General features: G+C 35.4%; 8 protein-coding genes and 1 long non-coding RNA gene across 11 annotated transcripts; 5 read left to right on the top strand and 4 right to left on the bottom strand.

Moving 5' to 3' along the window:
* The first annotated feature begins 2,119 nt into the window (after nt 1-2,119).
* On the top strand, nt 2,120-7,536 carry gnpnat1 (glucosamine-phosphate N-acetyltransferase 1). Its single transcript, XM_073827258.1, has 6 exons — nt 2,120-2,256; nt 3,099-3,262; nt 3,350-3,412; nt 3,496-3,623; nt 6,076-6,137; nt 6,570-7,536. Exons 1-6 carry the CDS (start codon nt 2,249-2,251, stop codon nt 6,715-6,717), a joined length of 573 nt encoding a protein of 190 aa, XP_073683359.1. The 5' UTR covers nt 2,120-2,248; the 3' UTR covers nt 6,718-7,536.
* Nucleotides 7,537-7,882: 346 nt separating this feature from the next.
* styx (serine/threonine/tyrosine interacting protein) lies at nt 7,883-14,568 on the bottom strand. The gene is made up of 11 exons (XM_073827257.1): nt 14,186-14,568; nt 12,687-12,719; nt 11,585-11,638; nt 11,403-11,500; nt 11,250-11,310; nt 11,113-11,149; nt 10,925-10,964; nt 10,770-10,820; nt 10,597-10,669; nt 10,401-10,494; nt 7,883-8,413 (listed from the first exon to the last, which is right to left on the bottom strand). The coding sequence occupies exons 1-11, from the start codon at nt 14,243-14,245 to the stop codon at nt 8,340-8,342; spliced, it is 675 nt and encodes a 224-aa protein (XP_073683358.1). The 5' UTR covers nt 14,246-14,568; the 3' UTR covers nt 7,883-8,339.
* Nucleotides 14,569-14,870: 302 nt separating this feature from the next.
* On the bottom strand, nt 14,871-36,395 carry ros1 (c-ros oncogene 1, receptor tyrosine kinase). The gene is made up of 28 exons (XM_073826549.1): nt 36,112-36,395; nt 35,971-36,016; nt 35,714-35,862; nt 35,289-35,424; nt 34,991-35,195; nt 33,857-33,933; nt 33,532-33,657; nt 32,290-32,490; nt 30,085-30,145; nt 29,327-29,832; nt 28,985-29,188; nt 28,801-28,911; nt 27,389-27,564; nt 27,065-27,256; nt 26,772-26,872; nt 25,812-26,026; nt 25,555-25,727; nt 25,303-25,456; nt 24,416-24,508; nt 24,172-24,301; nt 23,893-24,058; nt 23,298-23,362; nt 22,289-22,418; nt 22,115-22,212; nt 20,264-20,467; nt 16,873-17,007; nt 16,568-16,728; nt 14,871-16,432 (listed from the first exon to the last, which is right to left on the bottom strand). The coding sequence occupies exons 1-28, from the start codon at nt 36,241-36,243 to the stop codon at nt 16,278-16,280; spliced, it is 4,302 nt and encodes a 1,433-aa protein (XP_073682650.1). The 5' UTR covers nt 36,244-36,395; the 3' UTR covers nt 14,871-16,277.
* An 11,694-nt stretch (nt 36,396-48,089) lies between these two features.
* Nucleotides 48,090-51,931, top strand: pln2 (phospholamban 2). Its single transcript, XM_073827577.1, has 2 exons — nt 48,090-48,209; nt 51,091-51,931. The coding sequence occupies exon 2, from the start codon at nt 51,170-51,172 to the stop codon at nt 51,326-51,328; it is 159 nt and encodes a 52-aa protein (XP_073683678.1). The 5' UTR covers nt 48,090-48,209; nt 51,091-51,169; the 3' UTR covers nt 51,329-51,931.
* A 1,919-nt stretch (nt 51,932-53,850) lies between these two features.
* fam184aa (family with sequence similarity 184 member Aa) lies at nt 53,851-100,243 on the bottom strand. 2 transcript variants are annotated; one of them, XM_073827102.1, is made up of 18 exons: nt 99,660-100,243; nt 94,237-95,091; nt 92,772-92,907; nt 92,332-92,513; nt 90,941-91,126; nt 89,903-90,025; nt 81,422-81,583; nt 80,878-80,999; nt 80,279-80,429; nt 71,865-72,077; nt 67,031-67,184; nt 66,549-66,676; nt 63,898-64,082; nt 61,935-62,081; nt 59,975-60,092; nt 59,677-59,781; nt 57,833-58,032; nt 53,851-54,179 (listed from the first exon to the last, which is right to left on the bottom strand). In XM_073827102.1, the coding sequence occupies exons 1-18, from the start codon at nt 99,855-99,857 to the stop codon at nt 54,098-54,100; spliced, it is 3,447 nt and encodes a 1,148-aa protein (XP_073683203.1). In that variant the 5' UTR covers nt 99,858-100,243; the 3' UTR covers nt 53,851-54,097. The 2 variants fall into 2 exon arrangements, with proteins under 2 accessions (XP_073683203.1, XP_073683202.1); XM_073827101.1 differs by lacking the exon at nt 57,833-58,032 and having other exon boundaries at nt 99,660-100,231.
* A 3,624-nt stretch (nt 100,244-103,867) lies between these two features.
* Nucleotides 103,868-119,442, top strand: LOC141295280 (synaptotagmin-like protein 2). 2 transcript variants are annotated; one of them, XM_073826491.1, is made up of 16 exons: nt 103,868-104,213; nt 106,746-106,891; nt 107,158-107,239; nt 107,686-107,731; nt 107,821-107,860; nt 108,405-108,766; nt 109,361-109,928; nt 112,354-112,439; nt 112,566-112,673; nt 113,137-113,309; nt 113,390-113,492; nt 115,858-116,019; nt 116,105-116,180; nt 116,302-116,401; nt 117,610-117,815; nt 117,932-119,442. In XM_073826491.1, the coding sequence occupies exons 1-16, from the start codon at nt 104,086-104,088 to the stop codon at nt 118,069-118,071; spliced, it is 2,526 nt and encodes an 841-aa protein (XP_073682592.1). In that variant the 5' UTR covers nt 103,868-104,085; the 3' UTR covers nt 118,072-119,442. The 2 variants fall into 2 exon arrangements, with proteins under 2 accessions (XP_073682592.1, XP_073682591.1); XM_073826490.1 differs by having other exon boundaries at nt 108,405-109,928.
* Nucleotides 119,443-119,482: 40 nt separating this feature from the next.
* On the top strand, nt 119,483-121,572 carry gja1a (gap junction protein alpha 1a). The gene is made up of 2 exons (XM_073826492.1): nt 119,483-119,861; nt 120,428-121,572. Exon 2 carries the CDS (start codon nt 120,473-120,475, stop codon nt 121,535-121,537), a length of 1,065 nt encoding a protein of 354 aa, XP_073682593.1. The 5' UTR covers nt 119,483-119,861; nt 120,428-120,472; the 3' UTR covers nt 121,538-121,572.
* Nucleotides 121,573-127,573: 6,001 nt separating this feature from the next.
* LOC141295284 (uncharacterized) lies at nt 127,574-129,181 on the bottom strand. The gene is made up of 4 exons (XR_012341035.1): nt 128,964-129,181; nt 128,681-128,735; nt 128,160-128,260; nt 127,574-127,632 (listed from the first exon to the last, which is right to left on the bottom strand). It is a non-coding gene; the product is annotated as an uncharacterized lncRNA (long non-coding RNA).
* A 5,133-nt stretch (nt 129,182-134,314) lies between these two features.
* fabp7a (fatty acid binding protein 7, brain, a) lies at nt 134,315-135,404 on the top strand. Its single transcript, XM_073826484.1, has 4 exons — nt 134,315-134,459; nt 134,645-134,817; nt 134,911-135,012; nt 135,109-135,404. Exons 1-4 carry the CDS (start codon nt 134,387-134,389, stop codon nt 135,157-135,159), a joined length of 399 nt encoding a protein of 132 aa, XP_073682585.1. The 5' UTR covers nt 134,315-134,386; the 3' UTR covers nt 135,160-135,404.
* The last annotated feature ends 8,775 nt before the right edge of the window (nt 135,405-144,179 follow it).

Here is a 144,179-nt window from a genome sequence, read left to right as displayed (position 1 = left end):
ACAAGTGCTTTGTCTATACCGTCATTATTTCATTAAAACGTGTGCACCATATTGACAAAGCAACAGCATTAAGTCTTATTTGCTCAATTGTTTACAAATTAAAATTTATATTGCTCGGAAGGGCATTCCTAAAATAGAGTAATTAACTATAAAAAAATTCTTAATTATTTGATTAAATGTCTTAAAAAGGAACGTTTAGTCTTTTTTCCTGCTTTGTGGTCCGTTTTGATATTACAATATTTAATATTTAAATGTTAGAATGCTTACGGTGCAGGTACTTCGTTGAGGCTTGGGATCAATGGAGGGTGTTTCCTTCTCAAATGTCCTGTTAGTCCTTTCCATACGTTCATATCCGGCAGATATCTATAGAAAGTTACTTAAAAACATATGAAAAGATGATTCATTTTTTGTTTAGACACTTGAGAAAATCAATACAAGACGGAAGAGAGATGAATTCCAGTAACTGCTGCTGAGTATGTCTGAGTATGCAGTTTACACAGCCTGTCCTTAGAAGAAGTCAAGACAAGAAACCAGAGGTCAAGGTTATGCTGGTTAGTATGGCTTTGTTAACCCCTGCTGGTAGACAGGTTACTAGAAAGATAGTAACTAACTAGATCAAAAATCAACTTTCTAACAGCTGTTCAAAAAGCTGTGTATTCTGACTGAGATTTTTATTTTTTTGTAAGCAACATATAAATTGCAGTTATGTCATTTTATTATAGGCAAGCAATCACTAACATGCATAAAACTAAAATGAATTAAAAAAATTATTTGAATAAAAATATATATATATTCCACATATACACTACCAGTCAAAAGTTTTTGAACAGTAAGATTTTTAATGTTTTTAAAGAAAGTCTCTTCTGCTATATGCAATAATTTGATCCAAAGTACAGCAAAAACAGTAACATTTTACCATTAAAATTTATTTGAATATATTTTAAAATGTAATTTATTTCTATGATTTCAAAGCCGAATTTTTAGCCTCATTACTCCAGTCACATGATACTTCAGAAATCGTTCTAATATTCTGATTTGCTGCTCAAAAAGCATTTTTTTAAATTATTATTATTATTATGTTGAAAACAACTGAGTAGAATTTATTCAGGTTTCTTTGATGAATAGAAAGTTCAGAAAAACAACATTTATCTGAAATAGAAATCTTTTGTAACATTATAAATGTCTTTATCATCACTTTTGATCCGTTTAAAGCACCCTTGCTGAATAAAAGCATTCATTTCTAGAATCTCTTTCCCAAAAAAATGGTGTATAATGTTACAAAAGATTTTTATTTTAGGTAAATGCTGATCTTTGGATCTTTCTTTTAATCAAATAATCCTGAAAAACGGTTTTAAATATTGATAATAATTACAAAAATATTTTTGAACAGCAAATCATCATATTAGAATGATTTCTGACAGACTGAAGACTGGAGTAATGATGCTGAAAATGTATTTTTGATCACAGGAATAAATTAGATTTTAAAATATATTCAAATAGAAAGCAGTTATTTCAAATAGTAAAAATATTTCACAATATTACTGCTTTTGCTGTACTTTGGATCAAACAAATGTAGATTTAAAATCTGCTGTCCAAACACTTTTGGCTGGTAGTGTATTGCATATCTGTATTCATTATGTTACTGTGGTAACAAACAATAAATATAGTAACTCGTATTTTACTAGGAACGAACCTATTTAACGTTACCATATCAATTGTTGTGTAAGAGTTTAAACAGTGACAGGCACCTTTTCATTTCAATCTTGTCAGTCTTGTCGAACCAGACGGTGTCAGGTTTTCATATTCAACACGTCTAAGATCAGAACCAGTTTGTAAAATTGATGTTTATCCTGTTACACAGCCTTTCCTAAACGGATACGAACGTCATTGCGCCGCGCCCTCATTAAACTCCGCGCCACGTCATATTCCACGCACGCACACAGAGGGGAGAACCGTGTTCTGACAAGCCCCGCCCCTTATATGTCTAGTATTTGAGACGATTGGGCAAAGGCACTTCGAACCAGTCTCTGATTGGACAGTTTAGAAGTCGTTCATTAACAGTACCAACCACAGCAAACAGCGATTGAGTAGAGGGCGGGACTTAATGGAGAGCGTGTTAGGGGAAGAAAAATAATAACGCAGGAGGAAGTATGCATGTCATGCTGGAGCATTGAAGATCTCTGTAACTGGATTCGAGTTGCTGGATTCATTCAAACATTTTATAGAAGCGAAAGCGGTCGATATCCATATGTCTCCGTAAGTAAATGACAAAACGGTCTTAGATAGGCTAACGTTACATGAATTGAAACCAGTTTGATCGAGAGCTTCGTTGACATTTGATTGAACATACTGATGATATTTTGGGAATTACAGATTAAGAATGTAGGTTGATTTTTGTCTCCAGGGAAGAGCAGATTGAAATGAATCTGATCAATTCCTTAAGTTAATATAGTGTACTTTCAACACTGAATTGTGACCTTTGCCTTCATCTATTAGTGCCTGCCATAAACTGCTTTTAGATTATTTTACGCTCATTACTTAATATTTACTTAGTTATGTATTTATTTGATTCATTTTAATATTTGTTTTCTCGAAAATGCAGAGATAAAAACTTAAGAGACTAACTGAATGTTGTTTTATGTCACGCTTTTGGTTTGTAATAATACACTTTGAAAAGAAAGATCTATATAAGGTGTGTCTGGTGTTATTTTAGTATCATTGAGATACTATTATAGTTTTTATTATTAATTTTATTAGTTTTCAGTTTTTAATTGTCATATTGGTTTTATGTTTATATTTATTTAAGTATAATTTTAATTTACACATTTAGTAATGATTAGTGATAAATGTTTCTTTGGCAACTAGCTGAATTAAAATTAGTTTTTAGTTTCATTTTATTACAGTCAGTGTTTATTTCAATTAGCAGAAACATTTTTATGGTTTAAGGTTTATTTAACTATAATAACGTCAACAGAAGTTTGACTTTGGATTGTAAATGTTTAAATGATCAAAGTCCAAATAAATTGTTCCCAGTACCAATTTATTGCCAGGGATTCCTGACCAATGATAAATTTGTATAACATTTAATTTGATTACAGGGCCTCTGGAATGTTGCTCGACGAGACGCCCTTGTTCGATCCTTCTCTGCTCCAAGAGCTGGACTGGAGCAGTAACACTGTCTCCTTCTCGCCACCTATTTCTCCCTCTCAGCCTGGAGAAGGTCTGGTCCTCCGTCCTCTCTGTACAGCTGACCTAGACAGAGGTACCAGTTACCTTTCAACAATCAGCCCACTCATGTTCAGTAGTTCAAACAATCGCGATAAACGTGTTTGTCTTTATGCTTTTTTAGGCTTCTATAAGGTCTTATCACAGCTCACAGTAGCTGGGGATGTCACAGAAGAACAGTTCAAAGGTACTGCATGTTCCTAATGCAGAAGATCTCAGTTTTACCTATATTTAAAAACCAAAAAATTAACCTTTTTTCTTTGTTTTTAGCTAATTTTGAACATATGAAGAAGTCTGGAGACTATTACGTCATAGTGGTGGAAGACACAAATCTTGGACAAATTGTTGCCACTGCAACACTCATCATAGAGCACAAATTTATCCATGCTTGTGCAAAGGTACTTAACATTTCAGTGTACTTGATTTAATTAGGGGTTCAAGTGTGTAGTGCTGAAACCCTGTTGTAATCGTTAGAATGGCTAAGTATCAGCAATCTCTATGTAAAACTGATCAGGCAGACCAAACCGTAATTCGTAGAGATGTGAAACTTGGAGGGATGGTAGTACTCACACCGCCTACAATGTCACCAAGGCTCACCCAAATTGGCCTGATGGGGGCACTACAGCGATCAAAAGCATGAAATCGCTCATAGCTCCTTAACCGTTCGTCACAGACTCAAGTGTCTTGTCGTTAGAATTCTTGGCTCTAGTCCTACGTTTTTACCTGATCGAAACCAAACCAGTGCAGGAAGTTTCTCTGGAGAGTGAATATCAATAATTATCAAAAAACTATAACTTTTGAACAGAATGAGATATCTTTGCCAAACTCGCAACGCATGTGTAAGAAATGAATCTGAGGTCACATGAAAAAGTCGCAGAGCTTGGCCATTTTGGTGGAAAACCCACTGCAGTGCAATTCTCTGGACTCTCTAGCTCAATAATTATCAAAAAAAAAAAATAAATTAAAAATAACCCTTTGGCAAGCTATAACAGGGTTGTTTAGATATAAATAAATATTCCCCAAATCCTATAAATCCTGAACCAAAACTCAAAACTTTACAAAATTTGGTGAAAACATGTGTCTGATGATTCTTTACAAGCATGCAAAGCTTCATGGAGATTGGACCATAAATGCCGCAATAACTGTCGTAAGAGTTAACAAAGATCACATTTCTATGGTAAATTATCTGGAATTGCCAGAATTGCTCTTTTAATCACTGATTTAGCAAAGGGATGGTAGTACTCTCACAGTCTACAATGTCACCAAGGCTCACCTTAATGAAGCAATCAAAATGACAAAATTGCTCATAGCTCCATAACCGTTTGTCACAGACTCAAGTGTCAATGAAATCCTTGGCTCATGCCTGACAAAACGCACGCCGTTCGTCCGACACCCGGATTTTTTGGGTATTTCGCATTTTTTGAAAAACCTACTTTTGTGAACTAGTCCTTGGTTTTTCGCCAGATTGAGCCCAGTGAAAAAAGATTTTCTCTAAAGTGAATATCAATAATTATCAAAAAAAATATTGGACTTTCGTAAGCTTGTGAAGAATCATCAGACACATGTTTTCACCAAGTTCCGTAACATTTTGAGTTTTGGTTCTGGATTTATAGGTTTTTGGGTATATTTGGCCACACCCCTTATCTAAATAGCCCCATTAAAGCTTTTTTTGATAAATATTGACCTAGAGAGTCTAGAGAATTGCACTGCAGTGGGTTTTTTCTACCAAGTGGCCAAGCTACACCACTTTTTTCATGGGACCTCAAATTCATCTTATATACACATTGTGAGTTTGGCGAAGATATCTCGTTCCGTTCAAAAGTTTGTAACGGTCTGGGTGTCTGTCCCTTTAAGGCTCGGGGGTTTTCGGGGAATTTCCCTTGCACGGCGCTCAAGTGTATATGCGTGAGGAATCCTCCTCCTAATCGTTCTTTTGTTGTTTCTTCCTTTTTAATAACAACCCTTTTTGTTAATGGTAACCGGCTTCGTGTGGTTTTTAATGCACAGTAGGTTACAAGTTATAGCCATTTTAGTAAAGGCAGCCCTATCCTTTTCAGATGTTTTAGAAATATTCTAAAATGGGCATACTCACACCATCTACAATGTCACCAAGGCTCGCCCCAATCGCAGCTACTTTTGCGAACCAGTCCTGGGTTTTCCACCCGATCGAAACCAAATTACTCCAGGAAGATTCTCTGGATAGTGAATATCTATAATTATTTTAAAAAAGTTGAATGTTTCACTCTTTGACGCAAAGGAACGCCAAAACATTTGAAAGGGATAGGGCTGCCTTTACTAAAATGGCTATAACTTTTGAACAAAACGAGATATCTTCGCCAAACTCACAATGCGTATATAAGCTGAATTTGAGGTCACATAAAAAAAGTGGTGTAGCTTGGCCACTTGGTGGAAAAAAAACCCCACTGCAGTGCAATTCTCTAGACTATCCAGGTCAATATTTATCAAAAAATGTTGAAATATACACTTTGACAAGCTATTATGGGGCTAGTTAGATAAGGGGTGTAGTCAAATATATCCAGAAGCCTATAAATCCTGAACCAAAACTCAAAATTTGACAAAACTTGGTGAAAACGTGTGTTTGATGATTCTTCACAAGCTTGATCAACATCATATTTCTATGTTAAATTAGCTGGAATTGCCAAAAATGCTCTTTTTAATCACATTTAGCTGGTTACAGGCTTGCTAAATATGATGTAATCTCTTTTTACTTATGTGCTTAAATGCCTTTATGTACTAGAACTTGAATTTGAAATACTTATTTTGCAGTTGAGCTTACTTTTGTATTTTCATGGTGAAATATTATATAATACTACTGTTTTGTCCCGGCAGAGAGGGCGTATAGAAGAAGTGGTTGTGAGTGACGTATGCAGAGGGAAACAGCTGGGAAAACTGTGAGTTTGAGTTTCAGATATTATATGTGACCCTGGACCACAAAACCAGTTGTAAGTCACACAAGTATATTAGTAGCAGTAGCCAACAATACATTGTATGGGTCAAAATTGTCTATTTTTTATTTTATGTAAATATATCATGTTCCATGAAGATATTTTGTACATTTATATATATGTGTGTAAACTAAATCTTGGTAATATGCATTGCTAAGAACTTCATTTGGGCAACTTTAAAGGCAATTTTCTCATAATTTGCAAGATTAGTTGTATCTTGGCCAAATATTGTCCTATCCTAACAAACCATACATCAGTGGAAAGCTTATTTATTCAGCTCAATTAAAAAATTATGACTGGTTTTGTGGTCCATGGTCACATTCACAAATATATTTTTATTTAATGTATTAAAACAGTACTTTTGCTTTTGTTTTGTAGGTTGGTATCAGCATTGACTCTCCTCAGCAAAAAATTGCAGTGCTACAAAGTGACACTAGAGTGTGCGCCGAAAAACGTGGAGTTTTATAAGAAGTTTGGCTACTCGGCTTCAGACGAGACTTACATGCAGTGCCGGTTCTTTGACTGAATCTAAAAGAATCTTAAACAACACAGAATGTTTGCTTTAGAACTCTTAATCGGTTCTATTTTCTGAGATCGGACTACCTCGAACTTGCACCTTTTTTAGCCAGCAAAAATATAAACTTGATAATTTGGTGATAACGTCACAACAACAAAATATTCTAAAATGGGCATTTTGAATTCACTACAACACAGAACAATGTGCATATATTAAAGAACATTTCTAAATGTCCAATCAACATTGAACAATGAAGCACTTGTTTGAAAAGATTTCAGTTTCTTTTTAAAATTTCACTTCACATAACCTGCAAAAGAAGCAGAAAACAGGTCGGATTATAATATACAGAATGTGTAAAAGTAACACTGTGGCCTGTCTAAGAGAAAAGACGACATTTTGTTGTATAGAAGGGCTCATATACTTGAATGTTTTCTAATGTAAAGATTTCTATACAATTTTTTTTTTTTGAAGAGGGAAAACAAACCCAATTTGTTTCCCAATATACTTCTTACAAAAGGTATATTTCCCTCTTTTACTTCAAATGTTAATGCTGTGTTTTGTGATTTATCCTATTTAAAAATACCAAAACCCAAATCACATTTTTTATTCTATAAGTGAGTTCTATGAAAGCCATTTTGAAATGGTTTTAACTTATTTTAATTTCTCCTCCAGGTACTTGTCTTAAACAGAGATCAGTAATAGAAAAAAGGTTTACATTTATTTATTATCCTCATGCATTTTCTCAATTTTGGCTTCAGTCTTAGCCACTGGTGATAATCATTAGTTATGTTTAAAACCTTGATGGAAAATAAAATATTTTGAAATACATCCTGATGCAATGAAAGCATATCTTTGTACGCTAAATGGCTTTATTTTTGTACTTTCACTGATAGCCGACAAATAAGGGGCATTCGAATGCTTTATCTCATTTGTCAGTCAACAGCTGGCAATCAAACAAGTGGCAGCGATGTTATTTGTGCTTTTATAACTGTTATTTTAAGGGGTTAAAATGGATGTAAAACCATTGTATGACAAATTAAAAATGTTACATTAAAAATCAATGATAAATCCTAAGTTTATATTGTATTATCTTTCTAAATCCATCCACACCCAACAGTCCTATCATAAACGCTCATATCTTTCCACCGGGGATTGATAACATTGAAAACACAGGTTGTAAGTAGCCATCTTTTATTGAGCAGTGGGATGTTAATTCTATGGCAAATGCGTCTTTCCTTATCTCAATCTGAATTCATTCCCCACATAAAGACTGATTCATCCTACCTTTTTATTTCTACGGCAGTGACAGTCCCGTTCTTCGCTCCCTCCCCCCCCCAACCCAAATCCGTCCAACAAAATAACAGTAATTCAAGTATCAAAAGTGCATTATTGCAATACTGTCCCGCTGCAAATGCAAAATGCTTTAAATACTATAAAACTGCAAAAAATTTCAGTGCATACAGCTCAAAAAGGAAAACGAAAAAATATCAAATCTTCCCCAGCTCCAAGGGTCACGAGGAGCAGTCTCTCCCTCCCAACCCCTGTACAAATATTTACATTTTTAATCCCAATAAAAATGTAAAAAGAAAAGTCCACTGTGGTTAAGCACTTTTTTTTTTTTTTAGTAAAGCCTATCCATTTTGTGCTGCTGTAACTTGCATACTCCCGAAATCTTCATCTTCTTCTAGTGTCCGCTTGAGGCTTCCTGTAGGGAAAGAAAGATGATATTAGTATGTATAATGAATTTCATACATTACTAATGTACAAATTACACATCTCAGTTCTATAGTACAATTAACCCAGTAATTTGTCATCATTGATTTACATTTACATTTATTCATTTAGCAGATGCTTTTATCCAAAGTGACTAACAAATGAGTTACTAACATAACCATTAATCAAATGGAGCCAAGAACAAAAAGCAGAGTACAAGCTAGAAGAGAGAGATACTCTTATTTCATCAAGATAAAAAACAAACAAAAAATAATCCATAAAAACTAAAACAATTGTTGTAAATGCTACAAGTGAATTTAGGCATCACAACACTATAATGCACAGTATGAAAAATTAATATTCATTTTGAAAATGGCTAAATATTTAAGTATGGAAGCCCATTTCCACCACCACTAACTAAAAAATTACAAATGTTATTGCGACTTCTCACAATTCTGACTTCATAATATTTTCATAATTGCATGATATCAATTTGCAATTACGAATTTTTAAGTCAAGTCACATTTGCGAGAAAAAAGTCAGAATTGTGAGGAAAAAAGCTGTAATTGTGAGTTTTTATCTCACAATTGAGGAAAAAAGTCTGAATTGCGAGTTTATGTCTCACAATTCTGACTATAACTCGCAATTGCCAGTTTATATTTTTTCTGAGAAAAATGTCAGAATTGTGCATTTATAATTTCACAATTTTGATTTTATAACTTGCAATTGCAAGTTTATATCTCAATTCTAAGAAAAAAGTCAGAATTGTGAGTTTATCATGCAATTCTGACTCTAACTTGCATTTGCGAGTTTATATCGATTCTGAGAAAAATGTAAAAATTGTGCATTTATATCACTTAATTCTGACTTTATAACTTGCAATATATATAAAGTGCAAGTTTATATCTCACAATTCTTAGAAAAAAGTCAGAATTGCAAGAAAAGTCAAAATTGAGAGATATACACTTGCATTTGTGAGAAAAAAAAAGTCTGAATTGCAAGAAAATAAAGTCAAAATTGTGAAATTATATCACACAATTGTGACTTTATAACTCGCAATTGCGAGTTTATATCTCAGAATTGTGAGAAAAAGTCAGTATTGCCATTCTGAGGAAAAAAATCAGTTCATATCAGATTGTGAGTTTATATCACACAATTCTGACTTTATAACTTGTAATTGCGAGTTTGTATCTTAATTCTGAGAAAAAAGTCAGAATTGCAAGAAAAAAAGTCAGAATGAGTTTTTATTACGCAATTCTGACTACAACTTGTGAGTTTATATCTCAATTCTGACAAAAAAAGTCAGAATTGCAAGAAAAAAGACAGAATTGTGAGTTTTTATTTTGCAATTCTGAGAAAGGAAATCTGAATTGTGAGTATTTCACACAATTCTGATGATAACTTGCAAGTTTATATCTCATTTCTGAGGAAAAAAGTCAGAATTGTAAGTTTATATTACATAATTCTGACTATAACTTGTGAGTTTATATCTCAACTCTGAGAAAAAAGTCAGAATTGCAAAAAAAGTCAGAACTGTGAGTTTTTCGCAATTCTGAAGAAAAACATCAGTTTATAAAAGTTTATATTACACAATTCTGACTATAACTTGCAAGTTTATATCTGAATTCTAAGAAATATATATATATATATATAACGCAATTCTGACTTTATAACTCGCAATTGCAAGTTTATATCACGCAATGAAATGAAAAGAATTGCAAGATAAAGTCACAATTACCTTTTTTTTATTCAGTGGCAGCAATCGGCTTCCATATTTAAGTGTTAATAAATTATGCTTTATTAAATATTACATTTTAAATGTTAGATGGCAAAGAAAATCTAAATGAGCATATTCAATTAAATATTGATAACTAAAAATATTGATAACTGATATGGAACCAATATAATATGCATCACTTTTAGAAATAATTAACCTATTTACAAACTGACTGTTTAGCCATTAAATAATGTCCTCTTACCTGGCATCCCAGCTTGGATGGAGAAGGACCTGCCCAGCTGAATGGGTGACATCATCTTGATGGTAAGCTTTGCAAGATATATTGCTTCATATTCCTTGATGAAAACAGAAAGCACATCCATTTATTATGTATACATGTATATAAAACAGCTATAGCACTTAAAGCTGAATAAAATATTAATGTTTTAAAATTATACCTGTAGCTGATGAACAAAGCCTACATTGGGATTAATGCAAAATCGTCTCTCCTGTACATGACTAAAGGCATCCCTGTTAAAAAAAAAAAAAAAAAATGACACGATTGCCTAACTTCAAGACAAACTTGTATTACATATGCATATTTCCTCTGTTCCTCTACAAATAATATTACCTGTATTTCACACCAAATGTCTCCATAAGGTAGGCAATAACTAAGGCAGCGCTGAGGGGGAAAAAAGATATCTGAGATTATTTTACAAATGATTTAAACATTTTTTTTTAATTAATATAGATAAAAGACAACTATAGATTTTAGTTTTAGCATACCTTCTTGATATCCCTGCATTTCCATGAACAAGTACCTTTCCTGCAACACATAAATGTGCAACTGACATTATAATAAAACAAATGTTGACAACAATGAAAACCGATTTTCTTTATAAGAAACAGAACCCAAAATTAGAACTGAAATTTAGTATTAAAAGAAGAGATCAATATTGAGAAACATTCATTACCCCCCGTCTCTAAACATCCATCAATAAATTCTTTAGTCTATAAAGAGAAAAACAGGTTATCATAATTAGAAAAAGAATCAAAAACTAAATAAAAATGCATTAATAATATAAAATCTTTCAAGAAAGGGTCATCTTACCATTGGGAAATATCTAATAATATTTTCCACAGGGTTATCTGCTATATCTAAAACAAGGTACCTACAGGAAAAAAAAAATTATAGCTGTTAGAAATAGTGAAGCTTTATACTAAAGTACCACACAGAACAAAAGACAACCAGAAATCAAAATACCTAAATTTATGGGGGAAGTTTGGCTTTATAAAGTTGGCCTCAATGTCTTGTCTGACACACACAATGTGAGTTATTCCCTGCTTCTCCAGCATTGAGAGCTGAAAGAGAGGAATTATTACAGGAAACCCCAGGCACAGATAATTTTCATCATGACGCATGAGAACAGATTGTTTCTACAGTACCTTACTCTTCATAGCAGCTGAATAGGGGCCAAGAAACAAGCCTGGGAGGATTTCCTAAATCATGACACCAGATAGTTTTGGTAAAAGTGCTCATTTGATGAGAATGAGGTATAAAAAGTGCCTTTTTTTGACTCACAAAAAATTCTTACCATTGAAAAATGTCTGTAGTAACACAATGTACAAGTGTTTACTGTACTACAAATAATACACTACCATTCAAAAGTTTTTGAACAGTAAGATTTTTAATGTTTTATGCAAGCCTGCATTCATTTGATCCAAAGTACAGCAAAAATTGTAAAATTTTGAAATATTTTTACTATTTAAAATAACTGCTTTCTATTGGAATATATTTTATAATGTAATTTATTCCTGTGATCAAAGCTAAATTTGTATTACTCTAGTTTTCAGGGTGACATTTTCCTTCAGAAATCATTCTAATATGTTGATTTGCTGTTTAAGAAACTTCTTTTTCTTATTAAAACAGTTGAGTACTTTTTATTTCAGGATTCTTTGATGAATAGAAAGATGGAAAGGTCAGCATTTATCTAAAATAAAAAGCATTTGTAACATTATACACTATACCATTCAAAAGCTCGGAGTCAGTATAATTTTTTGGAAAGAAATGACAGAAATTAATACCTTTATTTAGCAATGAATTTGATGATAAAGACATTTATAATGTTACAAAATATTTCTATTTTAGATAAATGCTGTTCTTCTGAACTTTCTGTTCACCAAAGAAACTACTGAGCTGTTTTTAACATAATAATAAATGTTTTTGAGCAGCACATCAGAATATTAGAATGATTTCTGAAGGATCATGAGACACTGAAGACTGGAGTAATGAAGCTGAAAATTCAGGTTTGAAATCACAGGAATAAATTACAGTTTTAAATATATTCAAATAGAAAACTGTTATTTGAAATGGCACAAATATTTAAAGATTTTACTGTTTTGCTGCACTTTGGATCAAATAAATGCAAGCCTTGAAAACATTAAAAATCTTACTGTTCAAAAACTTTTGTCTGGTAGTGTATATCAGTACAAAAGCCATAACAACAATAAACAATCAAGTGCAAAGTTTATGTTCATTATCACTCACCTGCATCTCTCTTCTCATTGGATATGCCCAGTCCTGCAGAAATGAGATTACAAAATCAATTATCAGTTTTTACAAGCACTTACAGTAATAGTATTACCTCACTACTAGAATAATAAACTGCAGCCAATGCAGAAATAAAAAACCATATCAGCATTTCCCTACGTATGATGGAGACTAGAGACCACTAATTGTTGTTACAGACATTTATAAACAATTTTTTTTTTTTCACATAATGAGTTCTTTTATACAGTGTTTTCATGATGCTCCATCAGTCGGCCATGTTGGTAGCACTGAATGTAAACAATGCCACTGAACCGAACGAAACTCACATATTTAGCCGATTATTGCTGCTGAAAATGATCAATTATTGTCATGTTTCGGACTGTACTAATCGGTCGGACCAAAAATAAAACATTTGGAGTACTACAGACTGCCAAATGTTATAACAAATCAAGAAGAGGAATGCAAAAAACTGTCTGAGGAACAAAAGACGTTTGTGGTTGGCCAAACTGAACCAGGATTTCCAGGGCAAGGACCTGTTTCTGACAACATTTGTGTTTGTTCTTATCATTTCCAGTCAGGTAGGTGAAATATTAGGCTATTATCTTATTTTATACTGCGCTTATGTATCTTTATCGCCTAATAACCTTTGTTTGTCAAACTATCACACCCTTTCCTGCTTACTAAGTTCTTCTCTATATGATTAAGCAGCTTCCACACATTTTTTCAGTGGTTTAGACAGCATAAATTACCAGAACCACATATTTAGTAGTACATTAACCATGCAATCAATGTTGCAATGTTTACATAAGAGTATCTCCAACATGGCCGACGCAAGTTCATACCCTTTATACTGGTGTTCAACTTAGACCAAAACAAACCATGAAAGTAACGGACTAGATTCATGTGGATTACTATAATGTTTTTATCAGCTGTTTGGGCTCGGCACCCATTCACTACAGAGTATCCATTGGTGAGCAAGTGATGCAATGCTAAATTTCTCACAATCTGTTCTTTGGGTGAACTTTTTAAATTAAAAATCTTGGTAAAAAAGTATATTGTCAATGAAACGGCTTAAAACATTTTCTGTTGGCTCAATATTAGTATCTTAAAGCAGGTTATTGCTAATAAGTCTAACAGCATGAATAAAGTTCTGCATAGGAATAATCGGATTATTCACATATTATTCCTAGCATCATAACATATACTACCCATACCACTTTCACTGAGTGAGACTGTTGTAATTTCTAATCAAAACTATATGACTTCTGAATTGTTGTTATTCTAGTCCACTGCTACTGGACGTGCATGCTAACTGCTCACAGCAACTAACAGAGTTAGTTAAAGACCTTTATTATACATTAAATATATCAGCACAGACCGCTGTATTCATTCTTGCATTTACAAACACTAGTCAGACATGTACTGCTTTGAAACAGATAGAAGAGTGACTGTAATCCAGCAGTTGTTAGCACTGCGCTAATATGTTTATAACATACCAGCTGCTCTTCTTTGGCGGCGGGAAGGGACGGGAACTGGAGTTTATTCCCTTCGTCCATGCTGCGAGCGGTATTCCAGCTTTCAATACGTTCACGTACCCTTTGATGGATTGAATGTAAAGACGAACTAAGTGCAAATAAAGTAGAGTTTGTGGAGGAGCTCCGCACTCACGCACGCCATGCTGCTTCCACCCAGGGCGGTCACGTGACACGCAAGCGCCATACGTCTGTCAGGGGCGGTGTCATGGAATGTCAGTCAACGAGCACAATGCAATAAACTTCTATCTATCTATCTATCTATCTACTAAATTTAACCAGTTGCAAAATGTTAAAGGAGTAGTTCACTTTCAGAACAAAAATGTACAGATAATGTACTCACCCCCTTGTCATCCAGGATGTTCATGTCTTTCTTCAGTCATAAAGAAATGGTGTTTTTGAGGAAAACATTTCAGGATTTCTCTCCATATAATGGACTTCTATGGTGCCCCTGAGTTTGAACTTCCAAAATGCAGTTTAAATGCATCTTCAAAGGATCTTATCTAGCGAAACAATTGGTTATTTTCAAAAAACATTTACAACTATATTACTTTTTAATATCGAACGCTCAATTGCCGAGCTAGACAAGATGAGCATTTGAGGTTAAAAAGTATATATTTTGTCATTTTTTTTTAGAACATTACCCATCATTTTGCTAGATAAGACCCTTCTTTCCTCAGCTGAGATCGTTTAGAGCCCTTTGAAGCTGCATTTTGGAAGTTGGAAGGCACCATAGAAGTCCATTATATGGACAGAAATCCTGAAATGTTTTACTTAAAAAACATAATTTCCTTACGACTGAAGAAAGAAAGACATGAACATCTTGGATGACAAGGGGGTGAGTACATTATCTGTACATTTTTGTTCTGAAAGTGAACTACTCCTTTAAGTATACTGGTATTTCTTTCAGGAAATATACAAATCTTGTTGTTCTATATGTTGATATCTTTTAATTGGACATTTAACTACATTATACATTATATCAAAAATACAACATTCGTTAATTCTGGCTGGTATTTCTTTGGAAATACAGATATAGCTTTTTATTGATCATTCTACATTATACAAAAAAATGCAACTACTATTATTTTATTGTTGTTGTTGTTATACAGTATTTACAAGGAAGAAGATTACAAAGTGAGGTCCAGCTCACAGGTCTTGGGTTGCCAGGGATTTCAGCCCAACATTGGCAATACACTAACAGTCAAAAGTTTTTTAATGTTTATAATAAGTCTCCAAAGTACAGAAAAATAGTAAATATTTGAAATATTTTTGTATTAAAAATAATTTGTATATTTGTATATAATAGAAAATGTAATTTATTCCTGTGATTTCAAAGCAAATTGTTTTGTATCATTACTCCAGTCACATGATCCTTCAGAAATCATTCTAATATTCTGATTTGCTGCTCAAAAACATTTATTATTATGTTGAAAACAGCTGAGTAAAATTTCTTTAAGGTTTCTTCGATGAATAGCAATTTAATCAGCATTTATCTGAAATAGAAATCTTTTGTAACATTATAAATGTCTTTATCATCACTTTTGATCAATTTAAATAGAAGCTAAATAGAAGTATTAATTGCTATAATTGAAAAAAAAAATCGAAAATTATGCTGACTCCAAGCTTTTGAATGGTATAGAGTGTAAAATGTTACAAAAGCTTTTTATTTAAGATAAATGCTGTTCTTTGGATCTTTCTATTCATCAAAGAACCCTGACAAAAAATGTACTCAATGGTTTTAAATATTGATAATAATAAAAATAATAAAATGTTTCTTGAAGAGCAAATTAGCATATTGCAATGATTTCTGAAGGATCACGTGACACTGTGGACTGAAGTAATGATGCTGAAAATTTAGCTTTGATCACAGAAATGTATTACATTTAAAAATATTCAAATAGAAAGCAGTTATTTTAAATATTAAAAATATTTCACAATATTACTGCTTTTGCTGTATTTTGGATCAAATAAATGCAGGTTCGGTGAGCAGAAGATACCTCTTTAAAAACATTAAAAATCTTTTCAAAAAACTTTTGACTGGTAGTGTATAGTCCTACCTATCTTCAGTGGGTGTTGATGAGTCTGTTCGGACACTGTCTGGGCTCTCAGCACGAAACATCAAGTAATTCAATCCTTCATTGCTAAGCACAGGAGAAAGTCCAGTTTCCATATCTTCATCTTCATCCACACCAGTGCAGACCTCCTCTTCTGGAGAAACCAGCACATATAGTTACCATAAGAGACTCATCTAGTAATGAGTCACAAATCTGTACATTTAAATCAGATGTAATTAAGTAAATCATAACATTTATTCTGTTTCATATGAAGATATAAAGATCATACCATCTTCTTGGAAGGCTTGGTTCACATGACCTGCTGCTCCATTTTGGTTTGCTATTTTATCCGCCTCATAATCTCTCATATTGCTCAGGGTTTTTTCAAGGCACTGGAAGTTTGGCCTCTCAGTAGGTTCTTGATTCCAGCAGCTCATCATGAGATTATACCTACAAAGCAGTAATAATATGAAAGCAATAGCAGGAAAGGTAACCTTTGACTTTTTTTTTTTTTTTTTAATTTTTTAAATATCATATCTTTGTCTTCACATTCAGTCAATTTATAAAATGTATTTGTTGAAATCATCTACTTACAATCTTTTTGGACATCCATCAGGTGAAGGTAGTCGTGCACCTGCACTAATATGAGCTAGGACTTCATGGTTGGTGTATGTGGGATATGGTAGCTTTCCTAATGTCATAATCTCCCATAAGAGCACTCCAAATGCCCTGAAAATGTACAAAAGATTTTAAAAGGGGGTTTCGCAGAGCCATTTTGGGTTCCTCAAAGAACCTGTTATCAAGGATTAGTTCACTTCCAGAATTAAAAATTCCTGATAATTTACTCATCCCTATGTCATGTTAATGTCATGGTTTCTTCAGTCGAAAAGAAATTAAGGTTTTTGAGGAAAACAATCCAGGATTTTTCTCCATATAGCGGACTTCAATGGGAGCCAACGGGTTGAAGGTCCTAATTGCAGTTTTAATGCAACTTCAAAGGGCTCTACATGATCCCACATTATATACCTTTTAACCACAAATGCTCGTCTTGCACTAGCTCAACCTCGCGCATTACATAATCACACACGTGTAACAGATCGTTTTACTAGATAAAACCCTTATTCCTCGGCTGGGATTGTGTAGAGCCCTTTGAAGCTGCATTGAAACTGCAATTAGGACCTTCAACTCGTTGGCCACCATTGAAGTCCACTATATGGAGAAAAATCTTGGAATTATTTTCTTAAAAAAATTAATTTCATTAACATCTTGGATGACATGAGGGTAAGTAAATTATCTGGAATTTTTTGTTTATTCTAAAAGTGAACAAAATTTTTAAAGGAACCATTTTTTAGTTTGAAGAACATTTTATATAATCTAAAGAACCTTTTCCAATATAACGTACTGCGCCATGGTACAACAGTAATACCCATTCTCTAAAAAAAGAAACTCGTAATCTTGAGCGTAAATGGAGAAAAACTAACTTAGAAGTTTTTAAAATTGCATGGAAAAACAGTATGTCCAGCTATAGACGGGCTTTAAAAGCTGCTAGAGCCGAGTATATCCACCAACTCATAGAAAAAAACCAAAACAATCCAAGGTTTTTATTTAGCACAGTGGCTAGATTAACAAATAACCAAACACCTCCTGACCTGAATATTCCTGCACAGTTTAATAGTAATGTCTTTATGAATTTCTTTACTGATAAAATAGACAACATTAGAAATACAATAACAAATATAGTTACTACTGCAACTGATACTTCAACATTAGTCATTACACCGGAAGAAAAACTGCAGTGCTTTACAACTATAGAACAGAAAGAATTAAATAAACTTATCACCACATCTAAACCAACAACATGCCTATTAGATCCTGTACCCACTAAATTACTAAAAGAGTTGTTACCTGTAGCAGAAGTACCGCTTCTTAATATTGTTAACTCATCATTATCTTTAGGTCATGTCCCAAAACCATTCAAACTAGCAGTTATTAAACCTCTTATTAAGAAACCACAGCTAGACCCTAGTGAACTGGCAAATTACAGACCCATTTCTAATCTTCCATTTATGTCTAAAATTCTAGAAAAAGTTGTGTCTGCTCAATTGTGCTCCTTCTTGCAAAATAATAATATCTTTGAAGAATTTCAGTCAGGTTTCAGGCCCCATCATAGCACAGAAACTGCACTTGTAACAATCACAAACGACTTGCTACTTGCGTCAGATCAAGGCTGCGTCTCATTGCTAGTTTTACTTGATCTTAGTGCTGCGTTCGACACTATAGATCATGAAATACTCATAGATCGATTACAAAACTATACAGGTATTCAAGGGCAGGCTTTAGGATGGTTCAGATCATACCTGTCCGATCGCTACCACTTTGTTTATTTAAACGGGGAGTCATCGCAGCTAACACCAGTAAAGTATGGAGTGCCACAAGGATCTGTCCTAGGTCCTCTACTATTTTCAATTTACATGTTACCCCTTGGTAATATTATTAGGAAATATGGGATTAGTTTCCATTGTTATGCTGATGACACTCAACTATATATTTCAACAAGACCAGATGAAACTTCTAACTTAGCAAAGTTAACAGAGTGTGTTAAAAATGTGAAAGACTGGATGACCAATAATTTTCTACTGTTAAATTCAGATAAGACTGAGATATTACTTATTGGACCAAAAAAGAGTACACAGAATCTCTTAAACTACAACTTGCAACTAGACGGATGTACTGTTGTTTCCTCTACAGTCAAAAATCTGGGTGTTATATTAGACAGCAACCTGTCTTTTGAAAATCATATTTCCTATGTTACTAAAACAGCATTCTTCCATCTTAGAAACATTGCTAAGCTACGGAACATGTTACCTGTTTCTGATGCAGAAAAGTTAGTTCATGCATTTATGACGTCTAGACTGGACTATTGTAATGCACTACTAGGTGGTTGTCCTGCTTCTTCAATAAATAAGCTACAGGTAGTCCAAAATGCAGCTGCTAGAGTCCTTACCAGATCAAGAAAATATGATCATATTACCCCAGTTTACAGTCTCTACACTGGCTACCTATTAGGTACCGTATCACTTACAAAATATTACTTCTTACCTATAAGGCCCTTAATGGTTTAGCTCCTGCATACCTAACTAGTCTCCTACTACGCTACAATCCCTCACGCTCCCTAAGGTCTCAAAACTCTGGACTTTTAGTAGTACCTAGGATAGCAAAGTCCACTAAAGGAGGGAGAGCCTTTTCTCATTTGGGTCCCAAACTCTGGAATAGCCTTCCTGATAACGTTCGGGGTTCAGACACACTCTCTATGTTTAAATCTAGATTAAAGACTCATCTCTTTAGCCAAGCATTCACATAATGTATCTCATAACGTTGTACTTCAGTTACATCTGATCAAATGCACATCAATATTCTTCGGCTTGGGCTAAACACATCATTTTTGTTTGGTTGGAAGTTGGAACAGCAGCTACGCTAATTATTTCTCTATTTGTTTCTCTGTTTCTGCCACGGGATTTCCATCCCGTGGTAACTAGGATTTACACAAGATTCAGTCTGGATTCAGAAGAAGAGATGATGCCGACCCCTCAGAGGACCGCAGATGATGCCAGCCTTGAAACAACATACAGCACTACATAATTTTCTTACAAGTTTGATCACAGCACATAATCATTGCAATTAGTGTTCATCATCTGTTCGATTACACAGTTACTGATTTTAACATTTATATCATATGTACATCGACTTGACATACAGTATTCACCACTAAATACTAAAATTACTAAATATATTGTAGTAGCCTAAACTTTTGTACAGCGCTTTGCAACGATTCGTATTGTGAAAAGCGCTATACAAATAAACTTGAATTGAATTGAATTGAATATATTGACCTTTTTTGTAAAATGTTTTATAGATGTAAAAGGTCATGGAACCAGAACTTGTATAATCAAGAGTATATAGCAACAACAAAACTCAAGATACTGACCAGACATCAGAATATTTATTGAAAATCCCATCTGTTAAACTTTCTGGTGACATCCAGCGAACAGGAAGCAGACCTTCACCCTTCTTTCTGTAGTAGTCGTTCTTATACACATCACGGGCCAATCCGAAATCTCCTATTTTAACGATCCTTTCTGGGTCTGTGTAGCTTCTTACTGACACCAGACAGTTCCTTGCAGCAATATCCCTGTGCATATTAAATATAGTTGTACATTTGTAACCCTGGACCACAAAACCAGTCATAAGGGTCAATTTTTTGAAATTGAGATTTAAACATCATCTAAAAGCTGAATAAATTAGCATTCACTGATGTATGGTTTGTTAGGATAAGACATATCTTCATGGAACATGATCTTTACTTAATATCCTAATGATTTTTGGCATAAAAGAAAAATCGATAATTTTGACCCACACAATTTATTTTTGGCAATTGCTACTTAAGACTGGTTTTGTGGTCCAGAGTCACATTTACTGTATGCATTTGGCAGGCGCTTTTATCCAAAGTGGTTTACACTGCATTCAAGGTGTGTCATAGCCTAGAATCTAGACGCGCCCCTAGCGGCAGCAAATTACATTTGCTTCTAAGGTCAGTCTAGTTACTCTCAATTCACTTAAATTTCCGAAAAATCCAAGATGTACCGGGCCAATCACGAGTCGGTGGGCGGGCTTAACATGATGACGACTGAACTGCGACCATAAGTTCAGTCAGACATGAATTCCTGGTTCCGTGAATTAAGCGTGGAAAACTGAACAGTATTTATATATTTTTTTACTTTTGATACACAGCCACGTCCATGTGTCCTGAGCAGGAGCTCATTACATGTGAACGCGCTGTGGTGTAGAATACGCAAACACCGGAAGCGATCTGTGGCGTGTATACGACACTCATTGTTTACACAGCACAAGAGATTGTGGATATAGCGGCTATTCAAAATGGTAATTACTTGCGCTTGTCCTGGTTGTTCAAACCCATTTAAAGCTGAAAAAGATTACGTTTGCTTGCGCAAACTCATCCTGGACTTTTTTTTTTACATATTTCCCCTTTCGGTGTTTGCGTATACTACATCAAAGCGCGTTCACATGTGACGAGTCGAATCATAGATATGCTAAACTCGTGCTCATGACAGATGGACGTGGATGTGTATCAAAGGTAAAAAGAAAATTATATAAATACTGTTCATTTTCTTGCAAAAACCGATCGTTTCGTGTCTTAGGACATCAATGTATCGTCACGAGCCGCAGGGTGTAATTTGGATTTGTCTGTGCATGTTTTTGTTTACTTTTAAAGGTTTAGTGCCCATCTATGTCTATTATTTAGCTGACAGACTGCACAGTGCACTGATTTTTGTTAAAAATCTTCGTCGCTCTGACTATGTCACCTGACCGACTAAGTCTCTGATTGGTTGTAGCGCTATCCTATTGCGTGGAGAGGAGTTTGAAAGACAACCGTTTATCCCACCCCTCCGGTTGAGCCCTGTCTATGGAGAGTGCCCAGACCCTACATTTATGTGGGTCTGGCTTGCCAGGCTAGGTGTGTCATGTATTCATTCATTTCCTGGGATTCAAAGCCATGACTTTGGCATTGTGACCAACAGTAATGCATTAGCACAATATATGAGCACATCCAGGGGCGTTGCTAGACCCTTTTTACTGGGGCACATGCCCCAGTAAAAATATGCAGTGCCCCAGTAAAATCTCAAATTTGAGTTATAATTTACGTTGATAATCCCAAAATAAAGACATTAAACTACTTGCAACATTGAATTAACGAGTAATGGGGGCCTGTGCCCCAGTAGAGCTTTAGGTCTAGCAACTCCCCTGAGCACATCTTTACCTATGAACAAAGTGCATCCTTTCTAAATAAGCACATCCTGTGGCAGCATCCAAACTGATGTCCAGGAGGCTGGTGAGGTTCAATAGCTCTTTACGGTTCTATGAGGCAAAAGAGCGTGTTAGTGCTGCTAGTCAGTAAACAAAGCACTTCATATATATCAAAACAATGCCTCACAGTTGTAGGACGAGCTCCTCTCAGGTAAGAACGAAGGTCTCCTCCTTCCATCAGCTCCAGGATTAGGTAATGTGGCTCGTTGAGCAGACACACTCCAATCAAACGCAGGATGTTAGGATGATTAAACTGGCTGGATAGCCAAAAAACAACACTTTTACTCAGAATGAACGCATCACAGTATTTCAAATAAATGCTGAGCTTTTGAACATTATGTTCTTCAAAGAATCCTGAATCCTGGTTTCCACTAAGCAGCATAATATTAAGCAACATACCTGTTTCCAACACTGATAGTAATAAGAAATGCTTCTTGAGCAGCAAAACGGCATATTAGAATGGTTTCTGAAAGATGAAGCTGAACTTATGCTTGCTGAAAATTCATTTTCAAATATATGTGACCCTGGACCACAAAACCAGTCATAAGGGTCAATTTTGTGAAATTGGGATTTATACATCATCTGAAAGCTGAATAAATAACCTTTGCATTGATGCATGGTTTGTAATATCTGTAAATATCTGAATTCTGAGGGTGCAAAAGAATCGCCTTTAAATTTGTCCAAATAAAGTTCTTAGCAATGCATATTACTAATCAAAAATTAAGTTTTAATATACGGTAGGAAGTTTACAAAATATCTTTATGGAACATGATCTTTACTTAATATACTAATGATTTTTGGCATAAAAGGAAAATCGACAATTTTAACCCATACAATGTATTTTTGGCTATTGCTACAAATATACCCGTGCTACTTAAGACAGGTTTTGTGGTCCAGGGTCACATATTGTTCTTTTAAATTGTAATAATTCTGTATTTTTGAAAACAAATAGACCGTGGTTTATAGCAGAGCCATCTACTTTTTCCCACAACACTACACTAATTAACAAAAAAAAAACATGACAAACAATGCCATTTGCTCTAGACCAGGGGGCCTCATCATCATTTGTTTTGCCCCATTGTTCCCTATTATAATCATATTTTCAGTGTGATGCTGAGAGCAAACATGTCTTTTACCTCATCAAATGAGCTTCTTTTAAGAACTCGGTTTTCTCATAGTCACTTGCATCTTTACGCAGTGTCTGTGAAGTGAATGGGTTGTGAGACATTTTATAATCACAATCTTTAATTGCTGCATATATACATATGTATGTGACCCTGGACCACAAAACCAGTCATAAGTGTCAATTTTCTGAAACTCTGAATAAATCTAAATAAATAAGCTTTCCATTGATGTATGATTTGTTAGGATAGGACAATATTTGGTGGACATACCGCAATCTGAGGGTGCAAAAAAAACGAAATATTGAGAGAATCGCCTTTAAAATTGTCTAAATGAAGTTCTTCGCAATGCATATTACTAATCAAAAATTAAGTTTTGATATATTTGCAGTAGGAAATGTACAAAATATCCTCATGGAACATGATCTTTACTTTATATCCTAATGATTTTTTGGCATAAAAGAAAAATCGATAATTTTGACCCATACAATGTATTATTGGCTATTGCTACAAATATACATCCACTACTTAAGACTGGTTTTGTGGTTCAGGGTCACATATGTAGTATGTGTGTGTGTGTGTGTGTGTGTGTGTGTGTGTGTATATACACCTTGACAGCCACTCTCTTCTCAGGAACAACTTCAGTGATTTGGCTGCCAACTGTAATTCCCTCATAAACTTCTCCAAAAGCACCACTACCCAACAACCTCTGAAGCTTCAGACAGTCTCTAGGAAACACAGGAAGTGACTCAATCTCTCCTTGGGCGGGTATGTTACTGGGGAATGTGGGAAAGTTGTTTAAATGTTAACACATTTTGTGGTTTATAGATAATACAAAATCACATTGAAATGAATGAAACCTTAGCTTGTAAGCGATGCTCTCACGTACCTGACAGCATTGCAAGCATTCCCGAGACCAACTAAACCTCGAATATACTCCAACTCCACATCTGGATGGACGTGCACAGCTGTTTGCGTAACTGTCCCATGATTCTTTTTCGCATGTCGTCTGTGCCAAACTACATCAAAACAGCAGGGGAAGCAATTGTTGTGCTTTCAAATGCTCTCATTAATTTTAAAATGGGGATGAAATAGACTTTTACAAAAGGGAACTGCCTCATTTGTGTACTTACTGACTGCGGCGAGGATGAGAATAATCAGGGTAATACAGGCAGCGACCGATACAATTACAATAATCAATGTCATGTCAGTTTCTAATGAAGTATCTGCTGGGTGACAACCAGAAAGCAATTAAAGGAATAGTTCACTTAGAAATGAATATTTGCTGAACATTTACTCATCCTCAAACCATCCAAGATGAGCTCATCGATGAGTTCATAGACTTTACTGGAACAGATTTGGTGAAATTTAGTATTACATCACTTGCTCACCAATGGATCATCTGTAGTGAATGGGTGCCGTCAAAATGACAGTCCAAACAGCTGATACAAATATCACAGTAATACAGAAACAATCCACATGACTCGATCAGTTAACATCTTGTGAAGAAACAAATCCGTCAATAAGATGTTTTAACTTCTGGCCAAAATATAAATAGTCCATAATCCATGATAACGCTTCCATACCCTCTTACATACAGTAAATGCTTGTAAACGGTGCTTGATATATGAATATTTCTCTCCAGATTCAGATGACACAAGCGTTTCACTGGAGAAAAATATATTATGGATTATTTGTGGATTACTGTGATGTTTTTATCAGCTGTTTGGACTCTCATTCTGACGGCACCCATTCACTGCAGAGGTTACATTGGTGAGCGAGTGATGCTTAATTTCTCCAAATCTGTTCTGATAAAGAAACAAACTCATCTACATCAACATTTTCAGAAAAATTTCACTTTTTGGTGAACTATTTAAAATAATGTTTTTTTGTATTAGACATATATTAGCACAAAACTGTACATTTTTATTAAGTCTTATGCATTCTTTAATCAGCTGCTTTTGATGTTTACATTTATTATATTTATATTTATATTCAATTAGCAATGCAGAATTCTTACCTGGAGTAGTCAACGTTGTTTGTGTTGATTTTCCTTTACCCCAATATGAAAAAGGCGTAATGGTGATGTTTAATTTGGTTCCTGGTTTGAATCTTGTGACATTTATGACTGTTTCAGAAAACGTATTAACAGGATGACAATATCTGGTGGGGTTCTGCAGAAATGTGTTGAAAAAAAAAAAACATTGTTTCTTTAAATAACTTAAGGTGGATTTACATCTAATTTAAAATAATAATAAAAAAGGTGTAGTACATTTTGAAGTTGTTCCACATTTTCCCACAGTTCCTCAGACACGACACAATAAAGCACTGTCCCGTAGTCAATACTGCTGGGTTCCCAGCTTATCTGGAAAAATGTGTCATTCCCTTTGAGAACAATTGAGGAAACCGCAGGTGGAATAACCATAGGAAGGGATACAAATCCATCTGAAAACAAACACACGACACAAAGTCAATATGACTTGCTAATAAGCACATAAAGCAATATGAAAACATTAACATAGTACTGACCTGGAAGAGGTTTCAGCATTTGTTGTACAACAGAAAAAGCTGTCAGTGTTTTGCTGGAAGACATAAGGACACTGGTGTTGTGCTTCAACTCTTGAATCCTGAGCTGCTTGTTCTCATCCAACCAAATAAGCCGTTCGCTGTAGTAGCCCACTTGTTGATCTGTGATTTGAGATGTGGTCCATCTTGCAAATTCTATCGCTTTAGGCTTCTGCATCCTTTACGGACACAGTAAATAGACAAATCATCACCAAAAATGACATTTACTCAATAAGAAAATATTAACAAGAGCCAAACTAGTCAAAAACAGCAGTCATTTTAGGAGTAGTTCACTTTCAGAACAAAAATTTACAGATAATGTACTCACTCCCTTTTCATCCAAAATGTTCATGTCTTTCTTTCTTCAGTCGTAAGGAAATTATGTTTTTTGAGGAAACCATTTCAGGATTTCTCTCCATATAATGGACTTCTATGGTGCCCCCGAGTTTGAACTTCCAAAATGCAGCTTCAAAGGGCTCTAAACGATCACAGCCGAGGAAAAAAGGGTCTTATCTAGCAAAACGACGGTTATTTTCTACAAAAAAATCACAATTTATATACTTTTTAACCTCAAATGCTTGTCTTGTCTAGCTCTGTGTGTACTCTATTGAGATTAAAAAGTATATAAATTGTAAATGTTTTTAGATTGTAAAATGTTTAAACGTTTCGCTAGATAAGACCCTTCTTCCTCAGCTGGGATCATTTAGAGCCCTTTGAAGCTGCATTTAAACTGCATTTTGGAAGTTCAAACTTGGGGGCACCATAGAAGTCCATTATATGGAGAGAACTCCTAAAATGTTTTCCTCAAAAAACATCATTCCTTTACGACTGAAGAAAGAAAGACATGAACATCTTGGAAGATTTTGGAAAGTGAACTACTCCTTTAATGAAATCTATCTGTTAAACTTTTGTATAAGTACCCACCTGTCACCACTGACATTTACTCTGTAAAGATTTAAAAGGGAGCCATCCTGCACCAGCCAATACAGATTTTCCTCAATCACGTTTAAAGTGATACCAGCAACCTATAATCAATATAAGTGTGTGAGCATCAAGTCAGCATATTAAAATGATTTCTGAATGATCAAGGAATGTTAATGGCTGTGGAAAATGCAGCTTTGCCATTACTGGAATAAATTACATTTAAAATACCCCAAGATCTCAAACCTTTGAATGGTAGTGTATTCAACATTTTATGTGTATATTTACATCCCTACCTCTTTCCCAGAGAACACACTCAGTTTGTCCAGCAGTTGGTAGTCTTCTCCATCCAATCTACAACCTTCTACTGATGTTTCAGTGGTCCAGTAGATGGCAGCATTTAATGAATCAATCACCAAACTGAGAATCTTCTGTTCTGCTCGAAGAAATATCTCAACCCCATGACCAGATTTAGACCCTCGGCATATCTGATAAAATAAGGTATCTCACAATTAGGTCATGCTAATGCCACATATCAAAAATATGTTAATAAAGAATTAATAGCTTCTTTATGGCTTTCATTTTATATTTATCCAAGCATTATTTAATATAAAACATACTTGGTTTGTGTTGCAGCTCCAGTATAGATACTGTCCCAGCCAGTCAAAGGCTAGTGCTTCTGCATTCAGAGGTGATGGCATTGTCATGACACTCAACAACTGATTACCCAGATCAATCCAGTTAATGTGGCCCGAACTGTTAGTCCAGTAGACCGTGGAACTATACCAGTCCACATCTGTCCATAAAGAAAGGAGAATATGGTTTATACCTTGTTATATAGTGAGAAGTGTATCTATCAATCTATCTATCTATACACACACACACACACACACACACACAACCAGTCAAAAGTTTTCAAACAGTAAGATCTTTAATGTTTTTAAAGAAGTCTCTTCTGCTCACCAAGCCTGCATTCATTTGATCCAAAATACAGCAAAGGCGGTAATATTGTGAAATATTTTTACTATTTAAAATAACAGCTTTCTATCTGAATATATTTTAAAATATAATTTACTACTGTGATCAAAGCTACATTTTTAACATCGATATTCCACTCTTCAGTGTCACATGATCCTTCAGAAATTATTTTAATATGCTGATTTTCTGTTCAAAAAATATTTATGATTATTATCAATATTTAAAACATTTGAGTAATTTGTTTTTCAGAATTCTTTGATGAATAGAAAGATCCAAAGATCAGCATTTATCTGGAAAAAAAAAAGCTTTTATACACTACACTGTTCAATAGATACTTTTATTTAGCAAGGATGCTTAATGTTACTACAGATGTTTATTTCAGATAAATGCTGTTCATTTGAACTTTCTATTCATCAAAGAAACCTGAAAAAAAAATTCTACTGTTTTTTAACATAATAATAATCAATGAATAAGAATACATAATACATAAGAATATTAGAACTATTTCTGAACGATCATGTGACTGAAGTAACGAGTCAGTAAATTTATAATGCTAAAAATGGTTTCTATTTCAAATACATTTTTAAAATATGTAAACATTATTACATTTTAAAATACAGTAAAAAGAAGTTATTTAAAATTTGTAAATATTTTTCAAATATATATAAAAATAATTTAATAATTTAAATAATTTAATCTTATATTTAAATAAATATAAATATATATAAATAAATATTTTTGATTGCATACATTTTTACAAAACGTTTATTAGGTTTCAAAATATGAATAAATAAAATGAAGGCAAAAAGTCTTAGAAATTTTCTAGTTGTCAAACTTTATGGAACATGCCTTTTGTTAATATAATGGACTACACATGTGGTTATTCTGCTTAGACACTTGTGTGGGACCAACAGGCTAAAAAATAGTCCAAAAAGTGCCTCAGAAAGTTTAGTTGCATCTGTGAGGCACTCTAGTATCATTTGTTTGCTAATGCCACTTAGTACATGTTCCTATTTAATACAGTGAAATTCAAAAAATCTCTCTGGTTTCTTACCTTTCACATCTCCAATAGAAGACACCATTTGTTCCGCAAATTCAATGCTATACAAATCTTGCTTCCATATGTCATCATCACTGGCAGCAGCAATAAATGGGGGCTCATCAGCTGAAAAAAGATGGGGTTTTCATACTGGCCAGTTTATAATAAGCTAAATAACAAAATGCCTTAATATAATCACCAAGCTGGAGAGTTGTTCCTTCATACAAGACTGATTTGGAGCATCCACCAGGAGAGCAAGCCCTGAGAGAGACGCTGTACTGCTGTGAACTCTGCAGATCCGGGACTGTTGCATGTGTGCCAGTTAGTCCACTAAAATTCATCACCAGCAACCCATTCACCGAGCAGTTTATAGCATAAGTCCAATTTTGCCAGGCAGATGGACCTGTGTGGAACAAAACTAAATTTATTAACGGTTTGTGGTTTCATAGGTTAGCAAAAAAAAATCTCAACCAATAAACCTGGGCTTGACAACAATTATTTAAAAAGTCTCCTACTAATAAATCAACTGGGTATCACTTACTTGCTTCAATCATATTTTCAGGTTTATCCCAATAAACGTTGGCTTTATCTGATCCAAACAGGACTTGAAGTTGTCTTGGCTTTCTCGGCACAGGATAAGGTTGCGCAGATGCGCTAAAGTAGCATAGATTACCAAATCCATCATTTTGACTATGGATGAAATCACAGTCCATAGGGAATTCGTTAAAGGTGGCCACTTGACTCTGGCCAACTTGTCTATACAGTGCATAACCATTGGTGAGCATGAAAAAATCATCCCCATAAGCAATGCTGTTTGCCTCAAAGTTAATGTTTGTGTAGAGCGTAATGGGAAATAATCCATCCACAGATGTGGCATTGAGCATTTGATCACTTCTGTCATGATAAACCAGTCTTTTGTTGGGGAAACTGACCACAAAGTTGGAGACAGAAGGCATTTTTATGATGTGAATTATCTCATGTTGTTGGCTGGAGATGTCTGGAAGAGGGCTACGATATATTCCACTGCTCAGCAGCAAGAAGAGCCATCTGTCAAATACAGTTTTTCAGTTTTATTCAATTATACTTTACTTAACAAAATATTTAAACTAAAATCTTTAATGTCTCTAATGGAGCTGTTTTTATGGTTGGTAGTAATAAATAACACAGTATCATGTTTGTAATAATATAATAAAAAAAAAATACTGTAATTCAGATCATTTACACAATGGTTAACAGCTTTATATAAAAGCGGAGATAGTGCTTAACCAAACAGTTTTTTATCATGTTTATGACACTCACCCATTATACGGATCTGCGATTATATTTACAGCGTCACTGGAAAGGTTGAGATTTATATCCACTGGAAAAGAACAGTCATCTAATCCACAACAGTAGACCTGTATTATCATTGTTTACATAAATAAAAAAACAAAGTATTAATCTTTCTTGATGGCATCTGTTATACTTTGGCTTGCCCGTCATGGAACAGTTCACTCAAAAATGAATATTTGCTATAAATATTCGTACCCTCAAGTCATCCAAGATGACCATAATGATACATTTTTTTAATACAAACACACAACTTTTCACTTAACAAGACATTAATTGATCGACTAGAGTCGTGTGGATTATTTGTAGATTATAGTGATGTTTTTAACAGCTGTTTGGACTCTCATTCTGATGGCACCCATTGACTGCAGGGGATCCAAATCTCTTCTGATGAAGAAACTAATTCAACTCATATTGGACAGTGTACATTTTCAGCAAATTTTCATTTTTGAGTGAACAATTCTTTTCAGTTTGTAAGCACAAACAAAAGTCATTTACAGTAATGCATTTACAGTTGAGGTCAAAAGCTAACTGTAAAATCTGCAAAATCTGAAAAATGGTAATTACTTTACCAAAATAAGAGGGATCATACAAAATGCATGTTATGTTTTTATTTAGTACTGACCTGAATAAGATATTTCACATAAAAGACATCTACATATACACCACAAGAGCAAATAACAGTTGAATTTAGATAGCTTCAATAGTTGTTCATGAGTCCTCTGTTTGTCCTAAATAGTTAAATTGCTCTGTTTTTCTGAAAAATCAGGTCCCACAATTTTTTTTTGTTTTTTCATCATTTTTGTGTATTTGAAACCTTTTTCCAAAATGACTGTATGATTTTGAGATCCATCTTTTTGCACTGAGGACAACTGATGGATTCATATGCAACTATTACAGAAGGTTAAAACGCCCACTGATGCTTCAGAAGGAAAAACAATGCATTAAGAGCCAGGGGTGTAAACTTTTGAACAGAATGAAGATGTGTATGTTTTTCTTATTTTGCCTCAATATCATATTTTTTTTATTTAGTATCACTCTTTAGAAACTACAGAATATACTATGTCTCCAAGTAGGCAAAATATGTTAAATTTACCCTGATCTTCAAATTCACTTTTTTTTTTAATTCACTGTGAGCTTAATGCATTGTGTTTCCTTCTGAAGCATCAGTGAGCATTTGAACTTTCTGTAATAGTTGCATATGAGTTCCTGTTTGTGTGAAAAGTTCTCCTTAGTATGAAAAGATGGATCTTAAAACCATACAGTCATTGTTGGAAAGGGTTCAAATACACAAAAATGCTGAAAAATCAAAGTTTAATTGTTCAAGACAAACAAGAGACTCATGAACAACTATCAATAAAAAAGCTGTGAATCATTCAGGTAACAACACAGTATTAAAGGTTGTATCAGCGATTTCTAGCCTGAAACATAAAGTGTCAAATTCAGCTGACCTTTCATCACGATCCGCTCGCTGCCTGCCCCATAAATTGTCTGTGAAAAAACCAACCAATCAGCGTCAGGGGTTTGGTGTTGTGGACTTTCCTACTGGTGCAGGGATGTGAGGGAGGCGGAGCGAAAGTCCACAACACCAAACCCCTGACGCTGATTGGTTGGAACACTGTTTGTTTATCTGTGGAAAGGTTGGTAGTGCCGATTGTTTTTTTGGCATATCTCGGACCCTAGGCTGACCAGAGAGACGCGGTTTTTTCACAGACAATTTATGGGGCAAGCAGCGAGCGGATCGTGAAGAAAGGTCAGCTGAAATTGACACTTTATGTTTTAGGCTAGAAATCGCTGATACAACCTTTAAGTGTTAAGGGTATGTAAACTTTTGAAAAGGGTCATTTTTATAAATTCAACTATTATTTTCTCTTGTGGACCACATGTAAACATCTTTTATGTGAAATAGCTTATTCAGGTCAGTACTAAATAAAAAATAACATGCATTTTGTATGATCCCTCTTATTTTGGTAAAATAATTAACATTTTGCAGATTCTGCATGGTGTATGTAAACTTTGTGCCTCAACTGTACATCGAAGGTCTATAGGGAAAGGCATTCCTGAACTTTCCATATTGTTATTAAAGTGGCTTTGGTAATTATTAAGTACAAAAACACATGATCACATGATATTTGACTTTAAAAGTTGTCTAAATTGTCATTTTAGTCCATAATTAACGGTTAATACACACCCTGCCACTGGACACATAGTAAATCCTCTCATAAAGCCAGTCTACAGTAAGTGCTGTGACCTCCAGTGGGGCAGAGTGCAGAAGCTTGAGATCTGAGTAGTCGGTGAGATTCCCAGCCCCTTTCATCCAGATACGAGATCCCTCGGAGAAATAGACACGGTTGGAACTGTAGTGCACTGCCACCCCTGTTAAAAACATTACAGAAGTAAGATGTCAGGTTGCACAAAGGTTGCTCTTTCAAAGCTACTTTAAATTTAAGTATCAGCTTGGTCTCAAATGTCCTAAAATTCCTTTCAAGACATTTAAGGGATAGTTTATGGTAATTAATGAAAATTATTTTATTTACCCTCATGTCGTTCCAAACCCGTAAGACCTTCGTTCATCTTCAGAACACAAATTAAGATATTTTTGATGGAATCCAAGAGCTTTCTGAGCCTGCATAGACAGCAACACAACTGACACATTCAAGGCCTGGAAAGGTAGTAAGGATATTATTAAAATAGTCCATGTGACATCAGAGGTTCAACCGCAATGTTATAAAGCCACGAGAATACTTTTTGTGCACATAGAAAACAAAAAATAGGATTTTGTTCAACAGTTTCTTCTCTTCCTGTGTCAGCAGCACTACACACTTGACACAGAAAAGAAAAAATGTTGAAAAAAAGTTTTTTGTTTTCTTTGTGCACAGAAACTATTCTTGTAGCTTTATAAAATTAAGGTTGAACCACTGATGTCACATGGACTATTTTATTAATGTCCTAACTACCTTTCTGGGCCTCAAACGTGTCAGTTGCATTGCTGTATATGCAGGGTCAGAGAGCTCTTGGATTTCATCAAAAATATCTTAATTTGTGTTCTGAAGATGAATGACGGCCTTACAGGTTTTGAACAACATGAGGGTGAGTAATCAATGACTGAATTTTCATTTTTGGGTGAACTGTCCCTTTAACATGCTAATTGTTGACATAAAGTATAGAGCTATAAAAATAATATATGGGGTATAACTTGGTCTTGGGAATTAAGACAGTATTAAGATATCTAAAGAATAAACCTTTACTGGAGATTTTTCTCAGGAGACAAATTTGCTCTTCATTTAATCTCCTTACTGTCTAAAAGAAACAACTGAGATACTGAAGCACTCTCATTTGTGATTTCTGTTTCCTGTGGGCACTCTTATGTGGTGGAAATGTTTTATATTTATTGATCTGAGGAAGCATGCCACGGACCTGTGATGTTGCTCTCGATTAGACTGTCTGAGAGACACTGTGCTGTAGTGAAGAAATCGGCATCCTCTTCTCTCATCCTTAATGAGTTCCATCTGGATGCAAAGACCCACCGGCCTCCATTCTGCTCTGTAAGTCATCACAGATGGAGCAATAAGATTATTGTTTATTTCAAGACATCAACACAGTGCATTGAAAAACATTAGAAGAATGGTGAAGTATTGGAGCTTCATGAAGCTTTCTGTGATTTCGTAAGTTTTTAGAGCAACAACCTTAACATTGATTTTTGCAAGAAAGAGTCAAAGTTTCACTGTGAGCTTAAACTAACCAACTTGTGCTGGTGTTGTTATGCTGGCTTCAGTGATTGAACCCTGTCCCTCTTCATTTACAGCAGCTACAGAGACCCTGCATGAGATTGCAGTCAGTACAATCAATATTTTACACTACCAGTCAAAAGTTTTTGAACAGTAAGATTTTTAATGTTTTTTTTAAAAAGTCTCTTCTGCTCACCAAGCCTACATTTATTTGTTCCAAAGTACAGCAAAAACAGTAAAATGTTGAAATATTTGTATTTGAAAAATAACTGTTTTCTATTTAAATATATTTTAAAATGTAATTTATTCCTGTGATTTCAAAGCTACATTTTTAGCATCATTACTCCAGTCACACAATCCTTCAGAAATCATTCTAATATTCGGATTTCTGAATATTTTTATTGTTATTATGTTGAAAATAGCTGAGTAATTTTTTTTTAGGTTTCTTTTATGAATAGAAAGTTCAGAAAAAACAGCATTTATCTTAAATAGAAATCTTTTGTAACATTTTAAATCTCTTTATTATCACTTTTGATCAATTTAAAGTGTTTTTGCTAAATAAAAGTATTACTTAAAGTAATAAAAAAAATTATACTGACTTCAAGCTTTTGAATGGTATAGTGTATAAAGTGTATAAACGAAAGTTTAATCCGATAAATTCTGATCTTTAGATCTTTCTATTCATCAATGAAATCCTGACAAATGTATTCAACTGTTTTAAATATTGATAATATTAATAATAAATGTTTCTTAAAGAGCAAACCAGCATATTGGATTGATTTCTGAATGATCATTAACACTGAAGACTGAATTAATGATGCTGAAAATTTTACTTTGATCACAGGAACAAATTACATTTTAAATATATTCAAATAGAAAACACTTATTTCAAATAGTAAAAACATTTCAAAATTTTGCATTTTTTCTGTACTTTGGATCAAATAAATGCAGGCTTGGTGAGCATAAAAACTTCTTTAAAAAACATAAAAAATCTTACTGTTCAAAAACTTTTGACTGGTAGTGTTTATCAACAAAAAATAACATCTGTGTAAAAAAATTAACAATGTACACACTGAATACATTAAGTAATGCATTATATGCTGCATAAACATGCAGAAATATAAAAATGAGAAGACTTTGTATACTACCTATACGTAGTGTTATGAAATGTCGGGTAGAATATGTTGAAGAACACATTTCCTCCAGTTGCTACACTGATGACATGTTTATTAGATGTAAGATCGAGGTTGAAGCCCAAGATGGGTCCTCCTGGTTTTTCAGGTGAAGACCAGCGAACCTCCACACTTTCTCCAGACACGCTCTCAATACTCTCGATGGATGGGCTGGAAGGCACTTTTTGGAAGGGAAACACATTAACAGCTTCATAACAACTGATTATGAAACATAATATAAAAAGGCTGTAAATCAGCAGTTCATTTAACCTACATCCAAAAGGTTTTGTTTGGTACCAAGGGCTCGCTGGAGAACAAGCATGTGTTTCTGCTATCAGGGCCCAGACCCTGAATTTATAGAAGGTAAAAGGTTCCAACTGTTTGACGGTGTATGTTGATTCTGTCACATTCTATGAGAAAAACAAGAAAATGGTTTAATCTTATCAACAATCATCGTTTTTGCATACAGTAATGGGAGACTTTGGAAAGATAAAGTCATAGTGAAAAATAGTTACTAGTCATAAAAAAGAATAAATATTGTTCATCATTTAGATTTTTATAATTAAATATGACCTGGACATTATTTGTACCTAAATGCATGCTCATATATTTCACTCAATAATAATTCAGTGGAATAAGTCAGTGGAATTCAATCATTAACATGACAAATATAAACATAAAATCCATAAAATCCAGTACCTCTGCTTGTGCCCAAATCCCAGACAGACTAGGACCGGTCCACTGAAGCATATACACCACATCAGACTGATTCAGAGACTCCCAGGTCAAAGTTATGTTATGAGTTCCAATCCAGGATGCATAAGGTGCTGCGAGCTGACATGCAACATCTAGACAGGAAGAACGTAAATGTTTGTAAATCAATCAGTAAACAGACACCGAAAGAAGCGAATAAAATGTAAACTTGATTACAAATCCTTGGCAGTAGTCCTACTCACTTTGGCAAATGGCATCTGTACACTGTCTGAAGCCACTTTTGGCTGTCTAGAATTACAATATTTCAGACATTAGCTCAAGTAAATGAGAAAAAAATCAATACGGGTCCAGATTGCATATTAACAAATCTTAAAAAGTCTTACCATGGGGTGCATTGAGGCAGCATGAAGCCATTTGTCACATGATGAAGCTTTGAGAGAAATAAGAAGAAATAATAGCACTGACAGAAACTGTAAACCTGTAATTTCCGTCCTTTTCCAACAAATCTTGTCCATTTCACATGCACCAAACTTCTGAAATCAAAACACACCCTGCACGGAAATACAGTGTAAATATTCACATGACAGTGGTGGATTTCCGTAATTATTGATCATTAACAGGTAACCATGCTGGGCCACTGGCCCTTTAACAGTCCCTCAAAGTTTGTCCTCACCTGGTCCGTGTGGCTCAGGTGTGTCTGACCAGAAAGCAGACGGAAATAGGCGTTTCATAAGAAGACTCTCGAAATATGTGTCGTATATAACCATGCAAACAGATTAAGCAGACTGAACTATGGCCACTTGATTGTAAAGTGTAGAAGTTCTTATCTTTACAGTTGTTGTAGATTCAAGGCAGTGTTTATTTAATGGTTAAAGTGTAATTGCTATCAGTTCTAATAAAGGAAAAGTGTGAATTTGATCAATAGCAAAGTACACTCAATGCCTTACTCACTATATGTACAGTACAGGTATTTAGTGACTTCAACATATCTAAGATAATGGACATAACCATCCAGACAGGTATAGACTGAGAATAGCAAGTGGTAAACAGGAGGAGATTCATTCAGTTTAAAAGCAATTATGTTAGACGCCATATTGAAATTAACACGAGGCTGTAAGGAAAAGATTTAGTCTTTAAAATGGCATGCACAATATGAAGGCCGAAGATCATGTTATTTTCACCAATTTACATCTTTCAAAACTGTTTTATGGCGTTTTTGTCGACTAAAATCTTGTTTCAGAAACAGCTAAACATGTATACTGTTAAACAGCAGTACAATCCATTGAACATACTGCACTTCTATCCCTCAGAGACTCGTTTTCATTCCTATGAAAAATTAAATATCCCTTTACCCTGACTAAGGTCAGCTGGTTTCCTATCCCTATCAACATTATCTGACACCAAATTCCCCCAAAATAATTTGCTCCTGAGTTTTTAAAACGAAACAAAAGTCACAATCAACATATTATTCATTCAGGCTTTTGAAAGTTTTACCTGATTTCCCCTCTGGGTGGCGATGCTTCTCAAAACCTTTGCTCTAACTGAGGTCAGAGATGAACCATGTTTACCTTATACAATAATTTTATGCATGATAAGACATGTTTATCTATATTTACAGTATAGTTTCCCCTTGTAATAGTGGTCTGCTACTAACAACGTCCTACATTTCTTGGAAAAACTTGCTGAATTCAACACAGCACATGTATGCTTGTTAATATGCTGTTTTATGTGCCCTACCATATACTTTTTTTTATACTAAATATATAGATTCCTAGTTTCTTACAAAAATGCAGATAAATAAGAAATACTGTGTTTCTAATCGAGTTTTTACACTTTGTTTAGGATGTGGTACTTATTTTGTACCAAATCCACACAGGGTCGTAAAAAATTAGGGATTGTGGAAAATATGCCAGCAACATGAACAAAAATGTCCCATAAATTCAAGACAAAGGGGCGAAAAATGTCCCTGCGATTAAAATGAAATGCGAAAATGAAGGAAAAGTGACAATTCGTGGAATTTAGCTAGCATTTAGATTCCCACACACTACATCAGATGGCTTACAAACGCTGTTTTGTGCAGCGTTGAGCCTTACAACCAATCAAACGCGTTTCTGTTAAATTTCGGAATGCATTAGCCAATCAGAAACGCTTAGATTAGCCGGAGATGTTGATGAGTGGCACACGCTGGCGAATTCCCTAAACATAAACAACACAGTGCAGGTATACTGTATATAAAAGAATTATTTAATTGAAATAACTTGTGCTAGACTTGGCTATAACGTCATGGACCGACATGTTTGTGTATGAAGCCAGAATATGACATACCCAAAACGAAACAAAACGTTTTATGTTGTTTTATATATCAATATTAATAATCATTATTACAATATAAAGGGCAGTCATCTACAATAATATTTTTTGTAATAATATTTCAGCCCTATAAACTCCTGTGTTTCTACATGTATAATTTAGATACAATTTTAAACAGTCATTGTTATTGGTACATTTAAAAATTTGACATTAAAGACAACATATTGCTTTTATTATAATAATGAGGTGATTATTAAATTAGCCTTCACAAATGTAAAAAAAAATGCTCCTGGAAATCAATTCCAGTGGCAAATGTTGCCCCTTAATTGAAAAGTTAATTATGTTAATGACAGAATTTTCATTTTTAGGGTGAACTATCCCTTTAAGAATTTCCAAGTTCCATGTTACAGAACATTAACAATTCCAAAACGCTGCATGTTTACACAAGAGATTTGCTTATATAACCTATAAAACAAGCTGACATTTACTGAGGACCAGGACATTTTGATTAAACTAGAGATAGTGGTGTTGATCATTTGCTTTTTGTGAGTTAATGCATGCATGCGGCATGCAAAACATCCATGCGGCAGGAGAGCCACGATGAAAACGAGAGGACTTTCAGTGATGTGTCTAATTAAGCTCCAGGCCCTGTTGTGAAGGGGCAGCTCTTAAAATCCACAAACCCCCTGCGATTGACCCTGTGATGTGACAATGAACTAGATATACTTGTTTATGTATTTATCACATGAGAAGCTCTGACCCTTTAATCAGACCTTATAAATAGCAGAAATGTTTTTCCACTGTCTTTGTCCAAGTTGTCTCCTCGCCAGGCTTAAAATATCACACGGTCAATTCAAAAGAGCACGGCATGAATATTAGTTAGAGTTATGGTTTGCTTGGTATTTGGGACCCCAGTAATGCTATATCATTAAAGGTTATTTGATGTCAATTGCAGGTAAGATTTATGCATATAGATGCATGTAGCTATCTGAGTGTGACTATCTATTGACCTGATTAATAAGTCAATAAGAACTGACCCTATTTCCTTTTTTAGCTAATGACACATAAATACCGATGACACACAAATAATATTAAAAATAACCATTAGCCATGTGTCTCAGAAGTAGAGTAGTCCTCCAAAATCTACAAACACAAATCCTTTTCATAAGATGGATAAAATCAAGTTCCTACACCCTACTTTTTCATAAACATGTTGCATTATGACAGTAAAATAGGTTGTGAATGTTTCATGTTGGCTTAAACATTTTATATAAGATTTGATATAAGCATCTTAGACTAACCAGGGCTGTTTTGATAGAAATGCAGTAAAAACAGTAATGTTGTAAACTATTATTACAATTGAAAACAAAGGATTTACATTTTAATATATTTTAAAATGTCTTCAGTGTCACATGTTCCATCAGAAACTATGCTACTACAGAGCCTTGCAAAAGTATTCATACCCCTTAATTTTTTTTCACGTTGTGTTGTCAAACTGCTTTAAAATACTTTTCCCCACATCAATCTACACTCCATACACTATAATGACAAAGCAAAAACAGAATTGTCACAACTTTGTAAATGTATTGCAAATAAAAAACTGAAATAAGTACATTGCATAAGTATTCATCATTCAACTCTTAGCAAGTTCTTAGCACCTTTACAGTCTTTTTTGGGTATGATGCAACAAGCTTTGCACATCTGCATTTGGCAATTATCTTCCATTCTTCCCCTCACCTCTTCACCTCTCAAGCTCTGTCAGGATGGATTGCACATTTTCAAGTTTCTCCTGAAATGTTTGACTGGGTTCAAGCCCAGGCTCTGGCTTAGCCACTCAAGGACATTTACAGAGTTGTCTTTTAGCAACTTTTGCTTTGTGCTTAGGATCATTGTCCTGTTGGAAGGTGAACCTTCTGCCCAGTCTGAGGTTCTGAATGCTCTGGACTGGATTTTTCATTAAGGCTATCTCAAAATTGTGGTGCATTGAGCTTTTCTCTCTCTCTACTCTACTCTGCACTCTACTCTGATGAGTGCTTCAATCCCTGATGCCGAAAAACAGCCCCACAGCATGAGGCTGCTACCAGCACACTTTACTTTTGGAATGGTACTCTACAGGTGATGAGCAGTGTCTGGTTTCCTTCAAACATGATGCTTGGAATTGAGGTACATCAGACCAGAGAATCTTGTTTCCCACAGACGGTCCTTTAGGTGCTTTTTTGCAAATTCCAAGTGTGTTTTCATGTGTATTCACTGAGGATAGGATTGAGTCTTGCCACACTGCCATAAAGCCCAGATCGAGAGTGCTGCAGTGATGTTTGTTCTTCTGTATATCTCTCCTATCTCCACATATGTTAATGGAGCTCAACTAAAGTGACCATCAGTTTCTTGGTCACCACTCTAACCAAGCCTCTTCTCCATCAATTGCTCAGTTTGTCCAGGAGGCCAGCTCTAGCAAGAGTCCTAGTTGTTTCAAACTTCTTCCATTAAGGGTAATGGAGACTACATGCTTCTGTGAACCTTCAATGCAGAATTTTTTCTAAACTCTTCCCCAGATGTGTGGCTTGATGGCTTGTCTCCGAGCCTTACAGGCAGTTTTTTTTTTACCTCAGGGCTCGGTTTTTGCTCTGATATGCATCAGCTGTTAGACCTTCTATTAAAGTGTGTGTGCCTTTCCAAATCATACCCCTTCAATTGAATTTGCCACAGGTTAACTCCACTCAAAGTGTAGTAACATTTACAAACATTATGAATGCTCCTAAGCTAAATTTCAACTGTCCTAAATAAGGGTATGAATACTTATGCAATGTAATCATTAAAGTTTTTTTATTTTTTATACATTTGCAAAGATGTAAAAAAAAACTGTTTTTGCTTTGTCATTATAGTGTATGGAGTGTAGACTGATGTGGGAAAAAAGTAATTTAAAGCAGTTTAACATAAGGCAGCAACATAACAAAACGAAAAGAAAAATCAGTAAAATGGTTTAGGAATTTAAAAGCTACATGTCATTTCTCACTAATAACAGCACTGTTTTTGAAGATGATGAACTTTTAGTTTCGCTATTATTCCTTGATGTGAATTATTCCTTCAATTATTTTTTTTTTCATTCACATATTTGTAACAGATCAGAATTCCAAGACAGGACGACGACAGCACTGTCCAGACTGAGTATCAATGGATTAATAATCTGGATTTACACTCAACCAAAACCAATCCCTACAGCATAACACACATTCCATACTGTTGCTTAAATTCATGAGGTCATAGATGGGTGGCACATGACTGGATATACCATACAGGGTCCTCCACCTCTTTGTGACTGGTGGATGTGTCATCTGAGGCCATCCTAGAATCATGAAGAGAAAAACAAAACACATTTTGCTGTAACAAAGAAAAATGTACTGCCAACACAGCCTTTTTTAGAAGTTGCTGTATTCAGGCACCCCTGAGGTCATTTTCTAAACCTGTTTAATGCGAGTTTTGTCATCCTTCTGCGAATGTTTGAAAATCCCTCACACCTGCTTTAACACGTAATAGCAGGAGTGTTTGCAGAGCCGTGGGACTGCAGCGAAAGTTTGGTTAGGGGGATTCTCTTAGGATCAACCCACCACAACCATGCAAAGATCGCTGTGTAAGTTTTATTTAGAGAACTGAGGATTTGTGTGAACAAAGGAAGTTTATTCTGGGAGACCCTGGCAATATCCAATAAGAAAATCCCTAGCATGACTTTGACTGACAGTTCCTTCTGATTAAAAGGAAGCATTAAGCAAATATAATAATGAAGAAATGCTGAAGCGTACTTCTTGTTCTTGATTGCAGAAATATTGGGTCCAGCTGATGTGTCTCGATTCCCATATTTGGGCAGATGTGAATGCATGTGTATAAAAATAGTTCAAGGCATTCTCCACCGCGCCGCCCATCGGTCCAAATCCCTCCGGAGAGCTTTTTTAATTTACAGAGCTGAGGGAAGAGTCTGTCTTCAGTTGATAGGTGTGTTAATCTGTCTGCTTGTGTATGTGAGCGTTCCTGAAACCCTCACTAATAACTCACCTATAGGAAAACATTCTACATGTTCATCGCATATCACAGCCTCATTTGATTCCAATTTGAACTTGGATATAATAATTCATTTCTAGTACCATGACAGGATAAAACAGCAGGGGGAAAACAATGCTAAATGCAACAAACAGGATGCTGAATAAATAGGCTTATTAACATTTTAAAAGGGACAAGAACGTGCTTCTCATATCTTCTGATGTTGATGGCAAAGCCTGTGCCTCTGTTTTGGCTAAACATCAACTTTAACCTGGTAGAAGCTAGCTGAAAAAGGCGGGATGCCAACATGGACTTGCCCACATCCTTTAAATCCATAAACATAACTAGGTATGAGAAAAATGACCCAGGCTAGATTAAATACAACAGGTTTGTATCAACTACAATTTGTAAAAATGAACCCGTTCAAAAGTTTACATACACTTGATTCTTGTTAATAGCCTACTGTGTTGTTGTTGTTGTTGTTGTTTTTTTTTGGTTTAGTGAGTCCCTTGTTTGTCCTTACAGGTTATACTGCTCACTGTTCTTCAGAAAAATCCTCCAGGTCTCACAAATTCTTTGGTTTTTAAGCATTTTTGTGTATTTGAACCCTTTTCAACACTGACTGTATGATTGTAAGATCCAGCTTTTCACACTGATGCCTCAGAAAAGAAAAATGATGCATTAAGAGCCGGGGGTGAAAACTTTTGAACAGAATGAAGGTGTGTACATTTTTCTTATTTTGCCTAAATGTCTTTTTTTTTTCATTCAGTACTGCGCTTCAGAAGCTACAGAAGATACTTGCATGCTTCCCAGAGGACAAAATAAGTTACATTTACTCTGATCTTCAAATTCAAAACGTTTCTGGAGCATCAGTGAGCGTTTGAACCTTCTGTAATAGTTTCATATGAGTCCCTCAGTTGTCCCCAGTGTTAAAAGATGGATCTCAAAATCATACATTTTTTACATCATACATTACTTTATGTGTATGTAAACTTTTGAATGGAGTAGAATTTTTATAAATTCAACTATTATTTGTGGACTATATGTAAACGTCTTTTACTAAATAAAAAATAACAGATTAATTAATTCAAAATCAATGTGTATGTAAACTTTTGACTTCAACTGTAATGTATAATATTATACACTAACATTCAAAAGTTTGGGGTAAGGTTTTATTTATTTATTTTGTAAGATTTTTTATATAAATATCTTGTGCTCACCAAGGTTGCATTTGTTTTTTATTTTAATATATTTTAAAATGTCATTTTATCCTGCTCATTTGGAGCTCAAGAAACATTTCTTATTATTATTATCAACGTTGAAAACTGTTTTCTTAATATATTATTATTTTCAGCAATGATTATTTTTATCATTGCTGAATAAGAGTATTATTTCTTCAAAAAACAGATGTACCCGCCATGACCAAGTACAGTAGTGTATATAGTATTACAGCAATAGATTGAAAAATATTAAAGGTTGTATCAGCGATTTCTAGCCTAAAACATAAAGTGTCAAATTCAGCTGACCTTTATTCACGATCCGCTCGCTGCCTGCCCCATAAATTGTCTGTGAAAAAACCGCGTCTCTCTGGTCAGCCTAGGGTCCGAGATATGCCAAAAAAACAATCGGCGCTATCAACAATAACCACAGATAAACAAACCGTGTTCCAACCAATCAGCGTCAGGGGGTTCGTGTTGTGGACTTTCCTACTGGTGCAGGGATGTGAGGGAGGCGGAACGAAAGTCCACAACACCAAACCCCTGACGCTGATTGGTTGGAACAATGTTTGTTTTTGCTGTGGAAAGGTTGGTAGTGCCGATTGTTTTTTTGGCATATCTCGGACCCTAGGCTGACCAGAGAGACGCGGTTTTTTCACAGACAATTTATGGGGCAGGCAGCGAGCGGATCGTGATGAAAGATAAGCTGAATTTTACACTTTATGTTTCAGGCTAGAAATCGCTGATACAACCTTTAAATACTGATTAAAAAATGTTTCGTTATAGCCCATACAAGGACATTTTTGTTTACTTTTATAAATGAAAAATTGAAGCAAGTTGAAAAGCATTAGTCTAAAACTAGCAAAGACCAGCAAATGTCTAATAAATCAGCAGTTCAGCATTTTTATAAAACGCGTCCCGACCCAAGCTGTGAATCCCTGCTGAAATAACCCACGTAAACACAGAACTTAATCATTTAGCTTCTTCTGCCATGCTGCGGCAGTCGGCACCTTTTCAGAATGCCATTGCTACGTGTCAGACACGCAGGCCCCGTTTCTTATCCTGTGGAAAAGCTGCACCTTCCCTGACCTGACATTTCTGTTCAGAGCCATCCATCTGCCACAAGCGAGAGGTGTTGACAGCGCAGTTTGCATCTTCGCTGTCAACCGACACAATTTTCTCTCTGCAGCTGTGAGAAAACAGATGAAGCTTTGAAAATGGAGAGCAAAAACAAACAAATGAATAAACTACCACATGATCGCTTACGCATCCAGAGTCCTGTTCCCTTCTCAAACAGCATGCAACTGCCAACCATTTCCAAAATGTATACCAAGGGGCAAGTAAATCCATAGAGAGTGATTGATAAATACTCTAGTAAATGTGTTTGGGGTTTTATAGTGCGTCACACAGGACGGGATAAAACCAGAGCTTAATTCATCCATCTGTGATGACACATTGCACTGTCACCTTCTGGTTCATTACTGTACTTTTATTGTAGACGAGGTGGTAGTGCTACCGGGGCTTATGCTATGGAATCGCACACTTGCGTCCCGAATAGCTGCAGGACAGCAGGAGACGTGGAGGCACGCCAAAGACAGCAAAGTCGAGTCCAGAGAAAACACAACCAGCTCGCATTCCTGTGCGCATCCTTGGCCGTTAGATAAGAGCGGTATGCTTTTCAAATGTTTACCCCGTGCTTGATTTAGGTTTTCCAAAGCCTGTAAAGCTCCTTAACACAAAGGAGTCTCTGCATGACCCTATTGTTTTACTCAGAATCAACCTTTGTTTCATATCTCATACAACAACTCTGTAAAAATGATTTTTAAAAGTTGTACATAAAGATTACTCAAGTATCTTTCTACTTTAAAATTGTATGTTTAAAGGAGAAGTTCACTTCTAGAATAAAAATTTCCTGATGTTCCAAGATCGTTCTTTCTTCAGATAAAAAGAAATTGTGATTTCTGAGGAAAACATTCCAGGATCTTTCTCCATATAGTCAACTCAATAGTGGCTGAAAGTCCAAATTGCAGTTTCAATGTGGCTTCAAAGGGTTCTACACAATCCCAGCTGAGGAACAAGGCTCTTATCTACCTGAACGATCTGTTGTTTTCTAAGAAAAATACAAATGTATATACTTTTTAACTACAAATGCTCATCTTGCACTTATAAAGATTTATTTTTGGCATTTTTGCCTTTATAGTGATAGAACAGATCAGAAGTGACAGGAAGCGAAGTGGGAGAGAGATGGGGGCGGGATCAGGAAAGGTCCTCAAGACGGGATTCGAACATGGGACGCATGAACATCTTGGATAACATGGAGGTGAATAAATTTTTAGGAAATGTTTATTCTCGAGGTGTTTCTGACTCTGTCTCCTAATTTTTGGCGAAAATAACTGAATTTGAATCCTACACCATTTCTTAAGACTTTTTAAAATTGTTTTTGCTATTGAAATCACCACATGAGACCCAAATCGTTAGCATAAAATCAAACCTGCAGCAATTGTGAAAAAACATCACTATTTACATTTTACTTTCTTTACATACGTATAAGAACTCATACATACACAATTATGATTTTGTGACTTTAATAAGGAAAGGAGGTGAAGTGAGGCCAAGTATGGTGACCCATACTAGGAATTTGTGCTCTGCATTTAACCCATCCAAGTGCACACACACAGTAGTGAACACACACACACACACACACACACACACACACACACACACCGTGAACACACACCCGGAGCAGTGGGCAGCCATTGCTGCGGTGCCCAGGGAGCAGTTGGTATGGTGCCTTGCTCAAGGGACTCACCTCAGTCGTGGTATTGAGGGTGGAGAGAGCGCTGGTAATTCACTCCCCCCACAATCCCTGCCGGACCTGAGACTCGAACCTGCAACCTTTGGGTTACAAGTCCGACTCTCTAACCATTAGGCCACAGCTGCCCCAAATTAACAATGTGAATAAAAAACAAAATTGCAGGTGATTAGGTACATATTTTTCTTGTAAATCTGTTTCATACATACTGTAATTCTGATATGAAGACCATATAGGTCTAAAATTGAATTAAGATTTTTTTATAAATTGACAACATATTAATTAGTGGTGATGCCAAAAATAAAATATAATAAAATAAAATAAAAATAATATATACATACATATTAAAACATACATATTATACATACATTAAATATATAAATTTATGTAATTATTAATAGTTTGGTAATGTCCATTTTGTAAGTATCTTTAATAGTGAATAGTTGCTAAATACAAAAGTAAACAAAATAAACAGATTATTTAATTAATAAATTAATACATGAATTAAAACCACTTCTTAGATCCTTTTAATAAAATAATGATAATTATTATTAAAACCAAAGACTATAGAATACCCAAGACATTTCACTCGTGTAGTTTTGAATGGGGAAAAAGGAAAAATGCAACGCTCATTATGGCCGCGAAGCCCCGCCTTCTTAGTGAAAGAGCCAATCGTTGATTAGTAAAGTCAGCGCGTCACTGCAGCTGCCGTTAGAAGTCCCGGTTGCTATAGAAACAATCGGCGCTCTAGACGTGCGCTCAGTACTGCGCATGCGCACTGGCTCATCTAGCCGGAAAAATAAGCGTTTTTTCACCCTATTGGAGCACAAGGAACCATATTTATGAGGCAGTTCTTGTTGGATTTCTTTGAAGATTTAAAATATGAAATTTAATCGTAAGCTTGGTGAACAGTTTTGGAGAATTTGATGTTTCCCCAATCAAACAGATAGGAGCTGCACTTGTATGCCCGAGAGGCGTATCAAAGATGGCCGCCGAGTGACATGACTTGCCTTAAAGGGACTTTGTTAAAACTATACTACCAGTCAAAAGTTTTTGAACAGTAAGATTTTTAATATTTTTAAAGAAGTCTCTTCTGCTCACCAAGCCTGCATTTATTTGATCCAAAGTACAGCAGAAACAGTACCATTTTAAAATATTTTTACTATTTAAAATAACTATTTGAATATATTTAAAATGTAATTAATAAAAATATTAACAAAAAAAAAAAAAATATATATATATATATATATATATATTTATACACACGCACACACACTGACTCCAAGAAAGATATTTGGATCTTTCTATTCATCAAAAAAAACTGAAAAAAATGTACTCAATTGTTTTTAAATATTGCTAACATTAATAAAAAATGTTTCTTAAACAGCAAATCAGCATATTACAATGATTTCTGAAGAATCGTGTGACACAAGAATGGAGTAATGATACTGAAAATGTAGCTTTGATCACAGGAATAAGTTACATTTTAAAATATATTCAAATAGAAAACAGTTGTTTTAAAAAGTAAAAATATTTCACGGTATTACTGCTCTTACTGTTCAGAAACTTGTTACTGGCAGTGTATGCATTTTGAACTTACTGGAAAAAAGCTGTTGATAAAAAAAATCAATAAATATATAATAGTTATTTAAAATTATAGATGGTGATAATGCTTTGAGCCTTTTTTGTAATACAGTCATATTTGCATTCTTTCTGTTGTTATATTTCACATAGGCTACATTTTTGTTTCACTGCAAAGTCTAACAATCCTGCTCCCATATCACTTCTCCCTATTTACTATAAACTAGAGTTTGGAAGAATAACAATCCACCATTTACTTCCTTCATCGGTCATGTGTCATCAAAACAAACACTGGATGGAGAAGCAGATACTAACAGGCCTATCTTGTGATCTTGAGATGGGATGTGTTCCCTTTGCATCTACCGCCCTCCCGTTTGTTTTCCCCACCCCTTTCAGTTCCTCCTATAAACTTTGTAGCTTGTCACTGAGAGCCTGTGTGTCTACATCCAACATTTTCCTGCTGGGAAACTCTTCACTCTTTAACCTTATTTGAAAGGACTTTCTTCCTTCTTCGGCTGCCATTTTACAGGTAAGAAAAAGACTTTTAATCAATTCAATTCTCGCTACTTGAAAAAAAAAACAACATCAAAATATTATCTTTAATTTGAAAAGATTAAGCTTCCAAAGATTTCCTTAAGATTGCATGGGTTTACATCAGAAAACAGTGGAAGAGATTAAAAACATCAAACCTGAAGGACACAGAGGATAAGCTGTCTAGAAAACAACACCAAAAGGACATTTGCATCTTTCACAGTGAAACCCATCTTTCATAAAATTTGTTTCCATGCAAATCAACGAACTGAAAACAGTAGGTCAAAGTCAAACGGTAATTTGATAAACTGTAACATAGGTTCACAGGGATATAAATGTGTTGTTTTATTTATTTTTACTGCAAAACCAGTACAGATCATTGTATAGTCTTTTGAACTGGAATAAAAGACAAATCTAGGCTTTTATTTAACACCAAAACAGCCTGATAACAGATGCTAGTGTTTACTTTACAGCTAAGCAGTTATAATTGTCACTGGATCACAGGACCTGCCCTGATAAACACTGGCTTTTGGAGCCTTTGAGATCAAGTAAATAAGTCTCTGCTTTTGCAGAGATATTTTTATCATCTAGCTGATGTTTGTTTATCCATTCCACACGGAGCAACTCAAGTAAAGTGCTGTGCTCGAGGGCCTAATAGTGATACTTAAATCTAGTTCAATCCTAAAATTTCTTATCCAAAATTTCTTATCTCTTTTCCTGAGGCCAGATAAGCAAGATAGTAAAAGACAGGTTTTGTCTATTTATTGGCCAATTAACTTGGTTAACTTGGAAAATCATCAAAGTTTTAGTATGAGGAAACCAGGACCTGAAAAATTATATCAACAATCAATGGTTGACTACTGTGTTGACCTTTAATGACTCGACTGGCTGTATGTGAACTTTTGGCGCAGTCTGGAAATACTGAGCACATGTACAGTATCTGAAGACGGCTGATAAGAGAATAGCTTTAGCTGTTGTGCAAGTGGCCATCACTCACGAGCGCATGTCGTTCGCAGCTTTTAACACGAGTGCCCTAAAGAGGGTAAGAGGACGGCAGTCAATACTCTTTGAACTTTGAGTGGCGCTACAGAGTGTTTATCCTAATCACATCACAAATGCATGCTATAAAAAGAATGAAATAATACATTTGATTGTCAGATTCCTGTTGTTGTTATTATTAAAGTATGTTTTAGATAAAGACAGTATTTATTTATTTAGATTGTTATAATGTATAATATATAATTTAATAAATAAATCAAATGCATTACATTTCATATGCATAAATAAATAAATAAATATATATGTGTATATATAGTGAATTTATAAATATAGCAAATTACGTTTTTATTATAAAAATTAATTACAATTTTATGAATTATATAATTATTAAATCAGGAAGGAAAGGAAAAATTGCTTTATGTTTTAAATAATAAAAAAAAACAGTATTTATTTATTTAGATTTTTTTATACATAAAATGTAAGATCATTTAATAAATAAATAAAATATTGTGCATTTATAATTATAGTTCAAGTTCAATTTTAAAATAGAATATAAAATATAAATGTTATTAAATATATAATATTATTATTTATTTGTACTACTCCTCAAAATTTTATTTGGATCTTTAAAAATTCATTCATTCATTCATGTTTAACTTGTAAGTAAGTAAATAAATAAAAAAACAAATACAGTAGTTATTTATTTAGAATTAGTATAAATAAAGTATAATATATAATTTAAGAAATTAAATATATGCATTTATATATATATATATATATATATATATATAGTGCATTTATAAATATAATAATAGATTTGTTTATGCATATATATTTTTAATTTAATATATAATTTAATAAATAAAAATATATGCAGTATATATACTGCATTTATAAATATAGTAAAATAAATTAAATGTTTTAAATAATAATAATAATAATAATAATAATAATAATAAAATATATTATATAAATGTAATTTGATAATAATTAAATAATAATTGTAAAAAAACAACAACATAAGCTTATTTATTTATTATTTATTTTTACTACTAACCAGAATTCTTTATTTGGATCTTTTAAGAATAAATTCAGCAAAATAAATAAATAATGGTATACGCATTTATTTATTTAGATTAATTAAATAAATTAAATATAATAATAATATAAATTATATATATATATATATATATATATATATATATATATATATATATAATTAAAATATAATATATAATTTAAATATATAATTTAATAAATGTAAAAATTATATATGCATTATAATATATATTGTGCATTCATGAATAAGGTAAAATATATATTATATTAATACAATATATTACATAATGTAATGTAATAACAACATAAATAGTATAAATGAAATAAACATTTATCCTACAGGGGGAAAACAGCTTTATTTGTTGTTTTATTTATTATGCATTGTATTTATTTATTTGTATTTAAATGTTATTTATTTATCAAATTAATCTATTAATTTGTTCTATATTTACCCAAAATTATGTATTTTGAGAGTGTTGTACATCACTCTATTGCAAAAGCAAATAGTAGAAAATATTTCAGTAGTACTTGATGCATCACTTTCATCCGCCATTTTGATTTACGTTGTCATAAATACAAAAACAATATGGCAGTGACAGAATTATGAGTAAGGGTGCAACATCACAACCAGAAAGGTTAAAAAATGCAGTCCACTGTAGTGGGCAACACACATCAGAGGGTTAAATAAAGACTGATCCGCCCATATCAGATCAGTAGAGATTTACTATAAATACTTCCAAGTGTGATCACCTGTTGCGCTTTTATTTCTAAGACTTGTCATGATCTTAAAATAGTATAATTTCTCTCATTTTCACCATAAGGCACCACAAGGACGCAACAGCACCACCATCTCCATCCGTCCCTTCCTCTCACTGCCACTAGTCCGCAGTCTTCGTCAGGATGGAGAGGGTGCAACACATGACGCGCTCAGCCATGAGGAGGGCGTCCAACATCGAAGTGAACCCGCAAACCAAACGTAACATGCAAGATCTCATCATCAACTTCTCCCTCATCCTCATCTGCCTGCTGTTAATCTACATCATCGTCTTGCTCATGTGACACCAAAAGACGACAACCGGCCAATCGCAAAATGCGCTGCGCAAGATCTCGGACAGTTTTAAGGGGAATTAAAAATGTCCAACCTACGATGCAACACATGTTAAAGGGCGTTTGTTGCCTTCTTCTTACAACAATACGCATATTTTTTGATGTTTGAGTCTAATTTTGTTAATGTGTTTTGTATTGGGATATATCTAAAACATACAAAATTGTATGTTAGGTAAAAAAAAGATGTTTTGTATGTGAATACAGACCTCACAGAACGAAAAAGTCACCTGGTGTACTTCGCAAAAGCAGAATTAACATGAAATGATTAACATCTGGCAAAAGTAGCTCCTAAAAGTCATTTATGTAAATATCCTCCCAATTATCACGCAACTGTTGTGTCGAAATGCAAAATTGATAGGTCAGTCCCAGAAAAAGTATATTATTGACAGGAACAGAGCATGTTGGCACTGAGGTAAATTACGCTTGAATGCTTAACAAATTAATGTCCGTTTACACTTCCTGTGAACATGATTCGAGAGAGAAAGGGAGCTAAAATGGGTAATTTAAGGATGTTTTTAAATGTAGACGACCAATAAAGATTTCGTTTGTTTTAAATGTTCCAACTGACTGAGTTTTTTAAACAAAACTACGAAGAAATAACCCATGTGTGGATCCTGTTCAGGTCACGGAAAGCCATAAAACGTACTTAAAGTGCATTTAAAGAGATAGTTAAGCTACAAATGAAAATTCTAAATAAAACAAGTCCTTTCTCATTACCTCTTTACTTCCCCTAAGAGTGGCTGCAGCCATTTATAAATTTTATGGATCTGGCTTCCGGTCTCATCCTCTCTTCATTTTTACTGTACAGCTCTTGATATTGTGTGAGTTAAAGGAGTAGTTCACTTTCAGAACAAAAATTTACAGATAATGTACTCAGCCTCTTGTCATCCAAGATGTTCATGTCTGTCTTTCCTCAGTCGTAAGGAAATTATGTTTTTTGAGTAAAACATTTCAGGATTTCTCTCCATAATGGAGAGAACCATCACAGCCGAGGAAAGAAGGGTCTTATCCAGCAAAACGATGGGTTATTTTCTAAAAAAAAAAAAAAAAAAAAAAGACAATTTATATACTTTTTAACCTCAAATGCGACAAGACAAGCTTTTTAGATTAAAAAGTATACAAGTTGTAAATGTTTTTAGAAAATAACCAATCGTTTCGCTAGATAAGACCCTTCTTCCTGGGCTGGGATCATTTAGAGCCCTTTGAAGCTGCATTTAAACTGCATTTTGGAAGTTCAAACTCGGGGGCACCATAGAAGTCCATTATATGGAGAGAAATCCTGAAATGTTTTCCAAAAAAAACACCATTTCTTTACGACTGAAGAAAGACATGAACATCTTGGATGACAAGGGGGTGAGTACATTATCTGTACATTTTTGTTTTGAAAGTGAACTACTCCTTTAACCTATTATTTTAATGTATTATCATAATTATGAACACACTGGTTTGTAGTGCAAACAGTTTTACCATTTACTGCACATTGTTTTTCTTCTCCTTATTTGAATAGGAAAATGAACCAGAAGTCTCACTTATAGGCTTAGTGTTGAAGAAAAATGTACTTTTTGAATAAAATACACATACATATGTATTTAATCTATTTTTTATAGTTTATACAAAGTTGTAAAAAACAATAATTATTGGAGCACATTGTACATGAAAATTAATAATTAATTCAATTACTTACCGTTTCTTTGTAATCATGAATTTCTGAGTGAAAATGATTTCTACACCAATTGTTTTCAGACTAGTTCAAAGACTTAAAATGTCATGCAATATAATGCAAATATAATGCATTTGGCCAAATTTGACAGCTTGTGGTCCCTATAAACAGTGGTTAAAACACATTTGTTGTTTTTTTATGGGCAGTGACATGAGGGTGAGTAAATACTGACAGAATATTTAATATAATATAAACTTTTTCTTTTTTAAAGACATGCAGTCATTTGTGACCCTTGACCACAAAACCAGTCATAAATAACATGGGTATATTTGTAGCAATAGGCAAAAATACATTTTATGGGTCAAAATTATATTTTTCTTTTATGACAAAAATTATTAGGATATTATGTAAAGATTACGTTCCATCAAGATATTTTGTCAATTTCCTACCGTAAATATATCAAAACTTAATTCATGATTAGTATTATGCATTGCTAAGAACTTAATTTGGACAACTTTAAAAATGATTTTCTCAATATTTCGATTTTTTTGCACCCTCAGATCAAATAATCAAATCTCGGGCAAATATTGTCCTATCCTAACAAACCATACATCAATGGACGCTTATTTATTCAGCTTTTAGAATCTCAATTTCCAAAAATTGACACTTATGACTGGTTTTGTAGTCCAGCGTCATGTTTTACCATGCTCATAAAGTATAGATTTAAGATATAAATGTTTTATTTATTAATTTTATTTATTTTTTCGCAACTGGTGGTTTATAGTTTGTAGGAAGACAATATAATACAAATATATATGTAAGTGTCTGTGCAATTTATTTCAAAACTGGCAAGACATTGGTATTCCAACAGTTTTAGTCCATCCAGAAAAGACATATTTATGAATAATATATGAAATGAATGTGCATCTCATTTTTTAAATCAAGTAAATGCCCATATCAAAAGGGAAAATAACAAACTCACAGTGAGATATCAAGAACAGACGAATGGGCTATTGAAAACTGCAGTTTCACATGCTCTTCAGTTGAGTGTCTTGAAAAATTTAAAAGGAGAAGTACTGTGAAAATAGCTCTTGTGGTTGCTGTTCTTTTGGTGCTACAGTTGAATCCTCAGTCTTACGAGGGCTGCACAAAACACAGAGAAGTCAAACACAACCAATTACTCTGCAGCAACATCAAAAGAAAAAGAATTTGCACATCCTAATCAAACACTTCCTTATTAAGTTGCTACATTATTGCATGATGATATCTAAAAAATGAACAGTGGCCACAAAAAAATAACATTGCAGTAGATTAGAAGTGGAATTTATGTTAAAGAAACCTGAAATATTTCACAAAAGCAGGGTTTAAATGATAAAACAACAGATATACTGCTTAAAAATGAAACTAAGTGTGTTCACACTTGTCATGTTTGGTTCGATTAAAACAAACTCTGGTGCGATTGCTCTGTTCATTTGAGTAAGTGTGAATGCTGCCATCCGAACCCTGGAGCACACCAAACAAGCGGACTGAGATCACTAAAAAGATGGGTCTCGGTCTGCTTCCAAACAAACTAAATATGAACGCAACACGGACCAAATACTTCTAAACGAACCAAAAACAAGAATTAATGACAAAAAAAAAAAAAAAAACTATTTGTTGCTGCTTTAGATATTTGAGTTGATTCAACTTAAAATTTTAGGTTGTCACTTTGTACAACTTAACATTTCAAGTTGACTACACTTTTTTTGAGTTAACCAGGTAACAAATTATTTTAAGTTGACTCAATTTTTTTTCCCGTCACAAAATATACATCACTCAACCCAACCAATCAGGTTTTGAACGTATCACTATGCCTTTAGGTTGGGTATCTTTAAGTTCACTTAAAAATGCCAGTGTGAACGCTAAGCGGATCAGGACCAAATGTATAATTTTCCTTTTAGGTCCAGACCAAATAAACCAAACGAACCTAAGTGTGAACACACCCTAAATGTATTTATATCAGCTTTGTTGTAAGGGGATGCTACTCGAAGGCTCATTTCAAATGAAAAGAATGAAGTTAAGGGTTTCTGCAAGTTTTATGAAGCTAAATTTAATAAAGACCTTTTAAGGCAAAATCAAGAAATAAATTGAATCCAAATGTAAATGCTTTGTATTAGCAATGCTTCAGAAGTTAAAAATACAACTTCCAACAGATCTCCATTAGTTTTTAATTCATTTTATGATTTGAATAGCTCTGCTCCCTATGGAAATAACTTTCACTGTATCCTTCTGAAGACACTGCAAAAAAGCGATGTTCTTCATCAGTATTTTTGTCTATTTTTCCAGACCACTTGTCTAAAGTTTCTTAAAATCAAGATTCATTTACTTAAGAAGCAAAATTAATTAAGATAAGAAGTCCTGTTTAATCAAAATGAAGTGAGCTTATAAGTAAACGAGCAAACATCAGCCAATGGCTTAGAAAAATCAACTTAATTCAAAGGGAAAACAAGTTTTTCACACCCCACTAACAGATGTTTGTTCTTGCTTTAACCTTAAACGTATTTACTTTTGTTTAGTTCCTCTGAAAACGAGACTTATTTTGCATCCTAAGCAGAAGTATTTTTACTTTACTCAAGAAAATGTCAAAAGTATCTGTACTTTATTTTTTTTTACCTTTAATACTTAAGAACATAAAAAATGTAGTACTTTTTTGTACTCAAGTAAATCTTTGAATTACTTTTACCTGAGTAAAAGTAAGAAAGTAATTAAGTATTGAATTATATTTAATATTAAACATAAGTGTGGTAAAAAAAAATACAATATTATGCTTTGGAATTCTGGAAAGTAAAGTTTTCTAAAGAAAAACACTGATAAAGTACAGACACTTGAAAATTACTTTTAAAACAGAGTAAAAAATACTTCACTGCTGTCCACCTCTGATCCTAAGTAAATGTATGTTGGTTAGATACTTAGAAGTTGAAAATATATAAATTATTTTTAGTTCAATGTGCGAATTGCTGAATCTTTGTAATAATTTATAGTTACATTTAGACATTAGCATATGCTTTTATCCAAAGCGACTTACAAAAGAGGACAATGGAAGCAATCAAAAACAATAAAAGAGCAATAACATGCAAGTGCTATGACAAGGCTCATTTAGCCTAACGCAGTACACATATCAAGTTTTTTTTTAAATTATATAATAATAATATATTATTTAAAATGTATTTAAAATGATTTATTATTTATATAAAAAATTGACAAAAAATAGTTAAAAAAATAGTAAAAATTGTTTTAAAGTAATACTATACAATTTTTCTCCAACAGATTACACACAACAAATAAATCTGATGTGATCCTAAGCAATAAAAAGCTAAAATGTGACCCTGGACCACAAAATAAGGTAACATTTTTTGAAATAGACATTTATACATCATCTGAAAGCTAAATAAATAAGCATTGATATATGGTTTGTTATGATAGGACAATATTTGGTCGAGATACAACTATTTGAAAATCTTGAATCTAAGGGTGCAAAAAATAAAATAAAATATTGAGAAAATTGCCTTTAAAGTTTTCCAAATAAAGTTCTTAGCAATGCAATTTACAAATCAAAAATTAAGATTTTTTATATAGTTACGGTAGCAAATGTACAAAATGTATTCATGGAACATTATCTTTACTTAATATTCCATATATTTTTGGCATAAAAGAAAAATAGATAATTAGATATTGGATATTGCTACAAAAATACTATTTAAGACTGGTTTTGTGGTTCAGGGTCACAAATATTTCTTACAGATCTTCTTGCTTTTACCAAGCACCAAATGTGCAAATATCAGTTAAAATTACCTCAACTTTTGGTTAAAAGTAATTGCACAGACTATTTTAGAAAAGTAAAGTTAATAATAAGGAAAAATTGGTAGATATTTAAATATTTTAAGTATCTGTAATTACATTCAGTGAAACGTTAGCAGCACATCCAATTCATAATATTTTTTGTGGCCACTGTACATGTGTATTTTCACTATTTCCCTATAGCAGTCATTACTATAGTCAAGTAACCTTTGCTTTTTCGGTGACAGTAGGAATGATCCTAAAAATGGTTGTCTGTAACTACCGCAGCACGCAGTGCAGTGTCTCTTAACCAATAAGAAGCTGCCCTCGTTGTTCAAGCATCAAATGAAATCACAGGCACCATGCTGAACTTTTTCCTTTTAAATAATAAATAAAATATGCCCCTCTATCAGAAATGGTCTAATATTATCTTCCAGGCCAAAGCGGCGTACAACATGTCCCTGAGCTTGAGCTTCACCAGAAATAGCTGCTGCTCATTTGAATAGCTCATTTTAAAACCACAAAACAACAAATGCATGAAATGTGAAGGGCGGAGTACGGCTAATGGGCGGAGCCATACTCCTGATTGCTATGTGATGATATGTGATGACATCAACTGCATGCTCGCATTGGCATTCCAATGCCATTGTGTGATCACACACTGTTTAGGTGAACTTTCAGTCCGATTTAAGGACATTGCTACGTACAATTTATCATGCACATCAAAGTAGCATGAAATACAAACATTTTTTAATGTGTGCCGTTCGCCGGCAAGATGCATTAAAGAGTGAGACGAGCATACCCACAGTTTCACTGGGACACACATGGCCGTGTTCTCGTATCAAAACGTCCAATCAACAGACAGACTGACGGTTTTTCTACCGTTAGCACTGAGACCGTGTGATCCGACCAATGGCAAGACAGTTCTGTGGTTTTAAGCATGTCTCTTGTGAGGACAAGGACGTCTCGGACAATCTCACCTCCGGGTGGAGTCGGCCTGGGGCGGAGGGGTTGGAGGGGGCGGAGGTTTGTTAGACCTGAGCTCATGGTGGTGAATGGGGGAGTTGGGGACAGACTCTAGGCAAGCAGGCGCAAGCGAGCCGCCCGCCATCCCTTCCGCCGCAACAACGCTTAGGTTCGGAGAGCTGGTGAAACTGTTCGCAGGTTTTCTACTCTTATGCTACATTAAAAGGACAAACACAGAAAGGGATTGTGGGAAGTCGGAGGTGATGGCGAACTGTAGCTTCAAGCTAAACGATGACAAGGTAATGAACATCATTTTGAATGTGGACAGGGGACAGATATGACAGATTATAGCTCTGTTACAAAACCTAGTGAGCTGGCCGTTACAGGAATGCATGTTTCAAAGGGCAAAATATCTATATTTTCTAATATTTTGTTATTAAATTATTTATAAAAAGTTACGACAGCATGTATTCTTTATATTTCCACCAAATGGCTTAAGTATGTGCCAAAAGTAAGAAAAAAAGGTGAAAAAAATACATTTTTATTTCATTAAATTCAAAATTGTCCAATCAAATAAAAAATGTACTATATCACCCAATGCTTATCTAACATTGAAGAGCATAATATTCATGCTTGTGTTTCTGTACTATACAGTTAAAGTCAAGTTAAAGTTTACACCTGCAAAATGTTAATTAATTTAACAAAATAAGAAGGATCATACAAAATACGTTATTTTTTATTTTAGTACCGACCTGAATGAGATATTTCACATAAAAGACATTTACATATATAGTTCACTAGAGAAAGTAATAGTTATAGTTAGTTAATAAATTATAAAAATGACCCCGTTCAAAAGTTTACATACACTTGATTCTTATACTGTTGTTATCGAATGATCCACAGCTGTGTTTTTTTTTCTTTAGGGACAGTTGTTCATGAGTCCCTTGTTTGTCCCGAACAGTTAAACTGCCTGCTGTTCTTCAGAAAAATCCTTCAGATCCCATAAATTCTTTGGTTTTTCTGCATTTTTGTCTACTTGAACCCTTTCCAACAATGACTGTATGATTTTGAGATCCATCTTTTCACACTGAGGACTGCTGAGGGACTCATATGCAACTATTACAGAAGGTTCAAACACTCACTGATGCTCCAGAAGGAAACACAATACACTAAGAGCAAGGGGGTGAACATTTTTTGAATTTGAAGACCAGGGTAAATGTTACTTATTTTGTCTTCTGGGAAATATGCAAGTATCTTCAGTAGCTTCTGAAGGGCAGTACTGAATGAAAAAATATGATATTTAGGCAAAAATGTACACATCTTCATTCTGTTCAAAACTTTTCACCCACCGGCAATTAATGCTATTAATTCCTTCTGGAGCATCAGTGAGTGAAAATGTCTTCCAGTTGACACATTCCTACATTATGTGCACCATATGGGTCACTTTTGAGATTTCATTCCTATTTAGGCAGCACATTAGGTTTTGGAACAGAACTTATGATTTGGAAAGCAGGGTAGAACTTGATGTTTGAACATGGATATAAGACACAGACAATGACAACCGCACGAACACAACTTATGCAACAGAAAGAAAAGGTTAGACCAACTAAAGAAACAGTGGGAGGCTATTAATAGCCTCTGCAGAACATCCCATTCCAGCGGTACCTCTGTAAAACACACTTCCCATAAGGCATAACCTTTGAAGTATTCTTTTATTATATTCATGGATTCCATGAACTGTACAGATGGAGTGCTTTTAAAAAGGTTTATGGTTTGTGCTTTTTATACTATCAAATCAAATCCGATTTATGTGGACTTCAGAGGTACTCTTTGATCAGTGTGGCTGCATCTCTCTAACCTTTATAAGGGGGTTTATGACCCCGACATTGGGATTGGTGTTGAACACCTTGTTGAATCCAGGCTCTCGATTCACCAGCTCCAGTTGATAAAACTTCTTGTCATCCTGGAACAAAGGAGGCACAGTCAGACCGAAAGGCCCTGTGCAGAAAAATCAATGAACTGATATTGACTTTTGTCTGAAGATGTGTAATGCTTTGGGACAAAAAAAAAAAAAAAACGATGTAGAATTACAGTAGTACACATATCACTTTTAACGGGATGCTGCACCTCTACAAACCATTGCTGTGTATACTTACCACAAGCTTCTTAACCAGGGCTTCTCTCTCGGACACCATTTCTCTGAGCTCAGCAATCACCTGGAGGTCCTCTGGTCGGCTTTCTCTATTTCTGAATTTCTCCTCCGTACCTTCCAACCTGCTCAACCCACACAGATACACATTAACGATTATACTGCAGTAAAAACAATGGCTCTGTCATAAAACCTGCGAAATAGTCAACACGAACTCTCTTCTTTTTTGCTCAGCAAGCCTGCATTTATTTGATTTAAAATACAGCAAAAGCAGTAATACTGTGAAATATTTTTACTATTTAATATAACTGGTTCCTATTTGAATATATTTCAAAAAGTAATTTATTCTTGTGATCAAAGCTAAATTTTCAGCATCATTAATCCAGTCTTAAGTGTCACATGATCCTTCAGAAATCATTCTAATATGCTGATTTTATTATTTTTATTTTTATTATTATTATTATTATTATTATTAATAATAATATTTAAAACAGCCAAGTATATTTTTCAGGATTCTTTTTCAGGAGCTTTTGTAAAATTATACACTATACCATTCAAAAGCTTGCAGTCTATTATTAAATTATAGAAATTATACAATACATAAAGCAAGGATGCTTTAAATTGATCAAAAGGGATGATAAAGACATTTATAATGTTATAAAAGATTACTATTTCAGAAAAAAGCTGTCCTTCTCAACTTTCTATTCATAAAAAAACCTGAAAAAATTCTACTCAGCTGTTTTCATCATCATCATCATCATAATAATAATAATAATAATAATAATAATAATAATAATAATACATTTTTAGCAGCAAATCAGCATATTAGAATGATTTCTGAAGGATAGTGTGACTGGAGTAATGATGCAAAAAATTCAGCTTTGAAACCACAGGAATAAATTACATTTTAAAATATATTCAAATACAAAACATTTGTTTAAAAAGTAAAAATATTTCGAAAATTGTACTGTTTTTGCTGTACTTTGGAACAAATAAATGTAGGCTTGGTGAGCAAAAGAGACTTCTTTAAAAACATTAAAAATCTTACTGTTCAAATACTTTTGACTGGCAGTGTACAGTAAACATTTTTTATTATAATATAAAAATGTATTATCTTTTCAGGTTTTTTTAAGTGTTAGAAATTTTTTATGCTTTTGTTATTGTGTTATTTTTTTTTAGCTTTAACTGGCTTTTATCTCAGTTTTAGTTCTAGCAGTTGTTTAACTTATTTTTATTTTAGAGTTTTTTTTATTTTTAGACGTTATTTGTCAAATATTTATATTTTACTTTGTTTTCATTTCAGTGAAGCATTTGCATGCTTTTAATTTGAAATTTTAAAAATCTAATTAAAAAAACCAATCTGCCATACTATTGGTTGCTAGTAAATGTTCTTCCAAGACTTCTTGATTAATCGTAAAATAAACCCTTTTTGTTAATTCTCATTGCTAGCCATCTCTGTCACATATGCTGTTTCAAACCGTCAATTATCACCAAAAATGAAATACTTTTGTCAACTTTCCTGCTTCAAATTGCAGTCAATGTGAACACTCCTTTAGGCAGAATCACAAATATCCTTCACATTTAATACAATCCTAGAATGCATTGCAACAACCTCAGTGAAAATGTGCATTGAAGAAGGCCAACAAAAATTGTTAAAATAGTTCCACTGAATTAACAGTTTCACCTAATATATATGCGTTATATAATTTTGTTCGCTAAGCGACATGCTAACATCAGACTCTACTGCAATACTTACTGTAATTACATTCAAGGTACTATTTTAGCCTTAGAAGACCTATGTATAAGTACACTGTGGTAGACATCAAGGCACTAGGTTTTGAAACAGAACTAATGTGATTCATCTAGCTGTCCTCTGAAATATTCAGAAGGATATTACATTAAAATGATGTGTTTTGATATTCAATTCAATCTGATATTCAATCTTTAAGTGAGATAAAGGGACTCACAGAATCTGCAGAGCAGAGATCTTGTCTTTTAGCAGCTCCTGAGCTTTGTTGAAATCTGACAGCATGATCTGGGTCTCTCTGTTATGAGAGGCGTTCAGCTCATCAATCTCCCTCTCGAGGCGCTTAGAGAGATCCTGTTCATGAGCCCTGCATAAAATAAAATCATTTAACATATGCAAAACAGTTTGGCCATTTACATACACTCTTAAAAATAAAGGTTCCTTATTGGCATCTATGGTTCCATGAAGAACCTTTCACATCCATAGAATCTTTCCATTGCACAAAAAGTTGCATTAAAATGTTCTCCACACTAAGAAATTATTTTTTTTTTAAAGGAAACCCCAGTTATGAAGACTTGCATGGCTTAATGTAACATAAATCTCTTACTAAAATATGTAGCAGAAAACCCATTAAAGACTTAATAATTTTATACATATTTTAAACTATGGAGGTGCCATTATTTCAATGATATGAAATGGCTGCACTTAGTGAGCTATTGCCACTACCTGTTGTTGCCGCAAAACAACTCTGTAAATAAAATACTAATACAATGCCACATTGTGCAGCTTTTGGTTGTAATTTTCAGACAAAGTGCAACAACAGAAGTGATGTAAGTCTTCACTGCTCTTCCTAGTGATAAAAAAAAGGAGCAAAGAATGAGAAGATGCCTGTGGACAAATAAAACTTCCTAAAGACCCGAGTCTTTGTTCTCTCCACTTTAGTCCTGATGTCTTTCAGGCTTTTAGTAGACCACAGCTACTAAAAAAGCTTACAAACGGCAGAGACAAGAAACGCTAGATGCCATCCTGGCAGGATATAAGCTTGTCATGACACCCCAGGCACTAAAGAAGTTTCTCAGCTTGGATTTCAATCGATATCCATGAAATATGTATTTCAACTACATATTTCAGTAAGAAACATTTAAGTTTTACTACTAAGCCATACAAATCTTAATACCCGGGGTTCTCTTTAAGAGTGTGGTGTCAACAAACAGAGCAAATGCTCTGGACAACAAACACATTCAAATTTATTTCGCTCTGAGGCACACAAGCTCACTTATTTATTAGAACAAATTCCCTCAGTCCCCCAAAGAATATGATCCCTTTTCATTTGCCACAAATTAGCTCTTTTGAATGAAAGCAAATGAAATTGGTTTGTATATATCTGGCAGACACCTCCACTGACCTTGACGCATTTATATCACTGAAACAGAGGAATGCAGCTGAGATGATACTGAATCACAGAGCTCTGCCTGAAGGCTGTGGGGCTTCTGTGTGGGAAATAGCTCCGTCTGCTTCCTTCTCACATTAAATTAGCTTCTGGTTCAACTAGACTGACCTTTAGGATGTTATAATTTAATAGCTCATGAAAGCCAAAAAGATTCTAAACACGCACAGGATGTCAGTTGCCCTTTTTTTGCATAAAATAAAGGTTTTAAACAACCAGGATAACGGTAATGTTCACCGCTCGTACTCTACCCTTAACATTTAAGTATTACTGTGAGCACCGCAATTTCCTGTTTCTTAATGTTTCTGGGCTTTCTGGCATTTTAATGACAGAAATAGAGAGAGAAAAGACAAGAAGTGATGTGGGAAAAAGAGTCACATAACTGGCAGTCGAATAGGTTCTATAAGTTAAAACACACTCAAAAAAAATATCCTCACATATGTGACCCTGGACCACAAAACAAGTCTTTTCCTCTATGCCAAAAATCAGTGGGATATTCAGTAAAGATCATGTTTCATGAAGATATTTTATAAATTTCCCAAAACTTAATTTTTTCATTAGTAACATGCATTGCTAAGAACTTCATTTGGACACATATTGCCCAATCCTAACAAACTATACATTAATGGAAAGCTTATTTATTTAGCTTTCAGATTAAGTATAAATCTCAATTTCAAAAATTGACCCTTATGACTGGTTTTGTTGTCCAGGGTCACATATGTTAATAAGTTGGTACCTGATATGCAGATTGGCTTCACTGCGCACCCGCAGGACTTCCTTCCCTTTGAGCTCAAGTTCCTTGGTCAAGGTGTTGATGGTCTCATTGAGCGAATGGATTTCATGGTCCAGATCAGCGATCCGGTTCTTCCTGCAGCTCACCTCCTGCCTCAGGTCAGATATACGCTCTAGGAGGTCTTGTTCCTGGAGAGGCAATCCACACAAATGTTAAAACATATATGCATTAACTTTAACAGATGGATGACTGTGTGTTTAAACGAGGCGGAAAATGCCTTTTTCATAATGTCATTGCATTGGAATGATTCGCTTAAAAAAGCATTAGAAGCTTTTGTGCCAGACCCAGGAGCTTTCAATTTATGTATATAGGTCACATTAAAAGAGATTCAATTGTGGTGAAGTATTAACTGGAGTGAAACGAACATGAGAGAGTGAGACTATGATTGTGTATTATAGAGACAGACACAGAGGGGGATTATAAATCAAATATGAAAATGGGAAAAGGGTGTAAGTCACGGTAAGAGCTCTCCCATAATTCAGAATTCAGTACCTCATTTTTTATTCATCGCGGTTATTCTTCAAATTTCTGTAAAGTGCAGCTTAGCTTCGAGACATTTTATAATAGCCTAGCACTTGCTTCACCTTTCATGGTGAGAAACCACAACCGTGTCTTAAAACCAAGGGCACCTATGTGGCATCTGGTTTTATCCCGACAGGTGGAGCAAATGATGTCCTTCATGCTGAATCTACCATTCAGAGATGGGATTTTGGCATTCTATTTGTTTTCATTAGTGGTCACTATTAGTATTAATCATACTTAAAGGGACAGTTTATCCAAAAATTAATATTCTGTCATTAATTACTTAACCTCATTTTGTTCCAAACCTGTAAGACCTTAATTCATCTTCGGAACACAAATTAAGATATTATTAATGAAATTATAGAGCTTTCGACCCTGCATACGCATAGACAGCAGCAAAACTACCACATTCAAGGCTCTGAAAGGTAGTAAGAACTTCAATAAAATAGTCCATGTGACATGAGTGGTTCAACCATAATGTTACTTACAAAGCCATGAGAATACATTTTGTGCAAAAAGAAAACAAAAATAACAACTTTATTCAACAACGTCTCTTCTATGTCTCGGATTTCATTGAAAATATCTTATTTATAAATATTCTAAACTTACTTTTATATTTGATTTTTGAAATATTTATTAGCTACAATTTATTTTTATTTCAGTTTTAGTTTTAGCAATATTAGTACCTCAACAGCAATTCTAATAGTTGTATTTAATTTATTTTATTTCATCTTTCAGTCAATGAAAAACACTATAAAACTACAGCATGTCCTGAACTGTTTGTGTTACAGATATAAATTATATGCCTGTGGGCAAAACATACAAATATTGTTCAAATGGAAAAATATAAATCATTCAAAATATGAAAGCATCAAAAAGTTATAGAAGTTTAAATTTACTGTAAAAAAAAAAACTGTACCAATTTTACAAAAGTATTTTACAAAATATTTTTGAATCCAAAATTGCTATAAAAGTAATGTTTTATGTCTAAATAAGTTGTGTTCCAAATTTAAAGTTGATATAAAAAAATGAAGCTCTTGTGAGATTTTATTTAGGATGTTATACCACAAACAGCCACTGGGTGTAATCCAAACTCCACTGAATGTTTTTGATGCATCACAAATATCAAAATTTCTCTGTCAATATTACTTATATCACAAAATACTATCACATTGAGCCTGAAATTCACATCTGAAATGTTTGCACATTAAAATATATATATATAACCTTGCGTTGTTTCAAACACGTTTAAACACCACCTCAGAAACTTTGATTCATCATAGAAAATAAAAAATCAGATCGGGTTAGATTTTCTGCATTTCTCCCACCCGTAGCAGGCATTTTAAGAGGTCTTTTGACATTTCAGAGCCACCATAATGTTAAAAAAAACGCATACTTAAATTGTGTAATTTTGTGTGTAGATCTGCAGATTATTGCAGAAGTGGAATCATTTCAAAATATTGGAGTAAGTATCAAAAAGTTATAGAAGTTTAAACTATTGTAAAGAAAATGCACTGTACCATTTTTTTTTTATATATAAAATAAATATTTTACAAACTATTTTTAAATCCAAAATTGCTATAAAAGTAATGCTTTATGTCTTGTGTGTTCCAAATTTGAAATTGGTATTAAAAAAAAATTGAGGTTCCTGTGAGATTTTATTTTGGGCATTTTACCACAAACATCCAAACTCCACTGAATTTTCTTGATGCATCACCAATGTCACAAAATGTAGCTCGATATTACTTCTGTCACAAAATACTATCACACTGAATCTGAAATTCTCGTCTGAAGTTTTTGCATGTTAAAAAATAAATCCGTCAATCACGCTTACACAACGCCTCCGAAACTTTAATTCATCATAAAAACATTCTGATCGGGTTTAATTTTCTGCATTATTCACATTCATAGCAAGCAGCCTGAGAGCTACCATGATGTTCTATGCGTGACAAATTTTGATGAATATGAAAAAGAAAAAAAAAATCGCAAAATTGGTAATCAGTGTGCTAGGACCATCTGATTTCTGTTGAGTTTAGCATCGAGGTACAAAGTGGTATCAATTAAATGCTCACATGTTCTTTGCAGCGTTCAATAGTGTCGTCCAGCTCTCGTTTGGCAGCATTGTTCTCCTTCAAATGGACTTGTCGCAGGTGTTCGAAGGCAGTAGCGTGGAGGTGATTGAGCTCAGAGCGCAGAGAGGCTATAAAACACATAAAGAAGCCCAGTACAAACCAAAATCTTCAACTTAAACATATATTTTCTTGCATTAAGAGCCTACTAAGAGCCTAATTCTGGTATAATCACTCTAGCGAGGTGACCAAAAGGTCGAGGTTCAAACCCCTGCAGTGAGTGATCTATGAGCTATTATTATTAAGATTTGCTCTAATAAGTGCACTGTAAGTTGCTTTAGGATAAAAGCGACTGTGAAAATGATAATTTACTTTCATGATAACAGTGCATATGAATATACTGCATGAGTTTAATGACCTCATAAAAGGCTCTAATCTTGTAGGCTGGAGTGTGGTGCTGTAGTTAATGTGAGCGCATGACTCACCCAGCATGGCTTTGCCCTCATCCTCCAGCTCAAAGCGCAGCGTCTGCAGCTCCTGGTCCGACTGCTGCCGAAGGATTTCCAGGGTCTGTCTGTGGGCTTCTCTCAAAGCGTGTAACTCTTCTCTCTGTTCCTGTTTTAGACGGTCCTCAAGCTCCTACACAAATGCACACGTACAGACAGGAGGAAAATAAAGACATAAAAATACAGAAGCACGCATCAAATGCATAAAGCAAAACACCACATTTGCATGTGAATGCAACATGATGCCATGAGAACAAAAGGTGTCAATCAGAAAACTAGATTGCATTTAATGAGGGAAATGGCAGAGCTTGCAAGGCAGGAAAAGAGAAATGTTTTAGGTAAGCTTAGCTTTTTGAGTGTCATATTATTACAATTTAAAATAGCCATTTTTAATTTTAATATATTGTAAAAAGGAATTTATTCCTGTGATGCAAAGCAAAAAATTTTTTAAAGTCATTTCTCCAGTCTTCAGTGTCACATGATCCTTCAGAAATCATTCTAATATGCTGATTTGATGCTCTTATTCATATCAATGTTGAAAACTTTTGTGCCGCTAAACTTTTTAGTGGAAACTGCGACACATTTGTTTCAGGATTTTGTGATAAACAGAAAGTTAAACAGCATTTATTTGAAACAGATATCTTTCGTAACATTACAAATGTGAAAAATTGATTAATTTAATGCACTCTTGTTGAATAACAAAAGTATTATTTCTTTCGAAAATGCACTGTAGTGTAAATATATTAATTATATGTAACAATGAAACGACCAATCGCAGTTCGGTATGCAAATATTTGTTAAAATGAAACCCAATCACAATTTAGAATGTTTTGAAGACATCATCACTGCTGTTACATTTAATGTAAGGCAAATCAATTTTTTTTTACATTTTCAAAAAGTATTAAGACTAAAATATGAAAACAAAGAAGCGTAGAGCATAATTTTGAAATTCTGAGATTAGTCATGCTTGTTTTATACTTTTTAGAACCACTTTAACTGTAAAATATAAAAACAAATGACAACATGAACGGCATTTATTTAATCTTTAAAAATTTACTATTTTTTATTTCACACAGCATAAATAGGCATATTAAAAAGTCTGAAAACCTCTGCGTTAAGCCATTTGGACTGAATTGACAGCAGAAATTTGAGAAGAATAAGAATTAAAAGGATTTTCAATACAGTGGGCTGGTTACTAATTGATGCTGTGCAGTATCATCCAATTAGAAAACCATTCAGTTTACTGTTGACACTCCGCCATTTTGTGGGTTGTTTCTTTTTATCCATGCCACCCCACGTTTGGGAGGAATGAGGGGACATTTAAACAGTCCACCCACAGAGCCACTCTAACATGCGGTGCCACCAACCGCGTTCAAGGGTAGACATAAAAGAATGGAGATGAAAGCAACTATTAATGTTTTTTTCATTACTTAGTAATCCGAAATGTGGCCAAATCAGCTTAAAGAAGCTTCTTTCTTGGCCGCAGCGCAAGGCTGAGCGAGATGGAGAAAAGCCTGTTAGGCTCTGCGTCACATGTCTGCTTCAAATGTCTGGGTTTGCTATCTTCAAATATTCTGTGTAATACACAATTCGAAATGAAACAACACCTGTGGATGTGAAACAGGTTTTCATATGCATAATGTGTTTTTGGAGTAGACTGTAGACAAGGAAGGACAAAAAGGAGGGTAATTTACCATATGGATGTCATGCACAGTGGAGTTTTCTCAGTGTGGGATGATAATGCAGGGGTGACAATTCCAGAGAGCAAAGGAAACACATGTACAGTACTATGAAGGGGAAAAGGAGACAGTGAAGGTGATAATCAATACAGGATGACAGGCAGGAGGCATCACGACTAGATGAGAAACAGGTGGCACATACACTACCGTTCAACAGTCCGGGGTCGGTATAATACACTTTTATATAAGTATATACACTTTTATTCTCTGAGGATGCATTCAATTTATATTTGAAATAAATTCTGGAAAAATTAGGGCTGCCCAATAATAGTCGACTAACCGTTAGTTGACGAGAAGAGGCTTGGTCGACTAAAACTGCATTAGTCGCAGAAAAAAACTATCTACAGGAAGTGGCGAAGTCACACAGACAGACAGACAGATCGTCTATGTGATAATATAGTATATCAGGAAGGGCATCCAAATGCTCACTTATCATTAATCAACCTCAAATATGGCTTTTCATCTAAAAGATGCAAGTAGTAGCAACTTTACATGGCTCTAATTTTAACATAGAAAAATGTGCGCTATTTAAGTGTCTGTGCTGAGTGTGGAAGCTGAATAGTAGTGCGCTCACTGCATGACAGATGGTGGCGCCTGTGCGGTCACTTGCTCTTAAAATACTCAATACAGTCATTTCTGGTCATACAGATAAAAAGTAATACATCTTTTGAATCTGTAAAGACTCTACGTATATTTATGTGCACTCACAATAACAACGAAACGTTGCACTTTGTAAAATAAAGCAAACTGGATGCGCTTTCTGCCATCTCTGTCTCTGTAAACTTGAGAGCGAAACTTCAAAACTCAAACTTGAGTTTTCTAATTAAATTTAATTAGAAAACTCTCTCTTAAGCTGAAAACAAAGAAAGCAGTAGTTTATTAATAAATTATTAAAAAGTTAACGCAGTCTCCATGCAATTTTTCTGTGACACATTTATAATTATTATATCTGCCAGTGTGCTGTGGCCAGTTTTTTTGCGTGTGCTTGAGTGCTTATTAGGATATGTATGCACATAAAGGCTTGTTATTATGATTTACATGGTTTATTAATAAACATGTGACTAATAGTTGACTAATGCTTATAAATGAACGACTGCTAGTCGACCAGAAACATTAGAAACTTTAGTTAAGGGCAGCCCTAGAAAAAATTAAAACAAACACCATGGTTTCAATTTAACTAGTAATCAGCACAACACTGATTTTCAACACTCATATTATATATTTCACAATATTACTGTTTTTGCTGTATTTTTTAGCAAAAATAAATGCAGTCTTGGTGAGCATTTCATAAAACATTAAAAACTCTTCTGAACGGTAGTGTGTGAGCAATAATGTATGCATGTTTTTAAATAAAGATTTAAATAATTTAACTATAAACAAACAAACAAAAAAATCCTGAAAACCAAGAAATATCACATGAACAACCAAGCTCTAAAATTGTCATATTATAAAAAAGTGTGAACAATATTACTTACTCCAAAAATGTTCAAACTACCACAATAAAGGCCCAGGAAGGTAGTAAGGACATCTTTAAAGGTTGTATCAGCGATTTCTAGCCTAAAACATAAAGTGTCAATTTCAGCTGACCTTTCTTCACGATCCGCTCGCTGCCTGCCCCATAAATTGTCTGTGAAAAAACCGCGTCTCTCTGGTCAGCCTAGGGTCCGAGATATGCCAAAAAAACAATCGGCACTACCAACCTTTCCACATAAAAACAAACAGTGTTCCAACCAATCAGCGTCAGGGGTTTGGTGTTGTGGACTTTCGCTCCGCCTCCCTCACATCCCTGCACCAGTAGGAAAGTCCACAACACCAAACCCCTGACGCTGATTGGTTGGAACACTGTTTGGTTATCTGTGGTGTGTTGATAGCGCCGATTGTTTTTTTGGCATATCTCGGACCCTAGGCTGACCAGAGAGACGCGGTTTTTTCACAGACAATTTATGGGGCTGGCAGCGAGCGGATCGTGAAGAAAGGTAAGCTGAAATCGACACTTTATGTTTTAGGCTAGAAATCGCTGATACAACCTATAAAATAGTCCATGTGACATGAGTGGTTCAACCTTAATTTCACGAAGCTACAAGAATTTTGTGCACAAAAAACAAAAACAAAAATAACAACTTTATTTAACAATTTCTTCTCTTCTGTATCAGTCTTTGATTTCCTTACTACCTTTTTTCTGGGCCTTAAACATGGCAGTTGCATACTTTTTGTGTACAAAGAAAACAAAAATAACAACTTTGTTTAACAATTTCTTCTCTTCTGTATCAGTCTTTAATGTCCTTACTACCTTTCTGGACCTTGAACATGGCAGTTGCATACAAACAAAAATAAAGACTTTATTTAACAATTTCTTCTCTTCTGTATCAGTCTTTGATGTCCTTACTACCTTTCTGGGCCTTAAACATGGCAGTTGCATACTTTTTGTGTACAAAAAAAACAAAAATAAAGACTTTATTTAACAATTTCTTCTCTTCTGTATCAGTCTTTGATGTCCTTACTACCTTTCTGGACCTTGAACATGGCAGTTGCATACAAACAAAAATAAAGACTTTATTTAACAATTTCTTCTCTTCTGTATCAGTCTTTGATGTCCTTACTACCTTTCTAAGCCTTGAACATGGCAGTTGCATACTTTTTGTGTGCAAAGAAAACAAAAATAACAACTTTAATTAACAATTTCTTCTCTTCTGTATCAGTATTTGATGTCCTTACTACCTTTCTGGGCCTTGAACATGGCAGTTGCTGTCTATGCAGGGTCAGAAAGCTCTAGGATTTCATTAAAAATATCTTAACTTGTGTTTCGAAGATGAAAAAAGGTCTTATGGGTTTAGAACGACAAGAAAGTAAGTAATTAACGACAGATTTTTCATTTTTGGGTGAACTATCTCTTTAAGACAAGAAAAAAATTTTAAAAGTTTTTTTTAAAATTAGTTTTAAAACATCCACAGGACTAAAAGTGTCCAAAACTGATTAAGCACACTTCTGCATCAGAGGCATTTGGGAGAATGAAGCATCATTGTGTGTGAGTTTGCAATTGTGCACGTCTGTGTTTGTAAGTAAGGTGAAGGTACCCTAAACTCCATTTGTTGCGCTTCCTCCATGTCCTGCATGGCGCAGCAGTGGGCTTCCTGCAGGCGGCACTCTCTGTGCTGATGCTCCATTGCCAGCTCCTGCAACTGCTGCGCCAGGTGCTCACGCTCTTGGCTAAACTGCGCCTGCAACTGCTGCAGCGCACTTTTTGACTGCGACATCTGTAGCTCCAGGCTCTGCTTCAGCAGAGAGATCTGACACAACAAAAACACAGAAAACAGGTTCAAACGACTCGTACAGAATACCCAACATTCAGAGAGATGGAAAGTGTGAACTGTGAATGACTTATATTTGGGTAAAGGTAAAGCAGACAACAATCAGGAGGAAAGCAGAAGATATTCTGAAGCCAGAAAAAAGAAAACAGCACTGGGATTTGAATTTAAAATCAGTGGAAATAGAAGAACAAAAACACTGACTTAAATGTATTATTGCATCAATCAGTAAGGGACGTGTGTCATTATGTTGAAAATGAAAAACAACAATGCCACAAGCAATCTGAGATGTAATCCTTTTAGATATAGCCCTATGTTGCAGATGAAATATGACATCAAGTGCAAGCAAGATGCTATTACAATCATTTTGACTGCTGTCTTTCTGTTGAGCTTTTATCATCAGTTTTATGCGAGCAAAATACATTAACTCAGATCCGCTCAGCAGTGTTTCCTGAACTACCCCAGGAAACCCTAAATGAAAAATATCATTTATACTGCTAATCTACCAAAAAACTTAATCTTCATACATTTCAATACATAAAAATGAGATGAGGCCTAAGATGAAGAAATAATAATGAGAAGTCTTGCGAAAGAAAATAAACAGGAGATGGCGGGCAAATCTCTGCATGCAGCAAACTGTGGGCCGAAAATAGATACTGAGGCAATAAAATGAGGGCAAAACAAGAGGAGAGTGTTCCATGGCAGACTTGAGCCCCTGGACTACACTGCATTTGAATTCACACATAGATTTGTCTCAACAAACTGTTGAGGGACTTAAAATCCAGTATTATTTGAGGTTGAGAGACCACGCTGGAGTTGATTTTTAAAACCAATCTGTAACTTCCCTACAGACCAAAGTGTATCCGCCTTGATGACCTATAAAGGAAATAGTATTTTACAGAGCCTTCATTGATTTGGGATGTACCAGCATGGAAATTTTGGCTGATAATTATTGTTTACACACACACATATATATATATATATATATATATCTTTATAAAGCAATTTTAAAAAAATGTATTTAATAAATGAATGAATCATAGTTAAATCTTAAGAAAACAGCCCAAATAAAGATAATTATAAGTCAATAATATCAATAATTTATTATGACAGACGAAATGTTTTGGTTTTACAAACATTTGCTTGATTTGTTACATTTTGTTTGACTTTTACAAACATTTGCTGCCACTTTAACAGATGTTTGTTTTGTTTGGTTACAAAATGTAACAATTTTGTAACAATTTTGTTTGTTTTTAGAAAAACAAAGACATTTTTGGCGTTACATTTTTAGGTTACAAACGTTTGCTTGATTTGCTACATTTTTTGTACTTCTGTTTATTTTTCAAACACAACTGTTTACATGACTGTTTATGCTATGAAAAACCTAAAACAAGAATACATCTAAGAAAAAAGTTACAATAGTGTAAAATACAACATTTTTGTTTTTACATTTCTGATTTCTGATGCAACATTTTTGTTTAATTTTGTAACTACATTTACATACATTTTACAAACTACAAATTTTTTGTACAGATTTTTGTTTTGTTTGGTTACATGTTTTGTTCTTTTTGTTCTTACAAATTGTTTTGTTACAGTTTGTTAGTTTTTAGAAAACCTGAAAAACAAGTGTAATTCTGGATTTTTTTTTTACAATAGTACTGAATACAAGAAATTCTGGGTTTTAAAATGTTACAAAAATGTAGAATACACCTCTAAAATGGGACAGTTCGCCCCAAAATTAAAGCTCTGTCATTAGTTACTTACCCTGATGTTGTTCCGTTTCTTTGGGATATATCTACATGGAAAATGTAGCTAATAATTATTTTATAATTATATAAATATATTTTAAATTAACAACATAATTATCTATATTATGAATATTAAAAAAAAATTAATAAAAAAAAACAAAAAAAAACAGGCAAAAAAAAAAGTAAATTAATGTTATAAAGCATTTAAAAAAAATGTAATTTAACATGAGGGTAATTAATGACTGAGTTTGAACTGAAAAATGCCATTATACTAACATAGTCTGCTTCTAATGTCAGCCTGATTTCAACAACAAAATGCAATTACTGGCTGATATTGATATATGCTCATTGATATACAGTATAGATCCCTAGATTAACATAAGATTAGGGGCAGTGACCCGAGGAGGCGCTAAAGATAGACGACGAACACCAAGAGATGCTGACAGATGTCTGACACAGCAACTTTTAGAGGCTCATGACATAAGCGACAGTGACGTGACTCTAGAGAGACAGACTACAGGAGGCAGGCTGTCACTTTAGAGAAAGTGGCAAACACGCAGAGCAGCATCATGGTAATCGAGGATGCACACGCTAGAGACTGTGTGTACATCTTGACTAAGTATCTAGAATTTTCAGTCACGCCAAGTTTTCATGATATTGCACAAGATCAGAAATGCTTTGACTGCATCAGAATTTTAAAAAGAACATCACGTCAATCTAAACTAAAATGATGGATGAAAGCTGTTGACAGATATTTGGCTGACAGTTACTTGTTTAAGAGTCACAGCTGTGGGACTTATTATGGTCTCAGAAGTCATACTACTCCAAATCAATATATCCAAGGAGACATCTGATGGAAAACAGGAATGTCCTTGCTCTTTTAAAATAAACATGTATGAAGGTAATACTAATATGTTCAAAAAGTAAAGTTCTCTTTCCAGTACAGACAGACTTAGATTCAATCTAAGCCATAAAAACTAATCATTCAGAAATTTTCATGGTTTTTGGTGTGCATTTCAACATTCATTTTTATTAGGTATTCAGCAACTTGTTTTGCCTCAATGAATGATTCATTGACATAGAAGGTAACAGAGGTCATTTAAATAGAGAAGATTTGCTTGTGATGTACTGTATTTGGTTATATGTTTTGTTTGTCCTTGCAAATGTTTGTTTGATTACAGTTTTGTTTGTTTTTAGAAAAACATGTGTACTTCTGGGAAAAAGTAGTGTAGAACAGAAGACATTTCTGGTTTTACATTTGCTTGATTTGTTACATTTTTTACAACTATTTGCTACTTCTTTAACAGACGTTTGTTTTGTTTGGTTACATTTTTGTTTAATTTTTACATGTTTGTTTTGTTACACTTCTGTTTGTTTTTCAAACACAACTGTATATATGACTGGTTATCAAAGAGAAACCTAAAACAAGTGTACATCAATGAAATTTTTTTTTACATTTCTGTTTTTACAAACATTTGTTTGCAACGTTTTTGTTCAATTTTTACAAACTACATTTACAAAAAAAATTACAAACTACATTTTTTTTTACAGATTTTGACAGATTTTTTACAGATTTTGTTTGGTTACATGTTCTGTTTGTCCTTGCAAATGTTTGTTTAATTACAGTTTTGTTTGTTTTTAGAAAAACCTGTGTAATTCTGAGGGAACATGTTTTACAATAGTGTAGAATAGGGTTGGGTCGATAGACGATGCCATCGTCCATCGCCGATGGCCGATAGACATCACGATGCTGAGTCGGCATCGCGATTCTCCGCCCCGCCCCCACCGCAACCCGCTCGCGAAAAACACACACTTAATCACACTATACAGCCAAATTAAATGCTTGCTTTCAATTTCCGCATCTTTACTTATTTTATTATTATTATTATGAAGAAATAATAACAAGGAAGTTGTTAGCGATCACAATACAAATTACAGTGAACTCCAAACGAATTACATGAACTAGTTCGTTTACATTAATAAATTAGGCATACAAAAACGAATAATCAAAATAATTTTAATTAAATTAGATTACAGTTTTTCTCAATTGCTAAAACACTATAACCAGTCTTTTGAACTAAAATTTCAAAACTATAACGCCATTTTTGAAAAAGCACACCCATTTCCCTAAACATTAAACACTATTCCCTGCTTTGACACATGAGTTATATTTGGTGAACTGTTACTTCAAAACTCTACACACAAATCCCTACATTTCTCAGTGCTTACACCATGAGGTCATTTAGAAAGCACAAGCATTCAATATTGTTCATTCAAGTCTGCGAAGTTTGAGCTCAATTAGCACACAATTACCCAACTGGAAACACTAGGAGTCAAAATTTAGCACACACCAATCAGAACCTTCGATGGAGATAAAAGGATAAAAGTTTTTCTCAGTCACTTTGGTGCATTTCTCAGATCAGAAATGAAATATACATTTGTCTGCAGTTTCCTACATTATCAGTTGCTATTGTCATGTTGCTCAAAATGTATTATATACTGTAGTTCTCTGTGCAATAGTCTTACCCCTCAAAACATCAAGTCATTAGCTCATCGTATAAATCATTACCTAAATGCAAAATTTTTGATCTAGTTGTCCTAAACTGTCAATCATATATTCTACACATTTCTATTAGACTTTTTGTAAATTTGCCATGAATTATTCAAGTGAATCTTGACTTTCACTAATGAAGATAATATAGATCAACCAATGATAAAGCAGTTCTCTGAAATAGATCAAAGGTACATCTCATGAACCTTCCATTGGAAAGCATATAGACAGAGGACAACACAGGAGTTACAAATTCTGACAGTGGACTTTCTTATTTTTATTTTCACCTTTGTGCCCATATTTCTTTTTTTTCTGTTTCACAATGACGCTGTGTGCTTTTATTTTATTTTTTTATTTTTTGTCAGACCACTAGTACAAGTGTAACTGTGAATCCTATCCAGTCTTTTTCAATCAATATCCCACATACAGTAATGTGTAATTTTGAAGAGGAAGAGTAGGAGGTGAACGAGGAAGAGGAGGAGGAGAAGGAGGACGATGACGACAACAACATGGAAGAGACAGAGGAAGAGCAAGGGCAAGAAGACAAGCAGTCTCATATATTTTAGTTGATGAGTGCCAGGGTTGGATCAGGCATGCAAGAGGATTTTACCCCTGCTGCCTGGCCAGGGCTAATTTAGCCTGTAATGCTGAAGAGGTTCTTTGGCCTATCCCAGACCAAAGACAGGATGCTGGGCAGAATAATTATTTTGTTGTTTTTTGCTGTTTTGTACTGTACTGTACTCTACAGTACATTAAATTAAGGAATAAAACACTTGCAAAGGAATAGATTTGTTGTGTTCATCATGTGAAAAGTTTTTTATTTGTATTGTTTTTGTAGTATTGTTTTGAATTTATCTCATCAGCGTGTAAAACTGTGTTGTAGTGTGTTTGTTTTTGAGGATTTGTGTGTCATGTCTGAAAGCAAAGTTTGGTTTTTCAGCAAGATTTAATTGTTTTGAGTGGAGAGCTTCATTTTGACCTCAATATAGGAAGTTTGGGGAAATGAGTTAGGAGTTGTGGATTTGTGTTTAGAGTTTCGCAAATAAGAGGCATAATTTCAAGAAATGTGTTTAAGCAATTGAGAAAAACTGTAAATAAACTACACCAAATATGCCTTTTTTATGGTTTTACCATAACGAACAGAGCTTGGAACAAAAAACAAGAGAATATATTTTTTTCCATCGAAATACGAACGTACAGTACAAAGCCTAGTATACATTATAAATAGCAGTTTATCATTCAAATACATTGGGAATATGGAAACACTTGGATTTGTGCCGAATTACAGAGGTGCGTGAGCCCAACGCCTGGTATTTTTAGTTTCGCTTTGTTTTGGTTTCTTAACTTTATATATTTTGTTTCATTCCTGTTCTGTTCTGAATACCGTTACATTTAAATGATTCGTTTTGGAGTCAGGGTAACCAACTTATAGCTATGTTTTATAGTGTTTATAATGTTAATACATAATATTTCGCTTGATGTGGTATTATTTCTGATATTACACTTTCCCTCTACACATTACGCTGCTCATTAAATGCGTTTAGAGAGAGTGGGTTAAGCAGTAAGCAATCAATGAGAGTGATTTTGAACTTATAAAAGCTGACTGGTCAAAAATATGTTAAGGACCAACACACATCCTCAATACATCTACATAAACCCGTGCTTGTTTTGACATTTTCCGGAACGAGATCCGGCTCAAATTAAGCACTGGTGGAAATGGTAGGCTACAATTAATTAATTTGTTATTAATTAATTATTTAACAACGACCATCCTTCACCCCGCCCCCCGCCGACGATGCCATCGTCCATCGCGATGTTGCACATTAGACATCGTACGATGCCAAATTGGTCGACATCGCCCAACCCTAGTGTAGAATACAATATATTTTTGGTTTTACATTTCTGGTTTTACAAACATTTGCTTGATTTGTTACATTTTTTACAAATATTTGCTACTTCTTTAACAGATGTTTGTTTTGTTTATATTTTTATGTTTTGTTTGCTCTTACAAATGTTTGTTTTGTTACACTTATGTTTGTTTTTTCAAACACAACTGTTTAGATGACAGTTTATCAACAAGAAACCTAAAACAACTGTACATCAAGGAAATTTTTGTTTTTACATTTCTGTTTTTACAACATTTGTTTGCAACATTTTTGTTTAATTTTTACAAACTACATTTCCATACATTTTACAAACTACAATTTTTTCTTTACATATGTTTGTTTTGTATGGTTACATGTTTTGTTTGTCCTTGCAAATGTTTGTTTAGTTACAGTTTTGTTTGTTTTTAGAAAAACCTGTGTACTTCTGGAAAAAAAAAAAAGTTACAATGGTGTAGAATACAATAAATGTTTGGTTTTACAAACATTTGGTTGATTTGTTACATTTTTTACAAACATCTGCTAGTTCTTTAACAGATGCTTGTTTGGTTACATTTTTGTTTAATTTTTACAAACATTTTCTACTTCTTTAACAGATGTTTGTTTTGTTTGGTTACATTTTTACAAATATTTGCTACTTCTTTAACAGATGTTTGATTTGATTTTTCAAACACAACTGTTCATATGACTGTTTATCCACAAGAAACCTAAAACAAAAGTACATCAAGGAAATATTTGTTTTTGCATTTCTGTTTTTACAAACATTTGTTTGGATTTGGAACATTTTTGTCTAATTTTTACAAACTACATTTACATAACTTTTACAAACTATATATATATATATTTTTACAGATGTTTGTTTTGCTTGGTTACAGTGTCTTACAAATGTTTGTTTTGTTACAGTTTGTTAATTTTTAGAAAAACCTGAAAAACAAGTGTAATTCTAGAAAAAACTGTTGCAATAGTGTAGAAAAAAGAAATGTTTGTTTGGTTTTACAAACATTTGCTTGATTTGCTATATTTTAATTTGATTTTCACAAACATTTGCTACTTCATTAACAGATGTTTGTTTGTTCTTTCACATGTTTGTTTTGTTACACTTGTTTTTCAAACACAACTGTTTGTATGACTACAAGAAACCTAAAATGTTACAATAGTGCAAAATACAATACATTTTAGTTTTAACATTTGTTTGATTTGCTAATTTTTTTTTTAACATTTGCTTTTTTGTTTGGTTAAAATTTTCTTACAAATGTTTGTTTTGTACACTTTTGTTTGTTTCTAAAACACAAATATTTACATGACTGCTACAAGAAACCTGTAAACAAAAGTACTTCTAGGAAAAAAATGTTGTAAGCATAACAAGTGTAAAATACAAGGCATTTTTGTTTTTAAAAAAAATCTTTGATTTGTTACATTTTTGTGTGATTTTTTACAAACATTTGCTATTTTTTTATGTTTTTCGCTTGATAAAATTTTCTTACAAATTTTCTGTTTTGTTACCATTTTTATTACAAGAAGTTTTACAAGGAAATTTTTTTTACAAAAATGCATATACCTCTAAAATGTTAAAGGGACAGTTCACCCAAAAATGAAAATTCTATCATTAATTACTCACTCTCATGTCATTCCAAACCGGTAAAACCTTCGTTCATCTTTAAAACACAAATTAAGATATTTTTGATGAAATCCGATAGCTGACGCGGAATAAAATTAAGGTTGAACTACTGATGTCACATGGACTATTTTAACTATGACCTTACAACCTTTCTGGGTGTTGAACATGTTAGTTGCATCACTGTCTATGCAGGGTCAGAAAGCTCTTGGATTTCATCAAAAATATCTTAATTTGTATTCCAAGGATGAACAAAGTTCTTACAGGTTTGGAACAACGTGAGGGTGAGTAATTAATGACTGAATTTTCATTATTAGGTAAACTATTCTGTTAAATGTGGACAACATGTATAAACAACAAAAGTCACCTCTGTGACCTTCAGTTACCTGTTCCAGGAGGTCCTCCACCTTCCTCTGCCAGCTCTCTCTGGCTGCCATCATCTCCAGGTCTCTCTGCTGGGAAAGCTGTGTCAGGGCCACCTGTTTCTCTGCCTGATGTTCAGCTGTGAGCTCTTCCCGAAGACCCTTCAGCTCATCCCTGAGAAGAAACATAAAAACAGAGGGTGCAACTGGCAGGGTGAAACAGACACAAGGGTGCATTACTGAAACAGCGTGGAAGCGACTCAGTAAGTGAGATATTAAAATGTTAATAAGAGCCACACAGATGTCTCTGTAACCTTCAGCTCACTGTATACCGTGCGCTGCCGTACCATTGTGCAGATTAGATGTTAACCTTTTACTCTTGTAATTAGCATATTTTAATTCAAATGCATGCCTGTGTAAGAGGATTTGTCACAGGCTTTGATGCAGGACAGCCTATTTCAGAGCCTTTTTTAGATTTGATTTGCCGTGTGCACTCTGTAAAAACCAAACACTGTGTACAGTCACAGTTTATTCAATTTAATGCACTGCACACAGACAAATCTCGCTGTTTTTAGCCTTGTCTTTTCTACAGTAATGCATGACTCATGTGTTTCGTGCAGCACCTCAGAGCATCGGTCCACTTGAGATCCAGCTCCTCTGTGATTTTGTCCATTTTCTGTTTCTCCTCTGTTTTGATAGCGATGACCCTGGCGTCATGTTGCTGCTTCTGGGTCTCTATCTCCTCCTGTGAGCGGATAATGATTCATCATGGGAAAAGCAAGGAGAGAGCAGTTTCCAGTAGAGCTGATTACACAAATGGTGTCTTTAGACATGCAAGCTCTTCCTGCACTTCGCAGGCTTTAGCGCAGAACAAAAGCGGCTGTTTCTGGGTGTCTTAAAAATTGAATGAGGCTTAATTTTTCTTTTAACATCTCTGCCACGCTCCATTATCCGTCTCCTATTGCAGTGATTGCCACGCTGAATTCCCGCTTCTCCCTCTAAACGATGAGATGCGTCAGTGGTTTACACGCTTCTAAAAGCGTGAACGAACTTGAACATTTTATATCAACATCTCTAAACGCTTCTTATATTTTTCCAGAATGAGAGACCGACTCAAAATGCATAAAATGTATAATAAATGGAGTAAAAAACATCAGAGCTCTTTACTTGTATATCCGTGAGCAGGTTGCTCGTCTCTCTCACTCTCGCCCTGGTGGCGTCCAGCTCAATGAGAAGCTTTTCCTGGCCGTCTTTAAGACAGGAGATGTGGTTCTCAGCAGTATCCAGATTTTTTTCACTCTCCTTCACAAGATCCTTCAAATGAGACACCTGAGAAAAGCCCCAAAGACAGTCAAACGCATAAATAAAATTACAAAATGGAGGTCAATCTTACTATGCAGTAGATTCCTCTATTCCTCAGTATTTGTCTTGGTGTTATGAATAAAACAATCACACTCACAATAATCAAACTAAACAGTTTTTAAAGATGGAAATTACATTAGTTCACAATACTACAATTACGTTACATGGTGTAAATTGGTTTCTTTATGTCCATTGATTTAAATGTTTCTAAATTACAGTATTCTATATCATTTTTAGTGTAAAAACAAGCATTAACAATGAATTTCTGAGGTGTTTTGGCTATTTTTGTGACAAAAATCAATAATCAAATGTAATGTAATATAATGCAATATAATATAATATAACATTATTATAGAAGCCCGTTCCCGCCACTGAATAAAAAATTAAAAAAAGGTTATTGCAACTTATCTCACAATTCTGAATGAGTTTATATCATGCAATTCTGAGAAATAAAGAATTGCAAGATACAAAGTCAGAATTGCGAGAAAAATAAAGTCAGAATTGTGAGTTTGTATCTCACAATTCTGAGAAAAAAGAATTGCAAGATACAAAGTCGCAATTGCGAGAAAAAAAATCAGAATTGCTAGTTTATATCTCAAAATTCTGAGAAAAAAAGAATTGAAAGATACAAAGTCGCAATTGCGAGAAAAATAAAGTCAGAATTGTGAGTTTATATCTCGCAATTCTGAGAAAAAAAGAATTGCAAGATACAAAGTCGCAATTGCGAGAAAAATAAAGTCAGAATTGTTAGTTTATATCTCAAAATTCTGAGAAAAAAAGAATTGCAAGATACAAAGTCGCAATTGCGAGAAAAAAAGTCAGAATTGTGAGTTTATATCTCGCAATTCTGAGAAAAAAAGAATTGCAAGATACAAAGTCGCAATTGCGAGAAAAAAAATCAGAATTGCTAGTTTATATCTCAAAATTCTGAGAAAAAAGAATTGAAAGATACAAAGTCGCAATTGCGAGAAAAATAAAGTCAGAATTGTGAGTTTATATCTCGCAATTCTGAGAAAAAAAGAATTGCAAGATACAAAGTCGCAATTGCGAGAAAAATAAAGTCAGAATTGTGAGTTTATATCTCAAAATTCTGAGAAAAAAGAATTGAAAGATACAAAGTCGCAATTGCGAGAAAAAAATCAGAATTGCTAGTTTATATCTCGCAATTCTGAGAAAAAAGAATTGAAAGATACAAAGTCGCAATTGCGAGAAAAATAAAGTCAGAATTGTGAGTTTATATCTCAAAATTCTGAGAAAAAAGAATTGAAAGATACAAAGTCGCAATTGCGAGAAAAAAATCAGAATTGCTAGTTTATATCTCGCAATTCTGAGAAAAAAGAATTGAAAGATACAAAGTCGCAATTGCAAGAAAAATAAAGTCAGAATTGTGAGTTTATATCTCGCAATTCTGAGAAAAAAAGAATTGCAAGATACAAAGTCGCAGTTGCGAGAAAAATAAAGTCAGAATTGCTAGTTTATATTTCAAAATTCTGAGAAAAAAAGAATTGCAAGATACAAAGTCGCAATTGCGAGAAAAAAAGTCAGAATTGTGAGTTTATATCTCGCAATTCTGAGAAAAAAGAATTGAAAGATACAAAGTCGCAATTGCGAGAAAAAAAGTCAGAATTGTGAGTTTATATCTCGCAATTCTGAGAAAAAAAGAATTGAAAGATACAAAGTCGCAATTGCGAGAAAAAAAATCAGAATTGCTAGTTTATATCTCACAATTCTGAGAAAAAAAGAATTGCAAGATACAATCTCGCAATTGCCAGATCTAAATTGCAATTGCGAGAAAGAAATGTCAGAATTGTGAGATAAAAAGTTGCAATGACCTTTTTTAATTTTTATTCAGTGGCGGAAACAAGCTTCCATATAATATAATATAATATAATATCATATCATATCATATAATATAATATAATATAATATAATGAAACATAATTACAAGTTGTCATATTAAGTTGACATTTGAAGCTGACAATATAAATATTAGTGTTAAATATAACAAAATATTAAACAGCTACTGGGGAAAAGATGAAAACAATCTCAGGTTACTTGACTGTAACCTTGTTCCCTGAGAAAGCGGAACGAGATGCTGCGCTGCTAAGCGCATTGGGAACGTCTTTAGAAGTGACCAGCTGTGAATATTGTATGTAAAACGTCAATATAATTGACTAAACGGCATTATAGCCTCGATTGGTGACGTCACCGGAGCGCACGCGCACGAGGCTATAAATAGATGAGCCACAGGTGCATCGTCAGGATATTTTGTCTGAAGAGCAGTCCTGGGACATCTTCAGCACGGCAAAGTAGCGCAGCATCTCGTTCCGCTTTCTCAGGGAACAAGGTTACAGTCAAGTAACCTGAGATTGTTCCCTTTTGAAAGCTACAGTCGATGCTGCGCTGCTAAGCGCATTGGGAACGAGAATACCCACGCCGCCGAGCTTGAATATGTCTGGACTCCTACGGTTGTGCAGGTGTGTTTCACAAGAACGTAGGAAGACCTAGACATTAGCTTGTGATGTCGACTCAAGGACGTGAGAGCCCGGAGTGGCATGAACATCCAAGCTATAAAATCTTATGAATGTGTGCGGAGAGGACCAGCCTGCCGCATCACAAACTTGTTGTAGGGGAGCACCCCTTGCCAACGCATTGGACGAGGCGACCCCCCTGGTGGAGTGAGCCCTAAGGCCTATAGGCGAAGCTTGACCGCGCGCCTCATAGGCAAGAGCTATAGCATCCCTGACCCAATGAGAGATGGTCTGCTTGGTGGCAGCTGCTCCTCTGTTATGGGGGCCATAACAGACGAAGAGTTGCTCCGACTTACGCCACTGGCTAGTGCGGTGGATGTAAGCCTGAAGAGCGCGGACTGGACACAGTCTATGAGAATTCTCCTGCTCCGGCGTTGTGAACGGTGGAGGACAGAAGGCTTCTAAAATGACCGGATGTACAGCCGAGAATGGCACCTTGGGCAGATAATCAGGATGAGGATGCAAAATCACTTTCACCAATCCTGGGGCAAAGTCTAAGCAGGATGGCGCGATAGACAGAGCCTGCATATCCCCAATTCTTTTTAAGGAAGTTATTGCCATTAGAAAAACCATTTTAAGAGTCAGAAGTTTGTCAGACGCTGACTCTAAAGGTTCAAACGGGGTTTCAACCAGACCCTCAAGGACTATTGCTAAGTCCCAAGAAGGGATCTTGGTTTTGACTGGAGGCCTCAGTCTCCTGGCCCCACGAAGGAAGCGGGAGAGCAGAGGGTGCCTCCCAAGCGGTTCCCCATCAATTAGGGCGTGGCAAGCCGAAAGAGCGGCCACATATACCCTAAGAGTAGCGGGGCAAATGCCTGATGATAATTTCTCTTGCATGAAGTCCAACACTGAAGCAATCTGGCAGTTAACTGGATCTACATTGTGTGCAGCACACCACCTTTCAAAAATACCCCATTTAACGGCATAAATCCTCCTAGTGGAGGGAGCCCTAGCACTTAGGATGGTCTCAATAACGGCAGGTGAAAGCCCTGTGTCCCTCAGTTGGTTCCCCTCAGGGGCCAAACGTGAAGATTCCACAGGTTGGGCCTGGGATGGAATATCGTTCCCCCCGCCTGCGATAGAAGGTCCCTCCTCTCCGGAATCGCCCAAGGCGAGCCGTCGAGGAGAGATATTATCTCCGAGAACCATACTCTGTTCGGCCAACGCGGCACTATCAATAAGAGGCAAGAACCTTGCTGGCGAACTCTGGCTAGAACCCCCGGGAGCAGAGAGACTGGAGGAAACGCATACAGGCGCATATTGGGCCATGAGTGCGCCATCGCATCCAGACCCAACGGAGCTGGGTGACTCAGAGAGAAGTAAAGGGGACATTGCGCTGTCTGTATAGAGGCGAAGAGGTCCACTTCCGCCTGATAAAATCTGGTCCATATCAGATTCACTACTTCCGGGTGGAGTTTCCACTCGCCCATCGGTAATGTCTGTCTGGACAGTAAGTCTGCTCCCACATTCAAGTGCCCTGGAATGTAAACTGCCTTGAGTGACAGGAACTTTCCTTGGGCCCAGAGAAAAATCTGCCTCGCTAATCTGTTCAGATTGCGTGAGCGCAGACCTCCCTGGTGATTTATATAAGAGACTGCTGCTGTATTGTCCACCCGCACTAAGACATGACAGCCCCTCAACTGATGGAGAAAGTATTTCAGAGCCAGAAATACAGCCATCAACTCGAGGCAATTGATGTGCCAATCGAGCTGATGACCCTCCCATTCCCCTTGAGCTGGACGACCATGTAAGACCGCTCCCCAGCCCGTCAGGGAGGCGTCCGTCGTTAGCAGTTTGCGACGACAGGGCGCCCCTAGAGTGGGACCCAAGGTAAGGAACCGGGGTCTGAACCACAGAGTTAGTGTACGAAGCCCGCGGCGCGTCACTTTTATTTGCCTTTGAGGATTGGCTCTTGGATGAAATCCTCTGGCCTTTAGCCACAACTGAAACGGTCTCATGTGCAACAGCCCCAAAGGAATCACCGTGGATGCTGAAGCCATGAAGCCTAACATTTTTTGGTACTGAAGAACAGTACGGTTTTGACCTAGCTTGACTTTGCTCATTGTCTGCCGAATGGTCTCGATTCGAGCGGGAGACAGCTGTGCCCGCATCGTGATCGAATCCCAAACGATACCGAGATAAGTTGTTCTCTGGGCAGGAGAAAGAACACTTTTGTTGGTGTTGAGTCTCAACCCTAGAGAAACTAAATGAGCCAACACGATGTTTCTGTGTTGAAGCGCCAACTCTCGCGATTGTGCCAGTATTAACCAGTCGTCGATGTAGTTCAAAATGCGAATGCCCTGGAGTCGTAATGGAGCCAGTGCTGCATCCATGCATTTTGTGTATGTGCGGGGTGACAAAGCTAGGCCGAATGGAAGAACCCGAAACTGGTACGCTTCGCCCCCTAAAGCGAACCTCAGGAATTTCCTGTGTTGTGGCAATATTTGTATGTGAAAATATGCGTCTTTTAGATCGATCGTGACGAACCAATCGTAATGTTGAATCTGCGTCACGACCATCTTGACAGTTAACATCTTGAACTTGAGTGCTTTGACTGAACGGTTTAAGCCTCGAAGATCTAAGATTGGACGCAACCCCCCATCCTTCTTGGGAACCAGGAAGTATCTGCTGTAATAGCCTGACTCTCTTTCTGGAAGAGGAACATGTTCTATGGCCTCCTTGCTCAGAAGAGTTTTCAGCTCTTGTGACAGTACGTGCATCAGCTCCGGTTTCACGGAAGTGTAAACCACGCCGTTGAAACGCGGAGGACGACGACTGAACTGGATTCTGTATCCTATCTGTACTGTGCTTAATACCCACTCTGAGATGCCTGGCAGAAGTTTCCACGCTGCCAGACTCTCTGAGAGTGGTATTAATTTTACTACTTCCTTTTGAGGGGATGTTAGATGTCCCGCGTCCGGAATGACAGCCGAAAACGACGGAACATCTAACATTTCTCTGGAAACCGCTGCCCCCCGAGGCACGAGAAGTGGCGGGGATGGAGAGGTTTCGTGAGGGTATCGGGGAGAGGCGAGTTTTAAATGTTGAACGCGCCCCATCCCGCGGAGGGCTACCCCCACTAGATTGGGCGCCAGACCATCAGGACTTTCTCTTTTTGTTGATAATAGTCCTGAGATCTGGCTTAGGAGGTTGTTGAGCGCGGCGAGCCTGTCCCCAATCTTTACGAGGGGGAGCACGCTGAGCCACGCTCTGCTTTTTGACCTCCCTGGATGTTGAAGGACCGGGACGGGGCTGGGTGGCAGACGGCCCCTCCCCTTGAGTGCGGCGAGGAAGAAACTGAACAAACGCTTCCTCGTGTTTCTTTACCTCTTTATATCTTTCGACAACGGTGTTAACCGAGTCTCCAAATAGTCCAGAGGGAGAAACGGGGGCATCTAACAGGAACACGCGATCCTTTTCTTTTATTCCTGTCAGATTCAACCATAGATGTCTCTCCGTGCTGACTAAAGCGCTCATAGAGCGGCTGATGGCACGAGCCGTTTGCTTGGTCGCACGGAGAGACAGATCTGTGGCTCGACGAAGATCAGAGAAAGCTTCATCGTCGATTGTACTGCCCGCACTCAAATCCTTCAACAGATCAGCCTGGTATGCCTGTAACACAGCCATTGTGTGCAGCGCAGCACCAGCCTGACCTGCAGCCTGATAAGCTTTTCCCACCGAAGCCGAAGTTGTTCTACACGGTTTAGTGGGGAGGGTAGGTTTCTTTAAAGACGATGCTGATTCGGGTGAGAGATAGCTCGCGAGCGTCTCTTCGACCCGAGGCATCTCCATATATCCTCGTGACTTCGCACCCACGATAGCCGAGAATGTCGACGTCGATGGCACAAAGACACGAGAGGTATATGGTTTACTCCATGACTTGGACAGCTCGTCATGGAGGTCCTCGAAAAAGGGGAGAGGTTTTTGTTTCTTCTCCCCTCTGCCACCGGACAGAAACCTATCCTCAAGCTTGCTACGTTTGGGGGTCTCTTGTTCATCTGGCCAGTCAAGCTGCAACCTGTCCACAGTGCGAGTGATCACCTCCAGCAATTCCTCAACAGATTTTCTATCGCGAGAAGAACGCTCAGAGGCTGGCGGCTCGCGATCTGATGAACCAAGAGATATGTCATCCCCTCCGTGAACCGAAGAAGCACCGAAGCGCGCTTCGAGATCACGAGAAGGAATGTCAGGATTTGGTGACGCAGCAAGCGAAAAGGACGAACCCGTCTCTTGCTCGTCAAGCAAATCCATGCGAGAGCCCCACGATTGCAATGCAGGTGCGGACTGGAAATAATTAAGACGAGTGCGAAGCATCTTGACAGTTAACAGGTCGCAATGCTCACACCCGCCCTTCTCTATCGCCATGACCGCGTGCTGTTCCCCCAAACAAACAAAGCAATAATCGTGTGTATCCATCTCGGTCATGGGACGCGAGCATGGAGGAACACAACGCTTACCTGCTTGTTGACTCATGATGCTCTTTTCCTTCTTTTTAAACTCTTAAAATAAGAAGAGAGAAAAGTGAGAAAAAGAGTGACGTTTCTGCGTTCTGCTTAGTCAAACTAACTCCTAACAAAATCAAGGATGAGTAAGAGAGAGAGTTTTCCGACGCACACAACACACAGAGTGATCTCTGAAGACAAAAGACCTGACGATGCACCTGTGGCTCATCTATTTATAGCCTCGTGCGCGTGCGCTCCGGTGACGTCACCAATCGAGGCTATAATGCCGTTTAGTCAATTATATTGACGTTTTACATACAATATTCACAGCTGGTCACTTCTAAAGACGTTCCCAATGCGCTTAGCAGCGCAGCATCGACTGTAGCTTTCAAAAGGGAACAGGGTTTATATCTGGTTTAAGGTCTGTCCAGCAAGACTTAAAGGATTAGTCCACTTCTAAAAAAATCCATTTCATGTTCATGTCTTCCTTTTTTTAGTCAAAAAGAAAGTTTTTGAGGAAAACATTCTAGGATTTTTCTCCATATAGTGGACTTATTGGGAGCCAAGGGGTTGAAGGTCCAAACTGCAGTTTCAACGCAGCTTCAAAGGGCTCTACACGATCCCAGCTGATACTTGTAACCACAAATGCTCATCTTGCACTAGCTCTGCAATGCACATCTTCACGCATTAAGTAATAATCACATTGGAAAAGTGATTGACACATGATTTGTTCTTCGTCTGTGTACTCCAGTTCAAAAAGGAAGGGTGAATAACTCCATCTCATTTTCTCTTCCAACTCCAAAATTGTTCGCCATCATTATTTTATCTTTTTTTTGTAAATAGTGTTTGACTTTCTTTGTTCGCATGTTTTGCCAACGTCCTGCATGACCTTTCCAATGTGACTACGTAATGCGTAATGCATGCAAGAGGAGTATTTGCAGTTAAAAAGTATATGAATTTTTATTTTTTTTTAGAAAATGACCGATCATTTCGCTAGATAAGACCCTTATTCCTCGGCTGGGATCGTGTAGAGCCCTTTGAAGCTGCATTGAAACTGCAATTTGGACCTTCAACCCGCTAGTTCCCGTTGAAGTCCACTATATGGAGAAAAATCCTGGAATGTTTTCCTCAAAAACCTTAATTTCTTTTTGCCTGAAGAAAAACATGGATGACATAGGGGTGAGTAAAATATCAGGAAATTTTTGCAGTTGATCGACCATCTAAACCAGTTTGGACTGGGAAGAAAATGTAGCTACCATATTTTGAAGCTGAAAAGTTAATCTAAACAAAAATAAAAGGTTGTTAATCTAAACCTCTTGGTTGGCCATGTTGAGTTTGGTAGTGAGTTCCTCTCGACTGGTCTCCAGTTGCTGTTGCAGGTGGTTTCTCTGCTCTTCCAATGACAGACGCCGGATATCAAACTGTTGTCTCATCTCCTGGGAAAGCAAAAACAAAGAGAACACATCAGAAAAAGCCATAGCAGGCCGGCGAAATGAGAGGTGAAACCAGACAGTAGGACAATCTGCTGCTGACAGATGGAGTCTTTTTCAATTTAATTACACAGGAGCTATAAAAGAGCTTTGTTGAGCACAGAGAGGTTTTCAAAAAATAAAGTGACATGATTGTCATGAGATGACAATAAGATTAGTCTCAATATTTGTCGTGATTGAGAGCTATTTTTATGGCGTGCCACAAAACAGTGGGAATAATATCACTGTCACATTGTCATCACTGCAATGAGAAACGGCTGTTTGCATAATCAACACCACTCAACGAGGAGCAGAAAATGTAATTTGGCACAGCTCTCAGGGTTTCAATAGATGATTTGGGAAGTGATAATCCACCAGTCATGTTTAACAGCACTAAATATTCATATTTTTCATTTGTTTTGCATTAAGACGTCGCAGTTTATTTTTATTAAACAGAACACAGAGAATAACAACATTCAAAAGAGAACACTTGGGAGTGCGAAAATGCTAATAAAGCAAAAACTCTAAGCTCATAACAGATCTATTATATAGATTACTATAAACAAATATTCATATTTACTTAAGATTCACCCAAAAATTCAGAACATTTAATATATAGATTAGTTTCTTAGCTTAGAAATTTAGCTTTACATCACTTGCTCACCACTGGATCCTCTACAGTGAATGTGTGCCGTCAGAATAAGAGTCCAAACAGTTGATAAAAACATCACAATAATCCACAAGTTGACTCCAGTTTAATGTTACATTTCTCATCTACATCTTGGATGGCCTGAAAGTGAGTACATTTTCAGCATATTTCCATTTTTGGGTGAACTATTCCTTCAAGCACTAAATCTATAGTAAATAAATGCATGTTCTTACACTGAGCAACTGGTTCTTCTCTCTTTCAGCAGCATTGCGAGCGCTTTCCTGTTGGACTCTGTGTTTCTCCTTGAGTTCCTCTAAGGATTCTGCTTGGCTTTCTTTCAGACAGGCCGTTTCTTCCTCGTATTTGGCCCTGATTTGCGCCAGCTCCATCTCATAGTTCTGCTTCTCCTCACAAAGTGTCTGCCAAAACAGCACAGCTTCATTTACACTCTGTCAAATCTTGATACCTTGTCTCAAATACCACGATAATTGTTTCCAATTGGCAGTGGTCGATTTTCAAAATGCTAATTTGCAACAGTTTGCATAAATCATATTTGGCATGTATGACTATATAGTCCCAGTCTCAATGATTTAACCAAATATTCAAGATTAGGGGAGCTAAATGTAAAAATCAAATATTCTGTCAATGAAAACCCACACAGTTGAGGTCAAAAGTTTACATACACAATGTTGATTATTTTACCAAAATAAGAGGGATCTTTGAGGGATTTTGAGATCCATCTTTTCACACTGAGGACAACTGAGGGACTCATATGCAACTATTACAGAAGGTTCAAATGTTCATTCATGCTTCAAAAGAAAACACAATGCATTCAGAGTCGCGGGGTGAAAACCTTTGAATTTGAAGATCTGGGAAAATGTAACTTATTTTGTCTAATTCTGTATATTCCGTAGCTTCTGAAGGGCAGTACTAAATGAAAAAAATATGATATTTAGGCAAAATAATAAAAATGTACACATCTTCATTCTGTTCAAAAGTTTTCACCCCCGGGTCTTAATGCTTTGTCTTTTCCTTTTGAAGCATCAGTGAGCATTTAAACCTTCTGTAATAGTTGAATATGAGTCCCTCAGTTGTCCTCGGTGTGAATAGATGGATCTTAAAATCATATAGTCATTGTTGGAAAGGATTCAAATACACAAAAATTTATGGGACCTAAAGGATTTTTCTAAAGAACAGCGGACAGTTTACTTGTTCAGGACAAACAAGGGACTCATGAACAACTACCACTAAAAAACAAAAAACAAAAAAAACACAAAACTGACAAAACCAACCATTACTCCAGTATTCAGTGTCACATGATCCTTCAGAAATCATTCTAATATGACGATTTGGTGCTAAAGAGACATTTCTTATTATTATCAATGTTGAAAACAATTGTATTGTTTTATATTTTTGTATAAACCTTGATATTTTTTCAGGATTCTCTGATGAGTAGAAAAACCAAAAGAACAGCATTTAATACATATTACTTACCAACTTAAAACACTAGAAACACTTTCTGCAACACTCTCTGAAACACTTGCAAAATTAGTAATCGCTTCCAAACAGGTTTGTTTCCTGCCTGTCTAATTAAAGAAAAATAGAAAAGGTGAAAATGATTTACCTTTTCCAGGCTGAGGATCTTCTGATGCTGTTGTTCTTCCAGTGTCTGAATTTGCTTCTGAAGTCTCTCTCTCTCTTCTTCCAGCTGTAGGATCTTCTCCTTCAGGCGGTTTTGCTCAGAGCCCAGGTCCCTGATAGTGGCCTCGTGGCTCATTTGGGTCGCTTGAAGAGAGCCTATCTGACCTGTTAATTAAATCCAATGGTTGTTTTGTTAGATTAATGGGTCCTCAAAAAAAAAAAAGATATATTATTTGTGAACATTAAGGAGTCAAAACACAGAAACTGAGTAGAATCCAAGTGGAAATTCAGGCAAAACAGAGTTAAATCCATTTCTGCCAAGCGAAACCGTAACCTCTCTAAAAAACCTCTCACACTGCAGCTTGAGTGATTCAGTGTCATATACTGAAGAAAAATGTAATTGGTTCATGACATTATTCTCACTGGCTTTGTGAAGGATTTCATTGGCCTGCTGCTGAACTCGATCTCTGCTTCCCTCCAGCTCATATTCCGTATCTTTCAGCTGCATCACCCAAATTTCTCCATCCTGTATGGCCTCTTCCAGCTGCTTGTGCAACTCCTGCAAATGGGAAAAAATTGCTTTTTTGAGATGCATTTTTAGTCTTAGAAAGTGTTTAACACACAAACTCATCTCAGTGATGTTTATTTCATTTCATTAGATACAGTAAATTGTGAGTACCCCGTACATTTTGAAGACTCGTGGCCCTGTGAAGTGGAAAGCGTAAACGAAATCATGGAATCAAGTCATGAAACTGGAATTTAATCATATATTTTGCAAAACTGGGATGAATAAATCTAAAGTAGGTCAATACACTTAAATCAACACTTAAAATCAAAATGCAACATGGACTTGTGTCTGTGAATATTAATCCACGAAACTATTTAAGTATGAATCCCTGCGTGTCTGGAAGTGTGTGTGACGCTTGCGGTGTTTTCAGCTTCAGCTGCCTAAATATATAATTACACAAACTCAAACATAATCTCTAGAATGGCTCAGAGTCTGAGAGCATTTTACTGCTTCTTTTTAGAAAAACTATCGTTATAAAGGTCTTCACAGCATCCCGTCAAAAAAAAGTTTGGTTTAACTTGAAGAAACTGTGACAGAAATATATTACCCAATGTGATATTACTACTACTAATGACAAAAAAACTATATTTTTATGGAATTTTTTACCAGAGAAATTATTTACCATTAATTCTTTACCACAAAAATGTACTTACACAACACAGTATTTCCAGAAAAAAAAGAAATAAAATAATTCTTTTTTTTTTTTTTTATAAAATCAATTAGCATCAGAGATGCTTTTGATTATTAAAATTTAACAAAACTATTTCAATTATTTAGACATGCTTTTTGATTCATATTTTTTATTCATACATTCATACATTTTTAATTTTGAAAAATCTTAATGGGAAAAACAGAATCCAGGAAAAAATTCAACAAATTTTATTTATCTTGTAGACAAGTGCATTAAAATACTAATAATCAACTTTTCCATTACAGGAATATAATACATTTTGCACAATATTACTGTTTTTACTGTATTTTTAATCAAATAAATGAAGCAATGGTGAGCATAAAGACATCTTTCAAGAACATTAAATAATTTTACCTCAAATATTTGAATGGTAGTTTACTATTAAATGCTGTACTTCACTTATTGATTAAGATAGTTTTTTAAAATGCGTAATATTTAAGATAGATTTCCATATTTAGATTAAAAGTCTGTCTGTGAAAAGGGTTAAACAATAAAATCTACAATAAAAGGTATTAAAAGTAATAAAACTACATGATTTAACAGTTTTAATAATCAACCCAATAAAAGTGCCTAGCACACTGAATGCCCTTCAATGAATCTCCATGTAAAGAAAATGTTAAAATCATTACCGTAATTGTGACTTCTGCATTGTTAAGAGACGCCTGCAGTCTGTTGGTCTTGTCCCTGCTCTCTCGAGCCTCGTCCTGAGCTCTGTGGAGTTCAGCACGGAGTTTACAAAGGGTCCTTTGAAGCGCTGACTCTTGCACCTGAAACTCTTTCCTCAACTCCACCTCCGTCCTCTTCCAAGCCAGCAAGTTCTCTGTGGTGAGCTGCTGCGTCCGCCTCATGGCCTCCAGCTCGCGTTCATAGAAGCCTTGAGCCTTGCTCAGCTTGGCTTCGTATTCCTCCACCAGCCTGACTTTATCCTGTGTCAACACCTCCACACGCTCCATGAGCGACTCTAGCTCCGTACGATGCAGCTCGGCCAGTTTCTCCTGCTCCAAGCTGGAGGACGCACTCTGATTCTGCTGGCTTTCCAGCAGCTCCTGCACTTCCTGACGATGGACCGACTTGAGGTCCTCCAACGCTCGCCGTTTTTCCTGCTCAAACTGGGCTTGCACCTGACTAAAGGAGCGCAGCTTCTCTTCAAACTCGTGCCTCATCTCCTCAACTTCACGAGACATAGAGACCACACGTTGTGTGTGCTGGGCTTCTGTGCACAGCTGAGTGTCCTCCACTCGCTGCCGGTACATCTCGAACTCGGCCAGAGCTTGCCGCTTCATGTGTTCGTGCAGCTCCACAGATTCCTCCAGAGACTGCAGGCGCCGTTTCAGGTCGGCCTCGTCCCCGATCTTGCTCTTGTAGTGGAAGATCTTCTCCCGAGCCTCTGTCAGAATGTGCTGAACCTCCTCATCGTGGGCCTCCTTCAGAGACTGGATGGCATCTTCATGCTCGTCGTTTTTTGTGTTGAGGGCGTAAATGACCTGTGAGGAACATGGGTGATGAAGAATCAGTTTTTTAGCTGCAGAAAACCAAAAACAGCCTGTGGTTTATCGCTTTCCCTCTAAAAATCAGTGAATTACTTAGCTATCAGCACTGTCTGCATGTTTGCTGAAAATAGCAGCTTGTAGTCAGATTTTTGAGGTTATTTCGCATGGAATAACTCCAAACTTTAAACTTTAATGTTTTATATTAGATTCAATCACAGGGCAGCAAAGTACAGTATGAAGCCATACCTTTATTTCTTCTCTGGAACAAAAAAGGAGAGTATTTTGAAGACATTCTCTGTGTTTTATTTATCTATACAATGAAAGTTGACCCCATTGGCTTCTATTGTATGTAAAACATGTAAAGCATTCATTAAAATATCTTCTATTCTGTTCCAGAGCAGAAATAGAGGTTTGGAAGTACATGAGGGTGAATAAATGATACTTATCCCTGTTGATTAATCACAAAAAAATTAACAAGTTTTTGGAAATGTAATGTTTAAATGTGCAAATAAGGCATTGTCTAATTCAATATGCACTGATTTGCATGCATTCTCAGAACAGGAATCTGAGCATTGGATTAAGCAAGGTGCAAAATTCTTTATTTTGTTGGCATTAAGTGTTAAATACAAAGGGGATTTTTGATATCTTTTTATCTTTCTATAAATCACAAAATATAGTCACTAGCCATAATTTTTTTTAATTTTAGGTATAAAATGTTAAATATACTCAACCAGTCAAATGTTTTTTAATAGTAAAATTTATGTTTTTTTTCTGCTCACCATTTATTTGATCCAAAATACAGAGAAATAATATTTTACTACTTAAAATAACTGCCTTCTATTTGAATATATTTCAAAATGTAATTTATTCCTCTGATCAAAGCAACAATACTCCAATCTTCAGTGTCACATGATCCTTCAGAAATTATTCTAATATGCTGATTTGCTGTTTAAGAAAATATTATTATTATTATGAATATTTAAAACAGTTAAGTGCATATTTTAGGATTCTTTGATGAATAAAAAGAACCAAAGCATAAATGCATCAGCATTTATCTGAAATAAAAAGCTTTTGTAACATATAATACACTACCATTCAAAAGCTTGGATTCATTTTTTGGGGAGAGAAAATAAATTATAGAAATGAATACTTTTATTTATCAAGGATGCTTTAAATTAATCAAATGTGATGATAAAGACATTTTAATCTTACAAAAGATTTCTATTTTAGATCATTGCTGTTTTTCTGATTTCTATTCATTAAAAAAATCTACTTTTTTCCACATAATAATGTTTTTAAACAGCAAATCAGAATATTAGAATGATTTCTGAAAGATCATATGACTGGAATAATGATGCTTAAAAGTCAGCTTTGAAATCACAGGAATAAATTACATTTTAAAATATATTCAAGTACAAAACAGTTATTTGAAATAGTACAAATATTTCAGAATATGACTGTTTTTGCTGTACTTTTGATAAAATAAATTCAGGCTTGGTGAGCAAAAGAGTCTTCTTTAAAAAACAAAAAATCTAACTGTTCAAAACTCAGTAAAAACTGTAAATCAAAAAATATAGTCAACAGCCATAAAAAAGTACATTTTTAGCAATAAAAGTAAAAAAATACATATTAGGTGAATGATATATGAACAAACACCTTCAGAATGTAGAAACAAAACTAAAACATTTGATGTATTTAAGTGCTGCTGAAGTGGAGATTTCTAGTGCATGAGAGAAAAACTCATTTTGAGAAAACAGCATTAAAAATATGTTTTGTATTTGAATTCCTCAGACACAAACAGATCAAATGTATGTTAATCTGTATTTTGGATGCTTTCTTTCCACTAACCCTGAAGAAGTTAAGTTATGGCAGCAAAATAGCATAAAATCTCAAAACTGGCTGTAGTGTCTTGCTAAAAGCCAAGAAATATTCCTCCAGGCCACATGTGTCCATCTTGCACACCTCAATAAGTGTCTGGTTTGGTTCAGCCACCAAAACAGACATCAGAAAATTGCAACAAACAGAAGATAACTGCACTAGAACAAACAGTATAAACCTCTAAAGTGACATAAAAAGGGAGAAAAAATCATTACGGATCTAACAGATGAAGGACACCACCTCTTTTGACCTCTGGCAGGCACCACAGGGCACTGGCAGCCAAAACAATTTCTTTCCACTGGCCATTTCAATGTAGTGCAGTAGACTATTAAACATTATTAAGCAACAAAGATGTACACTATATGTAAACATATATTCATATTCATGCTGTTTCAATATGCTATATTCATTTTGCACATCCCCATGTATTTTTATACTAATAGTTTGATGTATTTCCTTGCAAACATAATGTATATTTAGAGCACTCAAAGCTCCTGTAAACTGGTCTGGACCAAATTCTTAATTTAATAAACAAGAGTCAGTATTAAAAATGTCCTTTTTGGAGCCAACAGTTTTTCCAGCCAAGCATTTCATAATCATGCCTCTCTTTCGTTGTGCTTAAGAGTTGCACATCAAAGCAAGCCGCCTTCACTTGCTGCTCTCACGCTGCTGCTCCTCTTTTCATCTTTAATTGATTCCTTTCTGTCACATCCGTGTTATTAACATACTGTAAGGACGCCCTATTCTGCACAACTGTAGTTATGCAAAGTAGCTCTACCTAGTCTAATTAGTGTATTAATACGGTCCATGTCAGCTTCAAAACCATACAACTGGATTTTCCTGAACAAAGCTCCTAGTTTTCTTACCATAACTTACCATATTGAAGAGATGGATTAGATGTGAATTCAAATAAATTGTTTGGCTGGAGTCTGAGAAACCTCAAGGGTACTTGAATAATTTGAAAACAAAGCTAACATTTAATTACCATGTTTTTATTTCATGACTTAAGATGATCTAATAAGAACATATAAACACAATTTAAACTTCATAATTTATGCTTCAAAATACTTTACATTATTCCTATTTGGCGCCTCATAAATAAATGCAATTTTCACATTCTCTGATTAGTGCAAACCAGTGTTAGTTTAGTATAACTGAGATACTATCATTTTTATTAATATTTTGAACACATTTTTATTTGTATATTTTCTCTCATTATAATTTTGGTTAAAGTTTTAGTAATTTTGTTGTGTTTTTGACATTTTTTATTATTATTTTTAAATATATCAATATAGTTATAGCTTTATTTTTTTTTATTTATAAGTGACATTTTTCATGGTTTGCTAAAATACTTTAGTATAATATCCTTGGTGTACACAGTATATATACATTTTTTAATTTGTATATTTTCTGTTCTCATTTTGATTTTAGTTAAAGTTTTAATAATTTTGTTGTGTTTTTAACCTTTGTTTTTATATATTTTTTAAATATATCAATATAGTTATTGTTTTTTTATTGTAAAATTTATTTGTGACAATTTTTATGGTTTTTAGTATAATAACCTTGGTGTACACAGTATAGGTAATTTAATTTAGATATTTTAAATGATATTATTGTATATCTATCGATCGATCGATTGATCCATTTTTCTTAGATTGTTAGATTTTGTTTATACTAATATAATATAGTAATAATATAGTTATAGTTATTATATATATAAAATTATCATGTTTATAATTCATGATTTAAGATAATCCAACAAAAACATATACATTTTTATTTTTATATTTTCTTTTTTTTACTTTTCGTTAAAGGTTTTGTAATTTTGTTGTGTTTTTTACTTTTTATGTATTTTTTTTGTAATATATCAGTATAGTTTAATTTTTTTTATATTTTAAAATTTGTATTTTGTTTGTGACTTTGTTATGGTTTGCTACAAAACTATAATATAATAACCTTTGGTGTACACAGTATAGTTAAGTTATATATATATATATATATATATATATATATATATAAATTATTTTTAAAACACAGTAAAAAATGTATATATATATATATATATATATATATATATATATATATATATATATATATATATATATATATTACTGTGTGTTTTTGTTGTGTTCAAACAGACTCCAAACAGAAATGCATGCCTACACAATCTTACAAAATCTTACTAAATATCAGCCTGTTGAATTTAGTTTACATCGAAAGAATATATTAAAAGCATCTGAAAGGGAAATTAAGAATTAAATACTGTTATTGTTTGCACACATCTACGTCTGGGACCCTAAACATAAAAACAACAAGGTCTTGAATCCTCCAAAGCAAAGACTGCTCTCATGCTGGACATAAATTCCACAATCAAAGATAAAAACAAGGCATATACACTTAATAAACTAGAATGTTTTTTTCTGCAATAAAGACTCATTATGTAACATGCCTTGCTGGATAGTTTTTGCAGACATTACGCACAGATTAAATGCATCTTGCAAACCTTGCCTGGGATTATAAACAGATTTTTGCAGGAAAAAAAAACACTGCGGTGCAAAAATTGCAATATGTAGGGCATCATCTCTATGGGGGATAAGGATTAAACATCACGCAGAACCCTTCAGTATATTCACATTAAAGTTAAGACACTGTTATCAAAACACAAGCAATGTGATCACACCAACCTTAGTGAGTTGTGCTATTTTTTTACTCATCTTCAGGTGCAGATCTTGAGTGTATTCCATGGTCAGCGCAGATTCGTAGAGTAAATGGCTGGACGAGGAGGATGGACTGGTGCCTGATCCAGAAGCAGCAGCAGCAGCGGGAGGATTGATGCCCGGAGCAGCACTATACGGCGGCTGCCAGCCCGTCCCCGTCGCCATCTTCACGTACTGTCACGATCCCAAATCCCTCGCAAGTAGGTTAAGGATGATCCTGCGCCATCAGTATACCTGTCATCCATATGAATTCGTGTAAACCCATCATGCTGTTTGTCTACAGGCTACGTGTCGATCAGCGACTGTTCACCTGACTCGCCACACAGTCAATATTCTTAGCGTCTGATATTTGCTCTACGTGACAGATAGGCTACGTGTATTGGCGGGAGGCGAATGACAATGAACTGAGCGCTACAATGTAACATCGGAGCATCATCACATTCACGCTCAGTGGCAAATGCGGCGAGAAGAGAGAGAGTTGTAAATGACGTCAGAGCAGCACGGTTACCTCACACACTGCTTTTCTGCTGCAGATACGTGATAGAAATACAAACGGGCCTATGAATTATCGACAAAACAAAACATAACACGAACTAAGGCACACCAACAAGTGTAGTATGCTCGTTTCAGGAGTGGTGCGGTGTTAGTTGTGTGTATACAGGCAATAATATAATAGCCTACCATATATTTTGTATTAATATAATGTAATATTCTGGTGTAGCCTATTTCAGGAGTATTGTTAGTCGTGTGTATACAGCAATAACATTATACAATGTATATTTAGAATAGAATAGAATAGAATATAGAATAGAATACAATTTTACTTTTAGTTGTGTGTTCGTAAAATAATACTATTGTAAAATGGTCTCTTTTTGTCTTCTTTTTATTATTAATTTATTATATTTTATTTGATTAAAATACCTGGGTTGTATCCGAAATCGCCCCCTATACCCTCATTCACTATTCCCTACATTAGTCCACTCGTACAGTTCACTTCAAGGAGTGAATGAAAATGAGTGAGTGAATTCGGACACTAAATGCACCGGAAGGACTGGCGCTTTTGCATAGTTTGCTTGCTATTTAACACTCATTTAAAACGGACAGTTCGAGTAGTAAGATCAGGGCCGGCCCAAGCCTTCAGGGGGCCCTAAGCAGAATTTTATTTGGGGGCCCCTCTGTGCCACCAATATGACTAATTATTGTCAATCCTTTATTATTCGCACACTATAAATCTAACACACCCAATATAAATTTTATTTTTTTGTAGCTGCGTTGCTTACATAGCAATGTTTTTACCCTTGCTATGATCTTTAATTGTAACAGTAGCAAATCCACAGGAGTAGTCAGGTGTTAATTTGCACTTTAACATTCAAAGTCAGATCGTGTTTCATCACTGTTGTTCTAGCGAAAAAACACTGACACAATGATGAACAAGTAACAGTAATATTCACAATAACATCGTTTTATTGTATTATCAAGTAAATCCAATTCCCTAATTTACGTTTTAAAAAACTTCATTATTCTTTGCTGTCTAAAACGACGACATCTTTAAACCTGTGTCGGCCACTGTAGCTTCAGTAAAGGGAGGGGTGAGCGGTGGACGGAGTCGTTGGTTGCAATTCACAACCTCACCGCTAGATGCCGCAAAAAATCTACACACTGCACCTTTAAGTTACCTCAGTCAGGCATCTTATGACTGTCACACTCCAACTGTGCATACATCCTGCAGCAGCCAGTTAGAATAATATTGCGTTGTTTTTTTAATTGAATAATGTTTTTTCATTACCAGTATGATATCCATTTTAATATTATACATATATAAATAAAAAATAAAAATAAAAAAACGATGTAATTTCATGTACTCTTGGGGGCCCCCTGGTGGCCATGGGGCCCTAAGCAGCCGCTTAGTTCGCTTATGCCTTGGGCCGGCTGATTAAAGGATTTATCTTGAACTAGGCCTATGTCACGGAAATTACGTATAAACCATAGTTAAACAAATTGAATAAACTATTTACAACGAATTTGTACTTGTGTTGTACGCTGTATTTCACTGTGGACGAGCGGGTTGTAAAATGAACGGATGGATGATTCAGCTGCGGGCGCCATCTTTTGGCAAGAAAAGCATAATTACGACAAACGAGCCGTTTTTGAGATTGACCGTGATTTAGTTTTGTGGTCAGTGGCCGGTGAATGGGAGTACTAGGGGCATACATTTGAGCGCATCAAAATCGATATTTTTACAACACTAAGAAGGCTCGACACACCATGACACTTTGCTCGAAGTATCGCCTGGGTCTCTACACATGAACTCCAGCATTGAGAACATTGTTTGTGTGCACACAGAGTTTACTAAAAAGAAAGTTTTTGAACAACTCACTTACACTGTTTGGGTTTCTGCTCACAGCCATCTTGCCAGTCAAGAAGTGTATATGAAGTATTATATTGTGTATATGAAGTATTATATTCTATTTATTTTGGTTTTTATACATTTTATTTGATTAAACTTTTTTGGTTTTAATTATGCAATTGTTTTGACTCTTATCTGCACTTATCTGTGTCACATCTAAGACTCATTTACATCTTCATATATTTTTGTATTATGGTCTAATATATTATTTTAGATAAATAATTAAAATATAAAAAAATATATAAAATAAAATAATAAAAAAATAAAACATAAAGACTCATTACATATGTGTGTATGTGTACATATAGAAATTATTATATTGGTACAGTGTATATAGAGTAGATTCTTTTATTAACATTTTGTAAAAAAATTGTAAAAGTTTTAGTTGTGTATACATAAAATATATATTATTATGTAAATGAAGTACTATGTTATCTATATTGTATTTTTATAAATTTTATTTGATTAAAATACCTTGTTTTTGTTTTTAATTATGCAGTTCTTTTGACTGTTATTTGCACACCATTATTTATTTTCATTATTCACATGTATATACGTTTATATTTTCATATATATGTGTGTGTTTATTTATATATATATATATATATATATATATATATAGTTTATCTATCTGATTAGTGTATATGGAGTATACATTATATTAAAATAAAAATATATTATTTTATATCAATAATTAAAATGTAAAAATTTAAAATAATACAATTAAAACATACAATATAAAGACTTATTATATATGTGCTTATGTGTACAAATCTTACATCAATTATTATATTAATTACTAAATTATTACACAAATTATCAAATGGTCAGCAGACATACATTTGATTTATCAACGAAACATCAAGTTACACAGTCTCAAAATGCTTTTGTTAAGTAATTACTGCCACCTACTGGTATTTGAATGATATCTCTTTACTAATGTTTTACACCGTAAAAAGTAGGCCTACGTTTTTTTTCATCTGCTGGGCTGTTATTACCTGTGATATCCAGGAAATGTCTGCAACATTTTGCAATAGATTTATCTAAAAGGTGTGGTGTGGGTCAACACTGTGCTTTCAGCAACACACCAAAGCAAAGAAAGTCAACTGCTAATGCACACCTATAAAAGGAACTAGAGATATAAATTTTGAACTTGGTTGTCCTCACAAGATGCCCTCCAAAATCGCAAAGCGATGTCTCTCATCTCCCCTGTGTAAACTCACACAAACCAAGTAACAGGAAACCACACATTTAATCATCAGAACTAGACGAAATATGATACAATCTTGATATAATCTTTCTTCTTGATGATGAGTCTTCAACCTTTCTACTTCCTCTTATTCGGTCTGTCGTTTTCACACATTTTTGACAGTAGAAAAGCAGGTTGGCACATGAATTAGGTGTGTCTGCAGCACAAACAACACATTGCATAATAGTTTTATTTCTGGATGAGGAAGAATAAACAAAAGTATTTTTATTTAATTTATAATAATGGAGTGTTGTTTTGTAAGTGTTAGTCTTTTTTTAGTGGGACTCATGATCATAATATAGACCTAACATTAAAATATATTTATATACGTAAGGTGCATAACAATAGAAACAAAAAAAGAGACATTTTTAGTGAGTTTTTGTTTTGGTTTAGGAAACTAGCTTACTCCTGAAGGACATAGGTAGGGAAACATTAACTCTATTCTCAAACACAATGTTGACAGATGACGTCACGTCGTGCCTTTTTTTTTTTTTTTTTTTACACCGTGTGAATGTGAATGTATGTGAGACGCGTTATAAAAGTGCAGCAACCCTCTTCTTCAATCACCCGAAAGCAGTCGAACATTTCCGAGGGAGTTACCTGTGCAGGCGCAAATTCATAAGGATTTAAAGCGTGTTGACAGATTTCTGATTTGAGGGAAACGCGGTGGTTTGCAGGTAGCTTACCTTGGGGAAAAGTTATCGACTGCTGGAAAGCGTTTGTGTTTATTGACCAGGATGAAACAATCCAAAAGTGCACTGGAATTGATTGACTTGAGCTTTCTGTCTGCTGAGGAAGAGGCAGCCATCCGTCAAGTGCTTTTGAGAGATGAAGATTTAAAACGATTGGAGAGTGGACGAGTCAGGTAGGAAATGGTTGCTTGACCCACACTGCAGTCTGCAAGACAGTTCGTGTGAAGCTGTATTAGTACAAGTACGCATGCTTACCACAGAAACCCAAGCACTTATGAAAGTTTTTAGGAAATTGCTGGTTATTTATTAATGTAAAATACATTTTTATTATAATGTATTTTATTTCATTTGATTAATAAAACAATTTATATATCTATTAATTTATTTATTTATTTGATTGTTGGCATTTTGTATACAGTCAAGCCCGAAATTATTCATACGCCTGCAAATTCTGACTTATAGTTACTTTTATTCAACCAGCAAGTGTTTTTTTTTTTTTTGACCGGAAATGACACAGCCTTCTCCCAACAGATAATAAGAAAAAGATATTTCTACGTTTTATTTACATTTGAACAAAAAGTGGCATGTCCAAAATTATTCATACCATTTGCAAACTGTCACAGTCTATGGGAAAATCCAAAGTTCTATACCATTCCAAATAGTCCAAGCTGTTCTAAAGCATCCTAATTACCCTGATTCATTGGGAACAGCTGTTTTAATCAACTCAACAGGTGAAAAACAGAAGATATCTGCTGTTGGTTTGTGGACCGTCATGGCTAAGACAAAGGAGCTCACTGAGGACCCACGACTGCGCATTGTGGCTGCTCACAAGTCAGGAAATGGCTATAAGACCATATTTAAATGTCTTGAAGTTCCAGTGGCTACAGTGCAAAGTATTATTAAAAAACACAAGACGTTCCGCACTGTGAAAAATCTGTGCTGGCCAGGAGGATAGTGAGAGAGGTAAAAAAGAATCCAAGGATCACCACCAAGACCATCCTGGCGAACATGGGCTCTCAAGGCAGAGAATCCAATGGACACTGCACACCGCTGGGTTCCATGGACGCAGACCAAGCAGGACACCACTTCTCCAGATAAGGCACACAAAAACCCGCTTAGCTTTTGCAAATGCTCACCTGGACAAAGAAGAAGACTTCTGGTCTTCTGTTTTATGGTCAGAGGAAACAAAAATTTAATTGTTTGGCCACATTGATGTAGCTTTCATTTGCCGTGAAAATGAGAAGCCTTCAACCCTAAGAACACCATCCCCACTGTCAAACATGGTGGTGGGAACCTAATGTTTTGGTGGTGTTTTTTAGCCAGTAGACCAGGGAACCACGGCACCATGAAAAAGGAGCAATACATTAAAATTCTCAACAACAACATCAGGCAGTCTGCAGAGAATCTTGGCCTTGGGCACCAGTGGACATTTCGGCACGACAACGACCCAAAACACACAGCAAAAGTGGTGAAAAAAAAATTGACATGCCACTTTTTGTTCAAATGTAAATAAAAGATGAGTAATATTTTTTGCACATCACCTTATCTTCTGGGAGATGTCTGTGTCATTTCTAATAACAAAAACTTGCTGGTTGAATAAAAGTAACTTTAAGTCAGAATTTCTGTTTGCTCAACATACTGTTTCGGCCATGTTGTTTCGGCGATAAAAGTCTTTCGGCCAAAAACCGAAAATGCACTTTTGGGCCGAACATTCAGTGCATCCCTAGTATGAATAATTTTGGGCTTGACTGTATCTAAACATGCTGGTATTTTAGAAGAATATTACAGTTCAAATACTTGAAAAATGCTTAACAGAAAATTGCAAAACAGTCAGCAGTGGTGTCAGTAGGCATTTTTTAGGGTGGCACATTAAAAATGTAAATATGTTGCTGCCATACTTCAGCTTGTTGTTATGATAAGCCAAGTGTGAGCATCTGTTGACCCATATTTAGTGAAAATAACATGTGTTGTGTTTTTGCTACAGTTGTCTCTGAGGGTTATGTGTGCTGCTTAAAAGGGATAGTTCATCCAAAATTGTAAATTCTGTCATTTACTCACCGTCAGGTTGTTACAAGCATAGAGGGTTTGCACTTACATCACGGTTTGATCAGTTACCTGGATGCTCAGCCGTATTCGTAATACATGGATGTAAACAACAACATTGATTCCACAGTTAATGTACTACTGAATATGTTGTTCTGCTAATTTATGTCTAGAAAATAATGTTTGGAAGATGCTAAATCATATAGAGAAGGACTCAGTAAGCAGGAAAGGGCCCAATAGTTCACAAACTAAAGTTAATAGATGGTAAGATATGTACAAGCGGTATTAATTAAGATTTTAGCCTAATATTTCACCTACCTGACTGGAAATTATAAGAACAAACACAATTGTTGTCAAGATTCTTGCCCTGGAAATCCTGGTTCAGTTTGGCCAACCACAAACGGCTATTGTTCCTCAGATATTTTGCACTCTTCTCCGTGATTTGTTATAACTTTTGGCAGTCTGTAGTACTTCAAATGTTTTTCCCGGTGTGACCTATTAGTACAGCCCAAAACATGACAATAATTTGTTGACTATCTTTCAATTTGTTATTGACATTCATTGCCACCAATATGGCTGATTAATGACGCGTTGTGAAAACACACTATTCTTAACATCGCATGTGTCAATAGTGACACCTGTGTTTTTATATGACATATCAGGAAACTGAGGCAGTCAGTCCCTGACCTTACACAGCTGAGGACTTTGACAGGTGAGTGGTTTGAGGAGCTCAAGGTCAAGCGGTATGGGCAGCAGGCGGATGTCACGACAGTGGTGCGGTCCTCTATGAGATGGAAGAAAACAGCAGGTATACAGGAGTTCATACCTTCTTTATTGAGCTAATGCTGTTATCTTTGAGTACACACACCACACCTGTCCAGCCATTTCAAACTTTTTGCAATCTCACTGAGTCATATATACAACGTACTAAGCCCTGCTTATGCACAGCATTGCCCTTCACTACTGCAACTGTAAAACTCCATTTGAAGTGAATTTAAACTAAGTGCATCTAGGAATCAAGCAGAGTTGAGTGTGTCAGAATTGATTACATTTGCTGTTTCTTTTTTAACTCAGCTTATAAACCCAACCCGTTCCTTAAGGATACAGTAGATGAGAACAAAAAGCATGAAAAGGAGGATCACAGCACACTGTCAAAGTAATAGCCTTTATTTTGTAGCACTTGAACTGTGAAACGCACTTTATTGTATTTTAGATGGATTTTCAGTATGTGACCCTGGACCACAAAACCAGTCATAAGGGTTAATTTTTTAAAATTGAGATTCATACATAATCTGAAAGCTGGATAAATAAGCTTTACATTGATGGGACAATATTTGGCCAGAATTACTATTTGAATATCTGGAATCTGAGGGTGGAACTTGATCTTAATATACTAATGTTTTTGGCATAAAAGAAAAATCGATAATTTTGACCCATACTATGCATTTTTGGCTATTGCTACAAATATACCCATGCTACTTAAAAATTGGTTTTGTGGTCCAGGGTCACTTTTTATGTGTCGCTTTTTAGTATATACTGTAGATTAATCTAGGACAGATATTGAATGTCTTTAATATTATGATTTTTTTCTGTCTACTGTAGTCCATCAGCTGACCCAAGATTAATTCACCCAGCCCTTATTAAAGAGGTTTGTCACGTATTCTATATTGTTTTTTTGTAAATACTTAGAAATGTAAAACCGGAATTTGAATATATTTTATTTTTATTTATTTACAGACTTATCATCGATTTACTGATGAGGACTTTATTGATGCTGGTGAGTTTTATTTACATGAATAACCATGGATTTTATTTTTAATATAAATTAATTATTGAGTAATCATGAATGCTTTGTACTGTATGAAATTACACCACCATTCAAATCTGGTGTGGGTAAGATTCTCAAAAGTTTTAAATATGACTCTTATGCTCACCGAGCCAACATTTATTTGACCCAAAATACTGTAAAAACAGTAATATTGTGAAATATTATTACAATTTGAAACAATGGTTTTCTATTTTAATATATGTTATCTTGTGACGCAAAGCTGAATTTTCAACATCATTACTCTAGGCTTCACATGATCCTGATTTGTTGCTCAAGAAACATTTTTTCTTTTCTTTTTTTTATATTGAAAAAATATCTTTTTTTTCTCAGGATTGTTGTTTTATTAAATTAAAACATGTTTCTTAAAGAAAAAAAACCCTGCTAACTCCAAACTTTTGAACGGTTGTGTACATTTGGAAAAAACAGTATTGTGTGAGTTTCATTTGGTGATGTTTTGGTCATATTTTCCAGTACAAATGATCTGTGTTTACAGAGGCTTCATCTGTTCCAAGAGTTTCTGGAAGAAAAGAAAAACTAAAAGCAGAACTCAATGGCAGTCATGTCCTCAATGCCACTGACCCAAAATGCAATTCATCAGAAGCACAACCCAAAGAGCTCTCTAGTGACCAAACAACAACTGTTTTTCCCTTCTTAAGTCCAGCTCATAACACTAAACCTGAAAGCAGCACCCCAAAACATGCACCTAATCCAGTGCCGAGGCGAAAAGTTTCACTTCCACCAGCTTTACGGAAAGACCAATCGTTTGAAGAGAACTGGGTCAAGATCTCTCTTGAACCGAATGCAGTGAAACCTGTGCACGATGAAAGCAAAAATGTTGGGCCTCAACAAAAAGAGGTAAAATTGATTGTTGAGAATACAGAGACCTTTACATCAAGTCCAAACACAGAGTCTCCATCTTTATTGCAAGTTGTATCTCACACTGAGCCTGAAGAGTTTAACCAAGATGTTTTTTTAGAAAGATGTTCATCGACTGAGTTTCACAACCAACCACAGACTTCCTTAGTTTTCACAAGTGGTGAGCCAGAATTGACTAGAGACTCAGATCATGAAGCTTCAGAGGAGGTGGACGAATCTACTAATGCTTTCCAAAATAGTACAAACAGAGATCAGCAGCGCTCAGTTGAATGTACGTTTAGAGAGTCTGAAAGCGATAAACTTGGTCCCTCAGACTCTGCTAATGAGCATGATAAGAGAACAGCGGTCTCCGGAGATGTTCTTAATGATGAGGCAAGTTCAGACAGGAAGGGAGGTGAAGGGAAAAATGTAAGCGCTGGTTTACTTGCTCAGACAGATACAGATCAAGTAGAAAGTGTAGCTGGTGTGGAACAAATCAATAAGCATTCCTCTGCTAAAAAAGCGTCCCAAAGTCAGTCATTAAAATGGGGGATTGAAATGGATTCTCATGAATTTCCCTCTGACACTCTGCAGGGGAAAGATGCTTCCAGTGATTCAGGTGATGACCGGCCAGTCGAAATGGAAAAGAAAACACCTAATAAAAATGAGCTGTTTCAGAATAAAACGGCTGATAGAAGTGCAGCTGATCAAGAAAAAACAAGTGCCAGTGACAAAACTGTGCAAAGATATCTTGATGCATATGAAGATAAAGAGAAGAATTTACGAAAAGACACCAACAAAATAAGCCAAGACTATCTCTCAATGACAGATGATGGGAAATTAGTGCGTGTTGGAAACGCTGGAGTGCAATTTAACACTAAACGTATCGACAAAACTGCTGTTGAACCAATTCAACCAGCTAAACCTACAAGTGAAGATGATGTTGGACTGGATCAAGGTTCTTTAGAAATGAAAGATGAGGAAGACAGAGCTGAATCTGAGCAGAAGATGAAGCCAGATATCCTACTAAGTGCTCTGGCAAGAGCTCAAAAGGCAAGGCCACCCGTCCTGCCGACGATCACAGTTCAGGAAACTAGAGATGAGACGGTTCCTACTATAATCATTGTGCCATCTGAATCTCCAGGTCCAACAGAAACTAAAGGTAAACGATTATGAGATCTAATGACTAGTGACTCTGGACAACAAAAACAGTTATAAGGGTCACTTATTTAAAATTTAGAGCTGAAAGCTGAATAAATAAGCTTTCCATTGATGTATTTGTTAGGATATAACAATATTTGGTCGAGATACGACTATTTAAAAATCTGAGGGTAAAAAAAAAAATCTAAATATCAAGAAAATATGCATTGCTAAGAAAAAAGTTCTTAGTAATGCATATTACTAATCTAAAAGTAAGTTTTGATATATTTCCGGTAGGAAATTTACAAAATATCTTCATGGAACATGATCTTTACTTAATATCCTAATGAGTTTTGGCATAAAGGAAAATCATTTTGACTAATACATTGTATTTTTGGCTATTGCTACAAATATACCCGTGCTACTCAAAGGAGAAGTTTACTTTCAGAACTAAAAATTTTAAGATAATCTACTCATCCTCTTTTCATCCAAGATGTTCACGTCTTTCTTTCTTCAGTCGCAAAGAAATTATGTTTTTTGAGGAAACCATTTCAGGATTTATATACTTATAATGGACTTCTATGGTGCCCCGAGTTTAAACTTCCAAAATGCAGTTTAAATGCAGCTTCAAACGATCCCAAATGCGGTTGTAAACGATCTTACCTTAAAAGATCGGTTATTTTCAAATATACCTCAAACCCTAACTGTAATAAATTGTATTTTTTTTATGAAAACAACTGATCGTTTTGTTAGATAAGACCCTTCTTCCTCGGCTGGGATTGTTTGAAGCTGCATTTAAACCGCATTTCAAAATTGAAATTGATTCAAAATTGGGGCACCATTGAAGTCCACTATATGAAGAAAAATCCTAAAATGTCTTTTTTAAAAACACAATTTCTTTACGACTGAAGAAAGAAAGACATTAATATCTTGGATGGCAAGAGGATGAGTAGGGGAGAGCGGGGGAAGTTGTCACACTTTTCACACTGTGTAACTTTTACTGAGCACCATACATCACAGTGTAATAAATGTCTTACCAAATGAAAGAAGGAAGTCTCGGGCACATATGATATATTCATCACATTTTCATATCTTATCTCATTACGGAGTTATAGACTGTTAAATGGAGAATGTGCACTTGTGACAATTTGCCCCATCGGCAGGTAAGTTGTCACACTAGATTATCTAAAAATAAGAACACAAATACTTTATTGTGATTATTGATTTTAATTGCTAACTTCAAACCAAAACTGTAAATATGAACAATTATGCCTAGAGAATTTGGAAAAAAACTATTATTTCAATCCAATACACATTTTAATCAAAACATTAAGTGCCAAGACAACTTTACTCTGAACTTTAAACTCAAATGTTCTCTGGCATGTACACAAATCCATGATAACTGAATGGAATGTTGCAAATAACTCGCTTAACATAATATGTTTAACCTCAGAACAAAACACATGCCCTGTATCTGATTAATCAGACTTATCTTCAGAGTCACAATTCTGGTGCAAGCATCATGGGCCCATTTGTTGCACTTTACGCATTTTACCCAGGTCTCTTCTGGACACTGTTTGAAAATGGCTCAACACAGACAAAGTGCAGAAGCACTTTTCATCATCTGATGATGACTCTTGTATAATTTTTCTTCTTTTACCTGCCTTGTTCTTCGTAGGTCCAGATCCCCCTCACTTCCCTTTCTTTTGAAACAGCTTTTTGCTAGATTCAGCCTTATTCTTTTCTATTTCTAGTTGCTGCTTCACTGGCGTGTCAGTAAGAATTGCTCATTTGTGTCGTTTTCTTCCTTTCCACATGTGACGACTTGCCGCAACCTACATGTATGCTAATGTTGGCTAAATGTCAGGGTCAGCTCAACATAGCACGTCAGCTAAAGTATCAAAAGACTTGTTACTGTCTCTTCTATTTTGTGCAAAATAATAATTTTTAACATCTATACCTAACAAAGTTGTACTGAAGAAAATTTAAAGTGATTTGTTTTTACTTTTTAGGTCAAAAAATGTAAAAATTGTGCTCACCTCAGATTAGAGCAGTGTTGACCACATTTGAACAGGAGGTTGACTACAGAAGAAGAAGCCACACAAAGTGGCTATTTCATTTTTGAGATAAAGCCTCTAGTATTGGAGTTATGAACAGTGTGACAACTTACCCCGCTCTCCGCTACATTATCTGTAATTTTTTGTTCTGGAAGTGAACTTCTCCTTTAAGACTTAGGTTTTGTGGTCCAGGGTCACATATTTGAGACTGATTCACCATTTTAGCTTGAAATCAGATTTCTGAAATGCCCTCAAGGCCTGATATTTGAGAAAGACACTCCCTGAATTGTATGTCTGTTCACTTAAGCTCAGGTTTAACCTGTTAGATTTCTCCCGGTAGATATACACAGATTCATATCTTATTTGAGCTTCATTCTTTGATATCTTTAGGACAAAAACACGGGGTGTCAGATCTAGAGGCTTTACTTCAGGGATCCATAGCTAAAACTCCTTCCTACACTGCAGATACTTGGGAGGTGAGCTACTGTTCATCCTGCAAATATACGGTTGCAGCACTTGAAATATAATTTCATCATTCCTTTTATCATCCACTGCAGTTGCTTGAGTGTCAAAAGCCACCTTTGCTGTTTATTTTGTTACAGGATGAAGGAGTTGATTCAGATGATGATGATAATACTTCACTGTCCAGCTGTGGGTCGGATCTCTCTAGCAGAAAAGGCTATTCGGCTAACGCATTGTCTCTTACTGATGTGAGCTTGACCTTGGTATTTTTAAAGATGTTTAGAGCCTAGTTTGACATTGCTTGTCTAAACTTGTCACTTATCTGATAAACAGTTTATTATAAGTAAATTTATGGATGAGCCAAAGTTGACTTGTTTGGGACGCACTATAAGGTCATAGCGGTTAAAGTAAATCAACAGATGTTTCTGCATATCAGACATCCAAAAGATAATCTAAACATTTGAAAACACACATTTGTTACATTTGCTGTCTACCACTGTCTTATGACACAAAGGGCTGTTGTGCTCCAGAGGGGCACGGGTTCAAGTACAGACTGCGTCATTTCCCAATCTCATATTCCCCTCTCTCTCCCACCCTTTCCTGTCATCATTCACATTCCTATCCAAGTACAAGATAATAAACGTCCAAAGTTAAAAAAGATGGTGTTCCAGAGATTTATCTATGTTCTTTTTTTTTAAAATCCCCCATAAGCGCACCGGTAGTTCACTGAGTGTGTACAGCGACGCAGGGGATTTTGGGAATGTGGAGGTGCAGGGCTCTGTGGAGTTTGCAGTGATGTACAGTCCTGTCGGAGAGCTCATCATCATGATCGAACAGTGCCAGGATCTGGCTATTGCTAATCCACGTAAACAACGCACTGACCCGTGAGTTCTAAACCTAAAAAATCAATAATATCAAAAAAATGAAGAAAAAAACTATAATCTAGCTGTCTATCTATCTTCAGCTATGTGAAGACCTACCTCTATCCAGACAAGTCACGTCGCAGCAAAAGGAAGACGTCCATTAAGAAACGGACTGTGAATCCAGTTTACGTTGAATCTCTGAGAGTATGTTTCTCTGTGACACTAAAGTATAATATCATCATATTTATATTCAGTGTTGGGAAGATTACTTTGAATACTTTTAATAGGTTAGAGATTACAAGTTAGCCTATTTAAAATGTAATAAGTAGTGTAAGTTTTTTAGATACTTTATTAATGTAACTGGTTACTTTTTGATTACTTTTCAAATTTTTTCTAAACATTTTGAAACATTTAAAGCAGACAGGGTTAACCTTGCAGTAAAACTCAACACTGATTACTGTCAGACTTGAATTCATATTATAATAATTTAATTTACACATTTAATTACAAATTTTTTTCTCAGTAACTGTAAAAATTACAGTTACACTACCTGTCAAGATTTTTGTTTTTTAAAGAAGTCTCTTCTGCTCATAAAGCCTGCATTTATTTGATCAAATTTTGAAATATTTTTACTATTTAAAATAACTGCTTTCTATTTGACTATATTTTAAAATGTAATTTATTCCTGTGATTTCAAAGCTGAATTTTTAGTATCATTACTCCAGTCACATGATCCTTCAAAAATCATTCTAATATTCTGATTTGCTGCTCAAAAAAACATTTATTATTATGTTGAATACAGCTGAATAGAATTTTTTCAGGTTTATGATGAATAGAAAGTTCAGAAGAACAGCATTTATCTGAAATATAATTTTTTTTTGTAACATTAACATTTGTAACATTTTTCATCACTTTATCAATTTAAAGAATTTAAATAAATTAATTATACTGACTCCAAGCTTTTGAATTGTATGGAGTATAATGTTACGAAAGCTTTTTATTTCAGATAAATGCTGATCTTTGAATCTTTCTATTCATCAAAAAATCCTGAAGACTGGATGAATGATGCTAAAAATTCAGCTTTCAAATCACAGGAATAAATTACACTTTAAAATATATTTAAATAGAAAACAGTTATTTTAAATAGTAAAAATACTTCAAAATGTTACTGTTTTTGCTGTACTTTGGATCAAATAAATGCAGGCTTGGTGAGCAGAAGAGGCTTCTTTAAAAAACATTAAAAATCTTGCTGTTCAAAAACTTTTGACTGGTAGTGTACATGTATTTTGTAATTAAAGGGGTCATCGGATGCAAAACTCACTTTTACATGTTGTTTGAACATTAATTATTGGCAATTGTACCTTAGACCCACCCTAACCTAACTGAAACAGTCCGACTTCAATATCCATTGTGTCGACTCAGGTGCAGGGGAAGACAAGAATGTCTCAGATTGAGCGATTGAGGTGTTCTGTTGTTGGGTGTAATAATGAACGCAGCAGTCGTCATTTACTCCCAACATCTGAGCCGCTGAAGACGCAGAGGATTACCGTTACTTTCGTTTTTGAAAGGAAAACGCCAATCCCGATCTACATATGCGTCTATGGTCGTGCAAATCATTTGTGATGCAGCTTCACCCACAGCAGAAGTGAGTAGAAGGGTTTTTTAATAATGTGTTGGTTAGCAGGTTTCGCAGCTAAATGCGGCTAAAGTAAACATTACGGCTCGTCATCCCACGGCAGAGAGGGGCGGGGCGAGCAGAGCTCATTAGCATTTTAAAGAAACATGCAACAGAATAGCTCGCTCTAAAAAGGGCTGATTTTGACAAGGTAAAAATAGTGTTTTTTACACTACCATTAAGTAAGGGATAATGTACAGGCAGCCGGTAGTTATCGCAGAAATAAGCCCCGACAGTGTGATCAGGACCTGACGCGAAGCGGAGGGTCTTGTATCACACTGAAGGGGCTTATTTCGCGATAACTACCGGCTGCCTGTACATTATCCCGCTTATTACATGGCTACTTGCCACATAAGGAAAAAACTGGACATGAATATGAATTTGAAACCTTTTATTGGCATATTTGTTTTAAATTAACATTTTTATCCTTCCGCGAAACGATATAGTACCACGTGACTAACATTCAAACTATGTACGTTAGTAAGACAATTTAAATAGATTAATGTCGAAATTTTCCATTGTTAAATGTGGTTGTCCAGTGTTTGTCACAAGATGGCGCCAAACGGTAATCTTTGTTGGCACGGAGGGATTTTAAACATACAAGTAGTACCGGCTATGCGTTATTACTTTGGAGCGGTGATTATTTGAAAAGAACGAACCTGCAAATGTCTCAACTGACCAATCAGAATCAAGCATTCCAAAGAGCTGTGTAATAAGACATTTTAACCAAAGTATGTTCTTATCATTAAGGCCCTAAAAAAAACATATCAGCTTGTGGAAAATGGGCATCCGAAGACCCCTTTAAATGATGTAATTCCGTTACATGTAACTACTCCCCAACACTGTTTATATTTAATATAACCTTGCATCTTATCTATACTCTAATTCTTTCAGTACAAAGTGAAGCGCGAAGAGTTGCCGGATAAGACTCTGAACCTGTCCGTGTGGCACAATGACTCCAGGGGGCGAAATGTGTTCCTGGGGCAGGTTGAGATCAACTTTAAGAGCTGGGACTGGGGACATGAGGCCCTCACCTGGTACAACCTACTGGCAAAGGTACGTTGTGTAAAATGATTTTGTGTTCAGAAACAGAGTCTGTACGTTCTGTAAGTTTAACCTAGCTCCTTTCTTTTGATTATAGACCACGGAAAATCAAGAATCGCAGGAGACTAATGGACTGTTATCAGTTTCACTGAAATATGTTCCTCCGGCCTCCGGTACAATTTTAAATTGATGGTTGCGCCTGTGTATTTAATACGATTCTGTATACCTAAGTTTAAAAATGTTGCTTGTGACAAGCAAGCTGTATTCGCTGTAAAACATGTTATTTGATTTCAGGTGGGTCGAAGAACAGCTCAGGGGAGATTCATGTATGGCTGCGCGAGGCTAAAGAATTACGTCGCCTGAAGCCTCAGGGAGTCGATTCTTTTGTGAAGTGGTAAGGGTGTGCCTATCATCTGTTACGGACGTGACTTTCAAAGCAGCTAAAGCCATTGTTCCATCCCTATCTCTCCCTCTCTCACGCTTCCTCTTTGTCATGTTTGAAGTGTCATGTTTTTTTTTTCTTTTTTTAAACTATCAAAATTACATAAGAAGAAATAATCCAGATGACCCTTTTCATTCATTTTGTTTGGTTTAGAGGACAAAAGTAAATACGGAACTAACTTCATCGTAACTCATTTTGCACATGGTCAGACAAATGTTTTAATACAGGGTTTTCCTGATGCAGTTTTAAACTGGCTGTTCTAGCACTTTATTTATTTACAGTATTTTAGATTTACATATACCAGTCAAAGTAAAGGTTTTTGGACAGTAATATTTCTAATATTTTTTTAAAGAAGTATTTTTACTATTTAAAATAACTGTTTTCTATTTGAATATATTTTAAAATGTAATTTATTCCTCTTTTCAATTTTCAGCATCGTTACTCCAGTCTTCAGTGTCACATGATCCTTCAGAAATCAATCTAATATGCTGATTTGCTGTTCAAGAAACATTTAATATTATTATTATTATTATCAATATTTAAAACAGTTGAGTACATTTTTTCAGGATTCTCTGATAAATAGAAAGATCCAAAGATCAGCATTTATCTGAAATAAAAAGCTTTTTGTAACATTATACACTATGCCATTCAAAAGCTTGCAGAAATGATAGAAATTAATACTTCTATTTGGCAAGGATGCTTTAAATTGATCAAAAGTGATGATAAAGACATTTATAATATTACAAATATTTATTTCTTAGATAAATGCTGTTCTTCTGAACTTTCTATTTATTAAAGAAACCTGAAAAAATTATACTTAGCTGTTTCCAACATAATAATAAATGTTCTTTGATGAGCAAATAAGAATATTAGAATGATTTCTGAAGGATCATGTGCCTAAAAATTAGCTTTGAAATCATAGGAATAAATTACATTTGAAAATATATTAAAATAGAAAACAATTATTTTAAATATGGTACAAATATTTTGAAATTTTACTGTTTTTGCTGTACTTCAGATCAAATAAATGCAGGCTTGGTGAGCAGAAGAGTGTTAAATGTTAAAAAATGTTAGTAAAAGTGTTAAAAATCAAAAAACTTTGACTGGTAGTGTATATTCTTAACCGGTGAGTTTCACTAATTAATTTTTTTGTCTCTTAGCTACATTTTACCAGATACCAGAAAGAAAAGCCGCCAGAAGACTCGCATTGTAAAAAAGACCCAGGATCCTGTGTATAACCATGCTATGGTGTATGATGGGTTCAAAACTGGCGAGGTCAGTGAGGCCTGCTGCGAATTGACTGTTTGGGATCACAACACGCTCGCCAATCAGTTTCTGGGAGGTCTGCGCCTCAGTCTCGGAACAGGTGACAAAAGCTCTTCCTTCACTGCTCCTGTATTTTGTACCTAATCTATTTTAAAAGCCCTGATCTAAAAGCTAAAAGGCAGGTTTCTTGAAGCCAGTGTCTCTCTTCACTTGCAGGACAGAGCTATGGCAAGAAAGTTGATTGGATGGATTCGATGGATGAGGAGATTCAAATATGGAAAAGAATGCTGGGCAATCCAAACAGTTGGGTTGAGGGAGAGCTTCCCCTGAGGTCCTCCATGACCCCGATGAAATGAACCTCCTGAAGTTGTGGTCTCGAATGTTTAGTTGTGAAAGAAAAACACTGTTGGTTCCAAAAACAAACCAAACATTTTCAATTAGCAAATCAGTTTCTTCATTTCAACCCTTCTCTCAATAAAAGATATTTTCTGCAACATATAAAAAGTATATTAAATTATACAGTTGAGGTCAAAAGTTTATATACATCATGCAGAATCTTAAAAATGTTAATATTTCACACAAAATGCATGTTATTTTTTATTTAGCACTGACATAAGATATTTCACAAAAAAAGACGTTTACATACACTTGATTATTACTGAATCTGAATGATCCACAGCTGTTTTTTTGTTTTGTTTAGTTTAGTTTAGTTTTGTTTAGTGATAGTTGTTCATGAGTCTCTTGTTTGACCTGAACAAGACCTTCAGGTCCCACAAATTCTTTGTTTTTTTCTGCATTTTTGTGTATTTTGTGTACTTTCCAACAATGACTGCATGGTTTTAAGATCCATCTTTTCACACTGAGGACAAATGAGGGACTCATATCCAACTATTACAGAAGGTTCAAATGAAAATGATGCATTAAGAGCAAGTTGTGTAAACTTTTGAACAGAACGAAGATCTGTACATTTTTCTTATTTTGCCTAAATATTATATTTTTTCACTTTAGTACTGCCCTTCAGAATCTACAAAAGATACTTACATGTTTCCCAAAGAAAACAAAGAAGACAAAATAAGTTCAATTTACCCTGATCTTCAAATTCAAAAAGTTTTTACCCCCAGCTCTTAATGCATTGTGTTTCCTTCTGGAGCATCAGTGAGCATTTGAACCTTCTGTAATAGTTGGATATTAGTTCCTCAGTTGTCCTCTGTGTGAAAAGATGGATCTCAAAATCATACAGTCATTGTTGAAAATGGTTCAAATACACAGAAATGCTGAAAAACCTAATAATTTGTGGGACTGGAAGGATTTTTCTGAAGAACAGCAAGCAGTCTAACTGTTCAGGAAAAAAAGAATCAAATGTATGTAAACTTTTGAAAAGGGCCATTTTTATAAATTCAACTATTATTTTCTCTTGTGGACTATATGTAAACATTTTATGTGAAATATCTTATTCAGGTCAGCACTAAAAAAACATGCATTTTGTATGACCCCTCTTATTTTGGTAAAATAATTCACATTTGGCAGATTCTGCAAGGTGTATGTAAACTTTTGACCTCAACTGTATGTTGAGAACTTAGTTTGAACATCAACTATGACTGTTAGCTATTGAGACTATGTAGTCAATCATGCTCAATCATATTAAATATCCATAGATGAATGTATTTGAAGAGAGATGATTGTTGTGATTCATTACAAAATAAAAAAAATAAAAATGTTTTCATGAATATACTTTTGTTTTGGTTTAAACTTCCAAGAGAACCATTCGAATTTTATGTCGTCTAATAACAGATGAGCTATAAAAGGCCTCAGCATTCTAAAGGCCTGGTTGCGTCTGTAGCATATAGTTGATTCTACAGCAGATGGCGGTATTTCACACTTTCATTACACTCCCTTATTCCAGGACATTTCCTCCCAAAAAAAATATATAACGGAGATGGAGAAGTTCTGAAAGTCCATAAGTTTGAGTCAGCTGACGTTTGACTTTACCACTTCTGACTCAGTCCCTCCGACACATGGGATGAGGGAACGGTCGCCGTAGGAGAACTCATTTTACATCGAATATTTTTGGGGAATTTAGTCTTGAAATGTGTTACAAAAGTTATCGCAACTGTCAAGAAGTTTGGCGTTTTTAACGACTTTCCAGGTAAGAAACAACTTATACAACATATTCAACACGTATTGGAGATATGATAAACCGTAAAAGCTAGTATGATACAAACGATACAGGCCTATTAGGTATTGTAAACATATTAGTATGTTTCTGTGGGCGATTTTTGTGTATTTTTGTTTGTTTATAGTCTAGATTCTTGTTTTTCGAAGTATATAGATTAAAATATTTCAGAAGGTTAAATCTGTGATTAAAAAGGATAAATGTTAAGCCTCAGAAGTTTGTGTATTTAAAAAAAAAATACTATGTATGTAATATTTTAACCATTTTGTACTGGTATTTGTGTTTTAGCATTTTTTGTTGTTCTAAATGTTATATAATTAAAAAAAACGCGTTTCTTTTAGGATAAATATCTGTTGAAAAGTCAGAAAACCCCAGAGCATTCATTTAGAAAGGGACCCAAGAACATTTCTGAAAATAAGCCAAAGACTTATGTTATTGTCTTTGGCAGTAACATGTGGAGCGGGGAGACCACTCGGATGTGTTTAACACTGGGCTTCATCTGTGTTTATAATACTCCTTGAATTTACTGTCTTTGTCAGCTTGAAGGTTGGCCATCTCCTGTCTAATCCAGAACATCTTTCATCATGGGTGACTGGAGCGCACTGGGAAAACTTCTTGACAAGGTCCAGGCATACTCCACGGCAGGAGGTAAAGTCTGGCTCTCCATCCTCTTCATCTTCCGGATCCTTGTGTTGGGAACCGCGGTGGAGTCCGCCTGGGGAGACGAGCAATCGGCGTTCAAGTGCAACACGCTGCAGCCCGGCTGCGAGAACGTCTGCTACGACAAGTCGTTCCCTATCTCCCATGTGCGCTTCTGGGTGCTGCAGATCATATTCGTGTCCATGCCAACTCTCCTGTACCTCAGCCATGTTGTGTTCCTTATACACAAGGAGGAGAAGTTGAATAAAAAGGAGGATAAATTAAGAGTCATCCAGAGCAAGGGAGGAGATGTGGATGTGCTCTTGAAGAAGATTGAAATTAAGAAGTTCAAGTACGGCCTGGAAGATCACGGGAAGATCAAAATGAGAGGAGGGATATTTTACACATACATAGTGAGCATCGTCTTAAAGTCCGTATTTGAAATCGTCTTCCTGTTAATTCAGTGGCATCTTTATGGATTCAAGCTGTCGGCCGTTTACACGTGTCAAAAGTTCCCTTGTCCACATAAAGTCGACTGCTTTCTGTCACGTCCCACCGAGAAGACTGTTTTTATCATTTTTATGTTAGTCGTGTCCCTCGTTTCTCTAGCTCTCAACGTCTTTGAGTTTTTCTATGTGATCTTCAAGAGGATGAAGGACCGTTTCAAAGAGTCAGAGAAAAATTTTGAAAGCGCCTGTAATATCAAACCCTGCCCAAGGAACCTATCCAGTTACGGGTATTACAACGACTGCTCGGCCCCCGTCCCTAATCTGGGCTACAATCTCGATACCGGCGATAAGTCCAACTCCTCTGACAATTACGACAAGCAGGCTAATGAGCAAAACTGGACTAATTACAGTACAGAACAGAACCAGCTGGGTCACACCCAGCGCTTTCCATATCCAGAGAAAGTGACTCTTGGGAAGGATCTTCTGCTGCTCAAAGAGCTTGAACCTCGACCCAGTAGTCGAGCGAGCAGCCGGGCCAGACCCGATGATCTTGACATCTAGCAGAAGCCTCAAACACAGGCCCCATGGACAATTTCTACCTTATAGTTTTTTGTTCAAAGTAAACTATATTTATGAGCCGTAATTGTGACAATGTAAATACTTTCACAGGTTTGCTCTGAAATAAATGTTTAATACAGTATATGGGTAGTTGATGCATATGTGTTCATACATTTTCTTTACATCAGCATCAAGGTTTTAGGTTATGTAAAATGAAAATTTAAAATATTAAGTTTTCACCATTTTAAAGGTTGTATCAGCGATTTCTAGCCTAAAACATAAAGTGTCAATTTCAGCTGACCTTTCTTCACGATCCGCTCGCTGCCTGCCCCATAAATTGTCTGTGAAAAAAAACGCGTCTCTCTGGTCAGCCTAGGGTCCGAGATATGCCAAAAAAACAATCGGCACTACCAACCTTTCCACAGATAAACAAACAGTGTTCCAACCAATCAGCGTCAGGGGTTTGGTGTTGTGGACTTTCGCTCCGCCTCCCTCACATCCCTGCACCAGTAGAAAAGTCCACAACACCAAACCCCTGACGCTGATTGGTTGGAACACTGTTTGTTTATGTGTGGAAAGGTTGGTAGTGCCGATTGTTTTTTTGGCATATCTCGGACCCTAGGCTGACCAGAGAGACGCGGTTTTTTCACAGACAATTTATGGGGCAGGCAGCGAGTGGATCGTGATGAAAGGTCAGCTGAATTTGACACTTTATGTTTCAGGCTAGAAATCGCTGATACAACCTTTAAGCACCATTTTGGTTTCACAAGTTAGTTTTAAATGCTGCAAATATTTCAAATTGTCTCTCTAGTTTATGAAATCATACAACTTTATAGATAATAGAGATGTCACAATACCAAAAATCTCACGATGATATGACAAATTAAAATTTTGCGCATTTTCAAGTTAAAATATATTATCTAGCGCGTTTTTGAGAGTTCAAAATTAAGAGCTCCAACTCGTGTTAGTAACGAAGAAAACTTAAGTCAGAAAAAGTCAGTGAGTTGACTTGTACTTGAACTTTAATAGGCACTCGACCCTCTTTTAATTTGTGGTATACTGTCTCAGTCTAAATTACATTAACACTGGTGTTTTAGGAAGCCAAACAAACTAGAATATAATAATAATAACAACAATTTTAAATTATTGTTATTCATATGACAGTAATAGCCATATATTGTAAAAGAATTGCACTGTAAGATAAATGAAAATGAATATTTCATAAGTATATTATTTTTGCTACATTCACTACAGTAAGGAAATTACAATACTTCTTTCGTAATTTCTCACTTGAAAGAGATGTTTTCAATTTGGACTGCAGTAACGTTACCCATTTAAACTGCTAGTTGTCAGCAATTTAAAGTTTTTATTTTGACGGAAATGGCAGTAGAGCGTTTATTTTGAAGGAAAACTCCAGCTTCATTGGAAACAGGCTTACAAAAACATGTCTCACTACAAATCTAGTGAAATGCTGTAATCATCTGCTGGAAAAATTAACGTTCAGAGGTGCAGTTAAACACCGATCACAAGCTGATGGCGTGAATGAAGTGCATGCATTGTTTTGAAATGTGCAGTGAAAATAAGACTTTTTGTGCTTTCGGTTTTAGTTTGTTTGACAGATACTACTTCAAAGCATAATGGCCCAAAACACAACTTTAAGGACCCTTTTATGTTATAAAAAGAAGTTTAAATATTTTAAAAACTACAGTTTTTATCCGGAAGACCTGTCGTTTCATATCGCCATGTGACTACGATAATATAGAGAAAGATTTGCTATCGCGATACTGCAATATTGATAGTGCCCCTAATAGATAATAATTAAAAATGCAGCTTCAGAGGGCTCTAAACAATCACAGCCGAGGAAAGAAGGATCTTATCTAGCAAAATGATTATTTTCTAAAAATAATACCATTTATCTACTTTTTAACCTCAAATGCTCGTGTTGTAGCTCTGTGCGTACTCTGTGTAGAGATTATATTAGATATAAATTGTAAATGTTTTTAGAAAATAACTGTTTATTTGGATGGATAAGACCCTTCTTCCTCGACTGGGATCATTTAGAGCCTTTTGAAGCTGCATTTAAACTGCTTTTTGAAAGTTCAAACTCGGGGGCACCATAGAAGTCCATTATATGGAGAAAATGTCTTTATGACTGAAGAAAGAAAGACATGAACATCTTAGATGACAAGGGGGTGAGTGCATTATATGTACATTTTTGTTCCAAAAGTGAACTACTCCTTTAACTAATGTTAACAAAAGTACTTGATGTACTAAAATCGGAGGAAAAACTGATTGCAAAAACTAGAAAATATAAAAACTATAATAGTATCGCAACGATAATAAAAAAAGACACTTATTTTAACTTCCAAAAAGTATTTAATGTCTACTACCCATATGCAGTTTAAATACAGCAAAGCTTTCATATTTTTCAGGGGAAAAAAGTGAAATCAAGTTAGATGTTCAATGTTTTGCAGCACAAGTCTTATCTAGTTTAAACCTACTGGAATAAATTAAGATCATTCATTCTACTCCAGCAGGAACTTTACATGAACATTCTTTTTTCCATTCTTTTTTTTCCAACAGCGTTTTTCCATTGCGGGAAGTAAGCCAGAGCGTATAAATGGAGCACTGTTTTCTGGAAACTTTACAGTAACTGTACATAGTCTTGTGCACTGGGCCAGTAAAGACCAATGTCAAGCCACCTGACTGCTTATCAGCGCAAAGTGTTAAGTGTTGACATAAATGTTGGTTAACATATTCAGATAAGTGGCAAATTGACTCCCTCTGACTGACAAATGAAAGCCTTAAAACAAGTCTGAAATTAAAACGAGTTAATTAGATTCAACTTTTTCCTCTGTTCTCAGAGTTTCCTATTTATTCAAAGGACTAAATGAAAACACATGCTTTCACTCAAGTCTGCCAGCCACATGTGGCTGAGCAAAGAGGCAAAAAACCCTGTGAACTGTGTATGTGTACTTTACTCTGACATGGGTGTTAGTCAAATTTGAGCTATGCGCATCAATGACATGATGCAGTCACGTACAATAGCAGAAAGTAAATATTTGCCATTTACTATTGTATGTAAAAAATATTGCACATTATCAAAAGCTGAATATAAGCAAGAATTGTTGCCATTTCTTGCATTCCTCATTTGGATGACCAAATGTGACCTAATGAAATGTGCCCCTTGTAAACCTGAATGTTCTTCAGTCATGAAATGAGACTTTGAAGGAGGTTTAATAACTAAGTAAACGCTGGTTTAGTTTTCAACCAAAACTCTGCCTCAAACTGGTTCACGCTTGATAGTCTAGATGAAACGACACCACCAAAAGTAAAATGTTTAAAAGTGTTTAGCATGATTGTTCCAAATCTGATAAATGCATCACTGTTTGTCATCAGTAATTCTGGTTATGTTATTCAGATTGTGTTATTCTGGTTATTTTATTCAGATTATTTGTCAATCCATCATTCATCCACTACACAAGGCATAGACATTTGAGTTCAAATGTTTACATACACCTTGTAGAATATTACAAATGTAAATTATTTAATCAAAATAAGAGGGATGATTCAAAATATATGTTGTTTTTTCATTTAGTATTGACCTGAATAAGATATTTCACATAAAAGACTTTTACATATAGTGCACAAGAAAAAATAGTAGTTAATTATAAAATGACCCTGTTCAAAAGTTTGCATACACTTGATTCTTAATACTGTGTTGTTACCTGAATGATCCACAGTTGTGTTTTTGTTTAGTGATAGTTGTTCATGATTCCCATGCTTGTCTCAAACAGTTTAACTGCCCACTGTTCTTCAGAAAAATCCTTCAGGTCCCACAATTTTTTTTTTTTTTTTTTTTTAGAATTTTTGTGTATTTGAACCCTTTCCAACAACGATTGTATGATTTTGAGATCCGTCTTTTCACACTGAGAACAACCGAGGGACTCATATACAACTATTACAGAAGGTTCAAACACTCACTGATGCTCCAGAAGGAAAGACAATGCATTAAGAGCCGGGGGTGAAAACTTTTAAACAGAATAAGAATGTGTACATTTTTCTTATTTTGCCTAAATATCATATATATCATATTTTTTTCATTTTGTGTTTACATTCAGAAGCAACTTACTTTGTTTCCCAGAAGACAAAATAAGTTATATTTACTCTTCTTCAAATTCAAAAAGTTTTGCATATGCATAAGTTGCATAGTTGCAAGTTGCATAATGCATAGTTTTTCCTTCTGGAGCATCAGTGAGCATTTGAACCTATACAAAAATGCTGAAAAACCAAAGAATTTGTGGGACCTGAAGGATTTTTCTGAAGAACAGTGGGCAGTTTAACTGTTCAGGACAAACAAGAGATTCATGAACAACTAACACTAAACCAAACTGTTGAACAGGGTCATTTTTATAAATTCAACTATTATTTTCTCTTGTGGACTATATGTAAACATCTTTTATGTGAAATATCGTACACAGGTCATGCATGTTGTATGATCCCTCTTACTTTTGGTAAAATAATTAACATTTTGCAGATTCTGCAAGGTATAATATGTAATGTTTTGACCTTAACTGTATAACATTAAAACTAAAAATCTAAATGTCCTATGTTTTCAATCTTTGTAAGGCCTGTATGATCTTTAAATGTCAAGATGTTTCCAGTGAAATTGTCAAAAACGTTAAAACCTATTTTTGTTTAAATTCCATTTTAGGTTCAAAATAGAAACTTAAAAAGCACACAGCACAGCCAAGCTCATCTTTTACTCTCGCTTGGCTGCCTGCAAGATCTGAGGCGGCCGGACATACCTTTCAGCCTGCCAGTTTAATTGAAAACAGCAGGGTCTAGTTCTGTTAGTTCAGAACATTCTGCCATACCGATTACATTATCGTATACCATAGCATAAATCTGTGGTGTCTAATTGTGTGTGACTTTATGGAATAGCACATGTTTAATATCCCCCTTGCATACATAGCAGGACCACATACTGTGTCTAAAAATAAACATTTTGTTCTCAGTGCCCTGGGGTAGCGTTTTTGAAGTAGTACTTAAAGGCTTTTGTCTCGGTCTGTTAGGTGAATTTTACATGGCATTAACATCAATCACTTTAATTACATGAAATATTCACACAACACCCAAAAGCTCCATGGTTACATTCAGGCCTCCTCCTTGGCGATGTATTTGGACAAACAAGGGAGTGGTTATAGGCCTTATGGTTTGTGGTGACACTGAGGTTTATGCAGCAGCCCAGCAAACATTTGGACGTGTAATGACCGTTGAAAAGACGTCCGTCCGACACGTCCCGTCATGGTTGAAAAACAGTTCCAAAATGGAAGTTGAACCGACGTCTTTTCTGGCCGTGAATTCCACGTCTCTTCAGCGCGTCCATGGACGTCAGAATTAGTCTTCTTCTGGATGTTTATGTGGTGTGTTTATGCATAAGTGTAGGCATATAAGCCTGCATATAAAATAATCATACACTAATTGTGTTAAATCGTAAACAGGCGATTTTGACGTTTACACATCTAAACTCGACAAAGGTTCTAAAAAGGGCCAAAATCGGCCCAGTCATACCGAAACCTCTAGATAGAACACGTTATAATCACGTGTAGATCAAACAACACATTACTTTACTTATACATTTAAGTACTTAATATAATTAACTGCATCTGAATATAAGGTTAAGGTTTGATACATGCAATTATGCATAATTTATAGTTATTACAGTAACTACATGTAACAAGGTCACTGTAAAATAAAGTGTTATATTATTAACATTTTAGTAGTTCATTACAAATGATCAAAGATAACGGGATGAACTAAAGTCACAATTTATTTATCACATTTATTTTATGGTTTTAATACAAATTCACCTGGGAAACAGGAAAAATTAACATGTTCATCACGAAACAAATTCAGTTTCATAACAAAATTTAAGGAATTGAGCTGTCACAAATATCTCCCACATCTTTTTCACCCGAAAACTTATTTTTTATAACCCCCACCCCCCGCTCTTCCTGGAGCATGTTTTAGATGTTCTGCCATAGCGCCATCAATTTCCGATTCCGTTGAATTGGGGTTCCACCTCTTCACAGCATCTGAGGGAAGAAAATATGAATGTAAAAAGCAAAAAGTTAAACAAGCACTTATTTTTAAAGTGTTTTTATCTATCAAACTAATTGTACAATGCAGTCGAACAAGACTTTTCCCATCCATTTCATGAACACATTAACCTGTGATATGAGTAACATGAGAACATTATATTTTAGTGGATTTCTCTGACACTCTACATGTCACAGTATTGAGAGCTTCTCTGAGATACCAAATGATTGAATGTTTCACCAGGACCACTCCCTCTCCTTAGTCTTCAAAAAGTCTAAAAGTAATGTAGTGACACTCTTATGGAAATAAGATAATTTGTAATTATTTAAATTTGTCTAATTTTTAAACTGTGTGTCATGAATCAACATCTCAGAAAAATGTTATGCATTTCAAAACAAAGTGATGACTTAACCACATATGAGAACACCGGGACTAAAACATGTTAATTATGCATTTGGACATTTCTGATAAAAACAGGTCTTTTAAATAAGACACAAGGAACATACGATGTGTCACAAATTACCTTGTATTATATTATATAAAGGTGTAGCCTTGAATGCAGCCTTTTCCAGCTGGCCACCACCCTGCATGTTGAATTTTGCCATTAAGGCATTTGACATGATTCTGCGAAATAAACGATTCAGTCATAATATTAAAATGCATTGATCAGTATCACAAATTAGCAGTACTGTGCAGCTTGCCAATTGCATGCAGTGTTAAAACATACACTTTCACAACCACTCTCTATCATGTAATAAGTGCTCTATCCCTATCCAAAGTTTTTGTGACAAGTAATGACTCATTCATTTCTTACACTAACATTATGTTTTTATATCTTGTTTTAAGTCCTACGAACAACCTGATTTAGCACAGACATTACAACTTCAACACAAAAACAGGCAATTATATAAGTAGATATAGTGTGTGACAGAATTATAGTATTACCAAAGGTTGAGGTTATTATTGTGGATACTGTTACTATTGTCATTTTTTTCTGAAATACGACACAGCAAAACACACAAACAATGCTAGGTAAATACATACCTGTTCATACACAGTCTCTGACTGACATTCGGCCAACTCTGGACAGTTGCTGAACCTAAAAGTGACACCACAATCAAAATAATGTAATAATGTTTTGAAAACTCAAGAGCAAGACAGAATTGACAGCAAACAAAAACAATGGTATCGATATTGGCATTAGATTATCGATAAACAACTACTTGTACCTCTAATAAAAGATTTACAAACTGACTGTTTGCAAACTTTGCTTTAATGAATTTCCCATAAATGGCCTGCGTTTCAAACACCATATAATATTCCTTACTTGCTGATGGCATGGGGTAATTATCTGGTTCCACCTATTTGAAATTGTAAAACACCAAGGCAGGCTCCACTGTCCCCTCGGATTCTGAGCTGCTGTCCTCTTCCGCTAAGGCATCAACTCTTGCCTTTCGACATCTCCACTTTCTTTGATAGTCAGAGGACATGTTTAGCAAATCTGAAATTACAAAATACTTTTAAAGCACTTATTGAAGTCAGCCATGCTCAAATTAATTTACAGATTTCAGGGAATTATTCCTGAGCTGCTCCTACAGTTTTAACATATCACAGTCTTTCATTGCATTTATTTTCAGAAATAAACTTTCAGAATGCTACATCTGAGTAGTACTTTTTAATTTAATCTTTAAACATGTTTAATCAACTGATGTGCTCTTATGTGCTGCATGTCACTGATATCAAAGTACATATATACATTTAACTATTGTTTTTTTTTCCTTTTATAGCTTGCCTAATAATAAAGAAATTATATATATATATATATATATATATATATATATATATATATATATATATATATGCCACAGATGAGTTTCTTTTTAGGGTTAAAAAAGACCATAGCATTAAACATTACCTTTTAGCATACTAGCTAACTTTAGCCCAAGTTAATTTAACTTGACAGTGTGCTTATACTTGCTTTTGGTTCCTCCGAGTAAAACAAGTAAAAATAAAATACATTAATAAAATACCTCAAAATGTACTTACCCATCGGTGAATTTTTAATGATTTGTAAACTCAAAAAACTCTCTCCTCGTGTAAGTTACGGCTCACTCCTCTTCTTCTGGTGTTTTTGGCGATTTTGCCAAACCAGCATAAAAAGATGCATTACCGCCACCTATTGATCTGGAATTTTGAGTATACAAACTGTCATATCTCGAGATAATCTGCTATAGAGATACCATATCGCGAGATTTGTAACAACATCTTGGCAGCAGTTTTTGCATCCAGCTCAGACTTTAAATTGTGACTTTATGAATAACTTATGTATATAGCCTATATATATTTAATCATTAAAAACGAAATAATTAAATCATATTGTAATGTATGGGAAACTGGTGGAATAATGGGTAAATGCAGTGATTTCACACTTAACTACAAGCAATTTGTGAATAGAATTTGACATAAAACAAGATGTAAAACAAATGGAAGTTTTTTAAATAAAGATTTCCGTGCTGGTTTGCATGGGTCTTACTAAACGTTTAAAGGACGTCAGTGGACGTCTATTAACAACCTCTTAAGAAACTACTTTGGGCACTTAAATTAATTATGTAGTATGCCAATGTGAATGTGAATGTAAGCACAATTGCTTTTGCATATTTCATAAGGATTTTATAGAGGTTGACGATGGACTATAAATGCACGTGTAAAAGACGTCACCTGCTGGACGTCCTTTCATAACCGAATCACAACCGGGTATATTTTGAACTACACTCAGCTAAAAGTCAAAGTAAAAACTTTACATGCAGCCACATATAATTGTAGACATGTACAAATGCATCTGAATGCATTTTTAAGAAATATTTTGTGTTAAATTTTTTTGCATATTTTGTCGTCCTACCGCGACTATTTTTGGCCAGGGACAGGACGTCGCCGTCGGACCAATGTTTGCTGGGAGTGTACACTGAAGTCAGCTCGACGTTATTAGCATCATGTGATTTCCTCCAGCATTTTAAGCCGCTCAGAAAGACACTTTTAAGGCTGAACTTACCTTCTGTACTGTAGGAAAGAACTGTGAAGAGACTTCAATTGTTGGGAAACAAGCGGGCACGGCTTTCATGAGCTTGTGTCATCAATCAAATGGCAGACAAATGAAGAACACACAATGAGATTCAGAGCTGGCAAAGTCTTCTCACTTTTACGTAACAAAAGTCATGATATAACACTTTTGGGCTCTTGGCTAGTTTTTTTTTTTTTCTTCCCGAAATGATCGAGTCCAGTGACGCAATTCAGACTTGAGTAAAAGAAACCTTAAGTTCAGATGTTAATAAATATCTAAAGCAAGAAACAAACTTATACTCAGTTAAAGTTAGAATATATTGTAAAAGCCATAAGGACTACCTTTAAGGTACTTTCGTCACTGTCTTGAGAAGTGTGGCGATTCTTCCGAACGACTTTGTGTGTTCCACTGAAACAATAGACTAAATGCGAGTAACTACATAAAGAATATTCTGATTTTAAAATTTGTACAGGTATGAGCAACCATGTTTTAAGTCATAAGTAGAATTTGATAGTAATGTGCACCTGTGGTGGCCCACACCTGGAAAAGGTTATGCAAGAGTAACCACCGAATTAAAAATGTGTTTTGTGACTTACATTAAAGTACATTATAGTGTCCGAGGAAATGTACTTGATGAATTGCATGGAAGGTCTGAGGTAAACTGCAATCGCATATATGCACAATACACTCCTGCCATCTAGCGGCCAACTTTAAGAAGTGCGAGTCCGCACAGAAGTCTTTACCTATGGTCTGAATATAAAGTAGAATTACGACAGTTTGGGTCCAGCCTCAATTGTGAGGACTTCAGATTATGGCAACTACAGATGGACATAAATTATGTTCATTTACATTTTAAAGACAATGTGACAATATAAATTGGTTTGAAAATCACCAAACTTGTCTGTTTAACTGAACATGACTTTAAACACATGACTTGTATTATCTTTGAGGTATTGTATTTTGCCAGAATATGCTTTCCAGTAAATCACAGTCACCTTTGAATGATATACATATACATTTTAAATAAATAAATGCTGTTCTTTTAACTGTTTATTCATCAAAAAAACTGATAACAAATCAGCATTTTAGAATGATTTTTGAAGGATCATGTGCCACTGAAAACTGGAGTAGTGATGCTGAAACTTCAGCTTTGCATCAAAGGAATAAATTATATTTTAAAGTACATTACAAAAGAAAACTGGTATTTTAAATTGCAATATTTTACAATATTACTGTTTTTGCTGTATTTGTAATAAAATGAATGCTTAAATTATGTTATTTCAGAGCCTAAAAATAAGGAATAATAGCTTTCAGTTATAGTGCAGTGTTAAATTAATAGGTACAATTGAGAAAGAAAAAAAAGCATTTAATAGAGACACCAGAAACAGGACATATTGTAGGTTTAGTCATTGTAGTAGTAATAACTTTCTGTTTTTGTAAAAAGCCAGTAAAAAAAAATAGCATGGTAAATTTGATCATGTCACCAGCCATTGGCAGGTGTGGCAAAAAGTTAGTTTTAGGCCCTGTATGTTGTAACCTTGAAGCATTTTCTGTAAAGATGCTTTGAAATTATATGTATTGTGAAAAGCGCTGTACCCTTACAACAGTTCATCATGATTTTACTATTTACTTATACTAATTATTACTAAGACACACCAATTTGCAATATCAATCAGTAAAACTAGCTGTTTTGTACAGCTAAAATAGATTGACCTGAATGAGACTGGAAGCCAGACCCATAAAATGTACAAATGGCCACACCCACTCTCATAACAGTTAATCATGGTTTTACTATGGTAAAACTGTAGTAACCATGACCACCCGCTAAAAAAAACAGACACCATCACAGACTTTTTAAAGGTTTTACTGGTTATAATGGGATTTGTATTGGGTTTCTACTGGTAACTGGTCACTTTCTATTGCTTTTTTCAAATTATAATGGAAAATGTTTTAAAGGTTAAAAGTTGATGGTTTGTAATGTTCGTAAAGGTATTTGTAGTAGACACCATTAGAATTTCTGTGATGGTTTCTATTGTATTTTTTTTTTTTTTTTTTTTCAGCCAAGGTTTTGCTCCCATGGTTCTTCTAGTATTGTTGTAATGCTGGAATAAAACTATGGTAAGCATAGTAACCAGATTTTTTTTTAAATCATGGTAAAGTTTATAGTTAACATGTTTTTTTACTATGCTGTAAAAAGCCATGGCAATGTAGTTACTGTGGATTTAATGATTGATTTTGTCTTTACTATTGCAAATACTGTAGAAAAAAAGCTTTGATTATCTGTCGGGGACGAATAGGACCAAATGTGAATTGAATGCTTCTTTTTGAAAGTCACATTGGATAAAATAAATATGAATGATTGGTACATTTAATCTGTCCACTGAAAATCAATAAATTTGCCTTTGCAAGTGTACTGATTATGAACCATATGGGCCTCCGGCAAACACTGATGATAAACTAGAGGCTCCTCAGCGGACCTACGAATTATTCTAAAAAAAAAAATAATGTACAATATTTGGTAACACTTTACAATAAGGTTCATTGGTTAACATTAGTTAACCACATTAGTTAACATGAACTAATAATGAACTGCACTTATACAGCATTTATTAATCTTCGGTAATGATAATTTCAACATTTACTAATACATTATTAAAATTTTGTTAACATGAATTAATGCAGTGTGAACTAACATGAACAAACAATGAACAACTGTATTTCCGTTAACTGAAAGGTTAGTAATTACAGTAACAAATGTATTGCTCAAGGTTATTTCATGTTAGTTAATACATTAACTAATGTTTAACTAATGAACCTTATTTAAAAGTGTTACCCATATTTTGTATATGCAGTATAAATGCCTCAGCAATCACTTACTGACATTTTTATTCTGCTTTTTGAGTCTTCCTGCGCCCCCTGGAGGAAGATGTCTTCCTTATGAAGACCTGCTGAATGCTTAAAATGTATAATATATGATGATTATATATTTTATACCATTAATTTTACGTGTTATATTAGTTTATTACAGTTTTAGTGTTGTACAATTTATTGTGCGATAAGAATCATCTTATTCTATAGTCATGCAAAACTTACGTGTCTGTACTACAAATAACCTGTCACTGCAAGTGATGCTTGAATGGATTTATATTTTTTTTATTTTATATTTGATCAGTTATTTTCTTTGTGCATTACTGTAAACCGCTGCAAATGCATTTCTCTAAAATAAATAAATGCGCCTGCTCAAAAAAAAAAGTTGCCTAGCTTTGAAATAGAAATAGTGATCGATCCACTTGTTCAAAGACAAGAGTTTTACAGTTTGCATATTTTATTTGTCTTAAATTTTTAATTGCGAAATGTGGAATATGTATGATAATCTACATATATCCTATATTAAAATTAAAAAAGTCTGAACTGTAATCATTAACATATTAATCTTTGCTCAAATACAAAGTTCCAGACTTTATTGGATTATACTATTGAAATTACAGTGTCACTTCTCGCCATGCGTTTCAACAAATCACAGCTTCAGTAGATAAAAACCCATCCAATCAGCACAAGCTTGCCCTAAAGCCCCGCCTCCCTGCCAGTATTAATTAGTTTGGGCTTTGCGGTCCGCAGACACTGAGGAGACTGTAGTCTGTGACTGTACAAGGACCACTGTGTATTTGATCGCTGCATTTTAAACTGTCAATATGGTTGATGCATTTTGTGCAACTTGGAAGTTGGTTGACAGCCAGAACTTTGATGAATACATGAAAGCACTGGGTAAGTCAAAATAAGATATTATTTTGCAGAAATAATAGAGAATTCCTCTTAACACCTTCCACGTGCAAGGTGCAATAGTACAGTCAGGTGTTTAATAGCATTTAATGACATTTTCTCTACATTTTATATAGGCTAATAGTTTTTTTGAAGTTATGTTTTCTGATTTTTTCTTTTCAATTCCACAGGTGTTGGTTTCGCCACCAGGCAAGTAGGCAATGTTACCAAACCTACAATTGTCATCAGTCATGAGGGGGACAAAGTTGTGATAAAGACGCTGAGCACCTTCAAAAACACTGAGATTTCTTTCAAACTAGGAGAGGAGTTTGACGAAACCACAGCAGATGACAGACATGTAAAGGTTTGTCTGTTTTTATTTCTGTTTTTACCTTACATGAATTTTATAAAATAAAGCACTACAAAAACTAACTTACATCTTTTTGTCTCATTTTAGTCCACTGTAACCTTGGAAGGAGACAATCTCATCCACGTTCAGAGGTGGGACGACAAGGAGACTAAGTTTATTAGAGAAATCAAGGATGGTAAAATGATCATGGTAAGCAGCATTTATAAGATTCGTTTTGATTTAGTTATTTATAGTATATGTCATGGATTTTTAATGTGCCTTAATCTTTATCTTTGCTGTTTCCAGACCTTGACCTTTGAGGGTGTCCAGGCTGTCCGCTCATATGAAAAGGCATAATGTCAAACCAATGGACGCTTCAGTATTACCCTGACAACTTGACAATACTACAAGGGAATTTTTACATTGTATTCTCAACCGAGTTTTCCCCTTTTTAAGATGTGAGACATTTTTGTAAGATCTTTTATATAAAATGCACATTGTTTTTGTGAACATTGCAGAATGTCATTGATGTAAGTCGATTGTATAATTGAGGCCTGACTTTGTGTCAAATTGAATGAAATACACACTTGATCAAAAAACGACTCTCTGTCTTGTTGTTTGATGCAAACGGTTTAGTTTTATCATTACTTACATGTTGAAGGAAGTTTTCATAGTAGTAATATTTGTCATTCAATTGCCAGAAACAATTGTGAACTAAGAACTTTACAACCACAATTTTTATTTTTATTTCACAAACATAATTCATAACAAAAAAAAATCGTTTTGCATTTAAATTAAAATTACATTAAGACAGAATTATTTTTTAATGCAAACCAGTGTGTTCATAATTAAGATAATACATTAAAATAATTGGTGAGACACACCAATTCGCAACATCAAGCAGCAAAACTAGCTGTTTTGTACAGCTAAAAATAGCTGAAAGTGGATGAGACCTGAAGCCACACCCATAAAGCGTATAAATGGCCACACCCACTCTTATGGCAAAAATAAGGTGGATAAAATTAAAAAATGCAGAGAAACAGACATTGCACAGCAAACAGAGTAACATAAAACATAAAATTACATTCAGCGCTAGTTTGGACAACATTGTCTTGCCTCCTTTGAAGGTGCAGTAGAAAAGTATTGTTTTTATTTTCACTACATTGACTACGTTAGAGATCAGATAGTTTACGCTAGATTCACTGTTTAGATGCGGTCGAAACGTGCATGCTGAGGACATCTACTGGTTGAAATCGTGTAAATGCAACAAAAACAGTTATCGTTCACTGATGTGGAGGCAAATGTAGTTATCGTTGTCGCTCTTGGTGTGAACGGGGCTTAGGGTGGGCGTGGCTATTTGTAAACAAAATAATTTATTGCTCTTTTATTGTGTTATATAACTAAGACCTTCGTTCTGAAGCACTGTTGCTGACATTGTACATTTAGCGTTCTATTTGCTTTGAGATCTCACATTGAATTTGTGCCAGAAACTAAACAAATAGTGTATTAATTGAATAGAATTTGTTCTATAACCATAAGGTACTGTATAGACCGGGTTTACATGTGATTTAAGTTTTATTACACATAATCCAGTCCGATTACGGGCTGTACTGGGATGATGACCATAAGGTATTAATGATCAGCCATTTCCGTGCTTTAGATGCTAATTAGATTTTGCCTTTGAGAGTCGACGCTGGGCCGCCTTAATCCACTGAGCGGATGGCCTACACACTGGAGTCATATCTGAGAAGATTGAACTTAACCTGTCGCCATTATTAACTATTTCACTGGGTAAGCGTTTCAAGCGCCCACTTCAGACTGAGAACTCAATGACTTGCCCAGTTGTGTATCATGAGAAAAAGGCTGTCTGAAGTCCTGAATGACTGTTTGTTTTACTTCTGGAGCAGTTTGAACACAGGCGACAGACTATTTAAAAGACTCTTTAGTGTGGGCCAGAGATATCTGCATTTGGATTGAAAATGGCAGTCTGGGAGAAGAACAGTCCTCAGTTTGTTCAACATAATGCTGGGAATGATCGTGTGCACCCCTGTGAAAATGACCTGTAGTAACTCCTCCATAATTTGAACCTGCCAGGAGGGAACACGTTGTCAGTGGGTCAAAGTTAATCCTATAATCCGCATTGCCTGTACGTAGCAACATCATTCGATCAATTTGACCAACCATGTTCAGATGCTTTAGCCTAGAGTGTGATGTTACTAGGCTAAATTTGTTACAGCCGCTTGTATTAAATTATGATTTCTTAGCAGTCAAAAGTTTGGAATAATAAAACATTTTAATGTTTTGAAAGAGGTATCTAAGCTGGTTTAAAAAATGCAATAAAAACAGTAATATAGTGAAATATTATTACAGTACAAAAGTACTGTTTTCTATTTTAATATACTTAAAATAAAACTTATTTCTATGATACAAAGCTGAATTTTCAGCAGCCAGTACTGCAGGTTTCAGTATCACTTGATCCTTCAAAAATAATTTTTATATTAATTAGTACAGTTGAAGTCAAAAGTTTACATACACCTTGAAGAATCTGCAAAATGCACGTTTTTTTTTTACTTAGTACTAACCTGAATAAGATATTTCACATAAAAGACATTTACATTTAGTCCAGAAGAGAAAAGAATAGTTTAATTTATAAAAATTACCGTTCCAAAATTTACATACACTTGATTCTTAATACTTTGTTGTTACCTGAATGATCCAAACCTGTTTATTTTTATTTTTATTTATTTTTTTAGTGATAGTTGTTTATGAGTCCCTTGTTTATCCTGAACAGTTAAATTGCCCTTTTTCAGAAAAACCCTTCAGGTCCCAAAAAATTATGTGGTTTTTCAGCATTTTTGTATACTTGAACCCTTTCCAACAATGACTGTATGATTGTGAGATCCATCTTTTCATGCTGAGGACAACCAAGAGGTTAAAGTGCTCACTGATGCCTCAGAAGGTAAAACTGTGCATTAAACTTTTTAACAGAATGAAGATGTGTACATTTTTCTTATTTTGCCAAAATATCTTCTTTTTTTTGTCATAGTACTGCCCCTCAGAAGCTACAGAAGATACTTACATGTTTCCCAGAAGTCAAAATAATCAATGCATAGTGTTTCCTTCTTTTAAACCTTCTGTAAAAGTTGCATATGAGCCCCTCAGTTGTCCTCAGTGTGAAAAATATCGATTTCAAAATCATCCAGTCATTGTTGGAAAGGATTCAAATACACAAAAATGCTGAAAAACCACAGAATTTGTGGGACCTGAAGGATATAGCTGTGAATCATTCAGATAACAACACAGTATTAAGAATCAAGTGTATGTAAACTTTTGAAAAGAGTTCTATAAATTATATTAATATTTTCTCTTATGGACTATATGTAAATGTAAAACACTCTATATTGTTTTTAACTCTATCGGACGATCATGTGAGACTGAAAACTGAAGTAGTGCCCGCTGAAAATTTAGCTTTGCCACCACAGGAATATATGTTAAAATATATTCAAACAAGATTAAAAAAATAATAATAATATTTTACAATATTGCTGTTTTAACTGTAAACAAATGCAGCCATAGTGAGCATATAAGAGACTTTTTTCAAAGAGATAAAAAATTCTTAATTATTAAACTTTCGACTGCTGTTAAAAAGTAAGCAAAACCTCAAAAACTGAACTGCCACTTAACATCATGAACTATAACACACTATGCAATAGTCAACTCTTGCAGAGAATCTGGCTACTATTGCTCAAAATAATATTTCACAAGACTCGTTCCAGACAGCATAGTGACAGTTTAGTGTGACCCAGGACTGTCACGATGGCTTCAGTCTAACAGCAGATTGTGAATGGACTGTCTCAGTCACAAAAGCGTCGTAATTGGAGTGGAAAGTAATCAGGCATTGTTCTCTGCACTCACGGCTGACCTAAAAGCATGAGACAACTCATGAGCAACTTAATGAAACGTAAAAAAAAATCACAATACAGAGACAAGCAGCTTTATTTAAATATTGCTGAGATGAGAACTGGTTTTGGTTTTACTTCAGGGCCCAATGTAAAAAGTACTGTCCCAAACCTGGCAGCATCGCTATTATTGGATGCAGCTGGGTTGTATTTGGATCATAGTTTCCAAAGTTCATGTAAACTGTTTATTTATTAGCTTAATTAAGTAGAATTTGCACCAAAATGTGATAGAGATTAATTGGAAGCATTTTGTGCAGCATTTTATGTCAACATTGAAGGGTATAGGAAACATTCCCTGCTGAAAAAAAAAACAGCATATACTGGTTAGGTATGTTTTGGTGATGATGCTGGTTTATGCTGGTCCTTTGTTGGTTAATGCTGGTCCTTTGCTGGTTTATGCTGGTCATGTTGCTGGTCAAGGACCAGCATAAACCAGCAAAGGACCAGCATAAACCAGCAAAGGACCAGCATAAACCAGCAAAGGACCAGCATAAACCAACAAAGGGCCAGCATAAACCAGCAAAGGACCAGCATAAACCAGCAAAGGACCAGCATAAACCAGCAAAGGACCAGCATAAACCAGCAAAGGACCAGCATAAACCAACAAAGGGCCAGCATAAACCAGCAAAGGACCAGCATAAACCAGCAAAGGACCAGCATAAACCAGCAAAGGACCAGCATAAACCAGCAAAGGGCCAGCATAAACCAGCAAAGGACCAGCATAAACCAGCAAAGGACCAGCATAAACCAGCAAAGGGCCAGCATAAACCAGCAAAGGACCAGCATAAACCAGCAAAGGACCAGCATCAAAACATACCTAACCAGCATATTGTCACACCCCCGGACTTTCTTGTTGGTTTTTCCCGTTTTCCCCCGCTGTTCTGAGTGTTTTTGGTTTCTCCGTCATTGTCTGCACCTGTCTGTGTAATTAGTCTGTCTATTTAAGGTGTGTGTTTTCCCCTGTACTCTTGTCGGTCTTTAATGTTATCCTGATGTTTCCACTCCATGTTCCTGTGCCTGCCTGTTCCTATTGGATTTATTAAATGTTCGTTTTTTACTACGTCGTTGTTCGTCTGTTCCTGCCTGAGTTGTGACAGAAAGACCGACCTATACAGTTTATTTTTTTTGGCGTGTTCTCCTCCGTTTGTTTCCCGTTCGTTTTTCCCAGTCTTTTTGTTTCCGTTGTGTCTCCCCTATGGATTCCTTCCTCCGTCCAGAAATCATCCTCCTCCGGCTGAAGCAGGGGGAATTACCGCTCGAGGGCTACACATCAATGTTCCAGCTAGTAGCAAACAACACCAGCTACCCGGACGACGCGCTCTGTGCGTTCTATGACGCGAGTCTTAACGCATCATGCAGAGCGCCGTCGTCCGAGGACGGCCCTCGAGCCGATTTTGCCGCGTTTGTGGAGTGGACACTGGCGAGAAAAAGACCCGAGTTCCCCGCCTGTTCCAAGGAGAATCTCGTCAGTGCCACTCCAGGCCCAGAGCCCAGCCAGCCACCCCGACCTGCGGATTATGAGCCCATCAGAGACGGAAAGCCCGAGCCCGGAGCGACAGCAGTATGGAGTGCCGACGGGGGCAAAACTGCTGATCAGGTGCGTGAGCCGACCATTACATCTGCGACGGTGGAGTGCTTCGTGGAGCAAGAGAGGGTGGTAGAGAGCCCCGCCCACTGCACTATCACTGAGGGTGAGCTGGAACAAGATTATGGGGATGTTATTGACTGTCATGGAAATACCTATCTGCCTGGATTTCCCACCCACCCTCCCTCTTCTGCCTAGTCCTGAATCTCCGCTGGTTCCGCCCAGCCTACCTGAATCCCCGTTGTCTGCTGTCTGTCCCCTTGCTCACCCTCAGCCCACCATCTGTGCGGTGGGTTCGCCGCGGGTCTGCCAGTCTCCATCGGTGTCATGGCTGGAGGATCCCTCACCATCGCCTCCAGCCTCAGAGTCCTGGACTCCGCCTCGGCCCTCCGACCCTGCGGCTCCACCCCGGCTCTCTGCTCCCTCGTCTCCGCCGTCGCCCGTCGATCCACCAGCTCCACCGGGCACCATCGTCCCTCCGGCTCCGCCCTGGTCAGTCGTCGCCCCACCTTCGCCTCTGGACTCTACTTCTCCGGCTGTGCCTCGTCGCGCCGTCCCACCGGCTCTGTGGACCTCCTCCCTCCCGCGGGCACAGCCTCGGATCTCCGGATCTCCATCTCCGCCTTGGTTGCCAGAGCCTTGGGTTCCGCCTTGGCCCTCCGGATCCGCGGTGTCACCCAAGATCATCGGCTTTCCGTCTCCGCCTCGAGCTCTCCCACCACCTGCTCCGCCTCCGTCGGTCGGCTCCTTGGAGTCGTCAGCCCTTCCTCCACCATGGCTTCTCCCTCCATCGGCTCCACCGTGGGAATACATCTTGGCTGCGTTCTGGGTCCCACCTGGCTCCTCCTGCTCCAGCCCATTCCTGTCACATCCTTGGCTCCTCCCTCCATCACCACCCTGGACTCCATCTTGTGCCCTCCTCCCGGGAGTCCGTCCTCCACCTAAGCCCCCTCCAAAGACTTTGTTCTGTTTCCTTTGTCTGTTTGTCGGCACGAGGACGTGCCTTCCGGGAGGGGGAGGTAATGTCACACCCCCGGACTTTCTTGTTGGTTTTTCCCGTTTTCCCCCGCTGTTCTAAGTGTTTTTGGTTTCTCCGTCATTGTCTGCACCTGTCTGTGTAATTAGTCTGTCTATTTAAGGTGTGTGTGTTTTTCCCTGTACTCTTGTCGGTCTTTAATGTTATCCTGATGTTTCCACTCCATGTTCCTGTGCCTGCCTGTTCCTATTGGATTTATTAAATGTTCGTTTTTTACTACGTCGTTGTTCGTCTGTTCCTGCCTGAGTTGTGACACACATGCTGTTTTCCAGCAGGGTTTTCATTTAATTGGATATAATTTATTGCACTTTACTAATTTAAAGCAACACCAAAGAGTAAAATGTTTCCGAACTCGTGTCAGTGGTTCATCAACTCATAACAGGGTGAAACGGCACTTCCGCATTCACTTTGCGACCCTCTATCGGCCATAACAGCACTATGTAAGTTTGGGTCATCGGGTAGCGGTTTTGTAGTTCAAATAAGACTACAAATGCGACTTGCTTTACGGCAAAAATAAATAGCAAACAATGTCATTATTATGTTTTATTTCGTTTCCATACTTTCATAAAGTCATGCAACATACTCTACCTTGTCACTGGACATCGTTATTTCCAAAGCCGGTCCTGGATAGCCTCCAAACAAATAACCTGCATGTGACGCGACGGTAGGCTAAATTATTTACGACAGCGGTAATGGACAATTCTGCTTCCAACCTGTTGAGGGAGCGAAGTTCTTTGGTGTTGCTTTAAAAACATTACTGTTGAGAAGTCAGTGACTCTTTCTGCAGGTTAGTCATCTACCAGTAGATGGCGGTAAGTAACTGTCTTTATAAGTGAGTAATGATTAATGAACAGATTCAGTCAGGAAAGAAACAAGTGCAAACATGCTAATTCATTCAGGTACAAACTTCTAGTTTCTCGTGTTAAAGTAGTTCTGCCTTGGTTTTGTTTGGAACTATTTTCGTTGGCAGAACAAAAACAGACAATTAGAGCAATAACTGGTATATGTAAAATATGTCTAAAAGGTAAGTTATTCAATATTAATGTAGCCGATTGTTAGCTAAACCAAAACTCGCTTGTATCCAACTTTTCTTCCCTTAACAGTAGGTGTGACCATTTGTAAATTTTATGGGTCTGGTTTCCGCAAAACACATCGTTTTGCTGCTTAAAATATTGCAAATTAAGTTATTTTACCATATTCGTGCAAACAGTTTTACTATTTACTGTATTGTTTTCTTTATTTCCCTCAGCATTGAAGAAAGGTGGATAACTGCAAAACTGTTACCTTGCAAAATTTTGATTCAAGGTAACAAAACATATTCTATGAATGTTTTGCTTTAAAAAATGTTGTTTATTAATGTTATCTGAACATTCTGAACGTCCAGTTTATCAATTGTTTTACAAAAGTTTAATTGTGATCATTTTGCATTATGTGAATGATGTGACCAATCAGACAGACATAAAACAAACAAACTTTCCAAGAACAATTGGAAACACAGAACGTTCCCCTAACGTTCCCCTAAGGTTCCCATTTGGTTATTTTTTGGGAACCAAATGAGAACGTTCCTTGTAGGTTATCTACTTTAATTACCTATAAAGAATGTTCCCAGAACGTTCCCTGCAGGTTATTTTTTTGGTTTAATTTTATAACCTACAAAGAACCTTCCCAGCTTTAATTATTTTTACCTACAGAGAACGTTCCCAGAACATTCCCTGCAGGTTATTTTTATTTTTTATTTTTTAACCTGAAAAGAACCTTCCCAGAACGTCCCCTGCAGGTTATTTTCAGTAGTCATAACCATGTAAGCATATTAAAACTTTGCAGATGGCTATTCTAATGCTGAAACGTATATTTCTTTTCATAAACAAACTATTTTTGCAGAATCTCATGTCCAAAATAAGCTTTTATTAAAGTGTAGACATCAAAGTGGTCAAATCGTATTATAATTATAATATCATTTTAATTTTATAGCTAAAATAAGCCAAGGTTAAGCGTCTGAAAATCATATCATAAACACTGGGTTTATTTCTTTACTGCACGCGCTTCTCCAGCAAGCGCTTTCTCCTGTCTTCCACATAAAGCAGCGCGCTCGCGTAATAAAAAAACAAAACGGTCATTTCATTTTACTGTCTGACTGACATTCGTTGTATGATCTCTTTAATGGATAATTACTTATAATTAATATATATGTGACCCTGGACCACAAAACCAGTCATAAGGTTAAATTTTACAAAACTGAGCTGTATATATAATAAAGCTCAGTAAATAAGCTTTCTATTGATGTATGGTTTGTTAGGATAGGACAATATTTGGCCGAGATACATCTATTTGAAAATCTGGAATCAGGGTGCAAAAAAAATTAAAATCCTGAGAAAATCACCTTTAAAGTTGTCCAAATTAGGATCGTAACAATGCATATTACTAATCAAAAATTACATTTTGATACATTTACAGTAGGAATTTTACAAAAAATCTTCATGGAACATGATCTTTACTTAATTTCCTAATGATTTTTGACATAAAAGAAAAATCAATAATTTTGACCCATGCAATGTATTTTTGGCTATTGCTACAAAGATACCCCAGCGACTTAAGACTGGTTTTGTGGTCCAGGGTCACATATACGAGTGTCAATATTATTTTAAGGAGATTTAAAACGTGTAATTGAAGTGAACATGATTGAAGAGAACATTCTCGGAACGTTGCGGGAACGTTCCCGGAATGTTCCCCTAACCTAAAGAGAAAGTTCCGGGGAACGTTCCCAGTAGGTTCCCAGACGAAAACCTAAAGGGAACGT

The sequence above is a fragment of the Garra rufa genome, chromosome 21 (genome assembly GCF_049309525.1).
Source record: "Garra rufa chromosome 21, GarRuf1.0, whole genome shotgun sequence".
Lineage (NCBI taxonomy): Eukaryota > Metazoa > Chordata > Actinopteri > Cypriniformes > Cyprinidae > Garra > Garra rufa.
Note: the sequence above shows the minus strand (reverse complement) of the source record. Positions and strands in the feature narration are given on the sequence as shown.

What these genes read in the sequence shown, in the direction of transcription:
- gnpnat1 (XM_073827258.1), top strand. An exon ending in TACAGCTGACCTAGACAGAG is followed by an intron (nt 3,263 to 3,349) that starts GTACCAGTTACC and finishes ATGCTTTTTTAG; the next exon opens with GCTTCTATAAGGTCTTATCA. An exon ending in TTATCCATGCTTGTGCAAAG is followed by an intron (nt 3,624 to 6,075) that starts GTACTTAACATT and finishes TTGTCCCGGCAG; the next exon opens with AGAGGGCGTATAGAAGAAGT.
- styx (XM_073827257.1), bottom strand. Translation starts at nt 14,245, where the DNA reads ATGGACGAAGGGAATAAACTCCAGTTCCCGTCCCTTCCCGCCGCCAAA. An exon ending in CAATGAGAAGAGAGATGCAG is followed by an intron (nt 11,639 to 12,686) that starts GTGAGTGATAAT and finishes GTCATGATTTAG; the next exon opens with GAAATCCTCCCAGGCTTGTT. An exon ending in TGGATGTTTAGAGACGGGGG is followed by an intron (nt 10,965 to 11,112) that starts GTAATGAATGTT and finishes TATGTGTTGCAG; the next exon opens with GAAAGGTACTTGTTCATGGA.
- ros1 (XM_073826549.1), bottom strand. Translation starts at nt 36,243, where the DNA reads ATGGACAAGATTTGTTGGAAAAGGACGGAAATTACAGGTTTACAGTTT. An exon ending in AATCGAGAGCAACATCACAG is followed by an intron (nt 32,491 to 33,531) that starts GTCCGTGGCATG and finishes TGTTTTTAACAG; the next exon opens with GGGTGGCAGTGCACTACAGT. An exon ending in AGGAACAACTCTCCAGCTTG is followed by an intron (nt 28,912 to 28,984) that starts GTGATTATATTA and finishes ATCTTTTTTCAG; the next exon opens with CTGATGAGCCCCCATTTATT.
- pln2 (XM_073827577.1), top strand. Translation starts at nt 51,170, where the DNA reads ATGGAGAGGGTGCAACACATGACGCGCTCAGCCATGAGGAGGGCGTCC.
- fam184aa (XM_073827102.1), bottom strand. Translation starts at nt 99,857, where the DNA reads ATGGCGACGGGGACGGGCTGGCAGCCGCCGTATAGTGCTGCTCCGGGC. An exon ending in ATGCAGAAGTCACAATTACG is followed by an intron (nt 92,908 to 94,236) that starts GTAATGATTTTA and finishes TCCCATTTGCAG; the next exon opens with GAGTTGCACAAGCAGCTGGA. An exon ending in TCATAAACCCCCTTATAAAG is followed by an intron (nt 58,033 to 59,676) that starts GTTAGAGAGATG and finishes CTTTTAATGTAG; the next exon opens with CATAAGAGTAGAAAACCTGC.
- LOC141295280 (XM_073826490.1), top strand. Translation starts at nt 104,086, where the DNA reads ATGAAACAATCCAAAAGTGCACTGGAATTGATTGACTTGAGCTTTCTG. An exon ending in TGAGGACTTTATTGATGCTG is followed by an intron (nt 107,861 to 108,404) that starts GTGAGTTTTATT and finishes CTGTGTTTACAG; the next exon opens with AGGCTTCATCTGTTCCAAGA. An exon ending in AGGTCCAACAGAAACTAAAG is followed by an intron (nt 109,929 to 112,353) that starts GTAAACGATTAT and finishes TGATATCTTTAG; the next exon opens with GACAAAAACACGGGGTGTCA.
- gja1a (XM_073826492.1), top strand. Translation starts at nt 120,473, where the DNA reads ATGGGTGACTGGAGCGCACTGGGAAAACTTCTTGACAAGGTCCAGGCA.
- fabp7a (XM_073826484.1), top strand. Translation starts at nt 134,387, where the DNA reads ATGGTTGATGCATTTTGTGCAACTTGGAAGTTGGTTGACAGCCAGAAC. An exon ending in CAGATGACAGACATGTAAAG is followed by an intron (nt 134,818 to 134,910) that starts GTTTGTCTGTTT and finishes GTCTCATTTTAG; the next exon opens with TCCACTGTAACCTTGGAAGG. An exon ending in AGGATGGTAAAATGATCATG is followed by an intron (nt 135,013 to 135,108) that starts GTAAGCAGCATT and finishes TGCTGTTTCCAG; the next exon opens with ACCTTGACCTTTGAGGGTGT.